The 123,923-nt window shown below is 38.4% G+C and overlaps 8 protein-coding genes, 2 long non-coding RNA genes and 1 pseudogene across 10 annotated transcripts in view; 1 reads left to right on the forward strand and 10 right to left on the reverse strand.

Annotated features, from left to right (window-relative positions):
- Positions 1-1,184, reverse strand: part of LOC149398139 (disease resistance protein RPS5-like) — a 1,476-nt gene extending 292 nt beyond the window's left edge. The window contains exon 1 of the mRNA XM_089614472.1: positions 1-1,184. This exon is cut by the window's left edge and continues 292 nt beyond it. Within this exon, the coding sequence (XP_089470598.1) occupies positions 1-1,184 (1,184 nt within the window).
- Positions 1,185-23,106: 21,922 nt separating this feature from the next.
- Positions 23,107-27,417, reverse strand: LOC149398140 (uncharacterized). The gene is made up of 12 exons (XM_089614473.1): positions 27,258-27,417; positions 27,103-27,140; positions 26,281-26,994; positions 26,080-26,175; positions 25,894-25,989; positions 25,808-25,820; positions 25,352-25,495; positions 25,203-25,288; positions 24,715-25,033; positions 24,475-24,621; positions 23,497-24,309; positions 23,107-23,447 (listed from the first exon to the last, which is right to left on the reverse strand). Exons 1-12 carry the CDS (start codon positions 27,415-27,417, stop codon positions 23,107-23,109), a joined length of 2,967 nt encoding a protein of 988 aa, XP_089470599.1.
- Positions 27,418-34,085: 6,668 nt separating this feature from the next.
- Positions 34,086-35,924, reverse strand: LOC149398141 (uncharacterized). The gene is made up of 7 exons (XM_089614474.1): positions 35,888-35,924; positions 35,730-35,817; positions 35,600-35,663; positions 35,464-35,548; positions 34,885-35,055; positions 34,274-34,776; positions 34,086-34,130 (listed from the first exon to the last, which is right to left on the reverse strand). Exons 1-7 carry the CDS (start codon positions 35,922-35,924, stop codon positions 34,086-34,088), a joined length of 993 nt encoding a protein of 330 aa, XP_089470600.1.
- Positions 35,925-40,869: 4,945 nt separating this feature from the next.
- On the reverse strand, positions 40,870-41,544 carry LOC149398142 (uncharacterized). The gene has a single exon (XM_089614476.1). It carries the CDS (start codon positions 41,542-41,544, stop codon positions 40,870-40,872), a length of 675 nt encoding a protein of 224 aa, XP_089470602.1.
- A 2,462-nt stretch (positions 41,545-44,006) lies between these two features.
- LOC149398143 (disease resistance protein SUMM2-like) lies at positions 44,007-46,021 on the reverse strand (annotated as a pseudogene).
- A 31-nt stretch (positions 46,022-46,052) lies between these two features.
- LOC149398144 (uncharacterized) lies at positions 46,053-48,718 on the reverse strand. The gene is made up of 3 exons (XR_016297245.1): positions 48,613-48,718; positions 46,841-46,912; positions 46,053-46,401 (listed from the first exon to the last, which is right to left on the reverse strand). It is a non-coding gene; the product is annotated as an uncharacterized LOC149398144 (long non-coding RNA).
- Positions 48,719-49,499: 781 nt separating this feature from the next.
- LOC149398145 (uncharacterized) lies at positions 49,500-50,138 on the forward strand. The gene is made up of 3 exons (XR_016297309.1): positions 49,500-49,630; positions 49,720-49,794; positions 50,057-50,138. It is a non-coding gene; the product is annotated as an uncharacterized LOC149398145 (long non-coding RNA).
- A 4,849-nt stretch (positions 50,139-54,987) lies between these two features.
- On the reverse strand, positions 54,988-56,022 carry LOC149398146 (putative disease resistance protein At1g62630). Its single transcript, XM_089614477.1, has 2 exons — positions 55,684-56,022; positions 54,988-55,581 (listed from the first exon to the last, which is right to left on the reverse strand). The coding sequence occupies exons 1-2, from the start codon at positions 56,020-56,022 to the stop codon at positions 54,988-54,990; spliced, it is 933 nt and encodes a 310-aa protein (XP_089470603.1).
- A 6,582-nt stretch (positions 56,023-62,604) lies between these two features.
- LOC149398147 (protein SYM1-like) lies at positions 62,605-64,625 on the reverse strand. The gene is made up of 6 exons (XM_089613929.1): positions 64,326-64,625; positions 63,578-63,718; positions 63,377-63,490; positions 63,084-63,257; positions 62,875-62,990; positions 62,605-62,710 (listed from the first exon to the last, which is right to left on the reverse strand). The coding sequence occupies exons 2-6, from the start codon at positions 63,623-63,625 to the stop codon at positions 62,605-62,607; spliced, it is 558 nt and encodes a 185-aa protein (XP_089470055.1). The 5' UTR covers positions 63,626-63,718; positions 64,326-64,625.
- Positions 64,626-82,771: 18,146 nt separating this feature from the next.
- LOC149398148 (uncharacterized) lies at positions 82,772-84,982 on the reverse strand. Its single transcript, XM_089614478.1, has one exon. The coding sequence runs from the start codon at positions 84,980-84,982 to the stop codon at positions 82,772-82,774; it is 2,211 nt and encodes a 736-aa protein (XP_089470604.1).
- A 22,000-nt stretch (positions 84,983-106,982) lies between these two features.
- LOC149398149 (putative disease resistance protein At1g12290) lies at positions 106,983-111,819 on the reverse strand. Its single transcript, XM_089614479.1, has 4 exons — positions 111,474-111,819; positions 111,321-111,395; positions 107,874-110,735; positions 106,983-107,074 (listed from the first exon to the last, which is right to left on the reverse strand). The coding sequence occupies exons 1-4, from the start codon at positions 111,817-111,819 to the stop codon at positions 106,983-106,985; spliced, it is 3,375 nt and encodes a 1,124-aa protein (XP_089470605.1).
- Positions 111,820-123,923: the final 12,104 nt, after the last annotated feature.

The raw sequence follows: 123,923 nt of genomic DNA on the forward strand, positions 1-123,923 counted from the left end.
ACATCCTTCAACCGATCGAAACTGAACCTCAATATTTTAGTAATTTCTTCCGATGAAGAATGTCTGGCATCCTTGAGCTCAGTTAGCGCGAACTTCCACTCTTCTTCGTCCATTTTGTCTCTCATGCTTCCAGCCACGGTGACAATCGCAAGAGGAAGACCTGCACATTCTGCAGCGAATCGCCTTGCCATTTTTCTAAGTGTCGGATCAGAAGCCACACGTTTTCCAACCTTATCGAAGAACAACTCCTTCGCCTCTTGTTCCGAGAGAAGCCCCATTTCTATTATCTCTTCGCATTCCATCTTGCTACATACGTCGAGTGACCGAGTCGTGAGTACTAACTTGCATCCATTTTCGGGAGTTGGGTTGAGGACTCCGATCTTTTTCAGAGGATAATGTTCCCACATATCATCGATGATGAGCAGGAATCTCTTGTTTTTTAATACACTTAACAACTCCGCAGCCCTTCTTTCTTCATCGTCTTTCTCGTCTAAACCCAAACCAAACTCACGTGCGACTTTATCCTGTAAACCTCTTACACCGGATGCCTTTGACGCAGTGATCCAGACCACCTTATTGAACTTGCTTCCAATCTTGTCGCCAGCTTTCAAAAGGTTGTTATGGAGATGTTCGAGCACGGTTGTCTTACCAGACCCACCCATCCCATGGACTCCAATCCTCATAACTTTATCGTCTTCCAAGAAACGCACTATCTCTTCTTTTGTCTTCTCCGCCGGCGTATCGCCTCCAAACATCCCTGTCGTCGTTGGCTTATCTTTCCCACGTGGCTCTAGTATAATGACCAAAGTGCCTTCCCGTAATTTAACACCTTCTTCGTATAGTTTAATGACTTCGCGTATCATTTCTTCAACTCTTCTCCCCAGCCTTGCCCGTGATAAGAATTTGACCCGGCTCACTTCGTTTCCAATTTTTTTTGTTTCGTTAACCATATTCTCCACGCGTTCCAGCCAGAAATTGAGTTCATGTATCTCCTCGGTCTGTCCAGGAATGACCTCGGTTTTGAGCCTCGTTTTTATGTGTGCATTTTGACCGCTGAGTTTCTCTGATTCCTCTTTGAGAGAGTCCATTTTCTTTTTTATGTCTCTGTGTTGTTCCCATCGCTTGGCTACGTGAGGCGATACGCATCCCACAACAGCGCCAATTGCTGCTGCAAGAATCTCCATTACTGCGTCATTGAAATTTACTTTTACTATTACTGTGATTTACTTTTTAAAAGTAGCAATTCATAAACGAAAGATATATCACAACGGCAAAAGAGCTACTGTATCAATGTTTCATTTGCTCTATATATATGTAATTTTATGAATGTGTCTTTCTATTTTAATTCAAATAATACTTATATTTTTTTAAATTGCTTAACCCTAATTTATGTTTTTAGGGTCAAAATATAATTTAACCAGTTTCGTTCAAGATATTTTGGTTCGTAAAATATGTTTCTGGTACTGACTTTCATAAATAAATAAAAATTAAAATGACTAAAATGCTACAAAATTAATGACTTTTGTTCCAATATTTAAAAAAAAAAAATGGACAGAATGTCACAATCATAAAAATTCAAGGACTATATGTTTAAGGGAATAAGATTAAATAATGTTAAAGAACTTACGACACAAATATAAGTCAACTGCTTGCTTGATGAGTCTAAGAAGAACTTTGTGTCGCGTTCAGTTCCCTAGATTCATAGTAGATTTAATCAAAGTATACATGTGCGGATCACTGCAAATAGAGAAAAAAAAAACAATACATTTAAGTTAATATGAAAATGTAGCAGGGCCAACTGGGGCACGTCCAAATAAATAAATAAAAATGGAGAAATAATGAATTTATAAATTAATACACATATATGTGACCAATCAAATATTGTTAACCATCAGATTGTTTTGCTCTATATGAACTCTTGCTCTAAAGAATTTACCCACACAAAAAACTGTATGAACTTTTTTTTTTTAAATATCACATGAACTAAAACAAAACTTATATATGATAGAAAAATAAAGACAAAATTGAATTTAAAAAAATATTCCATATAAGCTTCAAAAATAGACTCATTGTCTTGGATGACAAATCATGTCTACTGTAGAATTTCGCCGTAGTTCACTATTGATAAATTAATTGTCGAATTTTTAAATTATTTACATTTTTTTAATTATAACATATTTAATATGAGGATGTTTAAGTAAAAAAATAATTGTCATTGGCTATGTTCCTACAAGTTTGCAAACGTTGGCTAATTCCCAATTTTATAGTTTAGTTTTGACTATAAATCTACAACGCCCAATTAAATATTTAAGCTCTTTTTATCACAATTTACAAATATAACTATTCTATGATGTATGAAGAATATACCCACAAAAAAACTGTATGATTTTTTTTTAAAAATGTCACATGAAATAAAACAAAACTTATATATTATATAAGAATAAAAGACAAAATGGAATTTAAAAAATTATTCCATAGATATCTGTGTTCAATAATTAAATATTTAAGTTGTATTCAATTAACTGGTATGGATGTACCATCGTGACGATCTCTATATGTAATTTTAAAAATGTATCATTATATTTAAATTAAAATAATACCTTAAAACTTTGAAATTTCTTCATTTTAATTTATGTTTTTAGGGTCAAAATGTAATTTAATAAGTTTCTTTCAAGATATTTTGGTTTGTAAACTATGTTTCTGGTGTTGAACTCTATAACAAATGACTAAAATTCTACAAAATTAATTAGTGTTGTAGCAATATGCTCAAGAAAAATTAACAAGAGAAAGCCACAATAAAAAAATTCAAGGACTATATGTTTAAAGAAAAAATATTAAACAATAAGTTCACGAACTTACGACACAAATATAAGTCAACTGCTTGCTTGATGATTCACAGTAGATTTCAACAAAGTATACATGTGCGGGTCACTGCAAATAGAGAAAAAAAAATAGGACACTTAAGTTCATATGGTAAATGTATGTACAATTTTTATTTAACAAATTAGTCAAGTCAAGGTTTCACATTTTATATTGAACTTACTACCTCGGGTGTGTTTAATTCGCATTCGAAAAGCTTTTCTTAGCTTAACTATGGCTAATTCTCAAACGATTGCGAATCATCAAACTATTTTGCAAAATCTTGAATTTTAGACAGCTAGTCATATCTAACACAATAAACCCATTCTAATAAATAATAATAATAAACACTCAAATATAATTCTTTGAAGTACTAATAATTCTGAGGTCTCTGTTACATTTTTCAAGTTATTTATTTGATCTTATACACTACCATAAGCCCAAAAACCACATGAAAGTGATCAAAGGTTCTGTTGTTACGTTATAAGTTAGTTTTATTTTTTAGAGCAAGTTGTATGAAAAGATGTCGGTCATCATGTTTCTGCTTATGGTAAGACATCATTTTTCTTGTGCGCAGACTGTTATTCTGGCAAGTTTTTCGGTTTTGCCAGATTGTCTCGCTAGTGATTTTATTGAGCAATATTCTTGCGAGTTTGGGTAAGAAAACCCTAGATACACTTCTAAAAGCCTTGAGAACGGCATGTTGGATATTTAATCCAACATGTTGGATTCTTAATTCAAGGTTGGATTTTTATGTTAAATAATTATGTGTTGTAAATTGTCAATAAAGATAACCCGTTAAAAGTGATATAATTTGATGTAAAGATATTGAGTATTAATGTATCTAATAAGTTGTGGGCCTTTTAATGTGTAGATCACTATAATTTCTATTTTTATGATGGGCTGAAATAGTAAGCCCGGTAGGTTAACTTAATGGTTGTCTATAAATAAGACTTGTCCCTGGGTCACACGTACTAATTTGTCACTTTCTGATATCCCATCGACAAAGTGAAATAATGGAGACACAAATGGCTTTCTACGTGTTGATCTAGAAGACCAATCGTCATGGATTCATCAGGTACGCTTACGCATATGATTTAGGCTTTTTTTTATTTATTCATCATGATTCGGTCATGGAATTAGGTAATAGACCCGTGATATTCGAATCTATAAATAGATATCAGGGTCAATCATGTTTAAAATTTTGAGAAATTTCCTTTTAATTATTCTTTGACACATATGCGTTTAATGTCTTTTGGATATGAATATTTTTTATGATCGTCTATGTCACACGCATGCGTATGTGTTAATTCTATTTTGTTTGGATGATGAGTTTATATATACATCCATCTGATTATGGTTTCGATTTCATGTTGTGGTATTGGATGTTGCTTTTGTTTTCTCTTGGACATTATGATTCATAAGACATCTTTGATTTGAGTTTTATTCAAAATCGTCCTTAAGTGGATATGTATAATCATTCAGTTTCGATTTTACTATCGTGTGTATGTCCTTTTGTCTATTTTGTTTATCAAATCTTGATGTTTTATCTACATGTCGATTATGGCTTATAGTGTTTTACATCAGATAAAATGCATTATTTATCTTTTTTCTGTTCATTGAATTGATCAATGGCATCAGCCAGAGACGGCCGTTCGTCAAAAGGGTAGAAGCCTGCTTGCCCTAATTATTTTTTTTCTTCAGATTAATGCACAAATGGGCCTCGATTATTTAAAGTGGTGGGTTTATCTCATATAAAAAAATTAAATTCAAATATTGGTATTATTTAGTATGTATGTATTTTAAAATAAGTTAATTGAAGCAACATGTCACCAAAGTGACCTCTTTTGTGGAAATTTATTTATTTTAAAATATAAAGTTTTGTACGTGTAATTTTTGTGAATATTTATCGACCCAAAAAAAGATAAATATTTAACTTAATTTTTTTTTACATGTGAATAATAAATTGGCCCAAGGGAAGATTTATTATTTGATATGTTCATTATTGTATGTATTTGATTAGTGCACCAAGATATCACTTACAAGTCACTATTTTTGTCCAAAGACATAATATTGAAAGAGTGGACGGTATCTTGAGATGAGATTTACCATATTTGAATTTGAATTTGAATTTCGGTTTAGGATTTTCCCTAAGCATGCTTTGTTTGTTTATTGTTCTTTGTATCAGTTACGACTTCTTGAGATATTTCTGCCAACATCAATTCAATTCATTTGCTGAATGGCTCCAACTTCAAGTCATGGAATGAGAACTTGCTGATTGTTCTCACAGTCATGGATCTTGACCTGGCGATACGAACTGAAGCTCCTCTAGTAGTTACGGAAAAAAGTACCTCTGATGACAAGAGGAAGATGGAAAAGTGGGAGAGACCGAATTGCATTAGCATAATGATCATGAAGAAAGCCATCCCAGAAGCATTCAGAGGCACGATGTCTAATGAAATTAATATGGCTATGGAATTCCTTGTTGATAATGAGAAAATGTTTGTCAAGAACGAAAAGTGTGAAATTGGTACGCTCTTGATGTTGGATTGGATGCATACAAGAAGAGTAGTAGTTGTTGCTTATATACATCTGATATAATAAGTCTCACAAAAGACTCTTGCTTGTAACTGCTGAATAATTGATAAAGAGTTGAAACTTTCATTCTTTCTTCCTTGTTTGTTTGAAGCTTTAGGATAAACCTCAGTCTTTAGTCCTTAAACAAACCTAACAACAATTGAAGAGTCAAATATAGATTTTCATGAACAAACTCTTCATGGTTTGCTTAAAACAGTATATTCACAATCTAAGGATCAAAGGGCTATTGATCTCAGTATGATTGTTAGGAGAACCTATGATGTCTGGTTATGAGACATAGAGAGTTGGAGACTCTATAATTCTTCCTAGGTATCTTTTGAAGATACTGAATTGACCAGTGCACTTCTAGAGACATCGTAAGAACAAACCATTTAACCTCTTCTGTCTCAGAGTCACTATGTATGAATTGCATCATGGTTACCTCAATCCTGAAATGAGACATGTCATTTCATAGCTTACATACTCTCATTTGAGAAAGTCAGAGTTCTAGATTCACTATGTGATATAGACAAGACCTATTGATGAAGTACTAAGTTATGAAGATGTCATGAACAACTTTGTGAAGATCTCATAGATATGGAATTCATGTACAATATTGCTGAAATGCAATGTATATCACCTCATGCTTTGTTCCTTGGAATGTGAATAAATGAACTGGCCAGTGTCCGAATTGAGTCATGACTCTTTTAGATGAATCAATGTGACTTGTTAGCTCCTCGTCAATACATTGTTTGACAAAAGAGTTGAGGAAATAACAACTATAATGGTAAAATGGTAATTTTATAAATCTCATCTAGTTGATGATATTCATGAAGGGTAAACATAGATAATATTCAATGGATCCACTCATCACAATTAATTATAATTTTTTATTAGAAAATATGTTCATTTGAACCGAGAGATTTTCAGTGTCAACTCTTCAGTGGAGTCAGTTGACATTAAGCTAGAACTTGGAAAAGGTTTGTGAACTTTTGTGTCCAAGTATGCTAGCTCAAACTTTTTTCATTTGGATCCATGAGGTCACTACCACAAGTCATTAGAGTAGGATTAGTTAAACTAGTAGTCAAGTCAAAACAAGTTCAAGTGTTGAACTAGACGAATTTTAAGAAAATTGTCTAAATGGTAATTTTGTCCATAAGGACATAAGATGGCATGAATGTCAAAATAAGATTTTGGACATTGTCATATGATGACAATGTGAATTAAGTCCACACGGCCAAGAATAGTATTTGGGCCTTGCGGATTGAATTTCGTTTTATGGAATTTTATGTGAAAATTATATATGGGCTTTTCTTGTATTGTCTTGAACAAATAAAGAAACATCTAGAAGCATGTTCTAGATGAAGATTTTTGTGGCCACCATCAAAAGAAAAAGGAAATTATTTTGTGCATTGATGTATGAAGATATTTTCCAAAAAGAAAAAGAGGAAACAAATTTATAACATATATGTCTGGAGAGTTCGATGACTTTCTTAAAGAAGAATGTACCGCTTCTCAGCGTGCAGCACCTTGCACACCTCAGCAAAACGAAGTGTCAGAGAGAAGGAACCGAACTCTAATGGAGATGGTTAGATCAATGATGAGTTACTCATCACTCCCTCTTTTCCTTTTGGGGATATGCCCTCGAAACAACAGCTTACATTCTGAACCAAGTCTCGTCTAAAACGGTTCCTAGTACTCCTTATGAACGGTAGACTGGCCGTAAAGTAAATCTATGCCACATTAGAATTTGGGGTTGCCCTGTACATGTGCTAAGGCAAAATACTTGCAAGTTGGCTAGTAGGTCAAAATTATGTCTGTTTGTTGGATATCCGAAGGAAACCAAAGGTTTCACATTCTATAGTCTCGAGGACAACAAAACGTTCGTTAGCACGAACGAAGCAAAATTGTACTTGAAGAAACGTTGGGTGAGGATGCTTCTACCTCATCTGTAAGAACTATTCTTACCCTAGCTGAAACACAACCAAATTCATCGGAACCTCGTCAGGAAGTACTTCGACGTAGTGGGAGGGCTTCTCAAAAGCCTGACAGGTACATGTCTTACGCAGATACTCTCGTAGCCATCTCTGACATGGATGGCCCTATTTCCTACAGCCAAGCAATGGCTGGTTCTGAATCAAACCTTTAGCTTGACGTCATGAAAGTTGAAATGCACTCGATGTACATCAACAAAGTCTGGACACTTGTAGACCTTCCCAAAGGGATTAAACTCGCAGGGTGTAAGTGGATATACAAGAATAAAATGGGTCCGGATGGGAACGTTGAGACGTTCAAAGCACGACTAGTGGCTAATGGTTATATCCAAAAGAAAGGTATTGACTATGAGGATACCTTCTCGCCAGTCGCGATGCTTAAATCCATCCACATACTTCTATCCATTGCTGCAGCTCTCGACTATGAGATCTGACAAATCGATGTTAAGACTGCCTTTCTGAATGGCAATCTTGACGAGCTCATTTATATGGCTCAACCAGACGATTTCGTGGAAGAAGGTCAAGAGACAAAGGTTTGTGAGTTGCTTAAGTCGATTTATGGATTAAAGCAAGCATCTAGGTCATGGAATATTAGATTCGATGAAACTGTAAAGAGCTTCGGTTTTGAGCAGTCGATAGATGAGCCTTCTGTTTACAAGTTAATACACGAGGACAAAGTTGTGTTTCTAGTATTGTATGTCGATGATATATTACTCATAGGTAATGACGTGGGTAAGTTATCTGAGGTTAAAATCTGGCTAGCAAAGCAATTCGATATGAAGGATCTAGGAGAAACCGCGTACATTCTGGGGATTCAAATCTTTCGAGATCGGAAGAACCGGACTCTATCGCTCTCTCAAGCATCTTATATTGATAAGGTGATGGATCGCTTCTCGATGAAAGACTCCAAGAAACGCCAAACACCCTTTAGACATGGAGTCTCACTCTCTAAGGACCAGTCTCCCAAGACTGCACAAGAGATTGATGACATGAGAAAGATTCCTTACGCCTCATACGTAGGAAGTCTCATGTATGCTATGCTTTGCACTAGACCAGATATCTGCTTTGCAGTTGGCGTAGTAAGCCGCTTTCAGTCCAACCCTGGACCAAAGCACTGGATTATTGTTAAGCATGTTCTTAAGTATCTACAGAGAACTATGAACTTGATGCTTACATATCCAGGTACTGACCTGACTATGACGAGATATACCGACTCCGATTTTCAGGCCGATAAGGATTCCAGGAAATCTACTTCAGGAAATGTGTTCATCCTAAATGCTGGATCGGTTGTTTGGAGGAGTATCAAGCAATCTTGCATTGCTGACTCTACAATGGAAGCAGAATATGTGGCTGCTTGTGAAGCATCCAAAGAGGCTGTATGGCTTAGAAAATTCCTTAAGTATTTGGAAGTCATTCCAAAAGTCCACGAGCCCATGACACTTTATTGTGATAACAGTGGGGCTGTCACTAACTCAAAGGAAACTCGAAGCCATAAGCGCTCTAAGCATATTGAGAGGAAATACCATTTGATTCGAGAGATCGTGCAGTGCGGAGACATGGATGTGAAGAAGATCTCGACGGTGGACAACCTGGCAGATCCATTCACCAAGAATTTAGCCAGCAAGGTCTTCGACCAGCATCGGGAGAGATTGGGCATGAAGGACTATTCACATCTTCTTTGAGTCAAGTGGAAGTTTTTTGCCTTTAATGCCCACAAGAAGAGTAGTATTTGCTGCTTATATGTATTTGATGTAATAAATTCTCACAAAAGACTCTTGCTTGTAACTGCTGAATAATTAATAAAGAGTTTTTCGCCTTTAACTGCTGAATATAAATTCTCACAAAAGACTCTTTCATTCATTCTTCCTTGTTTATTTGAAGCTTTATGATAAACCTTGGTCTTTAGTCCTTAAACAAACCTAACAACAAATGAAGAGTCAAATATAGATTTACATGAACAAACTCTTCATGGTTTGCTTAAAACAGTATATTCACAATCTAAGGATCAAAGGGCTATTGATCTCAGTATGATTGTTAGGAGAACCTATGATGTCTGGTTATGAGACATAGAGAGTTGGAGACTCTATAATTCTTCCTAGGTATCTTCTGAAGATACTGAATTGACCAGTGCACTTCTAGAGACATTGTAAGAACAAACCATTTAACCTCTTCTGTCTCAGAGTCACTATGTATGAATTGCATCATGGTTACCTCAATCCTAAAACGAGATATGTCATTTCATAGCTTACATACTCTCATTTGAGAAAGTCAGAGTTCTAGATCCACTATGTGATATAGACAAGACCTATTGATGAAGTACTAAGTTATGAAGATGTCATGGACAACTTTGTGAAGATCTCATAGATATGGAATTCATGTACAATATTGCTGAAATGCAATGTATATCACCTCATGCTTTGTTCCTTGGAATGTGAATAAATGAACTGGCCAGTGTCCGAATTGAGTCATGACTCTTTTAGATGAATCAATGTGACTTGTTAGCTCCTCGTCAATACATTGTTTCTAACTTATTCACAAGTGACAACGGAGTTGAGGAAATAACCACTAGAATGGTAAAATGGTAATTTTATAAATCCCATCTTGTTGATGATATTCATGAAGGGTAAACATAGATAATATTCAATGGATCGACTCATCACAATTAAGTATAATTTTTTAGTAGAAAATATATTCATTTGACCGATAGATTTTCAGTGTCAACTCTTTAGTGGAGTCAGTTGACATTAAGCTAGAACTTGAAAAAAGTTTGTGAACTTTTGTGTCCAAGTATGCTAGTTCAAGCTTTGTTCATTTTGATCCATGAGGTCACTACCACAAGTCATTAGAGTAGGATTAGTTAAACTAGTAGCTAAGTTAAAACAAGTTCAAGTGTTGAACTAGATGAATTTTACGAAAATTGTGTAAAGGTTAATTTTGTCCATAAGGACATAAGATGGCATAAATGTCAATATAAGATTTTGGACACTGTCATATGCTGACAATGTGAATTAAGTCCACACGGCCAAGAATAGTATTTGGTCCTTGTGGATTGAATTTCATTTTATGGAATTTTATGTGAAAATTCTACATGGGCATTTCTTGTATTATCTTGAACAAATAAAGAAACATCTAGAAGCATGTTCTAGATGAAGATTTTCATGGCCACCATCAAAAGAAAGAGGAAATTATTTTGTGATTTGATGTATGAAGATACTTGCCAAAAAGAAAAAGAGGAAACAAATTTATAGCATATATGTTATATGTTGGAAGGCGAAATATTGGAAAAAGGGAAACAAATTTCCAGCCTTTGTATTTTTATGAAAGGAATGGGAAACAAATATTGTGCTCATGAATATGTGATATTCAACCATAATAGAAAAGAGGAAATTGCCTATTCAAGGCAATCCCTTCTCCTATAAATACCACACCTCATTCACAATGTTGAAACAAGTTTTTGGTGAGGCATTCTCTCTCTAGAATTGGTCGGCCCCCCTCTCTCTCTCTCTCTATCTCTCTCTCACTTCTTGTATTCTTTTATTTTGGCACCTAGGTCCTCATTAGACCTAGCGTTTTGTATTAGCTCTTTGGCTCTAAGACTAGTTCTTGAGTCATTGTGTTTAACATTGCCCACACACTAAATCCTTTCAAAACTCGAAGACTTTAGTGGTAGAAACTATCGTGGTTGCTCGGATTCAAGAAGACACGAAGGAGACAAGCTAAGTGGGGAGACGAGTGATTCAGCCAATCCAAAAGCTTCTCAACGCTCAAGCTTCAAACAAGGTTGGTACCGAGTGAAAACTCATTATAGTTTTTTTTATGTTAGATTACATGTTCATGCACTTTGTCTAGGTAGTAAAATCGTTTTACATGTTTTTAAAGAACTTTTTATATTCCGCTGCTTACTAGAAGCGTTAAATTATTCTTAATCCTAGATCTATTCCAACACTTGACAAGTCTGATTTCAATATAGTATAAGGGTAAATGCAATATTAGGGAGTACATACTAGAGATGTCTTATCTTGCTTCAAATCTTAAGGCACTTAAGCTTGAACTCTCTGAGAACTTTCTAGTGCATCTAGTTATGATATCTCTTCCTACTCGGTTTGGCCAGTTAAAGGTGAGCTATAATTTTCAGAAAGAGACCTGGTCTCTTAATGAGCTCATCTCATATTGTGTTCAGGAAAAGGAAAGGTCGCAGCAAAATAAGACATTAAGTACTCACATGGCCTCAACCTCTAAGAGCGGGGACAAGGGAAAGAAAAGAAAGAAGGATAAGGAAGCTGCAAATACAGCATCTCAGAAGAAACATCAAAAGCAACCAGATAACCCTGAGGAGACTAGTTGTTTCTTCTGTCGAGCTGAAGGGCATGTAAAGAAGCATTGAGCTAATTATCACGCATGACGTGCTAAGAAATGTATGCTTCTTAATTTGGTTTCTTATGAGGTTAATTTAACTTCGGTACCTAAGGACACGTGGTGGATGGATTCTGGTGCAACCACTCACATTAGTGTGTCTATGAAGGGTTGCCTCCGTTGCCAAAATCCAAATGATGCTGAAAGATACATCTATGTGAGAGATGGCAAGAAGGTTGAAGTTGAAGCAATTGGAAAATTTAGATTAATGCTGAAGACTGGATTTTATTTGGATCTTGATGAAACTTTTGTGCTACCTTATTTTAGACGGAATTTGATTTATGTTTCTTGTTTGGACAAATTTGGTTATTCTTGTGCATTTGAGAATGAAAAATTTATTTTGTTTCACTTCAAATATGGTTAGTTCCGGCTCCTTATCAAGATACGATTAATCTATATTCCATTGATATAAATGCTTCATTTAATGAATCCTTGCATTTAAGTACTCGAGTGTAAAGAGAAAATTATCTAGCGAGAATTCGGCCGCGTTATGGCACAAACGATTAGGTCACATCTCCGAAAGGAGAATACTGCATACGAAATTCTATATCACTTAGATTTCACGGACTTTGATATCTGTGTAATTGCATAAAGGGAAAACAAACCAAGAAGAGGATATTTGAAGCCAACATGACTTCAGACGTCTTAGAACTTATTTATATATACATTTGTGGACCTTTTTCCAACATTTGCTTGGAATGGTCAACAATATTTTATAACGTTCATAGACGATTTTTCAAGATATGGCTACATATATCTCATTCATGTAAAGTCACAGTCACTAAACATGTTCAAGAAGTTCAAAGATGAAGTTGAAAATCAACTCAACAAAAGAATTAAAAACGTCGGATCTGATCGTGATGGTAAGTACTACGGTAAATATGACGGTTCATGTGAACAACGTCCAGCACCATTTGCTAAATTCTTAGTAAGAAGTATGATTTGTCATTCTACTTTACCTGAATCGCTTTGGGGAGAAGCGCTAAAGATTGCATCATATATTAACAGGGTTCCAACTAAGGCAACACGCAAAATCCCTTACGAACTTTGGACGACCAAGAAGCCTAGTCTGAAACATATGCACGTTTGGGGATGTCCAGCTGAGGTAATATCTTATAAGCATAATGAAAAGAAATTGGACTCAAAGACCGTGAGTTGATATTTTTTTGGATACTCTGAGAGATCTTGGGGGTACAAGTTTTATGATCCACAATTAGGTAAATTTTCGAGACAAGAAATGCTCGATTCTTTGAGGATGTCAAGTTTGCAGGGGAGATACAGTAAGAAAACTTTTTTTGGAAGAAGAATATGTTAATATTCTCATAGGTGGTATTAACAGTGATCAGGCATTCAATCAGGACTTAACTCCAGACATTGTTCAATGGCCAATTCAAGACAATATTAGGGATCTCCTTGCTCAAAAAATTGTTCCAAAAGAACAAACTCTGCCACCTCAATAACATATGCCATTAAGAAGATCCTCCAGAGAAAGAAGAAGTGCAATACCAGATGATTATGTTGTATTTCTTCAAGAATATGAGGATTATATTAGAGTGAAGGAAGATGATCCTATCAACTTCCTTCAAGCCATGGAAAGTTTTGATTCTCAAATATGGATCGATGCCATGAATGAAGAGATAAAATTTATGAAGGACAATGACGTTTGAGACCTTGTACCATTACCAGAAGGTGCGAAACCCATTGGTTGCAAATGGATATTTAAGACCAAAAGGGATTCGAAAGGTGATGTGGAAATGTTTCACACAGAAAGAAGGCATCTACTATAAAGAAACTTCATCCCCAGTTTCCACGAAAGATTCTTTTAGAATTATAATGGTATTAGTAGTGCATTTTGATCTTGAGTTACATCAGATGGATGTGAAGACCTCGTTCCTCAATGGTGATATCGAGGAAATAATCTATATGGCGCAACTATAAAATTATGTGTTCAAAGACGCAAATGATTTTGTCTGCAAACTTAAGATATCTATTTTTGGACTCAAACAAGCATCTCGGCAATGGTATTTCAAATTTCACCAAGTGCTTATTTCGTCCGGTTTTGAAATGAACTTTGTGGATGAATGTATATACCATAAGTTTTGTGGGAGTTAGTGTATGTTTCTTGTTTTATATATTGATGACATTTTGCCTGCCAGCAACGATATATGCTTATTGCACGAAACCAAGAAATTTTTAACTAAGAATTTTGAGATGAAAGATCTTGGTAATGCCTTTTTTGTATTAGCAATCCAGACACTTCGAGATCACTCTTAGGAGATTCTTGGATTATCACAAAAGAGCTATATCGAAAAGTTTCTAAAAAGATATGGCATGCAGGAATGTAAATCAGGAAATACCCATGTGGCTAATGGAGACAAATTAAGTCTCAATCAGTGCCCTATGTATGACTTTGAAGAAAAGGAAATGCAAAATATTCCCTATTCTTCGGCTGTAGGAAGTCTGATGTATGCTCGGGTTTGTACGCATCTAGACATTGCGTACATTACAGGAATGTTGGGCAGATACTTAAGCAACCCAGGTATGGACCATTGGAAAGCAGCTAAACGGGTCTTGCGGTACTTACAAAGAACAAAAGACTACATGCTCACATATCGGAGGTCAGATCAGATCGAGATTGTTGGGTATACTAACTCTGATTTTGTTGGATGCCAAGACAGTATGAAATCATGTTATATTTAGTTGTTGGATGGAGGTGATGTCAACTGGAAGGGTGCTAAACAGTCTCTTATAGCATCTTCCACCATGGAAGCAAAATTTGTAGGTTGTTATGAGGCGTCCAATCATGGGATATGGTTGCAGAATTTTGTCACCGGACTGCGCATAGTAGATGGTATTGAAAGACCACTCCGGTTATTTTGTGACAATAAATTTGCCGTACTATACTCCAACAACAACACGAGCTCTACGAAGTCGAAACACATCGACATCACGTTCTTAGTTGTGAAAGAAAGAATTCAGAGTAGACCGTTGTCTTCGAGCAAATCGGAACAAACTCCATGATTGCGGATCCGCTTACTAAGAGACTCCTACCCTAAGTGTTTCACGAGCACTGCTCATATGAGTGTTATTTCAGCTCAGTTCTAGTGGAAGTTTGTTATTTGCTATTAAGTGCTTTTATTTTATAGACATGTTTGGTTTTATTTATGATTATTGAAGTTTTCTGCAGAAATAAAATTTTAGTTTATTTAGACTCTATTTTCTAGTATATGGTTTGATCTCACTAAGGTTTAAGGAGGACCAAATGGAAAGACATGTTGATATCACATAACATGAAATTTCCATACTACACATTCACTTCATGATCCATGTCGTCAGTTGTGTCGATATATGTGATCATTGATGGGTATAACTGCGATAGATGATAGATGTAGCGAATGCCGCTTTGATGCTATGTTGGTGTGGTTGATGGACTGGATTGGTTATTAGATACATTTTTGTAATGACAGTAAAGTGAGCTCATTCGGTTATTTTTTGCGATACATAATTATAAAGTTAAACATATAGCCCAAGTGGGAGATTGCTGGATCTTTAATCCAACACGTTGGATCCTTAATCCAACATTATGCTTACATGTTAAATAATTATGTGTTGTGAACTGTCAATAATGATAACCCGTTAAAAATGATCTAATTTGATGTAAGGATATTGGGTTTTAATGTATCTAATAGGTTGTGGGCCTTTAAATGTGTAGACCACTATAGCTTCTATTTTTGTGATGAGCTGAAATACCAAACCCAGTAGGTTAACTTAATGATTGCCTATAAATACGGTTGGTCCCTAGGTCACACGTACTAACTTGTCACTTTCTGATATCCCATCGTCAGAGTGAAACAAGGGAGAAACAAATGGATTTCTAGAATATACGTGTTGATCTAGAAGACCAATCGTCGTGGATTTATCAAGTACGCTTCCGCTTATAATTTAAGCTTTTTTTTATTTATTCACCATGATTCGGTCATGAAAATAGGTGATGGATTTCACCCGTGATATTCGGATCTATCACGACAAACGCAAAAGCCGACATGAACACGAACACGGCACAAGTGCAGCAACGGGGACAAGGAGTCATCCCGGCGCATAATACATATATGTTTGCTAATATACTTTTTATTTTATTTAAAATACTGGTATTCGAACTAATTTTCAACCTCCCACGACGTTTTACACCTAGTATATATATACATATCATTGATCCACCTATAATTATCTGTATTTGATAATCAGGCGATAGAAGTATATATGGCTGACCTTATTACTTGTAGACTTGTAGATCTGCTTCATAGTCTCTTCTTCCTATACTTTAGGCAATATATAATATGAAGAGGTTTAATGTCTAATATATTAAAGGATCATCGATTTTGAAGAATAAAATCTAGAACTTGCTGCAAATATAAAATAAGTCAACTGACCATGATTCTGAAGGACTTTGGATCACGATCAGTTGATGAAGGAATTACTGAAGAATTCAAGAAAGTATGTGCGAATCACTGATGAGAGAAACACAGGTAAAGCTGAAAACGGAAGCTCGATTAATAATGTAATTAAGCTGTTCTCAGCCATAAGACTATTATTGTTTGATGAAAAAATAAAGACTAATAGCTGCCATATAATGAAAGTCAACACACCAGATCAACATGCATACATAATTAAAGATCTAATGATTAAACATATATATATATATATATATATATTATATCTCAACATGACCTTATATTAATATTTGCAAACTAAATTAACGTAAGCTGTTCCAGAGCTAAACCTATAACTATAAGAAATAGGATCAAGACAAAAACTTGTTACAGAGAAAGTCAACACACGAGATCAACATATATATATATAGATATCTAACAGATAGATATTTTGGAATCGATCTATTGAGAAAACCTTCTCTGATCGTTAGTGATGATTCTCATTAGTTTGTTATAAGATTACATTTGGTGTTATATACAACGTGCACATAGGATTCTCTTTTCTAACGAACTCAACTAACTTCTAGCCATTTGACCGTGTTGACTTGCTGACGTGGCTGTTGACTCTAGCAGCTTTCTAACACCACATCTCAAGTGAAACGGGGAAGCTTCTACATGCAGCTTTTCCTTTAACTTGAGAAAGCGGCCAACAGACACTCCTTTGGTCAGCACATTTGCAGTTTGCTCAAGTGTAGGCACATATCTAATTTCCAGCTTCTTTCATATTACAAGGTTTCTAACAAAATGTAAATCTATCTCTATATGTTTAGTTCTAGCATGAAATACAGGATTTTCTGCCATCACAGTTGCCCCGAGATTGTCACACCATACTATGGGAATGTGGTTCAGCATCTGAAAGTAATGCCATGAGTAATAGTTCCTTTGAGATACCTTAGAACTCTTTCGTAGACAAGCCAATGAGCATCAGTGGGATTTTGCAGAAATTGGCTCAACTTGTTGACAATGTAGGCAATATCAGGCCTTGTGATAGTAACATATTGCAAAGCTCCAACAACACTTCTGTACTAGAAAGAATCTTCCATTGGCTCCCCCCCTCTTCCTTGGACAAGGTGGTTTTTGGAGCAGCAGGACTTGAACATGGCTTGACACCAAACATGTTTTGCTTCTTCAGTAAGTCACCAATATACTTAGCTTGAGATAGGTACAATCTAGTCTTATCCCGGAAAACTTCTCCAAGTCCATCTCATTGTTCCTGTGAGTAACATATCATCTACATAGACAAGCAGCAAAATATAGATATTGTTCTTAGCACAGATGAACAGAGAAGAGTTAGCTTTAGAGCTCTCAAAACCCCATCAAATCAGTGCCAAAGATAGCCATTCAAACCATGCTCTTGGAGCCTGATTCAATCCATATAGAGCCTTTTTCAGCTTACAGATATGATGCGGTCTCTATGGATCAACAAACCCAAGAGGTTGCACCATGTAAACATCTTCAGTTAACACGCCATTGATAAAATCGTTATTAACATCTAATTGCTTGATGTCCCAACCCTTGTATACTGCCAAGGTCAGCACAACTCTGACAGTACATGACTTTATCACCGGGCTATAGGTTTCAGAGAAATCAACTCCTGCAGTTTGAGAGAAGCCTTGAGCAACCAACATCGCTATGTGACGCGCCAAGGATCCATCAGGGTTGTATTTGAGCTTGAAAACCCACCTATTTCCAACTAGATTATAGGATTGATCAGCAGGTACAAGATCCCAAGTGTCATTGTCAGCTAAGGCTTTCAATTCATCCCTCCTTGCAGAGGCCCAGTTATGATCTGTAAGAGCTTTAGCTGCAGTAGTAGGCTCAGTTGGACCCATATCTATTTGCATAGGGTGATTGGTAATATTGAAGACTTTTGGCTTGTGAACTCCTAGCTTAAATCTGGTGATCATGGCATGATCAATTGTGGTTGTGGCTATTTGTGGTTCAGGGGTTGTGATTATCTGTGGTTCAGTAGATAGGGGATGGTTAGAAGTTTCGAGATTGGGATTGAAAAAGGGTAAATCAATTGTTATTCTTTGGTTTACTAGAGTATTTGTGGGTTCAGTAATGGAGCAGGGAAAGTCTCAGAGACATGGATTGGATTGGTGTGTTCTACCCGGTTTGATGTAGAGGAGACACCTATTGGACCAGGTAGAGAGGACTATGAGTCTTGATCTGTTGATGTACCTGCAACAAGAGAACTACTAGAACAATGACTGTGTAGAGGGGACCCACACTGCTGCTGATTTACTGAAGGTACAAAGCCAAAAGAGGGTAAGACGGTTGTGTTTGACTCAAGGACATGAGGGACAGATTCAGAGAACATTTCCTTGTAAGGGAATTGTTGTTCATTGAAAACAGCATTTCTAGTTATATAGACTCGACCAGAATTGTGTAAACATTTGTAACCTTTGTGACAAGGGCCATACCCAATAAAGACACACTTGGCTGAGCGAAATTGAAGTTTATTTGTATTATATGGTCTAAGACGAGGATAGATAGCTGAGCCAAACACCCTTAAGAAACTGAAATTTGGTGCTTTGTTGTACAGTTTTGTGTAGTGGTTGAAATTATGTAAAAACAAGAGTTGGCAAGGTGTTTATCACATAACAAGCATATTGAAAAGCCTCAAACCAAAACACTTAAGGCATTGATGCTTGAGCAAGCATAGAAAGACCTAACTCAACCATGTGTCTGTGTTTCTTTCCACTCTACCATTTTGAGCATGCACATGTGGACAAGGGTGCCTAAAACAGAAACTGTGTTCATCAAGAAAGGATTTAAAAATCTATATTCTCCACCCAGTCAATTTGAATACAGCTCATATTGATCAGTAGTACTAGACACAAAACACTGAGCAGTAGAAAGAGAATGACTACAAGATTGTAAAACAAGCTTAGAAGAAACCAAAACATGACAATTTGACTCACAACACAGCTCTTCAGCATTAGCTTTGGGTCTTGGCAGCAAATAGAGTTCATTGTCAAGCATTCCTTGAAGCAGAATCATACATGTTCTCAGATCCTTCACAAAGCAAATGTCAGGATGATATTCAATGAAGACATCATTTTTAGACGTGAATTTGGAACACGTATTAGATTCTTTTTAATTTCAGGCACTCTGAGAATGTTTTTGAGTAAAAGAGGTTTAGTTATTGGATTAGGGATAGATCTGGATCCAACATGTGTAATTTTAAGGCACTTACCATCACCAACCATCAGTTTTTCCTTGCCTTTGTAACTCGTTCCAACTTGAAGGTTATCAAGGGTTGCAGTGACATGATTTGTTGCACCCGAGTCCATGTACCATGATGGATCCGTAACACTTTCACTGCTAGCGAAAAGGCTGATGATTTGACTTGAGTTTGCGACATAGACTTGTCAGACGGAGAGAGAGAGAGAGAGAGACTGTGGTTGATATGTTTCATCCAGTCTATGTCAGCATGCTGAGGGAATGTGACCTTGTTTATTGCAGATTTGACATGTTGGCCGGGAATTTCCTCGAGCACCATAGCTGCGACCTCTGCCTTGTCTTCCCCTTCCAGATCTTCCTCTTCCACGAGCTTCACTGTAATTGACAGTAGCTCCTTGCAGATTGACTTTGAGCACTGAATTTTGTTGCTCGATCCTCGTTTCTTGAGACAATGCCATTGCCAAAACGTCCCGAATTGTGATTTTTGACCGATTTGAATTGCAATACCATCGCCACAATCACATCGAACACCGATGGAAGTCCCATGAGTACCGACGTGATTAGATCATCATCAGAGACATCACATCCAGCCAGGAAAAGAGAATCTGCTATTGCTTCCATCTTCGCGAAGTAATCGGAGACTGAGAGATTACCTTTCTGCATCGACTACAGTTGAATCTTGAGAGGCATAATCCGAGCCTATGAATTAACAGCAAATCGACTCTCTAGCGCGCTCCATAGTCCTCGTGATGTAGTGATTCGAGTCACCGATCTGAGGATCGTAGTGGACAGAGACGATAAGAGCCACAAGAGTAGCTATTGATCTTTTCTCATCCACTGATCAAACTCAGCATTGCGGATCTTCTCTGTAACTCTAGTTGTGTTGATCGAATCAACGATCTCAGGTGGACACGTTCTCGTACCATCAATGAAGCCTCTGAGATTGTGGCCATTGATCGCCGGAAGTACCTGAGACCTCAACATCGAATAATTGTCTCTGTCGAGTTTGACTGAGATCGCGGTGTTTAGAGTCGGAGTAAATTGAGAATTCATCAAGGATCGTGCGGAAAAATCATTGAACTGAGACGGCGATGAAGATGAAACTTCAAACGCCATTGAAACTGTTCTGATACCAAGATAGATTTTGGAATCGATCTAGAGAGAAAACCTTCTCTGATCGTTAATTAGTGATGATTCTCATTAATTTGGTATAAGATTACATTTGGTGTTATATACAACGTGCACATAGGATTCTCTTTTCTAACTAACTCAACTAACTTCTAGCCACTTGATCGTGTTGACTTGCTGACGTGGCTGTTGACTCTAGCAGCTTTCTAACACTAACAATTAAATAAGCGTCCATTAAGTATATAGCCACGTTTAACATTGTTAAATAGTCAACGTTTCGTAAGTATTAAGAAATAATCATTTTTATATATTTACATACATAAATCTTAGATAAATAATTATTTTTATGTATTAGGTCACATTATCTTTATAGCTATTTACTTAAGATTTATGAAACGTTGGCTATATAGTAATCCTAAATGTTTTAATTGGCTAGTTAATTTTTTTTATTATTAAAACACATGTTTATATATTATATTTCCACTTGACCAGAAATTATTATTTGCAAATTAAATTAATGTAAGTTGTTCCTGAGCTAAACCTATATTTATATTGATTAGGATCAGACAAAGAGTTGTTATAAAGAAAGTCAACACACTATGCATGAGGTCGTGGGGGCACATACGCATGTGAAGTGAACAACCAAATAAAAGTCGTTCTTTATTAGGCAGTTAGAGATGTATGTAATTTAATTTGCATTCAATAATCAGAATAATTCTTGATTTCTTAGTCCTATGTTAAAAATAATAATCTGAACACAATAACCAATTTTTAATGAGAAATTGAACAAACTAAGCCACTTGAAAATACAATTAAGAAATAGCCAAACTTTACTTATTTTTGTGTAACTAACCATTTTGAATTATTTAGGTAGTTTTTTATAAATCAATTTACTTTTTTGTCCTTTGATTTGTAGTTCGTTTTTGTAATTAAATTCGTCGTATTTATTTTAATTTATTATTTGACTTTCCTATTTTGTAGGATTCTGTTTAATTGCTAATTATTCTGAAACTTCCTGATTCAAAAAAGAATTTAAACGGTTTCTATATTTATTTTGTTTCCGTTTTTACTAGATAAATTGGCAGTTTTCTAAGCCAATATTAACCTTATTGATAGGGCATTAATTGTTGTTCAAAAAACGTGTAGTTGTGTTGTTTAAAAAAAAAACACACACGATTCGGTTGTAATAATCTAGTAGTTTGTTTTTTTGTTCGATTTTAAACAAAAAAAAAATTAATATAATCATAAACAAACAATAAGATTAAAACTCTTGACTAGACGGTCTCGTCAAATATTTATAATAAAATATTTGATTGATTCAATTAATATTAATTTGATGATTTATTTCCAAACTTATAAGAGTCAATTATTCACGACTTTGACATTAATTGATTTGCTAACTTTTTTCCGGTTCATGCAATTTTACCATGTACAGAAAGGTAACATGAGATAATCATAGACATAGTAGCGGGCTCTAAGATCAAACGACACGAGAAAGATTCAAACGACAGTCAAACAAAAATACGACAAGAAATAAATATTGAAACGACGCTAGTCTTTTCTCTAACAGGGATTGCCATGGCGTCCGTGAACTCCATAGCACCACCAGAAGCTTCTTCTCGCTAAACAAACGACTCCGAGCCTCAACCAAACCTCATTTCCGTCTCCGATTTCTCCAAATCGCCGTCGATTTCTCACGTGAATGAGACGCGGAGCTAGGGTTTGGGTTAGATTCAAGAATCGGAGGTATGTGTGTATATGAATTGACAGTGATGTGCTTGAGTTATTCTTTTGCTAATTTTTTATTTTGGTACTGGAAAATTTCGGATGAGAATGAGGCACCTTTGCGTTAGAGACAGTCTTGTTTGAAATGGAATGAAATTAAAAGGGTGAAGCGAAACAGAAAGTGGCGATTGGCTTATAGTAAGGAATATATTATAGTAATGTGTAAACCTTATTGTGTAATATTGGCTGGTTTTGAAAATCAAAGCAGCTAAATATGACTGATTTTGCTATTGAATTTGAATCGTTACAACTTCTGTTTATTCTGACGGAGTAAAGGAAATGCATTCTGTTTATTGGTTATGAAGACTCAGCAAAAGCTAGTTTCATTTATGATTTTCATTCTTTGATTTGGTTCCAAATAAAGCATTCAAAGCTCTATAGTGTTATTAAGTCCGAGCTACGAAGGAACGAAAATGGCGAAACTAGGTTTGGGAATTGAGAGGAAGAGAAGAGAAGACGAAGAAGAAAACTGAAAGAAAGATTCTCATTGACTCAAAACAAACTGATTTGACTCGTATATAAGCGAGGCCAAACAATATTAACAAAATAACTAACTCATCGTCCAATAACAAGAGGACACATATACAAGCTTAAAAACAATTAAAACAGACTTAATTAAAGTGACAAAGGAAAAACTACTTGTTGTTTTGCACAGGCCTCAATACTCCCCCTCAAGCGAGCAAACGCTTTGTAAAAATATCCGCAAGCTGATGCTGAGTACGGACAGGCAAAAGCTTGAACGTCCCTCCATTAGCATGATCCCGAACAAAATGCAAATCAATCTCCAAATGCTTTGTCCGTTCATGAAAGGAAGGATTAGAGGCGATGTGAATGGTTGCCTGGTTATCACAGTATAAAACTGAAGTTGATGAAGGAATGACCTTGAAATCTTTCAACAACTGATGTAACAAAACAATCTCACTAGTCGCTGATCCTATTGCACTGTACTCTGCTTCCGCTGATGACTTAGATACTGTTGACTGTTTCTTTGACTTCCACGAGACCAAAGAATCTCCAATAAACATACAAAAACCAGTCACAGAACGTATCCTCACAGTTACCCCAATCTGCATCCACAAATCCTCTCATCTGTCTAGAGGAATTCTCAGGAAAGAACAATCCAAGACCTGGATTTGACTTCATATATCTGAGAAGATGATGAGCGGCCTTGAGATGAACATCAGTATGGGAATGAAGAAACTGACTCAAGGCATGAACATCAAAGGAAATGTCTGGTCTCGTAATAGTTAGATACAAAAGCGTTCCCACCAGACTCATGTAATGTTTTATATCTGCTAGAGTCACTCCACTATTAGATGTTAGCGCTTGCTTGGGAACCATTGGGGTGTGAACTGGCTTTGACTCCAAAAAACCATAATCCTCCAACAACTGCAAAGCATATTGTCTCTGACTCAAGACTATTCCGGCTGAAGCTCTAGCAATCTCCAATCCAAGAAAAAACCTGAGTTGTCCCAAATCCTTTAGTTTGAAAGTAGAGGCAAGAAAACCTTTGACATCCTTTATAGCTTCCATAGAAGGCCCTGGCAGGATAATGTCATCCATATAGAGCAAAATTGCAACAAAACTCTTCCCAACTCCTCTTGTGAACAAAGAGTAGTCTGATTTTGACTGAGTGAAACCAACTGCAACAATAGAATCCGTGAACTTCAAGTTCCACTGCCTTGAAGCTTGCTTCAACCCATAAATCGACTTATGCAGTTTACACACCATCCTTTTCTTTGTGGATATTTCCTCAGCAAACTCCCCCTGAGGATGATATCCTAAAGCTAGCTCCATATAGACTTCTTCATGCAAATCTCCATTGAGAAAAGCATTATTGATATCCAACTGGGTGAGATTCCATTTATGTGAGGCTGCCAAGGCAATCAACAACTTAACTGTGACCAATTTGGCCACTGGTGAGAAAGTGTTGATGAAATCTACTCCCTTCTTCTAATTATACCCCTTGGCCACCAATCTTGCCTGGTGTCTGGCAAGAGAGCCATCTGAATTGATTTTGTTGGTATATACCCAACGACATCCAATTGGCTTCTTATCTGTTGGTAACTCCACTATGCTCCATGTCTTGTTCTCTTTCATTGCCTTCAATTCTTCATCCATGGCTGCCCTCCAATGCTTATGAGGAGCTGCTTGGTGATAATATTTTTGGTTCCGGATCGGATGATCTGAAATTGGAAGACAAAGAGCAAGATATGAAGGAGATAGCTGGTCATATGTAACTACCTGAGATATATGATGTTTAGATGTAGGCAAACAACCTGGTTTTTCCACTAGTAAGCCACAATGATAGTCCTTTAAATAGCTAGGGGTTGTTCTGACTCTTTGTTGTCTTATAGAGGACTCTTGTTGGAGAAGTTGGCTCTCAGAATCAAGTAGGTTTAGACCTGGCTGGTCGTTTGTTATGTCATCCTCATCTATATCATCATCACTGATTGTAGGAACCCCTTCATCACCACTGATTGTAGGAACCCCTTCATCACCATCATTGTCTCTATGGTCTTGTGTAGCAATCTCATGATCATTCTCATGAGTATCGCACCCAATGGACCTTTTGGGTGCGAAAATTCGCACCCAATGCTTTGACCGGTCAAAATTTATAAAAAAAATGGGGGAAAAAGACCGCTTAAAACATTTAGACTTTTGGGTGCGACAAAGTCGCACCTAAAAGTATCTGCTAGAAAACATTCAAGAGTTGTACTTGTAGGCAAGACTAGATCTGGAAAAGGATCAATGTCATTCAAATTACCAGGAATTCTATGAAAATGAAAGACATTTTCATGAAAAATGACATCCCTAGATATGAAAACATCCCTGGTTTTGATATCAAGCAACCTATATCATTTGTAATAAGGAGGATAACATAAGAAAACACATTCCTTAGCCCTAGGTGCAAACTTGGTTCTATGGTTTTCAGGGTTGATGCAAAAGCTAAACAGCCAAAAACTCTCATAGACTCGTAATCAACCACTTTCTTATACAACAGCTCAAAAGGAGTCTTGTTATTAAGAAGAGGTGTTGGAGTCCTATCTATCAGAAAAACTGAAGTTAGAACACAATCAGACAAGTAGATAATAGGCAGTTTAGATTGAAAGAAAAGGGCATGAGAAACATTTAGGATATGTTGATGCTTTCTTTCCACCACCGAGTTCTGCTGAGGTGCCTCAACACATGAGAATTGGTGAAAAATTCCATGTTTTGAGAAATAATCTGCAAAGATTAGTTCCTTGGCATTATCTGACCTGAAAAGTTTTATCTTAGCAGAGAAAAGATTATCAATTAATGCACAAAAACGAGGCAAAATATGATGAACATCTGCTTTGCTTCTCATTAGCTAGGTAAATCCAGCAAAACCTTGTATAATCATCTACAAGAGTAAAAAAGAAACAATGACCAGTTCTAGAATTCACTGAGTAAGGACCCCATATATCACAATGTACCCAATCAAAAGCAGTGTCACAACGTTTATTCTGAGAAAAGAAAGAAAGCCTCTTTTGTTTGGCTTGAGGATAAACATAGCAAGGAATATCTCTATTCTTAACAATAAAACCAAGATTAGATTTCAAAAAATCAAGACATTTATGATAAGGGTGGCCTAGACGTCTATGCTACACATGATCATTCACTTTGTTGATGTAGGCTTTGGATCCATCTTGATCAGCGAGGACATAGAGGTCTTGACAACTTTCACCCCTGCCAATCATCTTCTTGTGCTGTGTATCCTGTATGGTAAAACCATGATCAATAAAAGAAACAATCAAACTAGTCTTCCGCGTTAATGTACTAATGGAAATGAGATTGAATTTAAAACTAGGAACAAGAAGGACATCTCGCAGAGTGAGGTTGTTGTTGACTCTAATATCACCAAAGAAATGCACTGGGATAGAAGTGTGATCAGGTAGAGTAACTTTTGAATTCTGTAAAGGCTTGAGACTCAAAAATAAGTAATGATCAGAACAAATGTGCTTAGTTGCACCAGTATCAAGAATCCACATTCTCTTATATCTACTTGATGGGAAATTAGAGCAACTATAACACAAGGAACCTGTGGTATAGGAGGTCATGTTGACTTCACCAGTTTTGGTCTGAGGAGATGCTGAAGTTGTGATACGATTCAACAAGAGGCTGATGAGTTGGTGGCATTGATCGCTCGAGAAATTCTCCATGGCATTCAATGCCTCAGCCACATTGTCTGTGCCTAGAATCCCTCCTTCAGCTGCATTCGCTTGCCCCTTGACCCTTGGCTTATATCCTGGTGGATAACCGTGCAATTTGTAGCACTTGTCTGCAGTGAGGCCAACCATCTTGCAGTGAGTACAAGTAGGCCTTTCCTTCCTGTTGCTGGTCTTCCTTTGATCTTGAACCGCACTCAAAGCCATGGTGCTGGATTGATCCACATTTCCAAGCATGTCACTCTGAACAGACTTCTGTTTCTCCTCCTGAGTGATCAGTGCAAAGACTTTATTGATTGGAGGACTTGGATCCATGAGAAGCACTTGACCTCTGGCTTGAGCGAAATTCTCATTGAGTCCCATCAGAAACTGCATCACATATTATGAGTGAAGGAAAGCCGCCAGTTCTTTAGCTCCGCCGCATTTGCATTCACATTTACAGCATGGCCTGAAATTGGTCAGCTCCTCCCAAATTGCCTTGAGTTTAGTGTAGTAGACACCAACAGATTTCTGATCTTGAATGCAATGCACAAATTATCGCCGCAATTCAAAGATTCTTGGAGCGTTGCTCTGTGAAAACCTATCTTCAAGATCCTTCCAGACTTCCATGGTTGTTTTTGTGAACATCAAACTCGACGATATCTCTTTGGACACGCAGTTGAGAATCCAAGAAAGCACGATCTTGTTGTTCCGATTCCATTTGCGGTGAGGCTTCACTTCTTCCGACGGTGGTCTTGGAAGCGTTCCATCGATAAATCCGAGCTTGTTCTTCACATCCAGCGCTATCTTCATAGATCTAATCCAAGAGACATAGTTATCTCCGGTGAGAGCTTGTGAGACGAGGATCGAACTAGTGGTGTCAGAATGGAGGTAATAAGGATCGAAAAGATCATCTTCAATTGATCGCTGAGAAATCGCCTTATCAGAGAGATCTCCAGTCGGTGTTGTTTCAATCTTGGACTCCGTTGGAGATGAGCTTCAGTGAAACGTGCGACCGAGAATGGAGAAGGAAAGGCGTAGCTAGGGACAAGAACTAATCGCGGATAGCTCTGATACCATATTAAGTCCGAGCTACGAAGGAACGAAAATGGCGAAACTAGGTTTGGGAATTGAGAGGAAGAGAAGAGAAGACGAAGAAGAAAACTGAAAGAAAGATTCTCATTGAGTCAAAACAAACTGATTTGACTCGTATATAAGCGAGGTCAAACAGTGTTAACAAAATAACTAACTCATCGTCCAATAACAAGAGGACACATATACAAGCTTAAAAACAATTAAAACTGACTTAATAAAAGCGACAAAGGAAAAACTACTTGTCGTTTTGCACAGGCCTCAATAAGTATTGATTCTACCGGCTTATTTATCCTGTAATGTGTTAAGTTTGCGATATAAATTCCATGAACAGATGAATATACGGGAACATGTCCCTCTATTTGAATTGGGTGGGAGAAGATATAGACCCAACTTGACAAGCATTGAAATCAGGAAACAAATCTTATGTTATTAACATTGAATGCAAGAGAAGAGGATCGAGATATCAGAAGTTGTATATCTTTAAATACGAAGGAATTCTGGGAGAAAGGCACTGAAGCATGCTGTGATCGTTCTTGAGAAATAATCATGGAGAGACCCAGGTCTCTAGAATTACTTGGAGATTTTATCGATACCCTCCAAATTCGTAACATAATGTCTAATTTGTATTCATCGTGACAAGACTGAATTTGAAATTATAGCTGCTAAATATGGGCTTATTTTGTTCTTAAATTATCACAACTGTTTATTTCGATACAGTTAAGGAAATGGGTTCTGTTTCTTGGTTATGAAGTCCTTGTTTGTAGTAAGTTAAATAAAGGAATCAAAGCTAGGTTACTTATCACTCAATGAATCAAAGCTAGGTATAATAGAACTGGTACTTCTCTCTTCTCTGTGGCTTCAGCGAGGCAAGAAATTGATTCAGTGTTCCTTGTTTTTGCTTCAACTGCTTATACTGAGTTTGTCTTCTTTTTTCTTATTTTTTGTTGTAGGGTTGGACTCTTTCGAGATATTAAGATACGCACCTAAACTCGACTGGACCTGCTTATGAAGAACCTCTTAAAACCATCCCAAATTTTTCTGAAATGGTTATCAGTCGGGTTTTATATCCCCTATGAGATTGGATAGCATAAGTTCTTAACATGTCCCAAATTGAATGTTTTTTTTCTTTGTTTTGGGTGATATTCTAGTGGAATAAATTTGAGTTATCGTGTTTTGTTTTGGCTGTGTTATGAAGGAAAACCCATCTTTGAGTTTGACCGTGCAAGAGCGTTCATATCAGGTCTCGTTGGTTTAATACTCTCATTAATATGACCAGTTCTGTGAGGTACTTAGTTGTCTCTAAGCAGTCTTATTCATTTGTTTTAAATTTTCAGGCACTTGGTATTCTTTATAACTAATGTTCATGATAATACTTTCACTTGGTGTTTATCAAATGATAGGATTTTTATTACCCGAAATCTTGGACTTGAAATAAATTTCTTTTGCAATATATAAAGAGATAGTGTCTCCGCCGTTGAGTTAGCTTTGTACTCCTTTCATAAATAAACTAAATTAACTATGGCATTTTTATTGGAACAACTCAGATAAAATGTTAGTTTGAGATGTCCGAAGGTGAAATTGGTGCCCGTCTATCAATTTCAAGCGTAATATTGTTGTTGTTTTTTTTTTATTATTATTATTTATACAAAACCAAACATTGAATGATCGATGCAAAATAATATATAGGGTAATTAAGCCAAATAGCCTCACAAAAATGGTCAATTTATTTTTAGACAACGTTCTGTAAATATGTGGTAAATAGCCAGGAGGATTTATTTACAACTAATATTGGGCGAGTATACCCTCACATTTTCCCGCCCACTACCTTCCGGGTAATTAATCAAGATCAGCTCTAATATTCGGATATTAATGCATGTGAAAATCGAGGAGCAATTAAGAGAAACAGTTGCGTTAACATTTCCACACGCAACTGCTCAATATATTTTTTCAAAAAAAAAAGCCCCAAAATATCGCGAAGAAGAAACCGTAGAAATTTGAACCGGAAAATAAGAGTAAACACATTTATTGACAATCGAAATCGAAACCAGAGGAGGAAAACAGCGATGACGAAGAAGAACGAACAAAGGTTAGTAAATAAATCAAAATACGATTTGTTTCGTTCTTTTTTTTATAAGTGGCTTTGCATGTATATGAAATCGACTGAGTTTACAAAATCGCTAAGACTGATAATATGTGTTTTCCCTTTTTTTCTTTCGTTACACACAAAATCGTTGTGGTATAGAACAATGGCGAAGAAATCCCCCTCAAAGAAAAAAAACAACCTGAAGAGAGCCAAGAAAAGGGGAATAAATCAAGTCGGGGAAAAACAAATGCAACAAGGGTAAGTTTTTTTTTGCCGAGCTTTTATTTTCATTGTCGATAATGTTAATAAACTTGAATAATTCAAAACATATGTTTTAAATCATAATAAATGTATTTAGGGTACTGACCGCTTGATTATAATTTGAGAAATAAAACGAAATGATATTGGGCTGAATGTAAATGGTTACTAATTTGTAGTTGTTCGAAATACATATAATGATCTATTAATATGTAAATAAATTATGTAAAGCAGTTATATACTATAAATTAGTGTTAAAAAGTGTTAAAGATGGGGATGTAAATAAGGTTGTAAATAATAGCGTTGTGTAAATAATGTTAATCTCTAATATATGAAATGAGATCAGGTTTAAATGTTTTGATGATTTGATTATTCTGTTTGTGTGTAGATAGGGGACATGATAGTAGAAAGGAAGAACTGGGATTTAAAACAACGAATCATTGTTCATTCATCATTCAACATCATTGAAACCCTCATGCCACTCCTAGAAACAGAATATCAATAGCAGCTGTTCAGTCGTGGGCCATTTGCTCATATTCAACACCTTAAAAGCCATGTATATCCCAAAAAACTGGCTCATTTACTCGTGCTCAATCAAGTAGAGTCCGGGAATGTTGATGAACTACATTTCAATGTATGTGGAAACATATTGGTTTTCAATATCTATGACTTTTAGTTAATATCAGGTAAATGTTTTACTTACGTATTTGCTGAGAATATCAAAAATTATTTGTAAATTGCCGAGGTATTTACAGTTTAAGGAATGTTATTTACAGGGCTGAATTGCGAACGAGTGCCATGTATACACGACAAGCTACGCTCCGATAATCCTTTGAAGGATGAGTACTTCAAGGTTCAAGAACACAACGGGCACAATTCTTACTTGGAATTCTCAGCGGCAAATTTGGAGGAACGGACGAAGAACGAGTGGCACTTATTAACCTGGCCATACTAGAGACAATGATTCTGCCTAGGGAACGGCAAGCTAAAATTCCCGATGATCACTTAAAAATGGCCATTGACACAGAATTATTCAAAAGTTATCCGTGATGCACGGTTAGCTTCAACGCTCTATGCCATTCCCTAAAGAAATCCAAAAAATATGCTGCTGAGAAAACCGGATTCAATATAGAAGGCTTCTTACATCCGTTAATTGCTTGGGCATATGAAGTCATTCCAGAGTTTGAAGCCCAAGGATATGCAACTCGTACAAAAGAAATGTCCATACCTCGCCTCCTCAAGTGGAATTTCAATTACAGCCCGGAGTACGACGAACTGCAACAATATATCTTCGACAATGACACGGTACTTGAAATCATATTACTAATCTCTAAGTTATTCTATGAATATGTTAATAGTTGCTTGTAAATAATTGTTGTCTTTGTTGTAGCTGCGCATTAATCCAGTAGATGCTACTGAAGAAGAACAAGCAGCTGGGTACATAGAACGAGTAGACGCTGTTAGTCCCGAGCCTGCCCCAAAATCTGTTGAAAAAGGAAAAGGAGTGGCTAGCAATTCTAAGGGTTTGGAAGGTGATACAACAATCAACTCCTCAGATGATGTTCATATGAAGTTGGAATACGCTCTCCAAACAATAGAAATGCTGAAGAAACGTGTCGAAGAAGCGCATGAAAAATACGACGCCTTATTGGATGTATTTCAAGTGTACATCCGTAAAGATTACAATGAAACAACACCACAACAACCCAGACAAGAACAGGTAGTAATTTTGTAGTTATTTTTCCAATTAACAAATAAATAACAATTATATTACAGGTCTCAGGTGGTACAACGCATACTAAGACAACTGAAATTCCAAATCAAACTCCAATTGATGTTCAGGTAAGGTATAGCCATTGCGTGTAAATAAGTAACAACATAACACTGAAATATGTGTTTAACCATCTCTACCCTTTGTCTAACAGGATACACCACCTACCAATCAACCCAGAATAACCACACCTGTGCAAATCCCAACAACAAAAGAGGTACAATATACTATTTACATTGGTTAACATATAGTATAATATCATATGTATTTATCAATTTACAGGTACCAGAAGTTAGGAATGTAGCAAAACCAAAGCCAACTCAAGTGACACTAACGAACATGGTATTGCGTTGAGCGTATTATTGACATAAAGAATTTGTTAGCGTGCATGTTATTTACATAGTATCTACAATAATTTTTTGCTATAATAATTTGTTAATGGTATACTTATTTACATCTTATTTACAGATGCTACGAAAAAGAGCTTCAAAAGTGGAGCCAACAATTCCTGATACTGTGTCTATGGTACAAAATTATTTTAATTGAACTTACAAAAATGTCCTATAATTTACTAATTGGTCGTTTACTAATTTTTTATGGTAGGATATTTCACCACTACTTGGAATGGAAAAGGTAGCATGTTATAGTCCGGTACCGCAAATAAATATTACTTTGTAATATGTTGCAATTAGATTAAGACTAACAATGACTTCTAACAGGATGATTTGCAGAAGCTACAAGATGATTGAGTTTTTACCGTAAATGATGTGTTGAATAGCATTCCTAACAAGTACGAATTTGAACACCATCCACATGTTGTTCAAGAGAGTGTGGCCCAGCAAGAAGTCCTAAACAAGCAAGTTTACAAGCGCTTGAGAAAGAATGGCCAACCAATTCCAAAGCGAACAATGCCAACCACAAATCAGCCACCTCCAATAGTGACCGAAAATATCCAAACCCAAAATGTTGACGTACACAACCCGCAGGTAATATTATCATGTTCTAACAAAATGTTAAAAATTGGGGAATTAATAGTTGTTAATTTATCATATTGTAATTATTTGTAAATTAACAGGTAGTTAACAAGGTCACCGAGGATGGAAAGCAAAAAAAGATAGGAAGGACGTTGCCAAATCCACAGCCTGTCACACAACGTCCAAAGCGCACATGTAGAAAATCAGTGTTCACTACCTCACCATACGTCACCGAATCTAGATCTAAGAGGACTGAAGAAGGAGGTCCTAACAAAGAACCAGATGGCCAGGACACGGCTAACATGGCAGATGAAGAAAGCAGCCAACCATCTTTTGATATTGGAATTTGAAAATCTGTTATTTACTAAACTCTAGTAGAATTGCACCTAAGTTTTTTTTTATAACCATAGTAACTATGTCACCTTTGGCTACTGCGTGAATGTTAATTAGTACATTACGCTAATTTTGGGTGTTAAGGTCGTTGATAGAACCTCTTTTACGAATTAGATTGGAATATTTTGAGTATTGGCTACTATGTGGCCATATTTTAGCTTTTCAAATATGTTAATTGGAATCTTATTTACAAGCTATTTACATTAGTATATCGTGTGATGTTCTGTTAATGTACTTCTTATTTACCATAAATTTACATCTTAAACCCATTTTAGTTAAGTCTATTTGATTAAAAGAAGTACAGAAATAAGGTATTTAATGAATAATGTCATAACAACGTATTCAAAACATACATGTGCGTGTGTGGCTTTGTTACATGAATAGAAAATAATTCTCATGTTCTTAAGATTAACAATATGCATAAAACATCAAATGTTCAATAAATAAACAAGCAATTATTCAAAATCTCGAATATGTAAACAACACAAACTTCAACAGCGAAAATTAGACTTTATTAAAGACATCTCATTAACCAACTATCTTAGGCAGCCCCTTTTGTTATGACCATTCTGGCCACATTTGCCACATCTTTGATTGTACGGGTGGAATTTTTCATGCTTCGACCGATACCTCTTCTCTTTTGGTCGCCCAGCTTGAAGTTTATGAATGGGAGGCTTAATAACTTGAGCGTCAATAGGCAGCTCCCAGTAGCCTTCATGAGAAATAGGGAAAACATCTTTCTCATACGTGGCAGCGAAGTATTCTTGACTATAATATGCTGGCACAAAATCAATAGGACGTAAATTTTTCTTATACAAAGCCGCACACGCATGAGAACAAAGAAAGTCTTCAAGCTGCCAATAACAACACGTGCAAGTTCTAAGAGAAACATCAACAACTCGACGAATTACCCCATCAACAACTTCAATTCATTGTCGTTAATGGCATTAACCTGCAGTTGCGTGTAAATAAATATTGTCAAAGATTGTGGATTAAAAACTGTAAATGTGTTAATAGCTTGTAAATAATAATATGCTGTTAATAGGTTGTAAATAATAATACAATTAACAGAAACTGGAAAAGTATGTAACTCACATTCATAGATCGAGCAGCCTCCTGCGAATCAAAAAGTATCTTGAACCCAGTTCCTGTTAGTCCTGATTGCATCTTTGGAATTAGCTCCCTCTTCTTGTGGATCCAATTTTGAATTAGACTTCTATAACTCAAAAGAAGACATGCAACCGGCCAGCCTCTTGCTTCTCGCAAAACAACATTCAAACACTCAGAGATGTTTGTGGTCATAACATCGAACCTCTTCCCCGGAAACTTGCTCCTAGCCCACATCTCTGGATCGGCTTTGAGAAGATACTTTTTGATTTCTACTTTGTTGTTGGAGAGTATATTAAGCCAATATTCAAACTCTCTTACAGAATAGGCTTTAGCACATCTATAGAAAAGTGGCTGAATGTATGTTTTAGCAAATTTTGCCTTCACATTACACCAAAGATGTTGCATGCATATAGCAAATTTTGCCTCCGGGAAAACATTGCCAACTGCCTTGTAAATTGACTCGTGCCTATCCGAAACAAAAACCAAGTCTTTTCAAACACCATACACAATTCGAAGATGATTCATAAACCAAGACCAAGATTTGTCATTTTCAGAATCCATAATACTAAAGGCTAATGGAAACAAATGATTATCACCATCTAGAGAAGTGGCCAAAAGTAATGTACCATAAGATTTGCCTTTCAAGAAAGTACCATCAACAGATATTACTGGGCCGCAAAATTGAAATCCTTGAACAGAAGCACCAAATGCCAAAAAGAAATACCTAAATGTCCCATCAGGTTCAATCTCGGTCACAGTATAAGACCCTGCAATACATAATAAAAAAGTCTGTAAATAAGTCATTGATTTACAACAAGTTCAGTAAATAACCAGAAAAAGACGAATCCATATTGTAAAAGTATATAGTATTTACAGACAACATTAATAGTAAATAAGCTGTAAATAAAAACCTGGATTTTTCTCTTTGATCATTTCACCAACTATTGGTAAATGACTATATGACTCTTCAAAATCACCACGAAGATCCCTCAAAGCTTCTTTACGACCCTTCCATGCAAGAAAATATGTTACCTCCACATTAAATCGAGTCCTCATAATTTCAGCCACACCGGAAGGTGTAATTTGATTTGCCAATGAGCCGCGAAAATCATCTTTGACGCATTTGCTAATAAGGACAGACGATGCATGTTTATTCTTGTGCACAACAGATTTACCATAACAAGTATGTTCTTTAACATATGACCTTATGACCCATAATCCAGAATTCTTGCAAACCGACGCATTTAACTTCCAGGCACACTGCATATCCGAACAACCAATACTATAACGCGTTTTACTGGATCTCAACACCTTGAATTCAAAATTGTTGCGAACTGCAGTCATGCCAATAGCCATTTGAAGTACATCTTTGCGTCTAAATACGTTATTAACATTAATATCAAAATTCATAGGAAAATTTTTCAAATCCGGTTCATCATACAAAACAATTTCTGCCGGAGGTTCTTCATGACTAGAAAGAGGCAATAAAGCTTTCGACGATTCATGGCATTGTTGCTCAAATAAGTTCACTGAAAAAAGGGTAAACGTGCATGAGAAATCAATTATCAAAACTGCATAAAAATATCAAAAAACACATACCTGAATCAATTAGAGAAAAAGACGACCATTCATCCATGGTTTGGGACGATTTATTTTCAGGGACTAAATTTTTTTTCAAACGTTGAAACCTGGAAAATAAAAAGTTGAACGACTATTGGCGGCCAAATTTATTTGAAAAAGCGTTCACAAATAACAACTGATTATATTTTCAATAAAAAAGAATTACTATTAACAGATATCCATAATATTTTTTGTAACAAAATTAGAAACTAATCACCTAAAATGATGCGTTCATATTAACTGCATCCACGTTATCAAAATTATGCGTTCATAATAACTGCTTCCACGTTTTCAATAACTGCATCCACGATCATAATAACTGCATCCACGTTTTCAATAAATTCGCCATTTTGAATATTGAATAATTAAAAGTTGCCGAATTTTTTTTTCAAAATTCAAACAAAAAAACTGTCTAAAAAAGAAGTTACAAAATCGGTCAAACAAGGGCAAATAAGTAAAAAAAAAAACCTTATTAAATGAGCTGCCACGTAATCATCCAGGCTTTTTATGGATTATTAACAAAACGTTGGTCAATTTTAAATTGCTAGACATTCCGTGGCTTACGCAGTCAATTTTTTGTAATATATATGCTCTCTTTCCAATTACTTTCAAGGTTCTGAGTTGATATCGATATAAGGTCAAAGAGCAGAGGTGACCTCTTTCAACTCCGGACAATTCGCCTTTAATAATGAAAATATATACTATCTAATCTGGTCTCATATAAAAAAAAATAAAAATAAAAATAAAACAGAAGTTTAAAATAATAAAATATTATTTTTTTTAGTTATGAGGCAATTTTTCTGTGTAATAATTTAATGATAATTTTTTAGGACAGTTATTAAACCATTTTTAATAGTAATGCGAAGATATTTTAGACACTTTAGTGGTTGCTTAGCTAATTCTCTTTTGCGACAGAGATGATGACATCAACATTAGCTTCTTACGTTTTTCCTTTATTGTACTAGGATCCAAAAAGAGTTGATTACTCTCTTTTCCTGATCAGTAAATCCTGTGTAAAGAAACTACTGGCTACAACTTAATTTTTTCTTTTTAGCAAACTAGTGGATACAATTGAAATTGAAATGTCAGTTATAATATTTAATTTAGAACTAAAAACAGGGATAAAAATATCCTCCAAACATATTTTCAATGTTTACATTTCTCAAACTCCATCGAAGAAGAGAGAGAATGATACCATTGGAAAAATTTCTATTTAATCAAAATAAAAATAAAAAACCTGTTTTTAACAGTGAATGATATTATTACAAGGTCAACGGAAAATAAATAAAGCTGCAGAAATTAGAGCGTGATAACAAAATGAGAATACTCAATATTATTTCTCTGATCAACTGATCCTTTAAATACACGTACATACCAGGAAGGGAATAACAGACTATCCTATAAAATAGATAACGTAACAGTAAAGCTGACGAACCAAGAAACTCTAATTACTAGATAATATCGGAATTAATTAAATGACTAATAAGCTTTAACAGATAAAATTAAGGACCAGCACAGCAGAACAGCAACGGAATATCAATTAAGTCGAGCTTGAACCGATTTTCACTGAATGGTTGTTTTGACAGTGGCTTGGTGAGAAAGTCTGCTGCTTGATTCTGAGATGAGACATAGTTCAGAGAGATAATGTTTTCTTCAATCTTCTCGCTTAAGAAATGTCGATCAATCTCTACATGTTTTGTTTTGTCGTGTTGAACTGGATCCTTCGAAATACTGATGACAGACTTGTTGTCGCACAGCATCTTAACCGGGCCTTCCACTGTGATCTTCAAATCTTCAAGCAACTTCCGTAGCCAAATTCCTCCGCACACACCATGGGCCAATGAACGAAGTTCTAACTCGGCGCTGCTCCTCGAAAGCACTGATTGCTTTTTGCTACGCCAAGTCACCAAATTCCCCCAGACAAAGGAACACATTCCCGATGTAGATCGTGAGTCAGTTTTAGAGCCAGCCCAATCCGCATCGGTGAAGACTTGTATGTCACGACAACTTTGTTTCTTGAATAACAAACCCATTCCTGGAGATGACTTGTGGTATCGGAGTATCTTCATTACAGCTTCTAAGTGGACCTCGGAGGGGTCATTCATGAACCGGCTTCACATGGTAACTGAAAAACTTATATCTGGCCTAGTGTGGGACAAATATATAAGTTTTCAAACTAACCTTTGGTACTGCCCTTTGTCAACTCCTTTCTCCGTGCTTAGTTTTTCTAGTTTCACTGTTGGATCCATGGGAATATCGGAGGGTTTGCAGCCCAACATCCATGTTTCTTTCAATAGATCCAACGTGTATTTTCGTTGTGATACTGCGATGCCAACCTTGGACATTGCTATCTCCATGCCCAAGAAATACTTGAGTTGGCCCAAGTCTTTTACTTCAAACTCGGTTGCGAGCACTTTCTTGAGTCTTCCAATCTCGTCTTGATCATCACCTGTGAGTATTATATCGTCCATGTAGACACTCAATATTGTGCATTTCCCATGTATAGAGTGCTTGGTGAAGAGGGTGTGATCGGTGTGGCTTTGTGTGTAGTTGCAAGCCTTGAGTAGTTGAGTAAATCTTCCAAACCACGCCCTAGGACTTTGTTTGAGTCCGTAGAGGGACTTGTGGAGATGACAAACTTGATCGGTTGACTTTCCATCTTCAAATCCTGGGGGCAAGTCCATATACACCTCTTCTTCAAGCGTGTCGTTGATAAAGGCATTCTTCACGTCTAATTGGAATAATGGCCATTCCAAATTTGCGGCAATAGACATCAAGACCCGGATTGTATTCAGCTTCGCCACTGGTGCGAATGTTTCTTGATAGTCTATTCCATATGACTGAGTATACCCTTTAGCGACGAGTCGAGCCTTGTACCTCTCGATTGAACCATCGGATTTATGCTTTACCGTGAATAACCATCTGCAGCCTACTATTTTCTTTTCCTCTCGCCACTTTGTGACGCTCCACGTATGATTCTTTTCGAGAGCTGCAATCTCTTCATAGGCGGCTTGTCTCCACTCAGGACTCTTCAAGGCTTCATGAATGGAATCGACTTGAGAGATGAAGGCTTGGTAGTTGAAGGAGATATTGCCATAATACACGTAGTCTTGAATTTTGTACGTACCGCAGGCACGGGTTGGCTTCCTCAGTGCTATGGGCATGTCAAAATCTGCCACACTTTCAGACACAGGTGAGTTAAGATTATTAATGTTACCTTGATCTATTTGATCGGCTCTAGGCGGGGAATGAACCGGAGATGCCTCTTGGTGATGTTGAAATGTGTGAGTCTCGGGCTGAATGGTGCTTAAAGATAGGCCATTTGTGGTTGCTGTTTGGTCACTTTGGGCTTCGGAGATGGTGTCTAGGAGGCTCATAGGATCATTTTGTGAGGCTGAATGAGGAGTGTAGGCCGGTATCTCTTGCTGTTTTTCCGAGTGACAAAAAAATGGCATATCTTCATGAAACGTAACATCATATGATATATAGACTCTTCTATTTTGCGGTGAGTAACACTTATACCCTTTTTGTGTAGAGTAATAACCAATAAAGATGCATTTAATAGATCTTGGATCTAACTTGCTATGATCATATGTGTGTACAAACACCGAGCACTCGAAAACCTTAGGTGATATTGTTGAGATGAGTTTGGTTGTAGGGAAAGACTCACTAAGGGCTTCACATGGGGTTTTGAATCTAAGCACTCTTGATGGCATCCTATTTATAAGATAAGTAGTTGTTGGAATGGCTTCTCCCCACATATATTTTGGAACTTGTGAAGTAAACATAAGTGATCTAGCAACCTCTAAAAGATGTCTATTTTTTCTTTCCGCTATCCCATTTTGTTGAGGTATTTGTACGCATGAACTTGTATGAATTATTCCATGTGTTTGGAAATATTGGTTGAGTTGAGAGTTGAAATAATCTTTGGCATTATCGGAGTGTATAATTTGAATTTCTGATTAGTGAGCTAGACTCAGATTTTTCTTTCATCAAGTACACCCAAACTTAACCTCGTGTGATCATCAATAATAGAAAAGAACCATCTAGCCCTATTTATATTTTTTATCCGAGACGGACCCCAAATATCACTATGTATAGTTGAAAAAGGCTTAGAAGCTTCATATTTCTTAGGGCTATATGAATTACGGGTATGCTTAGATAATTGACACACATCACATTCAAATAAATTTGCATCTTTATTGATAAATAACTTTGGAAACATTTTTTTGAGATAAACAAAATTAGGGTGACCTAATCGATAGTGATTCATCATGATATCTCTATCGTTTTGAGAAGAGTCTAACTTATTTTTCATAATGGAAGTAGATGCCACTTTGTAGGTTGTGTTGCCGGGTTTCAACAGGTAGAGTCCACTACACATTTCAACATTGCCAATCATCATCCCCAAGCTCTTTCATTGAATAGAACAAGAAATATCATCAAATATAGTGTGGCAATAAGAATCCCTCGTCACCTTGTGTACTGATAAGAGATTGCAGTGTAATTTTGGAACATAAAGCACATATTTAAGTGTGAGTAGCATGGAGACTTCTACTGTTCTGGTACCAGATACCAAGGCTTGAGAACCATCAGCAATAGTGACATACAATTTCTCAGTGTTTGGAGTATAATTTGTCAAATAAATCTAGATTACTGGACATGTGGTCGGATGCTCCAGAATCCATGATCCAAACACTTGAGAGATTTGTATTCACATGATAATCAGTTAAAGATTGGATAGCTCGAAGTAATATACCTATTTGTGCTATTAATCCTGAAGAACATGGAGTAGTAGAGTCAGCGCTTTGATTTGCCCTTTTGATAAGGCATGTAAGCATCTCTAATTGCTCCGGGCTGAATGGGATAGTTGACGCTGAGTTGGCTTGACTCTCCCGTTCCTTCGAGTACCTCGATGGTTTCCAATTGGCTGGTTTCCCGTGGATCTCCCAGCAGGTGTCTCATGCGTGCCCCGGCTTCTTGCAGTGGTCACAGTACGGTCGGCCTTTCCGCTTCCTGTTGTATGGAGCCTTGGCAGCAAGTGTGTGTGATTCCTCATGGGCTATGAGGGCAGAGGCATCTTGTGAGTTGGACCCGGATACAAGCTGGTTTGTCATCATGAGTTTGCGGCGGCTTTCTTCGTGCCTGACCATCGAGAAGGCCCCTCGTAGCGACGAGAGAGGCTTGATGCTGAGGATCCTCCCCCGAACTTCATCTAGCTCCTTATTTAGGCCAGACAGCAGCTTGAATACTCGCTTCGTCTCTAGAATCTTTGAGTAGAGGAGTGAGTCGGAAGGGCAGCTCCACTTATGTTGATCGTATGCATCTATCCTCTGCCATAGCCTGGTGAGTATGGTGTAGAATTGAGTGACATATGCTTCTCCTTGTTTAGAGTCGTGTAAGAGATTTTCAGCCTCAAACAGCTCCGATGTATTTTCTGAGTCTGAGAAGGTGGCCCGAGCAGCTTCCCAAATCTCTGATGTTGTAGAATAGAGAAGAAAATTCTCTCCAATTTCAGGAGTCATAGAATTTACTAACCATGACATTACCATATTATTGTCCGCCTTCCACATTCTGAACTTCGGATCGTCAGACTTCCACGCCCACATATGAACATTTGCACCGACTGAGACCATTGAAGGTAATTTTGGCCATTTAATCTATGGCCGGTGATGGTGTTTGAGGTTTGTTCAGGTGTGTTTAGGGCTGGTGTTTCAGATGAGGAGACGAAGGCCTGAGGTTGGCCGTATTTGGTCATTGAGATCGAGTTAAAACCGCTCTGATACCATGTAGAAATTAGAGCGTGATAACAAGAGAATGAGAATACTCAATATTATTTCTCTGATCAACTGATCTTTTAAATACACGTACATACCAGAAAGAGAATAACAGACTATCCTATAAAATAGATAACGTAACAGTAAAGCTAACAAACAAAGAAACTCTAACTACTAGATAATATCGGAATTGATTAAATGACTAATAAGCTTTAACAGATAAAATTAAGGACCAGCACAGCAGAACAGCAGCGGGAAATAATTCTATAAAAGCTATTATAATATTAATCCCACTCAGAAAACAGGTAAAAATTAAATAAACAAAACAACATTCAATGATGCAAAACAAGCAGAGGATGTTTCAAAGGCGTAGAATAAAATATGCTATTTTTCAACGACCTTTAAGGACCTGAGTTATGAAGGAAAACCCCATCTTTTGAGTTCGACTGGGCAAGAGCATTCAGTTCCTGTAAAGTGTCACTGGCTTGACACTACCATTTCTACGAGGTAATCGTTGTGCTTTATGCCATTCCTTCACAAATAACTGATTGCTTATCTATTTTGTATCTTTTTAAACGTACGTCCAGGCTCTATTTTTCCTTTTCAAGACTTATGGGTGGGTGGTTCTTGTAAAGCTAGAATATGACCAACCTTAAGGAACATTAAAAAACTGTCGTCGGATTCCGCTGTATTTAATCTTATATTAACTCAGGATTAGCCTTAATAACTAGATCAAGCGGGTAGAAAGGGAAAAGCGCAGATCTTTGCATATTTATGCATTTCTAGATTTTGACCGTTGGATCATCTTGTAAGTGACTTGGTGTGTAAGTCACCAATACACAAGTCTATTTAAAGGACCATTGAGTGTCTGGTTAGGCACAACAACATTGAGAGTATATTGCTCATTGATCATGGATTTGCTTCTGAGGCTGAAAGTAGTCCATTTCTTAATCTATTTCATTATTCTATATTGATTGAACTATTCGATCGGAGTTGCTTGTATTTCATTAAATCATTTTCTTGGTTTGTTGGTTTTTGCAGAAAGCCATCGTCACAGCAGATTCGGGTTTTAAGCTACGATCAACCGTTTCTTCAAATACTATTCGATAGACAATAAATTCTAAAGAGAGCAAAGCTCCCTTCTCCACATAACGAATATTTGTTCCCACAAAGAAAATATCCAAATGACTGTACGCAATCATCGGTCTATGAATGGTTCTATAATGAACTCTCTCTGGCCTTTATTCTTGAATGCCAGTTTGTCAAGGTTATTCCGGGTTATGAATTGTTGTCCCGACCGGCTCGCTCCTTTCTGGACGGACGTGTAAAGGGGTTTCTTAATGCACCTATTTCTTTCTAGAATCAGTATCTACGCTTCGCTTCAATACCTGTCTTGTTCGGTCGGTCTAAGAGAATATTAATACCGGCAAGCTACCTGCACCTCTTTCATTCAATTCCATTCCTGATATACCCGATGTGGTTCAATGATAGGACGGACCAACATGAAGAGTTGTTATAGGGTATAGCTTTAGTTCTATAATGGTTAATCAAGTGCTCCATGCACAGAAGTTAATGCGGAATAATGCATGTAAGTGATGATGCCAGGTCTATGAGTTAATGTCATGTAATGCGCTTTAATGCTGTTCATGTATATTAATGGTTCTTATCTGTTATAGGTTCATGTAGAATGTTTAGAGGATCATAATTTTCAATGCCATAGCAGATGTGTATAAATTCTTGAGCAACATCAACAAGCCATCATTGCATTCAGGTTTTTGGGTTTCTTCAAGCGACAATCAGATACAAAACCATAAGCTATAAATTAAAAAAAGAACAGATAAATCATCCAGATGAATGTACGCTATAATTGATAATGTCATAATTCTCCATGTGAAATCTATCATTACAAAAAAGCTTAGTTCATAAATAATTGTTGGTTTTCGTATCAAGATCGCTGCACAAAACAGAGAATAACACAAACACACACAGCATTTATATTTCTCACAGGGAGAAAAAGGAAAAAAAAATAGAGAAAAAAATTGGACAATATTCTAGTTTTGTATTTCTGTCGAACATTTGGAGTGCGTTACAATTTGAGACCGTAAACAGCGAAATTTAAACTACAAATTGAGCCGGCCTTCAAAAAAAAAAAAAAAAAAAAAAAAAAAAAAAAAAAAAAAACTACAAATTGAGCTACAAAAATCGCATACCTTAACACTACGTGGCTTTACAAGAAAAGAAAAAAAACCCCAAAAGGAATAATAAAACGCACCTCAACTAAATAAAGGTTACAACTCACAATAATAACGAAAATGACCAAGTCAAGGCTCACTTTGCTCTTCTGTTTCACTTTGCTCACTTTGACCAAATTTTGAAGAGATGTAAGCGACCTCTTTCAATTTTGGACATCCGATTATCCAACCACCCGACAAGGAATCTGCGACGAACTGAGCGCTCTTCAATTCAGGTAAATCTAACAACGTGATACTTTTCAGAGTGGGAAGGCTCATTATTATTGCATCCTCATTTTCATATGATATTAATTCCTCCCACTGGTTGCAGTACCTGATGGTGATCGCTTCCAGACTCGGAAACGAGGTGTCTTTGCCAACAACAAACAATGTCTTCAATTTAGAACATTCCTTGATCTTTAGTTTCTTGAGAGAGGAGAATGCCCCGAGTGGCAACGCTGGAGAAGCCGTTCCATCGCTCTCTTGACCGAATAACGCTTGCAGATCTGGCAGCCATTCAAGTTGCAACTCCTTGATGTTTTGAAGAAGAGGAAATACGGCCGGTGAATCATACAACATGCAAGTTTATTATGTTTTCGAAGGATACTAAACGGCACAAACTTTTTTCAACTTCGCAATTCCACACACAGAGGTTCTCGGTATTATTAGGTACCATTAACGGGCCCTTGGGAAAGACCATGCCCTCGTACATGGAGCATATGTCTATCTTACACGATTGCGTCGTCGCTGGTCCGTTGGGGATCATCCGAAGATACGTGTCGAAGAGGCTGCAACTCCGAAAATTCACTATTAGAGTCTCAAGATTCTGCAGAGCTGCCAACTCCGAAGATACGTCAGGAATCTGCAACCTCTGAGCAACAACACAGCAATATTTTCCAGACCAAATGTGGAACCAGGACGGGTTCTGATTCTTGTCCAAGATAGATCGAGAACAGACAGTCCCGTCATTCGCGTGAAGAAATCTTCTCATCAATGAAACCTTCTCGAGTTCCTCATCCCATTTTTCACCTCCCATCGCCTCTATCAAGTATCGAGATGGAGTCTCCCGCATGATTTGTATTGCCATATCCCTCACCGAGTCGTGGAGCTTCACACATTTCTTATTGGTGTGGTTGACTGCATCGATCAACAAGCAATCACGCACAAGCTCATTCAACATAACAAGACATTTGTCCTTCCTTACTTTCACCGTCCTGCCGTGATCAACACTTCCTTGGGCTATCAACTGGTCTATCAAAGAACTTCTATCGATGAGATGGTCTGCAGGATACAACGCGCAATGCAGAAGACACTCTTTAAATCTCACATCCTTCAGCCGATCGTAACTGAACCTCAAAGTTTTAGTAATTTCTTCCGATGAAGAATGTCTGACATCCTTGAGTTCAGTTAGCGCGACCTCCCACTCTTTTACGTCCATTTTGTCCCTCATGCCTCCAGCCACGGTGACGATCGCAAGAGGAAGACCTGCACATTCTCTAGCGAATTTTCTTGCCATTTTACTAAGTATTGGGTTAGAAGCCACGCGTTTTCCGACCTTATCCAAGAACAATGTCTCTGCCTCTTGCACCGACAGAAGCCCCATTAGTATTATCTCGTCGCATTCCATCTTGCTGCAAATGTCACGTGACCGAGTCGTGAGTACCAACTTGCATCCATTTTCGGGGGTTGGGTTGGGGACTCCGACCTTTTCGAGAGGATAATATTCCCACAGATCATCGATGATGAGCAGGAGCCTCTCATTTTTTTAATCCTCTAAACAACTCCGCAGCCCTTTTTTCTTCATCGTCTTTCTCGTCTAAAGGCAAACCAAACTCACGCGCGACTTTATCCTGTAAACCACTTACACCGGATGCCTTTGACGCAGTGATCCAGATGACCTTTTTGAACTTGCTTCCAATCTTGTCGCCGACTTTTAGAAGGTCGTTATGGAGATGTTCGAGCACGGTTGTCTTACCAGCCCCACCCATCCCATGGACTCCAATCCTCATTGCTTTCTCATCCGCCAAGCAACGCAATATCTCTCCTTTTGTCTTCTCCGCCGGCGTGTTGCCTCCAAAACAGCCCTGTCGTCGTCGGCTTCTCATTCCGTCGTCGGCGTGTTGCCTCCCTTCTTCGTATAGTTTATCGGCTTCCGGAATCATTTCTTCAACTCTTCTTCCCACCCCTGCCCGTTCTAAGAATTTTACTTGCCTCGCTTCGTATCCGATTTCTTCTACGGCACAAGACATATCATCCACACTTTTCATCCATAATTTGAGTTCCTCTGTCTCCTCGGTCTCTTCAGGGATAATTTCGGTTTCGAGTCTCGACTTAAGATCTTCCTTTCGACACTTGAGTTTCTCCGAGGCCTTTCTGAGAGCGCGCATGTTCTTTTTTATGTGTCTGTGATGTTTCCATCGTTTGGCTGCTCCAGACGATGCACATTCCACAACAGGGCCAATTACTGCAGCGACAATCTCCATTCCTACATCATTGAAATTTACTCTTTACTGTTACTGTGATTTACATTTAAAAAGTTACCATTCATAAATGAAAGATGCATGAAAATCGCAAAAGAACCACCGTATTAATGTTGCATATGCTCTATATGTAATATTAAAATTGTATCATTATATTTAAATTAAAATAATACCTTAAAGCTTTGAAATTGCTTCATTTTAATATATTTTTTCGGGTCAAAATGTAATTTAATAAGTTTCTTTCAAGATATTTTGGTTTGTGAACTATGTTTCTGGTGTTGAACTCTATAATTTATGAATAAAATTCTACAAAACTAATGAGTGTTGTACCAATATGCTCAAGGAATATTAACGAGAGAATGCCACCCAAAAAAAAAAAAAAAAAAATTCAAGGATTATATGTTTAAAGAAAAAAAATATTTAACAATAAGTTCAAGAACTTACGACACAAATACAAGACAAGTGCTTGCTTGATGATTCACAGTAGATTTCAACAAAGTATACATGTACGGATCACTGCAAATAGAGAAAAAAAAAAGGACAGTTAAGTTCATATGTAAATGTATGTACAATTTTTATTTAACAAATTAGTCAAGTAAAGTTTCACATTTTATAGTGAACTTAGTACCTTGGGTGCGTTTTAATTCGCATTCAAAAATGCTTTTAGTGGCTAGTTCTCAAACGATTGTGAATCGTCAAACTATTTTATAAAAAATCTTGAATTTTAGACAGCTAGTCATATCTAATACAATAAGAGAAATTTCATTTTCTAGACCAAAAAGTTATGGAAATATCTCAATTAGACCCGCTAGTTAAAAAATATCCAAAATTGGACTTTTGTACCAATTTTGGACGAAAATACCCTTGAAATTCAAATAACTCATATTCTTCTCTCATTTTCAAATCATCTTCATCACAATTCTTGTCACCTTCGAATTGGTTGCACTAGGATTAGAACGTTCGAATTGGTTGCGCTAGGATTAGAACTTTTGGTTGCGCTAGGGTTTCGCATCGTTTTTGGAAAAAATCCGATGAATCTCATCGGATCCCGTCGGATCCCATCGGATCCGGTCGGGAAAAATACCCAGTTTAAAAAAAAAAAAATTGGACCCCGTCGGATCCCATCCCAGATTTTTAAAAAAATAATAATTAATCCCCTCTCTTTGAAGATCATCGGATCCCGTCGGATCCCGTCGGATTCCATCGGATTCGGTCGGATCCGACCTAATCCGATGGGATCCGACGCAAAATACCCAGATTTAAAAAAAAAAAATTCACCTATCTTCCATGATTCAAATCAACCCTAAATAACTAAAAATCACTCTAATCTTATATCCTATCAATCCTACACTATTCAAACCATGACAAAACCATTAAAACCATTAAGAAAGTGAGAGAGTGAGAATGAAAGAGATGAAGATGAGGTTTATTTTGAATTGAGGGTATTTTTGTCCGAAATTGGTACAAAAGTCCAATTTTAGATATTTTTTTAATTAACGGGTCTAATTGAGATATTTCCATAACTTTTAGGTCTAGAAAATGAAATTTCTCTACAATAAACCCATGCTAATTAATATATATATATATATATATATAAATAATTCTTTGAAGTACTAATGATTCTGAAGTCTCTGTTACGTTTTTCTTGTTATTTATTTGATCTTATACACTACCATAAGCCAAAAAAACCATATGAAAGTGATCAAAGGTTCACATCAGAACCAAGATATATATATATATATATATATATATATATATATATATATATATACAGGGACGAAGCCAGAAATCTAGGTTAGGGGGGGCTAATTTGCAAGAAAAAATTCAGGGGGGGCTAATTTGCAAATTTTGAGGGTAAAAAAATGTAAAAATAAAATAAAAATGGGCAAAAAATACAAAGAAAAAAAAATTGAGGGGGGGCTATAGCCCCCCCTCACTTGCATGTGGCTTCGTGCCTGTATATATATATATATAGGACTATCAGAAGAATTAAGTAATTAAAAAAACTATCAAAGATCTAACATCAGGTCAGTACTTCGACTGATTCAAAGCAGACTAGCTAGCGGAATCAGCAATATCAGAACAAACTATTACCCATATATATCAATAAAAGTAAAATAATCTAGAATATATCAGAACACATATAAAATCGGCCAAATACACAGATCTAATAGTTTTAGCAGAAAAGTAAATATTGAGACGAGATTTTATTTTACCAATGTTCACTACCAAAGGCTACATCGCCCTTAAGCTCAGGCGTAGAAGCTCTTCCACTGAGATAATAAAGAGAAACAGCTAACTTTTGCAAAGCTAAAATGAAATTTAACTCTAATAGCTACTCATTTTTTCTTTTCTTTTTTAGAAATTGCCCCAACTATCACAATTTGATAAGTTTTTTCAATTTCCTACCAAAAACTTAATTTGGTCAAAAATATTACTAAACCACTCGTACAAATACAATTTTACTCTAAAAAATTAATGTCAATTCAATTGTTGACATAAATGTCAATAATAGATATCGATTATTGACATCTATGTCAACAAACAGAGAACACAAAACTTACAGATGTCAATAATAGATGTCAACTGTTGACATAGAGATGTCAATTATTGACATAATGCTCAGAGTAAAATTATATTTGTACAAGTAGTTTATTAATATTTTTGAACAAATTAAGGTTTTGGTAAAAAATTGAAAAAAAATTTTTATCAAATAGTGGTAGTTGACGCAATTTCTTTCTTTTTTTCTCATAAAGAGCTACTCTTTTTTCGTCTTCGAAATATTCAAATATTTTGATAACCAATCACACCATTTTATTATTATTATTATTATTGAGGGGACACCATGTCCATGTTTTGTTATGTTGTTGACCCCGTTGAACCTTTAAATTATTAAAGTAAACAATCCTGTACTTATAGATACACGAAAATACTTTTACACCCTCCCTCGCAAACAAAACCAATGAAACACAATCACATTTCACATCACGTACCAAAAGCCGTGACCATGTACCGCGTGGCACCGAATCAAAACCCAAACCTCATTCCGTCTCCGATTTCACCAAATCGCCGTCAATATATCGCCGAAACAGACGGTGGATCTCCGATTTCTTTTTTTGGGAACTTTGTTAGTTTCTTGCGAGAGAGAAATTCTGTTGATTTGATTGAAAAAAAAAAAACATTCGGATGGGAGCGACACTCTTTCGTCTGAGTTAGTTTTTAATTTCTAGTTTTGTAAGACTAAAAGTGGAATGACATTATTTAATCTTGTGTGTGATTCAATTCAACTACATACTGATTTTAGTCTTCTTTTTGCTTTGCAGGGTTGGACTCTAGTTTCAAGATATTAATATTCGTACCTCAAAGAGACTAGACTGCTTTTTAAGAAAGCTCGCAATGTGAGTATATCTCTCTTAATTTCAACTCGTGTTTCTTTTTTCCTTGAACTTCCGTCGAATTGTGAAATATGTGCTTGTGTAGAATTAGATTTGATGATAGCTAAGTTACGTATCATGTTAAGAAGTACAAAACGAGGCCTATTCGTAGCCCTTTTGCTATGGCTGGTTTCTATGTCTAACGTTAGCAATCATTTGTTTGATAGTTATTTAAACGAGAAATTAGAAGCCAAAACTTCAGACTCACCAGTGGAGTTCTGTCCAGGTATGTCAAATAATGTCGCATTGTTACTACGCAAATTTTCTTCGTTCACGATCATCAAGAGCAAATTGGACCAGAGACCAATCAGTGGCACCAATATTCTTGAACTTCTCAATCTGTTCATAAGGAAAAAAAGAAAGTGAACTTCTTGATACTCTTGATATATATTTTCCAGGTAAATTTATAATAAAAAGAGTTATGCTTGTATATACAGTTAGAGCAGGTGTTCATAAAGCTTGACAAATATATAGTTTTTATCAAGTATTATGATAAAATAATATATGTTTAAAGAGAATTTTTAGACCCCGAAAAAGGGTCCGTAAAAGAAGATTTTCGGTAAGGAACTAAAAATATTGTTAGGGAGTATGATTAGCAATTTATGTTTGTGCTGTAAAAAGTGGTTCCGTACATTAGATCAAAATAAGCATAACGGTATTCTTCCACATAATTTATCGATTATAAAATAAAGAGTTTGGAGGATTTTTTCACACCGTCAAACAGTGCTTTTCCGCAAGCTTCTCAAGATCTATATATTTACAAAAATTGGACATGAGAGCAAGAAGTTACGTCCAAATTGTGAGTGGTCGCCCATAGTTAAAATTCATTACATTAATCTTCCAAAATTCACTGTGGCGAAAAATCACTCAAATGTAAAAAAAAAAAACAAAAAAACAAAAAAAAAAATCACAAAATCACCGTGGCAGTTTTGAAAAAAACATCACGGTGATTCCTACATTTTAAGTCTATAGTATTATTTTTATGCCCGTTTTATTTGTATTAAAAGAGGACCCCATGATTTCGACCTAGAAGACTTCCATTATAATTTTAAAGAGTTTTATAGATTGAGGGGCGTTTAAAGACACAAGCTTTGGTGAGGAGCTACTTCTAACGTCAAAATGAAGACTCATGAATCCAATCATTGTTTTTCCTTCTTTCTCATCCTCTATTTCTTTGATTATGATTTCGATTGTTTTCATACTTTAATAACTTCATACTTTAATAACTATGATTAGCTACTTTCTAATTTTACGGTTGATAGTGCTTTAAAACCCGTGGCATGAATTGATGATGTTTGGCAGGCTTTCACTTTGTTGGTTTTCAATTAATTGGAGTTGATTTTTTTTCTTTTTTTTACAAAAATTTGTAAACATAAAAAATTGATTATTTACTACTTAAAAATACAATTACCACGATAAAAACATTATACTACCGACAATTTCCAGAATATACTCTGTAACTTTATTTTCCACCAAGCAACCCAAGATCTCGACCTTTGGCTCCTTAATGGTAGTTTTGAAATCGAGGAATGATCTGTTGTTTAACTCTAAATAACACTCACTCTATCGCGTAATTACACTCTTTTCCTGTCTATTCAAATAATGGTCATATATCAGGACATGTATTTATGTCCCCTCCTTGGCTTAGACTACAATGATGAACAAAAATATTTCTGTGAAAAGCTTTTAAAAATATGATCCCCACTTATGGAAACTCGCACCGACGCCACCTCTCGTCACTGCCGAGCTGTAATTTATGCTCTCTCTTTGATGGACTGAATTTAAATCCCTGAAAATTTGGGTATAAAATTTTATCTATTTGGAGAAATATAACAACAATCTGTCTCCGTCAACGTAAGCTATGCGCTTTCCTCTATTTTGTAACTGTTATGTAAAAACCCCTTTTGAATTGAATTTTCACTCCGCGCGAGATAGCTTCCAGTGCAAGCAATCTCTATGACCTAGCTTTGTTTATGAATTTGAGCAAGAAAAGAGAAAGAGACACAATCTTTTACCTGGTTCGGTCTTGAACCTACTCCAGCATTCAAAGTCAATCAACTATCAATGAAGAAAACTCTGAACCTCACCAGATACAATTCTCTCAGCACACCCCTCTTGATCTAAGTTCTAACCCAGAACTTTCTCTTCCAAGACTCTCAGTGTTTTTGATGCGTGCCGTACCGCGATCAAAAATAACCTTAAATAAGACTAACGTATAGCGATAAATAAGGGTCGAACCCACAAGGACCTAGTGTAATCAATTGATTATTAATTTCAGGAGAAACAAATAAAAGAAGAGAGAATCGGGGTTTTTGAAAGATTATTAAAATTACTTGAGAAACTCAAATGGAAAAAGACACGATTAAGGTTTCATTCGCTCCCGCAACAATCCTATCCAACTTTGGTTTGACAATGCTCACACAACTCTATTGAAATCAACGTCCACAGAATATCGACACACGCGGCCTATAATCTCCGCAATCCTTTGATATTAGTTAATCACGACGTTGCGCCGATAAAGAGCCCTAATTGTTAAACAACCTAATGAACACGCGCCTAGATTTAATCTAACAACAACAATGAATTCAGAAAGCGAGACGAACAGAACAATATAAATTCAACACGCGTGATTCAATTAATTCCGGTCACTCTTTTCACTACGTGCACAAGATCCTTGCGAAACCCGTCCCCTAGTCGCACCACTAATCACTAGCAATCCTAACAATTACGGATTAAAATTGCAAGTATGGCTATGAATAATAATATTCCTATCTAGGTGATCAATCCAAACAAAAACACAACAATTCATGAACACTGAACAATTGGAAAAGAAATAACAACTTCAATATTAGAAACACAAGCAAAGTCTACATCAAAATCTTCAATTCATGTTACGGGATTGAAATTCCCCTTAATCGTTTGGGAATTTAGCTACTCATAATGAAAGATACACAAAGACAAATAGAATTCATGATAGAGAGTAGAGATAAGAAAGAACAGGAAAAACGGCGAAGATCGATGACTCTAATCTTCGCTTTGGTGAAGTAATCCTCCAAGTCGAGTCGTCCCTCTCCAAAAGCGTCTCTCTGATCTTCTAAAGCTCTCCAAATCGTCGTCTCAGTGTGCTAGGTCAAAATCCCGAAGTCCCTTTTTAATTGGACTCCGAATGGGCTTTATTTGAGTCGCATTGGGCTTTCAACGGAACTGTACCGCGGTATCCGTGTGCTGTACCGCGGTACTGCCACTGATTCTTACTCCTGTACCTTGGTACTGGACTGCTGTACCGTGGTACAGCTACTGCTTTGCTCCTCTTCAGTGCGCTGATCCGTTTGCCTCCAAAAATTGACATTTTAGCTCCGAACTCCCCCGGATTCACCTAAACACATATAAACACTCAAATCATAAGATGTTCAATTGTAAACGTGATTTTAAGTGATTACGATGAATAACGTGGTGAAGAATGATCACAAAATAACAAGAATTATGCACTTATTAGTTTTCAGAAAAGTAATTGAGTACAGATTATTACAATGCATAAAACAAACCAACAAGACTCATATTTATACACCCGTCTACGGAAGCTTGCCAGCTAAGCAACCCCTCTCTGATGATCCAACGGTCCCGTCTGCATCCTGGTTGAGCTTCAGAAGCTCGCCACGTGTAGAAGAGGATATGAAGGCTTAACTTACTAACAGTAACATTTGAACACTTTTAGAGTATAGACAAGAGTTTATTTACTCTTTTTTTTCCAGTAAATTTAAATTATAAAGGAAAGAAATGCCATAGCAGAGGTATATAGATTCTCAAGCAACATCAACAAAGCCATCATTTGACTGAGGTATTGATTCAGATGTTGGGTTCTTTAAGGTACCGACGATCAACTTATAATAGCCTCTTTAAATGCAAAACTATCCGCTACAAAATTCAAAACAAAACAAAGAAAATATCCAAATGAATGTACGATGTCACCGAGAGTATCAATTCTCCATGTGTAACCTATCATCACACAAAGGCTTAGAAATAAATAAACGAAAAATGACTAGGCATAAACTTATACCTTTTTATCAACATGCATTTGTAAGAGCCTCATTCCTCTGCTGATTCACTTTTGGTAAAAGAGTTTTGGATATCGAAGAAAGGTTGGAAAGATGGGGTGACCTCTTTCAGTTCAGGACATTTACTTATTTCAACGTCCGATACGGAATCTGCAACAAACCAGATGCTCTCCAATTTGGGCAAATTGATCAAGGAAATCTTTTTCAGACTGGGAAGGTTCACTATTATTGAATCCTCATTTTCATATGCTATTATTTCCTCCAACTGGCTGCAGCCTTTGATAGTGATCTCTTCCAGACTCAGCAACGAGGCCTCTTTGTCAACAACAAACAACGTCGTCAATTTCTCACATAATTGGAGAGTCAATATCTTGAGAGCTGAAAATGCCCCGAGTGGCAATGGCGGTGGAGAAGAAGCAATTCCATCTCTCTCGGGACCGATCAGTGCGCGCATGTTATATAAATCAAGAAGTTCCAACTCCTTAATGTTTTGAAGCAGGGGAAACATTGCCGGTGAATAATGTAACATGTACTCCATCGCACTATAACATTGAATATGGAGGCTCTGCAAGTTTGTTAGGTTCTCGACGGATGTGAAACGGCACAAACTTTCTGCATTGCAGCTATTCACAGTGAGCTTTTCAACATTTATGGGTATTGGAATCGGGAAATCGTATAAGGGATCATCATGAATTTCCATTCTGGGCCGGGAGCAGCATAGGTTTATGGAGTTCGGGAATTCGCCAAATGAAAACCAGGATTTCTTTCCCACTTCAAATCTGAAATCACACACTTGCGTCGTTGCCGCTCCGCTAGGAATCATCCGAAGATATGCGTTGGAGAGGCTGAAACTCCTGAATGCCACTTTTAGAGTCTCCAGCTTCTTCAGAGCTACCAACTCTTTTACACTATCAAGTTCAGCTTCACGTGGCAACTCAATCCAAAGGTAACGAAGGTTGGAGAGATTAGAGAGAAGCCCTTTGGGGTAATTCTTAGTCTCGACACCACCTAAGTCAAGGTACGTCAATTTAACCAACTTTTCTAATCCTCGAGGAAATTCAATGATTCCCGTATTGTTCATGTCCAGCCTAATCAAGTTTGTCTACTTTGAGATATCAGGCACACACGTCAATTGTGTACAATTTCTAAGCAACAACACAGTAAGATTTTCCAAACCAGCAATGTAACCAGAAAGGGTTCGGATACTTGTGTGAGATAGATCAAGAACACACAGTCCTTTCATCCGCATAAAGAAATCTTCAAAGATACTTTTCAATCCGTTTGTATTGATAAACAATAGTGTCGATAGTCTGGAACACGTTGGAGGCCCGGTAACGCTGATTTCTTTGTTTCCTGTGAACGAAACCTTCTCGAGTCCCTCGTTCCATTTTTCTGCCCCGGATGCCTCCACCAGGAACCGGGAAGGACTCTCGCGCATGATTTGTATCGCCATATCTCTCACCGAGTCATGGAGCTTCACACATTTTTCCTGCATGTGGTTGACTGCTTCGATCAACAAGCTATCACGCACGAGCTCGTTCAACATAACGTGACATTTGTCCATCTTTTGTTTCCATGTACTAGCTCCATCACCACTTCCTAGGCCGATCAACTGGTCGATCAACAAATCTCTAGGGATCATCTGGTCTTCGGAGTACAACGAACAATGAAGAAGATAGTCTTTTAGTCTCTCATCCTTCAACCGATCGTAACTAAACCTCAAAATCGCCGTGATTTTTTTTTACATAGAAGATGTGGCATCTTTTAGCTCCGTTAGCATAACCTCTCACTCTCTCACATCTTTTCTATCTCTTAAGCTTCCAGGCACGGTGACGATCGCTAAAGGAAGACCTGCACATTCTATAGCAAGTTGCCTTGCCATTTCGCAGAGTTCTGGGTCCAAAGCCACGTCTTTCCCAACCTTATCCATAAACAACTCCACTGCCTCTTGTTGTGGTAGAAGTCCCATTTGTATTATCTCATCACATTCCATCTTGCTACAGACGTTGCGAGAACGAGTCGTTAGTACTAACTTGCATCCATTTCCAAGGGTCGGGTCGGGGATTCCGACCTCTTTAAGTGGGTATTCTTCCCACATATCATCGATGATGAGTAGGAACCTCTTGTTTTTGGGCATGTTGAACTCCCTTAACAGCAACTTTGCCCTAATTTCTTCCAAGGAAAAAAAATGTCGTTTTCGTTGCCGTTTCGAGCCTCCTGATTTACGGAAAATCGTCATGTCGATGGAAAATCGAACGGAAAAATTGTGGAAAATGGAAAATAAAAAACTGTTTTCAAATGTCGTTTTCCATGGAAAACCGATGTGCCGATGAAAAATCGAACGGAAATAATGTGACAAAATAAAAAAATACATTATTTGTAAATATAATCCAAATTAAATGTTAAAAAGATATTTATATATATATACATATATTTTACAATTTTTAATTTTATTTATTTATTTATTTATATGTATCATTTATTTTTATCCAATAAATTTTAGATATTACTAATATCCAATTTATATTACAAATATGTATCGATTTTCGCCGACGTTTTAAAACCTTGTTTTAAACACATGTTAAATTTTTAGCTAAAATAACAAAAATATATTTAAAATAAATTTAAATATGTTAATAATTTGAATACATATCTCAGTAATAATCATATCTCAGTAAAATTATCTCTCAAATACTAATATTTTCTTTTAATTGCAATATATTTTTTAATTTTAAAAAAAAAAACTATCTACAGCCACAATGCAATATAAATAAGAATGCAAATAAGGCCCATTATGTAGTGGACCGTAGAGCCATTGGATTTTCAAAACATCTACCACCAACAAACCTAATAAATAAATAAAAAGCCCAATAAAATATGACCTAGTGATGCATACATCAGTGGAGCAGCTCTGGTGCGATTCTTCTTCTCACCTCTAACCTCTGTGCGATTTTATGTTCTTAAAAAAATAAAGAGAATCAAATTTCTATCAAAATGAAGAAATACAAAGTCAACGGCTACGCGAAAGTCGCCGAGATTCGCCGAATGTCGCCGATAATTTGTGATTTTTGCTCTCCAACCTCTCGAAACGAAGTCGAAAGTCGCCGATTCCCGTCGTCTCCAACCTCGCCGCCGCAGCTGAGATTGAACGCTTTTTTTTTCGTTTCGTTCGACAAACTGAGAAACCCAACGACATTTCACAGAATTTAAGAAGAGAAGGATCTGAAAATGGTCGGTCGTTTTTCGCCCAAACGGCATGTCGTTTCGCCGGCAACCGAACGACATTTTGGGGAAAAACGACTTAACAGATGTCGCCGGCCGTTTATAGTCCGAAAACGACGCCGCCGCCGATTTCCGGCGATTTTCGTCGGCTTTTGAAACCTTGATTTCTTCATCGTCTTTCTCGTCTAAACTCAAATTAAACTCACGCGCGATTTTATCCTGTAAACCTCTTACACCGGATGCCTTTGACGCTGTGATCCAGATAACCTTGTCAAACTTGCTTCCAATTTCGTCGCCGAGTTTCAATAGGCCGTTATGGAGATGTTCGAGCACGGTTGTCTTACCAAGTCCGCCCATACCATGAACTCCGATCATCATAACTTTCTCGTCCACCAAGCAATGCAAGATCTCTCTTTTCGTCTTCTGGCCCGTTGCTTCATCTCCAAATATCAATGTCGACGTTGGCCTCTCGCTCCCACGTCGCGCTAGCGTTCTGACCAAACTTCCTTCTCGAAATTCAGCACCTTCATCGTACAACATTTTCACATCCAGTATCATTTCTTCTACTCTTCTCCCCAGCCTTGCCCGGGATAAGAATTTGACCTTCCTCACTTCTTTTTTTATTTCTCTTACTTCACTTATCTTAGTTTCCACACGTTCCTGCCAGAATTTGAGCTCCTCTACCTCCTCGGTCTCTCCAGGGATGACCTCGGTCTCGAGTCTTATTTTCTTTTTTTTGAAAGGTAGTCACTGGGACTATGCATTAGTAGGCATTTCTGCCAAAAGGTTCTCCCATATTACAGGGAGTCTTATTTTCAGATCTCTGCTTTTCGACGTCTGAGTTTCTCCCATGCCTCGTTCAGAAAGTGCATGCTCTTTTTTATGTCTCTGGTGTTTCCATCGCTTGGCTACATGAGGCGATGTACATTCCACAACAGGGCCAATTACTGTAGCAATAATCTCCATTGCTGCCTATATAAATAGTTGTCCCTGCACCATTGAATTTTTTTTATATATAATAAAAAGCTTAGATCATTTGATATATCCTTAAAGTTTCGTATCTTTGCACAGGTACTGCGTTTTACTTAAAAAAAAAAAAAAAATAACATGAACGAAACATTTAGTGTGGACATGGCAACTGCAATAGAGCCACAATATCACTGTTAGTTTATACTTTTAGGCCATATATAAAATTTAATTAGTTTCTTTTAAAAAAAAAAAAGAAGATATTTTGGTTTGTACAATAGGTTTAGGTGTTGACTTTTACAAATAAATACAAATTTCAAAAATGACTAAAATGCTATTTTGAGCAGTGACTCAATGCCGTCTATTTATATTTTGAAAAATTCGAATTGCGAGGTTATGTCGCAACTGATGTTTCCATCTATAAAGCTTCAGATTGTTGTGGTAGCCTTAGACAGTCAAATTCGGCATCCCCAATCTTTCTGTTATCATATTGTAATTGATTTATTCTTTGTATTTCAGGCTTCCAAGCTCGATTCTCGTGTAATTTGTATTGTTCATTGATCACCGATAAAATCGTACTTATTTTTATTCAATATTCCTTTAAATTTTGAATACTTATCATTATCATCACTATATCTATAACAAATCGAGACGGAAAGATCATATCCTAATTAAGAGTTTGTGACCCACGAAAATTCAAAATGAAGTTCGACTGTTTGAGATGCATTCTACATCAATAATTATTGTTTTGTGTTTGCTACCTTTATTGGAATAGTTGAGATTAAACCTTAATTATTTGAAGTTACGTGATCAATTAATGTGGGTCTTTAATAGTAAGAGAGTAGCTACAACATCTATAATCGAGCTTGATTATATACTTGAGAATTAAAATCGGATGAAAGATAATTACCTTAGAATTAAAAAAAAAATTAAAACTGTAAAAACCGTGATTTTAATTTTTTGAAGATGTGCCGATCATTGTAGACCGGTCTTATGAATTGGACGGGATCAGATTGCATAAAATCATTTTAAATTGGACCACTGGTTTAATACATAAATGTCCCGGTTCAATTTGCGATTTGTTTGCACACATATAATTGCTCTAATTAATTTTCGTTTCTCATCAATATATATATATATATATATATATATATATATATATATTTCAATTATAGTTCACAAATTGTCTAACAACAAATGATGATGGATATAGGACACTAGATGTATATTATAATTAGGCGATAGAAGCATGGCTGACCTTAATACTTGTAGACGTGTAGATAAACTTCATATATAGCCTCTTCTTTCCACACTCCTGTTACAATATTAAGAGGTTTATGTCTAATATATAGTAAACGATCATTGATTTTTAAAAGAATCAGAACAAGAACGAACTGCAAAAATAAAACAAGTCAACTGACCGATGATTCCGAAGAACTCTGGATCAGATGTAGGATATACTGAAGAACCTCAAGAAAGTACAACTAAAATGGAAGCTCAAATATATTATATCAGATACTAATCATATATATATATATATATATATATATATATATATATATATATATATATATATATATATATATATATATTTTCCAAGTGATGTAAATTATTGTTTGTAAATTAAATTAGTGTAACCTGTTCCCAAGCTATAACTATTATAATGACTAACAGACGTCATAAACGAAGTCAATGATGTATATATATAGAGAGATACAGAGACATGTAAACAGGTAGAGATATAGAACTATATTAAGGATACAGATACAATACATACAAGTATACATATTTCCTAAAAACAATACATGCATACATATATTAAAAATATTATTTTTCCACTTGACCTTAAATTAGTCTTTGCAAATTAAATTAATGTAAGTTGTTCATGAGATAAAGTACCTATAACTTAACTATTATAATAAGGACGAACAAAACTAACAATTATAACAACTATTGTTCCTTCTTAATTAGGCAGTTAGAGCTCTGAATAATTTAATTTATATTCAATAATAAGAATAATTTAATCTATATATTCAATAATAAGAATAATTTATATTCAATAATAAGAATAACGCTGGAATTAAAAAAAATTGAACCAAAATACCTTAACTGATTAGTTAAATAACCACTGCGGTAAGTTTTCAAGACAAATATATCTAAGTCTTATAATTAATTTTTTGTATTGTAAAATAGTCAAAATTTAAGTTTTCAAACAAAATACTCCTTGAGATTTAAAAAAACAATGCATTCCTTATTAGCTTTCTAACACATTAATCATATTATATACACACACATATATATGTATATATATACACACACACACATATACAGATTCCTCTATCTTCTATATCTATTAAATTTACAAATCATTACTAAAATTTGTTAATCCTAAACAAAAAAAAGTTTTAACAAAGCCTATACGAAGAATTGAGGATTAAAAAAAACTTGATTTGGTTTGAACATTTCTCACTTGTGTTTGTTTCAGATTTGATGTGAACAATTCATTTAAAAAGTTTGTGAGATTTTTCCGCGCGCATCATATTACTTGAGTATGTTTATTGCTTTTTGCATTCTACGGTCCTTTGACGTATAATATACGTAATAAATTTCCCATGTAGTTAAATTTACATGATTCCATTTTCAACAGGCTGTGATGTTGCATTTTCAACAATTTATATTATTTTAGTTCAACAAATAATCATCTAGTCGTAATTGACTTTAATCTATTTATGTGCTGCTATGTACATCAACCTCGACCTAACCTTTTTTTTTATGAATTTTGAATTTTTAATACCAAAGTATCATTCATTGAAATTGAAATTGATATTCTGAGCAAAACGTATTTTGATCCGTAGTCACAAACGACCGAGACTAAAACACTTGTACAACGAAGACTTATAACATCAATTCTTCCTAATACAAATTATAATATAGTGATTGTTAAAGACCTAGTAGTACCCCTGATTTTAAGAGGGTCATGCGACTAGCCAGGTATAGAGTTACTCACATCAAGTTTTGACATGATGTACAAATAAAATCATCTTAATTAATTGATCCAATAACATATGAGCTCACTCATAAAACAAAATGTATTTATGACAAGGTTGGTCTAGGAGTAGCTCCAAAATTCGAAGTCGGCAAGGTTTGAACACATGAGCCTCTCCTTGCCACACCTCTCTTAAACTTCGGTCTGCCATCGCAAAGTTAAACGATATGTCACTTTTGCCAACTTCGAAACAAATGACAACCTGTAAACGGAGTGCTTGGTTTATTATTGCTTTATAAAAATATAGAAATTCCCAAAAACGTCGAGAACCCAAGTGTCAGAAACATAACAAACTTGCAGAGGCTTTTCATTACGGACTGTTGCATGGAGTACGTTATATTATTCTCCGGCGGAGTTGGAACTTGAATGGCTGCCAAACCTGCGAGCATTAGTCGCTCGCTCCCGAGAGAGGTGACGTGGATTCTCCGTCGCGGTTGCCACTCGGGGCATTTTCAGCTCTCAAGAAATTGACTCACAAGTTGTGAAAAGTTGACGAAATTCTTTGTTCCTCACAGAGAGGCCTTTTTGCTTGATCTGGAAGAGATCGTGATCGAGGACTGCGAGCAGCTTGGGGAAATAATATCATTTGAAAACAAGGATACAACAATAACGAAGCTTCCAAGTCTGAAAAGTATAATCTTGCTCAATTTGCCCAGATTGAAGAGTGCTGATTCCTTGTTGGATGTTGTCATTGTTGCGATAAGTAATTGTTCTGAATTGAAAGAAAATACCTCATCTCTTCGACCTTTCATCGATTATTAGATCCTTGAAAGTGGCCGGAAAAAGAAAGACTGTTTTTATTCACCTGTTGAACATCCTGTGCTTGTCTTCCATTATTGAATGTTGTTTTTTTTCTTTCTAATATATACGAGTTTTCTCATTGGGAATTATTACTTGCAACCAAATTGTAAACACTGAAACTAAGTGTTGAGGGTAATTTTATCCCCTGTTTTAGTCCATAAATATAACGAATAAATCTGTTGATGTTCCTCAAATTTTTTTCCGAATCTTATCCAGGGAAGGAGGTTAACTCTTTTCTATACACTACAACCGATCAAATATTAAGAACGAAAGGGAGACAATTACGAAGCTAACTTTATTGTATAATCGCTCTTGCAAAGAGATTTATTTCACGTCTAGGATTTCAGGTATTAAATATCATGTCATTTCAGGTATACATATAGTCGAAAGGAATATGGTGTAAGCAAGTCTACATAAATGTGTAAGTCGCTCCTATTGCAACCAGACTCGCTCACGCTTGCTTGATTTGAATCACTTTTGAGTTTCTCCGTGTTCTCTATTTTGGAATATTTTTTTATTTGCCAAATGGATTCTTTCCAAGCAGATTGAGAAGCTAATCTTTTTTATGTTCTTTTGGTGCCCCTGGTTCGTCTTTTGTTCCAGTTTACTCCTGATGATAATGAGCAAAGCAAATTTGAGTCGATGGCAATTCAAATACAAATTACACGTATGAGGATGAGGAATTTAGAAATTAGTGGGATATACCTCGGGAAGATTCAGATTTGAGGAACCTGAACTGAGTTCTACTGCTGACTCCGAAGTTCTGGTCTCTGATTTCTCATTTGAATAGCTATCGAGAAAATGGTTGATAATGTTACACACAGTAACCAACAAAGCAAAAAAAGGACAAGGATATGTGTTCTTCTGACTAAACTTGCACTTCTAAGACGGTCATGGTTTAGCTTCATCAAAGAAAAAGGAACACACAGAGTTGATACTTAAAGAGATACTCACGTTGAGAGTATGGTAACCCAAATGAGCTCTACACAATCAACCCATAGAAGCCTTTGCTCTACTGGGATTACACCATAGGTGATCAGATGGGCAAATGGCCATAATTTCCACCCAGCCTGCAAGAACAAAAAATAACTTTAAATTTATGACAGATCATAAGTCTAGCTTTATGAGACGATACAATGAAAATCTATTTTTATTTCTCTTACAGTGAGCATGGGCCAAAATGTGGCCCTCAATTCACTAAAAATGCTCGCTGGTGATTCGAGCCGCAAAAGTCCTAAGACTGTGAAGTAAATGCTGTTCCAAATGGCTGACCATACGGTTTGGTCAAATGCCACTTTTACTGGAACCACCCACCAGTCTTGAAAAGGAAAAAGTGCCTGAAAGTTTATAAGAAATGAATAAGGATTACTTTGAGACTAAGAAATAATAAATGTAAGAAACAAACTAAAAATAAAAAGGTAATTTGTGATGTAACAGCATAAAGCACAATGTATACCTCGCAAAACTGGTAGTAATAATGAGAGAGGGAACCGTGAAGCGTAAAACAAACGAGACCTGATCTGAACGCTCTTGCACGGTCAAACTCAAGGATGGGTTTTCCTTCATAACACTTCAAAAACAATATCACACAAATTTATTCAGCAAGAAACTTATAAAAACAAAGATAAGGACTTTTAACTTGGGACATGTTAAGAACCTGTGCTATCCGATCTCCAACAGAATACACAACTCCGCTGATCACCATTTTGGCCAAAACTGGGTTGGATTTGAGAGCCTCTTCATAAGCAGTCCAATTGTGTTGAGGTGCATATCTTATTATTTCTAAAAGAGTCCAACCCTGCAGGCAAAAAGAAGACCAAATCAATACATACTTGATGCAAAAAAACACAAGGAACACTAAATCAATTTCCAGTCTCTCTGATGTCACAGAGAATAAAAAATATATAAGCTAGTATAATCAATAGAGCTTTGATTGCTTTATTTAAACTACTACACCAAGTTTAATGAAATTATCTTTTTTTTTAGCCTTCATAACCAAGAAACATAACTCATTTCCTTGACCGTATCATATTGAACCAAAGTTGTAATGATTCAATAGCAAAATCAGTCATAATTAGCTACTTCAGTTTTGTTACAATGATTAAAAATTAGACATTTCCATACTAATTTCCCTAATTGTAAGCCAATCGCCACTTTCACTCCACTTTTTAGTCATAAAGATACTTCAATTTCATTCCGTTTCAAACCACCAAGCCTAAAAATCAAAGATTTAACTTGTTCGCTATGCTAAAGGAGTCTCATTCTCATCCGATTTTAGTTCCAACCAAAGCAACGAAACTACTCTCTCAACAGAAACTAACAAAAAGTCGTCACAAAAATTACTCAAGCACATTACTGCCAATTCCTAAATATGCGTATACAGATATTCATATTAATGGACTCACATGCCAGTAATCATGATCGATGGTGAGCAACCTTGTGATTGCAAAGCTTCCCGCAGCAAGGACGATCGTGGCGTTGATCGTCCGGTCAGCGAGCTTCTCGAAATCAGCGCTCTCGCTTCCACCTCCGACGCCTGAAGCAGACCCAAACCCTAGCTCCGCCCCTCCTTCGAACGACAATCTTCCTTCCGACGACCCAAACCCGCCGATCTGACTCGCCAGCTCAGTCTCCGACCCTCCCTCGACCCGGGCAACCACCACGCCCTCCTGCTTGTCCGTCGCGTCGGAGCTCTGGACCGGAATCACGTCGAGATAGCCCTCCGCCGCCGTGGTTTATTGAGGTTTTTCGGATTCGGTTTGTTGAGAGAGAGGAAGCTTCTGGAAGCTACGGAGTGTACGGACGCAATTGCGATTCCCGAGCTTCCTTTCTCAACAAGTTGGGAAGAAGAAGAAGAGTTAGTTCAGTTCAGAACGTCCGAGTTCTTAAAAGAGAATAAAAGGTTTTATATGTGCGAGATTGGAGTTTTAATCTAGTGTGACGCGGTTCATGGATATTGCTTTTGGATGTGTTTATTGGTCATTTCACTCATTTGTGGTGTGGTGTGGTGTGGTGTACAGTAGTGTCGTGGGATTGTTTCTTTAGGATTTTTTTGGTTCGATGATTTGTGGAAGAGTTTCAACGAGGTCCACATATCATATGTGATTGGATACCAGCTGAATAAATGTCTCAGTCCAGTGGCGGAACCACGTTGAAGGCCCAAGAGGCCTGCCCCCCCAAAAAAAAATTCAGGCTTAAATTTTTTTTTTTCGGCCAAAATTCAGTTTTGGCCCCCCCGAGTCTGGATCCGCCACTGTCTCAGTCAAATTAAAAAAAAATGGATATTTCGAAGATTACAAACAGTTTGATCAGTTTGAGTCCACGTATCATTACGAAGAATACTCTATTAGTCAAATTGCATTTTTTCATAACTTAGCTATGAGTCCTAACAATACTTGGTCTACGAATTGTAGTTTGGAGGGAAAGCGACTTGTATCGGAGCTAGCTGGTATAGATAATGTATGGACGTTGAATATTCTAGTTTTGTTGAAATTCGAAGCCATTCGGTTTATAGCCATAATTGAGACAAGTAGATACTTTTGTTTTTGTCCGATTTGAACCAATGATAGTCGAGGTTCGAGAGATTCGTCGTCCCCTTTGGTTGATGTAAAACGCATCTCCTCCTCGTTTGGAGCAAGGATCGTCGTACCGTTATTGTACCGGAACCCCAATTTTGAGGGATACCGTTTAACGCAGAGGAAACCGAAGGGGATTCAAGAAAAAAAAAGGAAACCGGTACCGGTAGGAACCCGTTTACCGGAGAGGAACCCGACAAAAAATGTAGGAACCCGAGGGGGATTCAAACAAATATTTTACAATAATAAAATTAGTTTTCATGGTGTATACTTCAAACAAAAGTTCATACCAAACATAAATTGAGTTCTTAAGCAAAAAAATATCATAAATAGAGTATAAAATTATTACAACACGTACGATAAAATACACTAATTATAAGTGGAGTGTCTCGAGCGTTGAAATCTGCGTCGCCTAGATCTGCGGCGTGGTTGATCATCCACCATCATGTTATACTGGTACCACTAGAATATGTGTTGAACCGCGTACGAAAGTGATAATCGTAGGACATATGTATACGTAGAGTGTCTTGAGTGTCTCGTCACTCGTGAATGAAGAATCGGTTGACAGCTTTGGCCAACCTCTTGATCCCGGAGTGCGATCTTCTTGGATCAGAGGACCCCGAACATCCACCAGGACCTTCGTCTATTTCTTCGTCATAGTCCCCTAGACTTTTGTGAAGGTCTGCTCGCATCGACTCACACAAACTCTCACGTTCCTTCTTCTTTTGAGAGCGTACGTAGAGTAACTTCTGCATTTCCTCCTGTACTTCATGAGGAACCTGGTCGCACACCTTCACACTTTTTGTCTTCTCTATGTTCGCCAAGTGATTTTTCACACGAGTGATTCCACCACCGCTAATGATGTACCCGCAAAATTTGCATTTGCTTGCATTCGGTCGTCCTTCGACGGGCTCGCAATACTTGTATGCTGGGTCAGACGCCATACTTCATAATCATAATCATTTCAATTCCACATATTCACAAATCACCATAACAATCATCAAATTAATTTCAATTCAATATAACCATCACAATAATTATCAAATTCATTTTAATCTACACTTCAAGTAATTCAACTTAATCATAACAATAATCATCAATTCATAATCTAATGAAGATTAATTCAACATTTCGAGACCATCATCATGACAATAATCAAATAATCTCGAAATTAATTAAAATTTTACAATAGCATCACAATAATCATCAATTCATATGATAAAAATCAACATAACCATTCCAATAATCATCAAATTAATTGTAATCAACATTTTAATTCAACTTCATCATGACAATAATCAACTAATCTCGAAATTAATTATAATTCAACAATATCATCACAATAATCATCAATTCATAAGAAAAAATTGAAAAAAAATCCTAAAAAAATGAAAAACTCGGATGATACCTCTCGGGTTCCCTGGGATCTGGACAAAATCGGCGTCGGCTGTGCGGGATCCGGCGGGACGCATACCATAAGTGAAGGAATTTGCGGGATTTGACCGGGATTTGAGCAAACGACGACGATTTGACATGGGATCCGGTCGGGAGGGTTTGCAAAAATTTCTTCCTCGGGAGAGTAGGGTTTCGTGGAATGAGGACCAACTCTTTTAAACAAAAAAGGGACCCGGTCCAGGGGGATCCGGTCCGGTTCGACCGGGTTTGGTTCACGGGACCGGTTTTTGCAACTCCCGTCCCGGTCCCCTCCGGTTCAGGGGATCCCGACCGGAACCCCCGGGATGTCGAACATTGATTTGGAGACGGTATATATGATATATAGTTTATTTTTTAACTGACACATGACATAAGTTAATAGTAGTTATCTATTTAGCTGATGTGTTCATAGTTGTAATACCATCAATTTTGTTTAAGAGAAAATATTTTTGGGACTATTATATTTCATAGAAAAAATTATACAAAATAGTCGTTTGAAATTTACTGATTAACAAAGTAGCTAAGGTTTTAACTTTTCAGCAAAATAGTCAAATTTACGTTTTCAAAATTTTTTTGACAGCCAGAATTAAATTTTTTGACGATTATTATAACCCATTTATCACTTAAAAAAAAATTAATCTTGGGTTCAAAATTTTTTTTGAAACCAACTTCCTGCACATTTTGGTTATTTCACTCAATTAAGACAAACTTTGACTATTTTGCAAATTCATAATTTTAAATTGGTTATTTAGTTATATCACCCTATTTTATATTGTATTTTTGTTGAAACTGGAAACTACATTATTATTATATTTATCGTAAGCTAGACTCCTTTTAATTTTACTGTCCAATGAACCGTAACCGATGATTATACTCTTTCAAGATATTGATATTACATAAATGTCACTAATTGAATACGAAATTAACTCTGGAATCTTAATAAATTACAAAAATGCCACGAAGACTAAGATAAAAGAAAACCTAGAGATTTTTGGAAACAACGTATCTATACACAAAGCATAGAAATGTCTGGATAATTTGTTGACAAAGGCATATATTTTCTATATATATACGTAGTTGGAGCTGTGAAACTGAACAAAAACAACACCAAATTCACTTCAAATTTACAATAGCATCAAAATCACTTCAAATATGTTCAGATAACATCATTTGCAAAATAAATAAGAAAAATCATTACTACATGTTATTAATTTACTTTTTTATCAACTTCCTTAAATCGGATGAGATTTTATTCTTCAACGGGTCGAAGAACGTCGCTTGATCTTTCCAAAGATCGAAGACAACAAGCATCTAATGATCATTTAAATTGTACGGCATCAAAACTAGTTGTCTTGGTTTTACATTTCTAACCATTTCGTCGATTTGCTTGACTCGTTCGGACAAATGGGCCTCGTTGTTGTTGGTTTGGAGGTAACAACTCAAACCCGCTTCTACAAAACACATTACTTCACTCCGCTTATTTTTGTGTAATATGGATTGTAGATAACTACGAAAAAAAATATTGAATTAGTTAATAAAATGAAATATTATATATTGATATAAGATAAAGCATATAAAAGAAATATTTACGCCATGTAAACTGTGATGCACGACGCGTCAATTTCCTCGTATCTAAGGAATTCTCTAACATCTTCAAACGTCACCGGAATAGGCACTACGGCAATACTTGCACAAACTTTGACATTGATTGAATCCCCTTTCGGTAACATTATTCGGTTGGCATGTTGTGCTAGCAATCGAAATTTTGGATTAATCAAATTGTATGAAATCTTCTTATCGTCTTCGGCGCTAGGTTAACTATCACCCCCGACCTTCAACGCTTATGTGACCACCGGGCCGCGACTCTCTTTTGCAATTTCGGTTTCTACTAATCTCTTTGGCCACTTAACGAACCCCCCTACGGCTTCTTCTATAGTCTTGGCTTCATCGGTGGGGATCGGTAAAAAAGCTTTCTTAATCAAAGCTGCCGCAACGCTCACTCGTACGTTTACATCCTCCAAAGATGAGAAATGAACGGATTCGGCTTTCATGTACGCTCGCCCATTTGCTACATGAACCGTGCCTCCATTCGCAAAATCATCAAGGAGGAGAAGGCATTCGATGCTTTCATCCGAAGACGGTGTCACCGGCGTGGTTGTATTCATTGAGAAACTTGCTCGAACACTATCGGGTATTTGTCGATAATTAGAGGATCGACACGCGAACGCTCTACGACACCAACATTGAGATCCACGGCAACGTCATGTTGAGATTGTTTATCTAATAAATTCACTAATGTTATTAAAAAAAGTACTAACATATTTAACTTTATTCCTTGTATTAAAAAATTGAAAATTACCTAAAGACGTCCCTTTTTTTACCCATGTCATCATCACCATCTTTAGGCATGTCTTCATCACCACCCTTAGTCATCTCTTCATCGTCACCTTTAGCCATCTCTTCACCGTCAACAATGTTTTCATACTCAACGACATCTTCATTTGTGGGACGTAGAACACTCGGCAACTCGTCATTAGCATCTTTGAGGCTCAAACAATTTTGAGTTAAGGCTTTCATGATGAAAGTTTTTAACTCACACATTTCTCGACGTAACTTAGTTACCTCATCGGTCGAGTTTGAAGGGCGAGATACGGAATTGCAACTTGACGAGTATTCAGATTGCCCACGAACACGACCGGAATGTTCCTTAGTTCCCAAAGCGTCTTGCAAGACACTTCCCATTGACTCATCCGTAACTTCTTGAGTTAACTTTTCCTTCACATATAATTCAATGTTAATAAGATTATAATATTTAATTGACGATTTCAAAATGAAAAAACTTACGATTTTTTCTCCCATTTATTTATATTTCTCATCCTTGTAGTTTATTTCGTCCTTCATTCTCGACTCAACCCATAATACCTCCTTTGTAGGCCATTGACCCGTCTCCTCGTACTATATATTATATATCAAACAATACCACAAATTAATTAATTAAATGCTATATTACAAAACAAGGATAACAAAATGAAACATGTAATAAATCTAACCTTTTTTTTTATCAAGTTTGCGATATCCATTGCGACCGGTTCTAGATTTGTACACGTTCTTCCCGGCTAGTTCTTTCGCATTTTCCGATTATTTTTTTAACACTTCGGAACGTCTATACTCAACGAATTTTATCCAATCCTCTTCGGTGATATTTCCATAGCGTTTTAAAATGTATTCCGACCTCTTCAAGGCGCTTGGATCATTGAGGATATCTTTGACATGATCGTTGTATAGCTCGTGACGAAATAATCTCGCCGCTTCTCCAACTCTCATAAGACAATTATGCTTATATATTATAGGAACCGTAAAAGCTTCACATATTTCATTCCAAATCCTTTCTTTTAGTTGTTTATGCTCTTTTAGTCTCCAATCGAGCATCGTAATCGGAACGTGTTCTCTAGCTAAAACGCCAAAATAACTCGACAACTTATCTCCCTCCTTATTCATTGGTTGATTTTTTTCATCAAATAGTACATTTATTTTCGTACCAAGAGTTTTACACTTATTAACCTTGGGCATAAGAGTATTTCTTCTTTTCCCGGGACCATCGATATTGGTGGATCTCCGTTTACCGCTAACTGTACTAGTGGAGGTAGTAGACATAATCTATGAAAAAACAAATCAACACAAACTCAAACCGAAATTCAATCTAATATTCCAACACAAACTCAAACCGAAATTCAATTTCAATTCAAAACAATTCCAACAAAAACTCAAACCGAAATTCAATCTAATATTCCAACACAAACTCAAACCGAAATTCAATTTCAATTCAAAACAATTTCTACAAAAACTCAAACCGAAATTCAATCTAATATTCCAACACAAACTCAAACCGAAATTCAATTTCAATTCAAAACAATTTCTACACAAACTCAAACCGAAATTCAATCTAATATTCTAACTCAATTCCAACTCATACTCAAGGTAATCAAATATTCTAACTCAAATCCAACATTAATTTAGACACAAATACACAATTCTAACCTAATTTCAACATAAAAGTACAAATTAAATAAAAAAAACACACTTACCCGGAGTAAAGACGACGAGCACGGGGCGTGGGAGTCAATGGAGTTGTTGGAGATGTGTGTTGTGGTCGGAGACGTCGGTTTGTGTAGGTGGGAATGTTTGGTGGGTTTGTGAAGTGTATTTGTGAAGAGTGGGTTTGTGTGGGTGGGAATGTTTGTGGGTTTGTGAAGAGTGGGTTTGGTGGGTTTGGAAGAAGGGGGGCGGAGGAAGAAGAAGAAGGGAGGCGGAGAAGAAGAAGGAGTGGCGGAGGAAGAAGAAGAGAGAGGGGAGAGAGTGAGGGCGGCGGAGGAATAAGAAGAGAGAGGGGAAAGTGAGGGCGGCGGAAGAAGAAGAGAGATGGGAGAGTGAGGGCGGCAGAGGAAGAAGAAGAGAGAGGAGAGAGTGAGGTCGGCGACGGCGGCAGAGGAAGAAGGAGAGAGAAGGAATTAGGGCGGCGACGGCGGCGGAGGAAGAAGGAGGGGGCGGCGGAAAGGGTTAGAGAGAGAGAGAGATAGTGGGTTTGGGTCGGAGAGAGAGAGAAGAAGAAGAATTTCTGAAATTTTTGAAAAAAATCAAGAGGGAAATTTATAAGTGTCCAGTCTGCGACATTTCGCCACGGCGAACTTTCTTCGTCACCGCAGCGAAATGTGTTCCACAACGGGACAAACCCTCCCGTTGTGCATGGCTCACCGCGGCAACGTATAACGTTCGCCGCGGATAACTCATCTCGCCGCGGCGAATATAAGGCGTCGCCGCGGCGGGATTCCTCCCCAGAAATCCAGAGACTCTGTAACTCTTTCGCCGCGGCAACGTATATAGTTGGCCGCGGCGAAAATAATTCGCCGCAGCTAATATAAAAGGTGGCCGCGGCGAGGTTCTTACCCAGAAATCCAGAGGCTCTGGAACTATGTCGCCGCGGCCACATGTATTTTTGGCCGCGGCGACATTATCTTGCCGCGGCCAAAGTAAGCCTTGGCCGCGGCGAGACTATTTTCGTAGTATTACAACGGGCCAGTTGTCCCGTTGTGCAATAGTTCGCCGCGGTCAGGTATACATTTGGCCGCGGCGAAAGTTCGCGAACTGGTCATATCAATTAAATTTTCTCGTCATTTTCACTTTTTTATCTCAAAACCTAACTCGGAAAATCACTCCAAACACAATTCCGACCCGTTCTGCGCCATCCTTGGTTACTACTCTCAACTACACATCCAAGTCTTGTAAGTAATTATCTCCTACTTGCTTTGAATATGCTTCTCTAGTATAATATGATAATTAGAATGAGTATTTGTTTTAAAATCTTGGGTTTTCTATCATTGAAGATAAAAAAAATGGATGTGGGAGAATAGATTAAATGAGATATATCGAGGAGGTGTAGATGAGTTTTGTAAATTCGCTAGAGAGAATATGGAGGACGTGAAATCTATTCGTTGTCCTTGTGTTCGATGTGGAAATCATAGGCATTTTTCGCTTGATGTTGTTCGAACTCATTTGTTTGTCTACGGAATAATGACCTCCTATCAAAGATGGTATTACCATGGTGAGGTTTTTCGTTCAACGATAAACAATAGCGACAATGATATGGAAGATGATGTTGATGATATGCCCGGGATGATGAATGATTTGGAAGACGATTTTGTTGACCGCCCGCAGTTATTTGAGTCGATGATGATGGTTGCTGAGACACCATTATATGAAGGGTGTACAAGCTTTTCGAAATTGTCGTTTTTAGTCACATTGTTCCATTTGAAGGCGTCGGGTGGTTGGACAAACACTAGCTTTACAAAATTGTTGGACACGCTTAAAGAAGCCTTTCCGAAAGGCAATAAAGTTCCTTTAAATATGTCACATTACTTGCTGAAGCATTACATATTTCTTCGGCAAAGGATAAAAATCCAAAAAAAGCTTTCATGAACTATTATGGTTACATGGAAGACATTTGGGAACTTGATTATTGTGGGTTGCGAATCGCTTTGTTTAAGTGCAAATGGGCCGACGACAATCATGTTAAAGTTGATAAAGACGGAGTTACAATTGTTGACTTTCGGCGTACAAGTTACGAGAATGATTCATTTATTTTGGCCTCACAAACAACTCAAGTGTTTACGTATCAGAACCCGTCAATCCAGACTTGTCATTAGTAGTTCACATGAAAGCGAGAAATATTGACGAAGATGAAGACGAATACATGTCTAATATACCCCCATTCACATTCGGCTTACCACTTTTTTGATGAAGAGATTGAAGATTTTGATGTTTCTCATTTACCTCGTTCGGATATATCAATCCTATTTTTGTGTGAAAACCAAAAAACTATATGTATTTTATGATTCAGATTATGATACATGTTTTCTTCTATGATATATATTTTGTAATGTTATTTATTTGTGTAGATGTTATATTTACTCCTGGGAACTCATCTCGCCGCGGCCAAGTATTTATTTCGCCGCGGCTAAATAGTTTGGCCGCGGCCAACATTATAAGTCGCCGTGGCGAAATCAGTTCCAGAGTCAACATATTTCTGGGAACTCATCTCGCCGCGGCCAAGTATTGATTTCGCCGTGGCTAAATAGTTTGGCCGCAGCCAACATTATACGTCGCCGCGGCGAAATGAGTTCCGGAGTCCACATATTGCTGGGAACTCATCTCGCCGCGACCAAGTATAGATTTCGCCGCGGCCAACATTATACGTCGCCGCGGCGAAATGAGTACCAGAGTCCACGTATTCCTGGGAACTGATTTTGCCGCGGCCAAGTATAGATTTCGCCGTGGCTAAATAGTTTGGCCGTGGCCAACATTATACGTCGCCGCGGCGAAATGAGTTCCGGAGTCAACGTATTCCTAGGAACTCATCTCGCCGTGGCCATGTATGTGGTTGACCGCGGCCAAACTATTTAGCCGCGGCGAAATCGATACTTGGCCGCGGCGAAATCAGTTCCAGAGTCAGCGTATTTCTGGGATCTCATCTTGCCGCGGCGACTTATATATTTGGCCGTGGCTAAATAGTTTGGCCGTGGCCACCATTATACGTTGCCGCGGCGAAATGAGTTCCAAAGTCCACCGGGAAATGATTTCTTAGTTATTTTACTTACAAATACCCTAGTTATCCTGTTTTTCTTAAATAACATCAAACACTATCAATACATATATTTCAAATACTCAATCATCCATAGTACTCAATCAAACACTAATTCAAATAACCATAACAATCTCAAACACAAAATAAGAACTGAACCGAGTATCAAACAATCTCATAAAACACATAAAAACATAAATATTTAAGTCTCACACATATAAAAAAAACTTGAAAACAAATATTAAACTTAGAAGGGTTCAAAAAACACATTAAAAAAAGTTTACTCGTTGCCGTCGTTGTTATTCCCAGGTGGCTGTGGTGGCGGTGGTCCCGGGTACTGAGGAGGTGCCATATGCGGTGGCCATTGCGGTGCTTGGGCCGGATAGTATGTGTATTAAGGATATGGAGGGAACTGGAATTGATTCTCCTGGTTGATGTCCCACCGACCTATGAGCTCGTTTAATCCCTCGAAAGCCGCGGCGCCATATTCTCCTTGTCGGTGCATGTAGTCTTGGGTGTGTTGATACCCGCCGACGAGATAGTGGTTACACCGAGCAATGTAGTCTTGGATGGCGGGATCATACCCTGGAGTTGGTTGTAAGCACAACAGTGGCTCGTTGAGTGACGGTTCGTCCTCCTCTTCTTCATTCTCTTCCTCCTCTTCCGGCTCTTTTAATATGTATCTCTCGATCGTTTTGTCATTAATAGGCGCCGCACACTTCTTGGTTGTGTCGTGTTTTGAGCCTCTAACACCGGCATTCAGACACAAGCCGTAGATGATTGACGGATACGGCAACCCATTTTTGATATTCTTGTAGTCGATTCTCTTCATCCAATTGTAGATGAATCGACTGACATTGATGGTTTTTCCACGTATATGACACAAAACAGAAGGTGGACATGTTCCTCGTCGAGACTACGGGTGAAGTGCTTTATCGGAAAGAGACGAGAGCAAATGAAATAAATCCACGTTTTTGCGAGCCTGTAAAATAAACACCGTTATATTGAAAACATGCAATAGACAATTATACACACACAAAAGAAGAAAAGTTTAACCTCGTCAACGATTTTCGGAGAAGCTTTCTAACTGCTCTGTCCATGACCCAATTCTCTCCAGGAGTAGTCAGCAAACTCAGCTTTTCGTCGAGGTTAGGATCTCTCAACCATTCTCGGTAACCCTCATTCTCGATATCGATGTCCGGAGTTCCTAGCAATGCGTTGATAGCTCCGACACTATAGTCGACCTCTACACCGCGAACCGTCACCACATCATCCACTTGATCAAGTAAGTTCGCGTAGAATTCGTACATGAGAGTGACGTTTGCTTTGTGCTCGGGTGTGGCACAAAATTTTCTCCACGAGAAACCTTCGATGGTGTTGTGGATTTGACCCCCTATATGCGTGCTTGGGCTCACCTTCAACCCTCGTTCAAAGATCGGACTTCATTGAACGAGAATGTCATATCGATCTTCTGCGGCCTTACTAGTGAATATCCGACTATTATAGTTCACTTCGGGTTCGGGTTCGGATTGACGAGGCCTCTTACTTTTTTTAGTGGGAGGCCTAGAAGAGCTAGGGACGGCTTCTTTGTAACCGGTGAAGGTTTTTGATCGGCCCATTTTCTAATTGAACAAATGAATCCAAACTCAAATTCAACAACATTTTCAAACAATAAATCATTTTCAACACAAAATTAAACTCAATTCAACACTAAATATCAAAATTCAACACTAAACACATTATATTCAAATAAAATAAGCATAAAACTCATCACAAACACAATTCAAACTCAAATCCGAAATAAATTTAACCACAATATCAAAATAAAACTCATTTTCAACCTAAAAATAACATTATACATAAAATCATAAACTACAAAATAAAACAAAAAAAAACCCTAATTTCGGCCAAATCTACAATCCAATATCATAAATTACAACCAAAATCAACCAAAATCCTAAATTAGTTTATAAATCACACAAAACATTCATGACATTTAAGATTTTGATATAAAATTGAATTACAAACATACCTCTAGGTCGGTGGGAGAATGAGCAAGGGAGGCTAGACCGAGAGAGAGAGAAAGAGATGGCGGCAAGAACTGGCTTCGGCGAGGAGGCGCGGCGAGATTTGGCGTCGGCGAGAACGCGGCGAAGTTTCAAGGTAGGTTTAGGAGAGGAAATTGCATAGAAACGACCGAAATAAAGGTCTGAGGCGAGAGGAAGTGAAAAAAATGGAGAAATAAATCGAAATGAGACTTTTATAGTTATAACCTAAAATTTTTACGACATTTCGCCGCGGCGAGTGTAAGCCTTGGCCGCGGCGAAATGTTTCCACAACAGTACGATAACCCGTTGTGGAAACATTTCGCCGCGGCCAAGGCTTACACTCGCCACGGCGAAATGTCATGGTTACACATGTTCCCACAACGGGTTATCGTACCGTTGTGGAAACATTTCGCCGCGGCGAGATGATGCCTTGGCCGCGGCGAGATTAAACAACGGGTCACAGTCCTGTTGTTTAAATTTTAAATTTTCTTTGAATTCCACAACGGGACAACTGTCCCGTTGTGGAAACATCACAATTCCACAACGGGAACTGTCCCGTTGTGGAAACATGATGATTCCACAACGGGACAGTTGTCCCGTTGTGGAATCATCAAGATTCAATAACGGGACTTTTGTCCCGTTGTGAAATATCCGTTATGAAATCTAACATTTGTAGTAGTGAATAGGATATATATTCAATAATTTAACATCCGGTAAGTATACACTCAGTTAATAAATACTACATTCAAGTGCTAATATCATTATCAAATTCATTCAACAGTATCAAACCTACTTCAAATTCACTACACATATCCTCACTAACAAAATACGCAGAATCAGCAATTCAGACTGTATTTGCTGATGTTTTTCAAGTCATATAATATGAATCTTCACATTTCAGAACCAGCCACTCTTGTCTATTCTTTCAACTTACACGTAATTAATATTACTTAATTGTAAACTATAATATGAGTCATGAATAAGGCCCTAACATCTGACAAAGCCACTGAACTAATTGCACTTACCAGTAAGGTAAAGACGAGCCAACTGTGAGTGTAGGTTATGTTTACCTTACGAAATTTACTCAAGTAAAGAATGTGTCAATAAGCATTACTGAGGCTAGATTTGGGGATTAGGAAACTGCTTTACCTTTTCCTGAGCCACCACAACCAACAATAAGGATAAGGCTCCATTTTGATGGGAATGAGATACCTAGTCACTCACAAGATCCACTGCGCACAAAAAATGAAATAATAAAAAGAAAAAGAAAAAAGGGGAGGTAAAATATTTTGAACATAAACAATACCTTAGGTCCTGAGATTTTCGACTTCAGGTCGTCAAATGTAATGGCGAGTTAGCAGAGCTATATATTTCGAAAAGAAAAAAAAAAACCAAAAAAAGAAAGGCAACGAGAGAAGATTTGCAAGGAAAAACAAAAAAAAACTAGAGAGAGAGAGGACACTCGAGAACAATCAAGAGAGAGAGAGAGAGAGAAAAGCTTACCATTTCCAATACACTGAAAGCTCAACCATCGCCGATTAAAAAAAATTATAGTAGGAAAAAACTTCACCTAATCGGAGCTTACCATTATGCTCTTATGCATGAATACTAGATGATTTCAATATTAAAATTTTAATTCTCATGGTTTTTAAATGTTTTACAATTCTAAACTCGAATACAATTAAGATATTGTTATTTTTAAATTTTATTTAAAATATAATTTTTTTTCCTTTATATTACATTATTTTATATATTTATTCATTAAATCTTCTAAATTAGTAATATGTATATTTTTATATTAAAATGTGTTATGCCATTTTTTTCATGAAGAAAAAACGACACCCCGAGAACAAAAAATGACATTAAACCGGAAGATCCTTCCGCCGAAACATCGAGACCAAATGATCCCTCCGTCAAGACTCTCAATACCGGAGGATCTCTCTGCCAATAAATGTCTTGAAACCAAAGGATCCCTCCGCTGGCTTGTCCAAAACCAGAGGACCGATCTGTCGGACTCCCATAACCAGAGGATCCATTCGTCAAAAGTCCTAATGCAGAGGACCCCTCCGCCAGGACTCCCTAAACCAGAGGATCCATTTGCCAAATATCTCGAAACCAGATGATCCCTCCACCGGGACTCTCAAAACCGGAGGACCCCTCCGCCAAAATCTTCAAAATCAAATGATCCCTCCGACAAGACCCACAAAACTGGAGGATCCCTCCGGCAAAACCCACAAAACTAGAGGATCCCTCCGCCGAAATCCCCAAAACCGGAGAATCTCTCCGACCAAGACTTATTTGCACACTTAAAATCTTATAAATACCCCCTCATTTTTTACAATTTTAAAAAAGGTCACATTCTAAAAAAAAACTACAACTTCTCTCTCTAAAATTCTCTTTAGAGTTAAAAGAGAACTCTCTATCTCTCTCTCATAATCGAGATAAACTATCTCACCTCAAAACACAAAGAAGAATGATCTACTTCTTTTCTCTCTATAATTTAAGAAGAATTATTCTCTCTCTCATATATCTTTCACAAACAAAAGCTAATATTACGCCAAATTACATTCCCTCTCAAAAGATGTCCAAGAACTTGAGAAATCTAATTCTCTTGTTCTTCACTTAATAAGAGGAACATTCTAAAATATATCACTATTTGTATCTTCTCTTTCAGTTAAGGGAAAGGAAAGGGCACGGTGAAGCACACCACCCACGTCGAGTTTCCGAAGGTCTCAACTCTCAACCACGATTGTAACATCATCCCCGACCCGTCACAATCCATTCGGAATCATAGGAGATTCGACGCTTCGCAACTCTAGATCGAGACACGTCTCAAGTTCGCACCCCGAGACGTGTCCCGTGAATGTTGATCTAAAAAACGCATTAACAAAATGCATTAAGCCTCCCGCTGCAAAGAGCGGATATACCACTTGATGTGAACTCGTCGGAGAGTTTTTTTTTTGTTATTTTTTTTCTCTTTTTTTTTCTATTCTTTTTTTTTTGTTCTTTTGCTTCTTTTTTTTTGTTGGAAGTTGCAAATGCAGATACAAAACTAGGAGGAGAAAGAAGAAAAAAAAAGTAAATAAATAAAACGGACACCTTTGATAAAAATTGGCTCTGATACCACTTGATGTGAACTCGTCGGAGAGATTCGTCGGAGTTCAATTTGAGCGGACCGTCTATCGGAAGGTTGGGATATAGACGAAGCTTTCGTGCTCGAAACCTTCGAATTAGGATGGATCGAATGATGCCACGATGGGTTGCGGAATTCCCGTCGATAAATCGGACGAACGCCACAAGAATTTTGAGCACAAATTCTTGATAAGTTCTAGACTAAGAGAATCCTCACTAAACACACAAACACACTTTTTTCATATATCTTCCAAGATCCCCATACTAGAGCTTACACACACATATATATAGTCTAGATAATAACCTCTAGACAAAAACCTTACATATTCTAATACAATGGTTATAAAACCAAATGAATGGAAAAAAAACATAACCGCAAAAATAAATAACCATAACCTCTAAGAAAATAAAATTCACCAAGTAATGAAAATTAAAAGCTAGAGGTTACAAAACAAGTAAAAAAAAAACATCCAAATTTGTTGATGAGTGCATTAGCCTTTCTTCACATTGATGCTTGAGATGTCCTCATCATTCCCTCCGGGTTAAGAAGGATTTGCCCTCAAATCAAATTGTCTTTTCCTTTATTTTTTTTAAATTTTTTTATTACCTCACTTTCTTGGCACATTTGTTGTTGGTCTTTGAAAATTTCTTTTGGAGAAAGTGGTGACAAAGTGATGTCGTGGTGGTTGTGGCGGAAAGTGTTCTTGTTGGTGAAGCCGTTGTGAGATACCTTCCGGTCGAATTGCCATGGCCGCCCGAGTAGTAAATGTCCGACCTCCATTGGAACCACGTTGCAAAGAACCTTGTCTTCATATATTCCGATTTTAAATGGAACGACAACTTGTTGAACAACTTTCACACCTCCATTATCGTTGATCCAATGGAGCTTGTATGGTCGTGGGTGGTTGGTCATCGATAAATCAAGCTTATCGACCAAGGTAGTACTAGCCACGTTGGTACAACTACCACCATCAATGATCAAACTACATACCATGTCCATGATGAAGCACCGCGTTTGGCAGATTATTTTTCGTTGAGCGTCGTCATTTTCCTTAGCGAGCACACTTAAGGACCGACGATTCACAAGTGTGAGACTTTTTGGGATGTCATTGGCCAGGTCTTCTTCGTTCTCTTCTTGTTCTTCCGTCGACTCTTCATCGGTGGTGTACTCTCCATTTTCCGTCAAGATCATGGTGCGCTTGTTTGGACATTGGCTAGCGATGTGCCCTCGCCCTTGGCATTTGAAACACCTTATGTCACTATTTCTTGAAGTTTCGATGCCGGTCTTGTCTTGAACATCATGAGTGAGTGGCGTGGACGATGGTGGAACCACTATTTTGGAGGAGCTTGATCCTTTATCTTATCGTTGTTGGTAGGGCGTCTTCCAATGAGTCTTTTCGGAGGTCTTGAAGGATCGATTGCTTCCACTTCTTAATTGTTTCTCGATGGTATTTGCCATGTGGACCATTTCTTCAAGCTCTACGTAGTGGTGGAGCTCTACTTCGTAGGCGATGTCGATATTGAGCCTAGCTCGAAATCAAGCCATTGTTTGTTCTCGGTCCTCCTCGATGTCGGCACGGCTCATCAACATTTCCATCTCTTGTTAGTATTCTTCCACACTTCGGCTTCCTTGGTTGAGTCGTTGAAGTGTGGTATAAATTCCTCGGTGGGGGCTCTCGGGTGTAAATTTAGTCACCAGGGCGCGATGCGCCCTTAAATAGAGCGGCGCGCCAACCTTGAAACGCTGACTTCTTGTTGACCGTCGTTGACTTTTGTTGACTTGACTTCGAATGACCATAACTTGCTCGATTTAGCTCCGATTCAGCCCGTTTTCGCACCACAACCTTCTCATACTCTCTCAAACCTGAAAATGCAATAAAAACTACAAAATAATATAAAAAACATTAAGAACAAGCTTCGATTCTTATCTAAGAGTCATAGATAAGTGTGAATGAATCTCACTTATCAAACCCCCAAACTTAAACCGTTGCTTGTCCTCAAGCAACACAAAAGACTAGACAATAAAATAAACACACCAAAGAAGTTACACTAAAAACGAATGGTGATCACAAAGTTTAGCAACAATGTCAAGTGTTAGTTACATGCCTCAACCTACAAAAATTTCCAAATCCAAGTCAATCATCATATGAAACCAAAAAATAATTAGATTGACTAAATGGCCTTTTGCAACACATTCCCGATCAAAATCCCAAGTGTGTGAAATATGTCCCGAAAGAGAGAGAGGTCAACTCAATATGTTCGTTCACGTCTTCTAATGTCAAATGCTCAAATAATAATGAGATGAATGTGAATCGAACACCATAATGCTTTTCGCCGCTCACTCTCCACTAATGCAAGACACTTACCAAGGAAATCAATAGGGCTTTGTCGGCTTGTAATGTTAGGCTAGGGTCAACGGTAGGATATGGTCAAAATGAGGCTAAAACGTCAACCTAGCGACTCAATCTCACCAACTCACCAACTTTCACATGTTATTACTTACTCACCCATTCCCACGTTCATGGTATAACATTTCACCTTTCGCGGACGTTTTCTTTCCTAAGCCTTTACTTCCCAATGTTTTCCCCCAAACTTTGACTATGCAACGTCTAGTCTCTAAAACTAATGTCACAGAACACCACACCAAAAACTAATACAATTAAATAATAAAACGCAGAAATTAAACTCTTTTTTTGTAGTTTTTTTTTCTTTTTCTCTTTTTTCTTTTCTTTTTTTTTCTTTTTTTTTATTTTCTTTTTCTTTCTCTTTCTAATACAAAACAATAAACATAAAAACGAACAATCACCGGCGTGGTGTCTAATGAACTATAAAACACATAGAGACTAGTCGAAGAACATGTCACAAAAATCGAAAGAATTCACTCAAGAGTCGCTAAGTTAACGGGGTTCTTTGTGGGATTTGAACAAATATGGGCTTGGCTTTTTCTGACTAAGTAACGAGAAAGGATTAATCGTTCGGCTTTTTCTGAAAGGGTGCTCAAGGAAGTATTACGGGTTGGCTTTTTGGCTCCGATCGGTCCAAATGAAGGCCTATGTCATTTTTCCTAGGTTCGTGTCATGTCATTTCGCCTCGATGAGGGCTAGAGCGGTTCTTAGTGTTCGTGAGCTAAAAGACATTTAAAGATGTGATCGAACCTCTAAGGACTACTCAAACCCCGGGACGACGTGTGTGCATAAGTGGGAAAAATCAACCGAAATTGTGTCATTCAAACCACTAGTCAATCACAATGAAGCACAAAAAATTTTAAAATTGACTCAAACTCGGATTTCTTCGAAAATACATGGTATCCTTGGCAAGTAACGAGAGAAAACACTTTAATACTATCACTTATAAGCAATCACCAAACAAAATTAAGAAAATAAAAATTAAATAAAGACCACCTAATCTAACAGAAATCCCCCACAAAGTAGTTCACCCCCCAAACTCAATCTCTACATTGTCCTCAATGTACATCCATAAAAACACGGGAGACAGAGAACTTACCTCGCGGGGGTGGTAGAACTCCCCTACTCGTCGCCACCGCGCTCGGGCGGCGGCAGATCTTCTTCCACGCGCTCTTTCTTCATCCATACATCTTTGAACGGTTTTGGCCAATGTCCTCGCCGTGGCTTGAAAGGAGACTTCGGCTTTGCATCTTTGATCACCTTTTTTGTTGATTCTTCTTTAGGAGCCCGTGGCGGAGGTGTGGGTGGTGGAGTGGCGACTTCGTACGTCTCGAGGACGTAGACATCTTCTTTTTCCTTCTTGCGCTTTCGGGTTTTACAGATCCCGAACGTCTCCTCCTCGTTCTTCATGCGCATCAACAACTCGCCTCTTTGCACGTCTATGCGAACACCGCAAGTGGCTAAGAAAGCCCTTCCAAAGAGAATGGGGATATCGCGATCCTCGTCCATGTCGATGACGTAGAAATCGGCCGGAAAAGTGAATTTTCCGACTTTTACAAGGAGGTCTTCCACGAAGCCGCGCGGGTGCCTTACGGTCCGATCTGCCAGTTGGAGAGTGGTGTGCGTGGGCTTTAGTTCACCCACCCCGAGTTTGTTGAAGACGGCCGACGGCATGAGGTTGATGCCCGAACCTAGATCGCACAAGGCGTTCTCGATAAAGACGTCTCCAATAGTGCACGGCAATGTGAACTTGCCCGGGTCTTCTAACTTTGGCGGGAGCTCTTGTTTTAGAAGTGCGCTACACTCGGTGGAAAGCGCCACCGTGAGCCGTTGCGGGAACGGGAGTGGCGTCTCATAGATGCGGACCGACGAGTGCGGCTTAGGGGCTTTGGTGACCGGGGCAGCCTCTTCTTCTTCTTTCTTCTGGCTCTCGGTGGCTGCAACGTGTTGATGAGAAATGGCATTGCAGTGCGCCCTTGGATTCACTTCGGAGGTGCTTGGAAGGGACCCTTGCGGTCTCTCGCTCATGGCTTTAGCGAAGTGACCCATTTGAACTTCAAGAGTTCTTATTTGAGCCGAGTTGCTTTTGAGGGCCGCTTCTTGGCGTTCGAGTGCGGCCGTGGTGTTCGTCATGAACTTGGTGTTTTCAATTTCCATTTGGGCAATTAATTCTTCAAGATTCGGTCTCTTGTCTTGAGGAGGAGGATTATTCCGGTATTGAGAGCTCCCATGGTGTTGTTGAGGCGGTGGGTGTTGATGATGTTGATGTTGTTGATGATGCGGTGGAAGATATGGTTGTTGGTGTTGAGGTGGAGCTGGTTGCATTGCCACTTGGTCTTGAGGATTTCTCCACGAGAAGTTTGGATGATTGTTCCTCGCTCCCGTGTAATAATTCTCCGAGTTTTGGTAAGTGGGACAATTGTTGTGGTTTCCCACAAACCTAGACTCCTCTATCTCGCCACATTCGTCCGTCGAGTGAGGACCCGCACACAAACCACACTTGTGGTGAGACACCTCCACCGCCTTCGCCGCTTCTTTTCCGTGGACGGTCTTCGCGAGTTTGGCTACCTCAATTGTCAACGATTTGAGGAGCTCCATCTCCGGAGTTATCGGCTCTCTCGCGGAAATTCTCCTCTCGACCGGGCATTGATCGTTCACTTGGGCCATCTTCTCGAGTAGTGCAAATGCATCGGTGGTGGTGTTGTCGAGAAGTGAGCCTCCCGATGCGGTGTTGACTCGGTCTTGAGTCGAGGCCATAAGCCCGCTATAGAAGATTTGTAGTTGCACCCACTCCGCTATACCATGGCCCGGACACTTCCGAATCATGTCCTTGAAGCGGGCCCATGCCTCGTAGAGAGACTCTCCGTCAAATTGGCCGAAGTTGTGGATCTCATTCCTCCTCCGGGTCATCTTCTCGAAAGTGAAGAATCGCGAGATGAACTTCAAGCATAAGTCATCCCATGTGGTGATCGAACCCGGAGCAAGCGAGGATAACCACCCATGTGCACGGTCTCGGATGGAGAACGGGAAAAGTCGGAGGCACACGGCTTCTTTGGATAAATGAGGGAGGTTGAACGTGTTGCAAATCCGTAAGAAATTGTTGATGTGGTCTTGCGGATCTTCGGAGGGGGAACCGGCGAATTGATTGTTTTGCACCATGTGAATGATCGAGGTTTTAATCTCGAAATTCGGGTTCCCTTCCATCTCCGGAATTCGTATCGCCGATTGATGCTCGTCGAAAGTGGGTTGACCATAGTCGAGTATGGTCCTTCGTTCTTCCACTTGTTCTCCGTTTCGACGAGCATGATGTTGTGCTTCATTGCCTCCTTCCATGGCGGCTCGCCTTGCCTCCGCTCGGTTTCGTCGGCAAGTCCGTTCGATCTCGTGATTGATAGGAATGAGCGGAGGGTTACGTCGTCGCATGCACCTTTAAAACATAAGAGGCCCACAATAAGCACAATAATAACAAACAAACTCAAAAATTAAACTAGATAATTCAATCGAAAATAGAACCGAAGTCCCCGGCAACGGCGCCAAAAACTTGATGGAGAATTTCTCAACTAGAGAAATCTCACGACGCAAGCGAACGCGTCGTCAAGTAATAGAGTGCAAAAGCACGGATATCGATCCCACAAGGACTCTAGACTATTTCCGAAGCAAACTCACTAGCTTTCTTTTTCGAGTTATGGAAAATGAAAAATGGGGGTTTTTGATTGTTTTGAGAACAAGATGAAATGTAAACAAAAGTGAAAGCACTATTTAAACACAAGTTAAAAGGAAGGGGTACGATTTCGTTATTTCATCGAGTCGGTCGGTCAAGATACGATTCTACGCTCGGGTTTAGAGTGTTAAAACTTAGTCTCAATCCCTCTATAACATTCACTAATCTCTCTCGAGTCTTTAGGAATCTAGCTATGTGTCGAACTTACACCTCTCGGTTTGGGTTCTATTAAAGCACAAAACCGCATTTAGCCCGGGATTTCAATCAACTACGACTACCCCCTAGTCTTTCTATAGCTCTAGGAAGGTAAACGATGGGATGGGTAGAGCTCACTCGTTTATTACCTCTCGGTGTCTAAACTCGTCCAAGATTCACTAACTAGGTAGCTACTCTAATTAGCGCTAACACACGTCCCATACCCATAGAATTCCACTCTCAACCCAACCATGAAGCACCAATCTAATCCAAATGTTTGACCAACCAACTCAACTACTCAACTACATCGCACCCCCAAATCTACTTAGCTACTCATGATTATAAATAAACAAAGCAAAATAGAAATTAACAAAAGAATTAAAGCAATAAAATAAGTAGACATCGAGTGCTAAAATAAACAAACACTTAAGCTCTCATTAATATACTACTACCAACTCCAACAATCCACTCAACCAAAACAATAAATTCAAAACAAATATTCAATGTTCAAGAGACTAAAGTAATCACCAAAACTCAATAGAAATAGATTGCAAGCATTAAATGATGTTCAAAGCAATAAATGGAGAAATAAGTTCAATAAACAAGAAATAAGTAAAAAGAGAGAGTTAAGGGTGAACAAATGGAGTTGATGATGATGATGGAGGTTGTCACTCTCCTTCTTCTTCTTCAATCCAAGAAATCTCCTTCAAAACCTAGTTTCTCTCTCTAAAACTCTCTCCAAACTCTCAAGAACAAAATGTAAAAGTGTTATATGCTCAAGCCTCCCCTTTTCCCACTTGAACAAGTGTATATGAGGGTTCAAGAGATGTTTTCGGAGCAAATAAGGACCCTTGGATGAGATCCAAGGGCCAAAAATGAGCTAAAAGACGAGCTCCAAAAAGTGCTGAAAAAGCAACTGGCGCGGTGCGCCACATAACGGCGCGGCGCGCCACTCGTGAATTTTCTGAAGGCGCGGTGCTCCACATAACGGCGCGGCGCGCCACCCGTGAATTCATGAAGGCGCGCCGCGCCTCTCTTGCGCGTTGCCCGCTCGAGCTCTCGGGTGTAAATTTAGTCACCAGGGCGCGACGCGCCCTTAAATAGAGCGGCGCGCCAACCTTGAAACGCTGACTTCTTGTTGACCGTCGTTGACTTTTGTTGACTTGACTTCGAATGACCATAACTTGCTCGATTTAGCTCCGATTCAGCCCGTTTTCGCACCACAACCTTCTCATACTCTCTCAAACCTGAAAATGCAATAAAAACTACAAAATAATATAAAAAACATTAAGAACAAGCTTCGATTCTTATCTAAGAGTCATAGATAAGTGTGAATGAATCTCACTTATCACATGGCTTCCGACGTGTTGACGAACTGCAATCACTCAACTCCATCGTGATATTGAAAATCGACTGAAGAAATTGGAAAAAAGAGTAACCCTAACTCAAGACTATTTGGGGGCTTCTGATTTGTTTCTTATAAATGAAACAATTTTATAAGACAATAAACATTTAATTCTGAATTCATTACAAATTCATAAAAGAATAGAATAAAAAACATCAAACAACAGGGTGAAATTGTTATTTCCAGTTTGTGACACATGTGTCACGAAGTGAATCCAGTTCGTGACACATGTATCACAAAGTGAATCCAGTTCATGACACTTCTTTCACGAAGTGAATCCAGTTCGCGACACTTTAGTCACAAAGTGAATCCAGTTCGTGACACCATGGAAAAATCGGGAAATTAACAAAAAAACTCCATTTTTGACAAACAAATCACATCCAAACACAATGGAACCTATTTCAACATGAATCAAAACAATTAAACATGTTCTTATATGTTAAAAATAGGAAGAACTTACCAAAATATGTTTGAAGAAGTTTTGGATCTAGGATTTGAAAGAAGAAGAAGTTTGGATCTTGAAGTTTTTATGAACAACCTTTTATTTGTAGAAAACAAACATGAGTATTGAAATTTTGATGAACAACTTTGGATTGCAAAATGGGTTTTAGATGGGTTTAGCATCATTGCAAAATGGGTTAAAAATGGGTTTAACTTACCGTCGGCGAGCAAGAAGATTCCGGCGACCCAAGAGATGAAGATTTCGGCAACCCAAAAAGCTTCCACTACAACATATTCAACAATTACCGACGATTTTTTTCGTCAGTAATAACACCATAATCGTCGCTAAATGTATTTAGCGACGATTTTAGCAACGATAATAATCGTCGCTAATTGTCTGTGCCTAAATATATTTAGCGACGATTTATTCGTCGCTAAATATTTACCGACGATATTAGCGACGATAAAGTCGTCCCTAAATGTTGTGACGAGAAGTTTTTTTTCATTTTGAAACAGATAATTAGCGACGACTTTTTCGTCGCTAATTAGCGCGGGAAAAATTCCCGCGTGAATTAACGACGACAAAGTCGTCGCTAAAACCTTGTGTGGAATAATAATTAGCGACGAATTTATCGTCGCTAATTATTATTATTATTATTATTTTTTCGTCGTTAATTATTTATTTTTTATGGTTTTTTGGTTGTGAAATTCTAAAATGAAAAATCAAATAAAAACTAAATTATATTATCCAAATTCACAATATAAGCTTCACATCCTCTTGCGCCTTCTCAATGTCTGAAATTACCAGCGTTCTAGAGCAAATAAGTCTGAAGAAGTTGCAGAGCTCTATTATGGCATCTCGAATTGTTCGATCCAGAAAAGGACGAATAGCAGGAGCCAATAGGCGCTGCATAATCACGTGACAATCGTGAGACTTCAAACCCGTCAACCTCCCGGCCAAGTTAACATCAAGTACGATGTTTTCATGCACAACCACGGCGGTAAATTGTACGCAGTCAAGACTACCGGCCACATACTGTACGATAAACTCATGTCACCAAATGGGTTGAAACCATCGGCGGCAAGTCCAAGCCGGACGTTCCTCTATTCTGCCGCAAACATGAGATATTTTCGGTCGATCTCCTTCCACGTTGCTCCGTCAGCAGGATGTCGCAGTACACCATCCTCCTTAATGCGTTCATTCTCGTGCCACTGCATCTCTAGAGCTATGTGCCGACTATTAAAATTCCATTTATTAAAATTCATAATCCATATCAACTAATTAATTTCACATTTTTAATCATTTCTAACAAGAATTAAGTACAATTCCATTTAATTTACATAAACTAACTAATTGTTTTTACATAATTTAACCTAATATAAATATTTATAACTAATTTTAATATTTATACCTAATTTAAAATTTATAACGAATTTAAATATTTGTGTAAACAAAACTAATTTAAATATTTATAAAATTTATAACAAATGTATAACTCATTCTATAAATATAAATATTTATACTAAATTATGTAAATATAACTAATTAATTCATTTACCTTTATAACTAATTAAGTTCTATAAAGTTAATATATATATATATATATATATTAACTAATATATATATATTAACTAATTAATTCATTCTATAACTGATATAAATATATATATATATATATATATATATAAAGTTATATAAAAAAAAACTTACCGTGTAGATTTGGCGCGCGCGCGGGAAGCTGGGAGGGGGAGAGCTGCCGGACCGGGGCGGACGAGGACGAGGACGGCGTCGGTGGTGGAGCGGCGACGGCGTCGGCAGCGGAGCGGCGGAGGAGCGGCGGAGGAGATGCAGACAGGAGAGAGACTTTAGGAGAGAGATGTGAGGAGAGAGATGTGAGGAGAGAGAGAGAAGTAGTGAGGAGAGAGAGACTTACCGGGGAGGCACACGGCGGAGGAGCGTCGGAGGCACACAGCGGAGGAGGAGAAAGCAGAGAGAGAAAAATGTAAATTTTAGGGTTTGGGAGCGAATGGGGAAGCTGGGTCGCGATCTAGTATTTAAAGACATTTACCGACAATTTTTTCGTCGCTAAATGAACTTACGTTAACCAGACATTTAGCGACGATTTTTTCGTCGCTAATAGTAAATTTCACATATTTAGCGACGATTTTATCGTCGCTAAATCATTTCGTTTTAATTTAATGGGAGGGATTTTTCCCTCTTTAAAATTCGTCAAAATTCGAAAACATTTAGCGACGATTATTCTGTCGCTAATTGTATAGCGACGATAAAAAAATAGTTAGCGACGATAATATCGTCGCTAAATATTTTCGTCTTAATTAAATTGGAGGGATTTTTCCCTCTCTAAAATTCGAAATTAATTCAACATTATTAGCGACGATATTATCGTCGCTAAATGAATTCAGAAATCATTAGCGACGAATTTATCGTCGCTAATTATTTTCCCGCGAACTTAGCGACGACAAAAAAGAATTAGCGACGACAAATTCGTCGCTAATTATCTTTGCCGCCAAACTTTAATATTTTTTGCACCAAAGAATTAGCGACGATAATATTGTTGCTAAAAGGGTGATTAGCGACGATTATGTCGTCGCTAATAGTTTCGTCGCTAAATGTGGTATTTCTTGTAGTGTTCACTCGGTTAATCTCCAGCTGAGCGCAAGAGGAAGAAGAAGGTGAAAAAAAAAACGTCAAAGAAGTTTGCAGAGGGGAGAAGGGAACACTAGGACAATATGGAGCTTTAGACGCGACAAAAGTCGTGTCTAAAGCTCACAAAGTCGCGTCTATTTACTTAATAGACGCGACATCAGACGCGACAATGGTCGTGTCTGTATGTGCGTGTCTGTTGGTAAACAGACGCGAGAAGTCGCGTCTAATGTTAGACACGATTTTCAGAGGCGAGAAGTCGCGTCTGTATCTCCGTTTTCTGTTGCAACAAATAATTCCCGCCATAGCTGCAACACTATGTGTTCTGATTTTTTAAGAAGAAGAAGCAGTTAGAAAGATATCTATGTAATTGTAATTGAGAAAAACAATTATAACATATTTATTCACTAACAAAACAATTGATTCTCTCTCAGTCTTTAATTTCAGAGTCTCAGACCCATTTGATCATTGAATGCGTAAATTCCTACACTTACAATGCTGTAAGTATATGACAGACATTTTATTGATGGATAAAAATTGCCCTGAAAACGTCAATAGGGAAGCTCTGAAATGCAGTACAAAAAATATGTTCTTAATTTTACCAACTGCCGAGAATCAGCGTAAAATTGAAGGAAAGGTTAAAATAGACTGCAAAATGCGGGTATATCAGTATCATATCAGCCAAGGACTAACATTTTTTAAGCCATAGCAGCCAAGGACCAAAAGAAAGAAAGAAAGACGAAAAAATTGCATACCCAAAATAAAGAAAAAAGCTCATTGAAATCTTAATATCATATCAGTATGTTAACAAGGACCAAATCTCCAATTCACCCACAGATAATACCGACCCATTACATGGGTGAAGATTGGCGGATTTCTGGGCGGGGTTTGAGAGAACGATCGATTGGTGGATTTCTGGGCGGGGTTTGAGAGAAAGATCGATTGGCGGATTCTTGAGCAACGGAATGGAAGCGATGGACCTGAACGCGGCGAATCTGAAACTTTGGAGACATAATGAGAGGGTGGGGGAGTGAGCGACACAGATAAAGAACGAGAAATCGACTCACCTCGACGAGCGGCAGCCGAAATCGCACGGAGAAGACAAATTTGGATTTATGGGAATCGCCGGACTTGGGTTGGGAGTTAAACCTGGGTTCGGAACCAGGGAGTGAGCGAGTGTCAGAGGAGAGGAAGAGAGAAAGAACGAGAGATCACTCACCAAAATCAACGGCGGCGCGGAGTGGCGGCCAATTTCTGGGAGACCTCTGGTGTAGCCGAGAGAAACTTGGGATAGTGGTAATTAACGCGGGGGAGGTTATACTAATTGGGTTATTCTTTATAAAAGTGAAACGAGGATATTATATTTTCAGCCGATACTTCAGCAATCAGTTTGTTATTTTTTTTTAACCTACAGACGCGAGAACTCGCGTCTAAATCCTAAGCGAAATTTTTTTGGGAAGAAACTACTTTCCTTTTTCTTCTCGCATTCGATATAGACGCGACTTTAAATTTCAGACGCAAGAAGTCGCATCTGCTACCAAACAAAATTAATAAAAAGCGGGATAAATGTCCCGGTCAAAATTTTGGTGAAATTTCGTATCAGACGCGAAAAGTCGCGTCTGAAATACTAAAAGTAGTGTCTAAATAGACGCGACTTCTCGCGTCTGAAACCTCTCGTGTCTGTAGCCTCCATTTGTAGTAGTGGAAATATAAATGTGTTTGAGAGGATAAAGAGTGTTGAGGGTAGTTGGGAAAAATTTGATTTCTCTCACCTACCAAAAGTACTAGTTTTGTCAATTTTTTGGTTTTAGGCTAAATTTGGTAAGTGAAATTGAGATGGTATTATTAGTGTCAATTCCCCAAAAATAAAACGAAATTTAAACTATAAATTTAAGAGGCTCTTTTGTTTCACTTTCGCAATAAAGGTCTTGCATATCGACAAAAGGTTGAAGAGATGAAGTGACCTCTTTCAATTCTGAACATTTGTATATCCCATCATACGACAAAAAAAAAAAAAAAACAAAAACACACACACACATAACATGCAACGATGCAAAACAAGGAGAGGTTATTTCAAAGGTGTAGAATTTCAAGGGTCTGAGTTGATATCCATGAAAGATTGAAGTGAAGACACCACAGCTTTCAGCTTTGGACAATCATATATCACAGCCCGAGACAAGGAATCCGCGACGAATTGGGCGCTCTTCAATTTGGGTAAAAAGCCCAAACTGATACTTTTCAGATTGGGAAGGTTCATTATTATTGCATCCTCATGTTCATATGATATTATTTCTTGCAACTCCTTGCGGTCGAAGATGGTGATCACTTCCAGATTCGGAAACAAGGCCTCTTTGCCAACAACAAACAATGTCTCCAATTTAGGACAGCCGTCGATCTTTAGTTTCTTTAGCAGCGCTTCAGGAATCGGAGGTATGTGTGAATATGAATTGACAGTGATGTGCTTGAGTTATTCTTTTGCTAGTTTTTTATTTTGGTATTGGAAAATTTCGGACGAGAATGAGGCACGTTTGCGTTAGAGACAGTCTTTTTTTGAAATGAAATGAAATTAAAATGGTGAAGTGAAGCAGAAAGTGACGATTGGCTTATACTTAGGAATATATTATAGTAATGTGTAAACCTTATTGTGTAATATATATTGGTTGGTTTTGAAAATCAAAGCAGCTAAATATGACTGATTTTGCTATTGAATTTGAATCGTTACAACCTCTGTTTATGATGATGGAGTAATGGAAATGCATTCTGTTTATTGGTTATGAAGTCTCAGCAAAAGATAGTTTCATTCATGATTTTCATTCTTTGACTTGGTTAAAAATAAAGCAGTCAAAGCTCTATAGTATTGATTCTACTGGCTTATTTATCCTGTAATGTGTTACGTTTGCGAACGACATATCAGAAGTTGTATTTATGAAAAATGTAAATAAGGGAGTGTTGAATAATAACTAGCTCAAATGTTTTCATTTACACGTATTGCCTTTTATAGGCTGAATAGAAAATACAGGGATACAAAAGGTATAAAAGAATGGCAGAGAGAATATGCCGATTGTTTTCAGGTGTAACGGTAATGACAGCCTGGGCGTACGGGCACGGACGATTTGTTCTGACGATGCGTGTACTTGAAGCCTTAACGGCGTGGAGTGGCTTTGTCGTTTAGATGGGTTGCTTTAACATTCCCCGTCAATTTGAGCTCTCCCCGTGGAAAAACGCCAAGACGATTTCTGAGGCTGGTGAAGAGGGAGTGCGATAGTGGCTGGGTGAGTATGTCTGCAATTTGATCTTGGGCTGGAACGTGACGCACTTGAAGCGTCTTCTCTAGGACCTTTTCGCGGACAAAATATAGATCTAATTCCATGTGTTTTGTTCTGGAATTTTGAATCGGATTTGCCGAAAGCAGAACAGTACCCAAGTTATCGCACCATATGATGGGGCTTTGAGTGATTCCGATACGCAATTTCTGTAGTAGAGATTTCAACCAAAGTATATATGCTGTAGCTGCAGCTAGAGCCCGATATTCAGCCTTCGTCGAAGACCTCGACATTGTGGGTTGCTTTTTAGAACTCCATGTGACTAAGTTATTTCCGAGATATACACAAAATCCACTCGTTGATCGCCGATCATCAGGATCTGTGGCCTAATTTGAATCGGAGAACCCTGTAATATGCAATGATGGGGATTTTTTTAAGAACAGCCCAAAATTCAGTGTTCCTCTCAAATATCTCAGGATTTTCCTCATGGATTTCCAATGTGGTTGTAGAGATGAGTGCATGAATTGACTGGCTTTGTTGACACAATAGCTTATTTCTGGTCTTGTGATCGTAGCATACTGTAGAGCTCCTACTACACTCCGATACAGAGTCGTGTATTCAACAGGTTCTCCGATATGAGCGGACAACTTCACACTGTTGATCATTGGCGTAGGGATATGGTTGGCTTCAATCATCTTTGTCCGACATAAGAGCTCTGTGATATATCGCTGCTGTGATAGATGAATCCCTTCATTGACAACCCATCAAGTTTGTGTTTGGTGTAAGGTCTAAGGTTTGGAAAACATTGACACCAAAATATCCTAAGCATGTTGTAGTTTGGCTTTCTAAGGAACAGTATTTCGAAGCGACTTGTGAATTGTAGGACACTCGAAGGCAGCCTATTTATGAGATAGACACCCAAAAAGAAAGCATCATCCCAAAAACGTTGTGGCATACTAGCTTGGGCAAGAAGAGTTAACCCGGTTTCAACTATATGCCTATGCTTTCGATCTGCAAGTCCGTTTTGCTCGGGTGTATGAGGACATGAAACAAAATGCTCTATACCCATGGTGTTGAGAAAGGAAGTGAGGGCCTGAAATTCAACCCCCCCTCCAAATCAGACTGGACACGTTTGATTTTATGATTGAGTTGAAGCTCTACTTTTCTTTTGAATTTGGTGAACACTTCGTAAACTTCAGATTTTTTTTTTAGAAAATAAATCCAAGTATAGCGAGACTATGCATCTATAAAACTCACGTAATACTTGTATCCATTTCGAGAAACAATAGGAGAAGGCCCCATAGATCAGTATATATAACAGCCAGAGGAGTGGTGACAGATGTTTCACTGCGAGAATAGGGTAGTTTATGAGCTTTTCCTTGAACACAAGCAGAACAAAAACGAAATTTATTTGATAAAGCAGAGTTACAAGAGGAGATGATTTTTTTTCATGACACGAAGTGTAGGATGTCCTAGACGACAATGCCAGGACATAACATCAATCCTATTGCTACTCGATGCAGTTTCATATTTAGGCTCACTAGACTCTAGACACTCAGTAGAGGCAGATTATTGGGATTGCAGAACGGTGTTGACAGCAGGTTTAATGTGCTGAAGGGAACGAGAAGACACGAGAATTGGAGGAGGCTGAGTTATTGACAAATCGAACTGATACAACCCTTGGTTAAGCGTTCCTCGAAGAAGAACTCGCGCCGTTGCCCGATCCTTCACAAGACAATAAGAGGGATGGAATTCAAAGAAAACACCATTATCAAGTGCAAATTGAGAAACACGGATTAGATTTTTCGTAATAGAGGGTACATGAAGCAGATTTTTAAGGATGAAGGATTTGTGTGAGGATGGTTATTTTGTGATAGTGATGAACAACCAATATGAGAAATAATTAAACCTTTACCGCTACCGATCTGTACGCGACTATTTCCTCGATACTCGGAGCCAATGTTGAGATTTTCGAGATCGTTCATCACATGGTTTGTGGCTCCGGAGTCTGGGTACCAAGCCTAGTCGTTGGATTGATCATTTGGAGAGAACAACGCTGCCAATGCTACTGGATTCTGGTTGGAGCTTGCATTGAAGCTGTTGTTGGATGAGTAAGGGCCGCCATCATTGTTGTTGTAGTTGGTGAACGAGTTGTTGAAACGATTGTAGCACCGGTTTGCGGAGTGACCAGGCTTTCCACATATTTGGCACACGATCCGGTTGGAGTTGAAGCGACCACGTCCTTTGTTGTTGCCTCGTCCTCCCCTGAGAGCAGAATAACCTCCTGAAGGACCACTTGAGTTGGTCTGGTGAGGAGAGTATGGCTTCTTCTTAGAGGAGTATTGAGTGGTCAGGTGAACACTTGGGAGTGACGTGTCTTGCGCAACAGTGGAGCCTCTGTCGAGACGTGCTTCAAAGCTGAGAAGGAGGGATCCGCCATCATTTGTTGTGAAAGGCTCGGACCTAGTTGTGATGGGATCTACAACCGGGTCGTACTCACTGCCCAGAGACCAACGAGGATATGAAGCACCTGGTCTTCCTGTTGGAGTTTATGACCGGCAGAGGCAAGGAAGTCCATACAAGACTTCATCTTCGAGAGGTAGTCTCTCATGCTCATTTGCCCTTTCTTCATGGTTTGTACCAAGGTTTTAAATCCCGGGGGAACCGGACGGGAACCGGTCCGGTTCCCCCTTTTTTGAACTCCCCGGCAACGGAACCACCAAAATCGGAAGTTTCCGGTGGTTTCGAGGGAACCGGACCGGGAACCAGTGAGGAACCTGGTTCCCACTTCCTGGTCCTGTTCAGTTAAATATAATAATCAGGGTATAAATACCCGGTTTCCTCCTCAAAAAACTCATTCACGTCGGTTTGAGGAGTCTTCATTTCCGCCGCGAGCCAAGCGTTTTTTTTCCCGGGATCCCGCCAAACCGCCACCTTCCCGACGCGACGACATCCATTTCCTCCCAGATCCCGCTGGATCCCACCTTTCCCGGTGAGCTTCTCGTCGTGGTTAATTTTTTTTTGATGATTTTGAGTTTAAATCCTGAAATTTGGTTATAATTCTTGAAGATTAACTATAAATTGATAGTTGTGAGCATGAATGTATAGTGTTTATTTAAAGTTTGTGTTGATGTTTGTAATTTTTTTGTATTTAATCCGAATTATGTTGTAATTTTTTGATTAGTTAGTGATGATTAAGGTTATGTTAAACTTGTTTATTGATTTATGAAGAAATTGTTATGAATTGTTTTTAATTTTAGAGTTTGTGTTGATGTTTATAATTTTTTTTGGTAATTAATCCAAATTATTTTGTAATTTTGTGATTAATTAGTGATGATTAAGGTTATGTTAAACTTGTTTATTGATTTATGATGAAATTGTTATGAATTGTTTTTAATTTTAAAGTTTGTGTTCATGCTTATAATTTTTTTGGTAATTAATCCGAATTATTTTGTAATTTTGTGATTAGTTAGTGATGATTAAGGTTATGTTGAACTTGTTTATTGATTTATGAAGAAATGGTTATGAATTGTTTTTAATTTTAGAGTTTGTGTTCATGCTTATAATTTTTTTTGTAATTAATCCGAATTATTTTGTAATTTTGTGATCAGTTGGTGATGATTAAGGTTATGTTGAACTTGTTTATTGATTTATGAAGAATATGTTATGAATTGTTTTTAATTTTAGAGTTTGTGTTCATGTTTATGGTTTTTTTTGTAATGATTATGGTTATTTTAAACTTTGTTATGAATTATTTTAAATTTTCATTTAGATCCGGGAACCCTTTAGAGTTTGTGAATATGATTCATGATTGTTAGTTTAATTTAATTTATTAAAGGTGATTTGTTAATTTGTAGGTTATAACTTGCAAGAATGTCGGCCCCTGACCCAGCTAGGAGGTATTGTGCACCCGTGCCCGGAAAAAGTAGCGGCCACCAGTGTATATTTTGCGAGCACATTATGGGAGGTGGCGGCATCACAAGAGTGAAAAACCACCTAGCACATGTAGACCCAACCAAGAGTGTCAGATTTTGTGAAAAAGTCCCTCCTGAAGTGAAACCAGAGATGCAAGCTTTACTTCACGGTAATTTTATAAAAAAGAAGAAGAAACAGTCGTTGGATTCTACGCTTCGCAAGACATTGAATAAAAGTATTGGCATGGAAGAATCTGACGAAGAAAACTACGAAGCGGAATTACGAGCAGTGATGAAGAGGTCAAGACAAGAGGCGACTCAGTCAGAATGGAAGGCTCGGATGATGTCGGGGCCCGGCAATGGTTCTACGGCAAAATCTCCACCAGCTGCTTTGTCATTATATAAGTCAGCGAGTGCTAAGCAAAAAAAATTTGGTATTGTGTTGAAACATTCTACTCTATTTTTAATTTTATGAATTTTATCCTACGTACTTTGTATGTTTTTTGGTATATCTCTTTTCTGAATTCCCCTCGGTAAATACGGTATTTGACGGTATTCCTCTACGGTAACGGTAATTTCAACGGTACCGGTTTCTTCTTTTTTTCATGCTTTCCCCGGTATTCCTTTACGGTACCGGGGGTTACCAGTAAATTCGAAAGGTCGGAACGGTAACGGTAACGGTATTTCGATCCTTGGTTTGTACCTGGAGCTTGTACTGGAGGATTTTAGCACGAGATTGACCTGCAAAGGCTTGCTCAAGAGCAGACCAGATTTGTGCTGAAGAGTTTTGGCCAACTGTTGTGACCAAAACTGCTTCGCTGATTGAGGCAAGTAACCAGGATGCAAGAAGCTGGCCTTGCCTTTCCCATGGGTCGAAATCTGGGTTTATGAGCCCATTTCGCAATTCTGGTGGTCGTGTGGTTGTTCCGGTCAAGAAGTCGGTGAGACCGTGACCCCTGATGGCGGCTGAGACTTGTTGGCGCCAAAAGAGGTAGTTTGAATCGGTGAGACGGATGGTAAGGACCTGATTTCATGGGTTTATCACTGGTAGAGGGTTTGGAGTAGGTTCAGCTATTTCTGGTTGATTTTCAGGGTTGTGAATTTTCGGGTTTTGGGGTTCGGCCATTGTTGGAGCTAGAAAGCTCTAATTCCATGTGAAAAATGTAAATAAGGGAGTGTTGAATAATAACTAGCTCAAATGTTTTCATTTACTCGTATTGCCTTTTATAGGCTGAATAGAAAATACATGGATACAAAAGGAATAAAAGAATGGAAGAGAGAATATGCCGATTGTTTTCAGGTGTAACGGTAACGACAGCCTGGGCGTACGGGCACGGACGATTTGTTCTGACGATGCATGTACGGAGGGCATACGGATGATTCCCTTGGTTGAATTTCGTCTGCAATTCTTATCTGCTGACAAGGAGACGAACGAGAAGACAACGAAGAAAAGGCCTAAACGGCTTGAAGCTTTAACGACGTGGAGTGGCTTTGTCGTTTAGATGGGTGGCTTTAACAGTATTAGTCATTAAATATGAAGGAATTCTAGGAGAAAGGCACTGAATCATGTTGTGATGAGTTCTTGAGAAATAATCATGGAGAGACCCAGGTCTCTAGAATTACTTGGAGATTCGATCAATACCCTCCAAATGTTAGGATTTGACCTCGTCACTTCGACCTAACAGCTCGCTCTTCGGCTGTTGGGTTTAGTTCGTCAGTTCGCCCAAACAGTTGTTGGGTTTACTTCGTCAAACCCTCTCTCTCTCCGAACAAAAAACGAAAAAATTAAATAGCAAAGAAAAAAGGACACAAGATTTATAGTGGTTCACTTTCAATGAGAAAGCTACATCCACTTTGCCACTGCAAAACTATAAACCCAATTGGGAAAGTGTTTACAAGTACAAGTGTTTCTATTTTTGGGTACATAGAATACAACACATAGCATCCTTTATATATACTAAGGAATTGTACAAAGTTACTATCCCTAACCGATGTGGGACTTTTTTCAATTCCTTAGATTAGGCTCCACCACTAACAATCTCCCACTTGGAGACTAATCTCATCACGCGTCTCCATCTTGCAGCGGCGACTCAACTCATCAGACGAGGAGTCCAACTGGGGTCGAGCACAACCTCAGTTTGTCATACGGCACAGACTTCGTAAACATGTCGGCGGGATTCTGACTCCCTGCGATCTTCTCGAGCACCAATATACCATCTTCTAGTGCCGACCTGATGAAGTGATATCTCAGCTGTATATGCTTCGTCCTCGCATGATACACTGGGTTCTTCGCCAACTGAATGGCGCTTTGGTTGTCACTGTACATCGCACTTCCGTCATGGTCTTGATCCAGCTTGCCCAGAAAAGTCTGTAGCCATATCATCTCCTGTGTGGCCCCGGTGATGGCCACATACTCCGCCTCACAGCTCGACAAGACAACGCTCTTCTGCAACCTCGACACCCAACAGATAGCCATTCCTCCGAATGTGTAGACATAACCGGTCGTGCTCTTTCTGTTGTCGACGTCGCCCTCATTGTCAGCATCGACGTAACCTTGGAGTCCCAGTTCGGACTTCCTGAATACCAACGCCGAGGTCGAGCTGCCTCTCTGATATCGGAGGATCCACTTCACAGCCTCCCAGTGCTCTCTTCCCGGGTTACTCATAAACCTGCTCACAACTCCCACTGCATGAGCCATGTCCGGCTTCGTGCACACCATTGCGTACATCAAGCTTCCGATGGCCGAAGCATAAGGGATCTTGTCCATGTACGCCAGCTCATCCTCTGTCACTGGTGACTGTTGCTTGGACAATTTGAAGTGGCTGGCCAGCGGCAAGCTGACCGACCATGCGTCCTCCATGTTGAAGCATTGGAGCACCTTCTTCACGTACTCCTCCTGTGAGAGCTCGATGCGCTCTCTCGTCCTCTTGATCCTCATCCCGAGAATCTGCTTCGCGGCACTTAGATCCTTCATCGTGAATTCTTCGGACAATATATTCTTTAGCTCGTCGATCTCGTGTAGGTTGGCACCTGTGATCAGCATGTCGTCGACATAGAGTAGGAGAATCACATAGGAGTCTTCAAGTCTCTTGAAGTAGCAGCAGTGGTCGGCCTCACACCTGCCGAACTCATCTCACTTCATGAAGTTGTCAAACTTCTTATACCACTGACGTGGGGCTTGCTTCAGCCCGTAGAGACTCTTCTGGAGCTTGCATACGAGCTCCTCTCTTCCTTTCACCTCGAAGCCTTCTGACTGCCTCATATAGATCTCTTCGTCGAGATCACCGTGAAGAAATGCCGTCTTCACATCCATCTGTTGCAGATACAGATTTTCCTTGGCAACCAACCCCAGCACAGTTCTGATCGTCACGATCTTGATGACCAGAGAGAAGATTTCTGTGAAATCGATTCCCTCCTTCTGCTGGAAACCTTTCACCACCAGCCTTGCCTTGAACCGTTGGCTTCCATTGCTCTCCTCCTTTATCCGGTACACCCACTTGTTGTGCAGTGCTTTCTTCCCAGCTGGTAACTTCGCCAGCTCCCAAGTATGATTCGTGATCAGTGAATCCATCTCGTCCTTCATGGCGAGCTCCCACTTGGTCGAGGTGTCGACCTCCATAGCCTCTTCATAGCACTTCGGCTCTCCTTTGTCGGTAAGGAGGATGTAGTTGAGAGACGGAGAAAACTTGTGTACCGGTTTTCTGATTCTTGACAATATCCGTAGCTCGGTGATCGGAGTCCGTTGATTCACCTCGAGCTCGGTGTTCTCATCAGCTTCTTCAATCTCGTGACCGTCATCAGCTCGGCCTGATCTCACATCGGTCATCGAAGTGTCTTCTTCGATCTCGTGACCGTCATCAGCTCGGCCTGATCTCACCTTGGTCATCGAAGTGTCTTCTTCCAACTCGGTCGTCGAGAAGTCTTTCAGGTCGATTATTGAATTCTCACCCTCAGGGGCTTTCCTCGTCGAACTTGCCTTCAGCTCGTCCCCGTACGTCGTCTGCTCGTTGAAGAAAACATTCCTGCTCCGGACTATCTTTCTCGCGTGGGCATCCCAGAAACGATAGCCGAGCTCAGTGTCACCATAACAATGAAATAACACTTTTTAGATTTCGGATCGAGCTTACTTCGAACAGATTCATCAATATGAACATATGGTAAACAACTAAACACTTTCAGATAAGAAAGGTTTACCTTCTTCCCATTCCACGCCTCTTCTGGAATTCTGAAATTCAAAGGGACGCTCGGTCCTCGGTTTATTAAGAAGACTACCGTGTTGATTGCATCGGCCCGAAAGGTCTTGGGCAGGCCGGAGTGAATCCGCATACTCCGAGCTCGTTCATTCAGCGTGCGATTCATTCGCTCCGCTACTCCGTTCTGTTGGGGAGTCCCCGGGATCGTTCTCATCATCTTGATCCCGTTCTCGGCATAATACCGCTTGAAGTCGGAGTCGACGTACTCCCCTCCATTGTCGGACTTCAAGCACTTCACTTTCGAGCTCGTCTCCAGCTCGACCATCGCCTTCCACATTTTGAAGGTAGCGAACACGTCAGATTTATTCTTCACGAAATAAACCCATACCTTCCTTGTGGAATCGTCTATGATCGTCACGTAGTAGCGAGATCCTCCAAGTGACGGAACTGGAGCTGGTCCCCATACGTCGGTATGTACTAGTTCGAGTTTCTCCGCCTTCAGCTCTCTGCTCGAATTTGAGAAGCTAACTCGTTTCTGCTTCCCGAGAATGTAGCTCTCGCATTGGTGATGTTCCACCGTCTTCAGCTCCGGGATCATGCCATCTTTCACCAGCATGTTCATTCCATTCTCGCTCATGTGCCCAAGCCTGCGGTGCCACAGCTCGGTCTTCGCGGTGTTGTCGACCACGGCCACCATGTCTCTGCAGCTCGACGTCATGTAGAGCGTGCCTGTCTTCTGTCCGCGAGCTACCACCATACCTCCCTTTGAGACCTTCCACGAGTTATTCCCGAACGTCGTGGTGTAACCTTTATTGTCGAGCTGACCCATCGAGATTAAGTTCCTCATCAACTTCGGCACGTGTCTGACTTTATTGATCTTCCAGACTTGCCCGTTGCCCATCTTCAGCCTGACGTCGCCGACACCAACAATGTCTAGAGGCTCGCCATCAGCCACGTAGACCTTCCCGTGATTTCCTGCGACATAATTCTCCAAAATGTCGCTGTCAGGGGTGGTGTGAAAAGACGCTCCAGAGTCGAGCACCCAAGAGTCAATCGAGTTGTCCACCGTTAGCAGTAACGTATCTGCTAAATCTTCAGTGACGGCGTGGGCACCGCCTTTCTCCTTGGCTGGCTTCTTGCAGTACTTCCTGATGTGGCCGGACTCGCCACAGTTCCAACACGCAAAAGGTCGCCCCGACCTAGACTGACCTTGCCCACTCCGTGACTTCGATCTGTCCTTCCCTCGGTTTTGATTCCGGTTGTGGTTTCTTCCCCTGTTCTCCACTTTCAAGGCCGAACTCGTCGAGGCCTCGCCAGAATCAATCCTTCGCACCTCTTCGGCGAGGATGCGAACTCGTGCGTCGTTAAACTTTAACTTCGCACTTCCAACCGAGTTGCTGACCGCGGCCCTCATCGATTCCCAGCTGTTTGGTAAGGAGGCGAGCAGAATCAGAGCTCGCACTTCGTCGTCGAACTCGATCTCAACAGATGAAAGTTGGTTGACGATTGTGTTGAACTCGTTCACGTGAGCGGCTACCCCGGCTCCTTCATCCATTTTCAAGTGGAAAAGTCTCTTCATCGGAAACACTTTGTTGTTCGCCGAGGGTTTCTCGTACATGTCCGTCAGGTCCTTCATCATTCGCGTTGTGGTCTTCTCCTTCGCCACGTTGTGAGCTACATTCTTCGACAACGTCACTCGAATAACTCCCAGAACCTGCCTGTCGAGGAGATTCCAATCTGCCTCGTCCATCTTTTCTGGTTTCTCGCTCAGCGGTTGATGAAGCTTTCTTCCGTACAGATAATCATCGATCTGCATTCTCCAGAATGCATAGTCCGACCCGTCGAACTTCCCGATCCCGTGCACCGTGCCTTCTTCGCCTCCCATCGTTTTCTACGTCGCTTCTTTCTCCACAAGCCGCACTCCGTTTCAACAAGAAACTGCAAACCTAGAAACTCTGATACCAGTTGTTAGGATTTGACCTCGTCACTTTGACCTAACAGCTCACTCTTCGGCTGTTGGGTTTAGTTCGGCAGTTCGCCCAAACAGTTGTTGGGTTAACTTCGTCAAACCCTCTCTCTCTCCGAACAGAAAACGAAAAATTAAATAGCACAGAAAAAAGGACACAAGATTTATAGTGGTTCACTTTCAATGAGAAAACTACATCCACTTTGCTGCTGCAAAACTATAAACCCAATTGGGAAAGTGTTTACAAGTACAAGTGTTTCTATTTTTGGGTACATAGAATACGACACATAGCATCCTTTATATATACTAAGGAATTGTACAAAGTTACTATCCCTAACCGATGTGGGACTTTTTCCAATTCCTTAGATTAGGCTCCACCACTAACACCAAATTCGTAACATAATGTCTAATTTGTATTCATCGTGACAAGACTGAATTTGAAATTATGGCTGCTAAATATGGGCATATTTTGTTCTTAAATTATCACAACTGTTTATTTCGATACGGTTAAGGAAATGAGTTCTGTTTCTTGGTTATGAAGTCCTTGTTTGTAGTATATTAAATAAAGGAATCAAAGCTAGGTTACTTATCACTCAATGGATCAAAGCTAGGTATAATAGAATTGGTATTTCTATTCTCTGTGGGTTCAGTGAGGCTAGAAATTGATTCAGTGTTCCTTGTTTTTGCTTCAACTGCATATACTGACTTTGTCTTTTGTTGTTGTTGTTGTTGTTGGACTCTTTTCGAGATATTAAGATACGCACCCAAACACGAGTGAACTGCTTATGAAGAACCTCTTAAAACCAACCCAATTATTTTCTGAAATGGTTATCTGTCGGGTTTTATATCGCCTATGAGATTGGATAGCATAAGTTCTTAACATGTCCCAAATTGAATGTTTTTTTTTTATTTGTTTTGGGTAATATTCTAGTGGAATAAATTTGAGTTATCATATATATATTGGCAGTGTTATGAAGGGAAACCCATCTTTGAGTTTGACCGTGCGAGAGCGTTCATATCAGGTCTCGTTGGTTTAACGCTCTCATTAATTTGACCGGTTCTGCGAGGTACTTAGTTGGCTCTAAGCAGTCTTATTTATTTGTTTTAAACTTTCAGGCACTTTGGTATTCTTTATAACTAATGTTCATGATATATACTTTCACTTGGTGTTTATCAAATGATAGGATTTTTATTACCTGAAATCTTGGACTTGAAATAAATTTCTTTTCCAATATATAAAGAGATAGTGTCTGCCGTTGAGTTAGCTTTGTACTCCTCTCATAAATAAACTAAAATAATCATGGCATTTTTATTGGAACAACTCAGATAAAATGTTAGTTTGAGGTGTCTGAAGGTGAAATTGGTGCCCATCTATCAATTTAAAACGTACATTTGTTAATGTTGTTGTTGGCTTTTTTTTTTCTTTTTTTTTTATTTTTATACAAAACCAAACATTAAATGATCGATGCAAAATAATATATATGCTCTCTTTTCAATGACTTTTAAGGTTCTGAGTTGATATCGATATAAGACCGAAGAGCAGAGGTGGTCTTTCAACTCCGGACAATTCGCCTTTAACAATGAAAATATATACTATCTAATCTGGTCTCATAAAAAAAAAATAATAAAATATTATTTTTTTTAGTTATGAGGCAATTTTTCTGTGTAACAATTTAATGATAATTTTTTAGGACAGTTACTAAACCATTTTTAATAGTATGTGAAGATATTTTAGACACTTTAGTGGTTGCTTAGCTAATTCTCTTTTGCGACAGAGATGATTACTAGATCCAAAAAGAGTTGATTACTCTCTTTTCCTCAGTAAATCCTGTATAAAGAAGAGATTTGTAACTAACTAAGCCTCAAACCTAAGAATTTCATTTTGTCATACGTTTCAGATTTTTTTGATTTCTAGTCATTCTACTTATGTGGCACGTTATTTATACCATTTTACCCTTATTAATTAGTTAATATAATTTATTTTCGAAATTAATAAAATCTAATTTATTATTCAAAATCCCTAATTATTAGGATCTCAGATATCTCTCTCTCTCTCTATTTTCACGTTCACTCTTTCTCTCTCTATCTCTCTCTTTCTCGTTACATTTTTTTAGCTATGGACAAAGGTCAAAAACATAAAAAAAAACACAGTTAATAATCGTTAATAACTGTTAATAGGTTTCTGCTTCAACTAATAGCCGGTAATAACTGTTAATATGTTTATGATAGAAACCTATTAACAGTTATTACCGACTATTAACTGCGATACTGTTTTTTTTCAATTTTTGTTATGGTTAAAAGTGTAACGGAGAGAGAGAGAGAGAGAGAGAGAGAGAGAGAGAGAGAGAGAGAGAGAGAGAGAGAGAGAGAGAGAGAGAGAGAGAGAGAGAGAGAGTATGTAGGTATAGATAAATTATTTTCATTTAATTTATTTTTGGCAAAAAATTAGGGGAAAAAATAAGGGTAATTATGTCTTATTACATCAAAGATTGGCTAATTATCAAATATTACTAAAACGTTGGCTATTTCGCAATTTTAAGTTTTAAAAAGGTTAGTAAGTTAGAGCGCCCTATAAAGAAACTATTGGCTACAACTTAATTTTTTCCTTTTTAGCAAACTAGTGGATACAATTGAAATTGAAATGTCAGTTATAATATTTAATTTAGAACTAAAAACAGGGATAAAAATACCCTCCAAACTTATTTTCAATTTTGACATTTCTCAAACTCCATCGAAGAAGAGAGAGAATGATACCATTGGAAAAAAATTCTATTTAATAAAAAAAAAAACCTGTTTTTAACAGTGAATGTTATTATTACAAGGTATACCAAAATAAATATAGCTATTATAATAATCCCACTCAGAATACAGGTAAAAATTAAATAAACAAAACAACATTCAATGATGCAAAACAAGCAGAGGATGTTTCAAAGGCGTAGAATAAAATATGCTCTTTATTCAACGACCTATAAGGACATGAGTTATGAAGGAAACCTCATCTTTTGAGTTCGACTGGGCAAGAGCGTTCAGATCAGGTCTCATTGGCTTTACGCTTCCATTTCTACGAGATAATCGTTGTGTTTTATGCTATGCCTTCACAAATAACTGACTGCTTTATCTAATTTGTATATTTTTAAACGTACGTCCAGGCACTAATTTTCCTTTTCAAGACTTGTGGCCGGTTCCTGTAAAGTTAGAATATGACCAGCCTTGAGGAACATAAAAAAACTGTCTTCGGATTCTGCTGTAATTAATTTTATGTTAACTCAGGATTAGCCTTCGTAATTAGATCAATGGGGTAGCAAGGGAAAAGCTCAGATCTTTGCATATTTATGCATTTCTAGATTTTGACCGTTGGATCATCTTGTAAGGGACTTGGTGTGTAAGTCACCAATCCACAAGTCTATTTAAAGGACCATTGAGAGTTTGGTTAGGCACAACAACATTGAGAGTGTATTGCTCATTGATCATGGATTTGCTTCTAAGGCTGAAAGTAGTCCATTTCTTAATATCTTTCATTATTCTATCTTGATTGAACTATTCGATCGGAGTTGCTTGTATTTCATTAAATCATGTTCTTGGTTTGGTTTGTTGGGTTTTGCAGAAAGCAATTGTCACAGCAGATTCGGGTTTTACGCTGCGATCAACCATTTCTTCAAATACTATTCGATAGACAATAAATTCAAAAGAGAGCAAAGTTCCCTTCTCCACATAATGAATATTTGTTCTCACAAAGGAAATATCCAAATGACTGTGCGCAATCATTTAGAGGGTCAAAATTTTCAATGCCATAGCAGATGTATATAATTTTTTTAGCAACATCAACAAGCCATCATTGCATTCAGGTTTTGGGTTTTGTTATAATTGTTAAATCTATCATTACAAAAAAACTTAGTTCATACATAATTGTTGGTTTTCAAATCAAGATCGCTGCATAAAACAGAGAATAACACAAGACAAACACACAGAGTATTTATATTTCTCGCAGGGAAAAAAAGGAAAAAAATTAGAGACAAAACTTGGATAATATTATAGTTTTGTATTTCTGTCGAACATTTGGAGTGCGTTACCATTTAAGACTGTAAACAACGAAATTTAAACTACAAATTGATCCACAAAAATCGTAGACCTTAACAAAACAAAAACAAAAAACCAAAAGGAATAATAAAACGCACCTCCTCAACCAATATTTTCCAGACTTGAATTTCCAGCAGGAAAAAGAAAGGAAAAAAAAATAGAGGCAACACTGGGACAATTTTCTGGTCTTGTATTTCTGTCGAACACTTGGAGTGCGTTACAATTTTCAGGACATAAGCAGCGAAATTTAAACTACAAAATTTAACCCACAATAATACCAGGACATACAAAACGTGGTTTTAGAATAAAACAAACAAAAACGAATAATAAAACGCACCTCAACTAAGTCAAGGTTACAACTCACAATAATAAGTCAAGGCTCACTTTGCTCTTCTGTTTCACTTTGCTCACTTGAATCAATTTTTGAAGACAAGTAAGCGAACTCTTTCAATTTTGGACATTCGATTATCGAACCACCCGACAAGGAATCTGCCACGAACTGAGCGCTCTTCAATTCAGGTAGAGCTATCAACGTGATACTTTTCAGAGTGGGAAGGTTCATTATTATTGCATCCTCGTTTTCATATGATATTATTTCCTCCAACTGGTCGCAGTGCTGGATGTCGATCACTTCCAGACACGGGAACGAGGTCTCTTTGCCAACAACAAACAATGTCTTCAATTTAAGACACCCGAAGATCTCTAGTTTCTTGAGAGAGGAGAATGCCCCGTTTGGCAGCGCTGGAGAAGCCGTTTGACCGAATAACGCTATCAGGTCAACCAGGTGATTAAGTTCCAACTCCTTGATGTTTTGAAGCAGCGGAGACACGGCCCGAGAATCATATAACATGTACTCCATCTTCTCACACTCGTTAATTTTGAGTGTCTGCAAGTTTTTTACGTTTTCGAAGGATACTAAACGGCACAAACTTTTTTCAACATTGAAATACGACACCTTGAGGTTCTCAGTATTATTGGGTACCATGATCAGGCCCTCGAGAGAGACTTCGTGCTCGTAGTATATGTACATGGTGTTTGGGGTTTCAACAAATTCGGAACCTTCTTCATCCTTTCCAAAGGGGGAACATCCCATTTTAAATCTGAAATCACACGATTGTGTCGTCGTTGCTGCTTTGCTATGAATCATATACGCTTTGGAGAGGCTGAAATCATGGATATGCGCTTTTAGAGTCTCCAGATTCTGCAGAGCTGCCAACTCTACTGCGCTATATATTCTAGCTCCTCGTGGCAAAATAATCGAAAGGTAGATTAGGTTGGAGAGCTCGGAGAGAAGCCCTTTGGGATAATTGTCAACCCAGATACCACCTAAGTCAAGGTGCGTCAATTTTACCAACTTTTCTAACCCTTTAGGATATTCTCTGATCCCTGAATCGCACAAATCCAGCCTTATCAAGTTCCTCAAGTTTGACAGATCTGGAACGCACGACAGGTGTATGCAACCTCTGAGCAACAACACGGTAATATTTTCCAGACCACGTATGGAACCAGGAAGGGTTTTGATACTCGTGTAGGATAGATCGAGAACACACAGTCCCTTCATCCATGTAAAGAAATCTTCAGAGATAGTTTCCAGCTTTCCTGCGTTGACGAATAACAATGTTGATAGTCCTGGACACCTTGGAGAGCCCTCGACAACGGGGATCTTATTTCCCGTGAATGAAACCTTCTCGAGTCCCTCGACCCAATTTTCTTCCCCTGTCGCCTCCACTAAGAATCGAGATGGAGTCTCGCGCATGATCTGTATCGCCATGTCTCTCACCGAGTCGTGGAGCTTCACACATTTCTCCTCGATGATGTTTACAGCTTCAATCAACAAGCAATCACGCACGAGCTCGTTCAACATTACATGACATGTGTCCTTCCTTACTTTCACCGTCCTGCGGTGATCAACACTTCCTTGGACTATCAACTGGTATATCAAAGAACTTCTATCGATGAGATGGTCTTCAGGGTACAACGCGCAATGCAGAACACACTCTTTCATTATGTCGTCCTTTAACCGGTCGTAACTAAACCTCAAAATTGTAGTAATTTCTTTCAATGCAGAAAATTCAATATTCTTGAGCTCAGTTAGCCTGACTTCCCACTCTTTTACGTCCATTTTGCCTCTCATGCTTCCAGCTACAACGACAATCGCAAGAGGAAGACCTGCACATTCTCGAGCGAATTGCTCTGCCATTTTACTAAGTGTCTGGTCACGAGCCACGTGTTTTCCAACCTTATCCAAGAACAACGTCTCCGCCTCTTGCACCGACAGAAGCCCCATTGGTATTATCTCGTCGCATTCCATCTTGTTGCAAACGTCGAGTGACCGAGTCGTGAGTACCAACTTGCATCCATTTTCGGGGGTTGGGTTGGGGACTCCGACCTTTTCAAGAGGATAATCTTCCCACAGATCATCAATGATGAGCAGGAACCTCTTGTTATTTAATCCACTTAACAACGCCACAGCCCTTCCTTCTTCATCGTCTTTCTTGTCTAAACCCAAACCAAACTCACGCCCGATTTTATCCTGTAAACCTCTTACACCAGATTCCTTTGATGCCGTGATCCATATCACCTTGTTAAACTTGCTTCCAATCTTGTCGTCGATTTCCAAGAGGCTATTGTGGAGATGTTTGACCAACGTTGTCTTACCAATCCCACCCATGCCCCAGACTCCGATCCTCATCACATTCTCGGCAGCCAAGAAACCCAATATATCTCCCTTTGTCTTCTCGCTTGTAGTTTTTCCTCCTAATCTTGATGTTGTTGGCCTCTCACTCCCACGCTCAGCTAGCCGCCTGACCAGATTGCCTTTTCGGAACTTAACACCTTCTTCATAGAGTTTGTCCACTTTTTGTATCATTTCTCCAACTCTGCTCCGAAGCTTTCCCCGAAAAAAGATATTGGCCTGCGCTATTTCTTCTCCAAGTTCTTCTGATTTGGAAATAATTACTCTCACCCGTTCCTTCCATCTTTGGACTTCTTCCACCTCCTCGGTTTTTCCGGGGATCTTATGGGAATCGATATTGTTTTGTATTTCTATTTCTAGACTCTGGAGTTTCTCAGAGGCCTCTCTCAGAGAGTCCATGTCTATGTCTTCGAAATAAGGCCATAGTCGGAATACACAAGTCACTGCAGACCCTACGCATCCCGTAATAGGGATAACCGCTGTCACAACAGGCCCAATTACTCTCACAACGATATCGTAAACTGTATTCATTACTGCATTTATAATTGTCCCTGCACGATTGAAACTTTTTATATTAGAGCTTAGATCATTTGACTAGTCCTTGAAGTTTGATATATTGGCGCTTATATGTTAAGTGATTTCTTATTTCTCAATTGTGATAGAATTTATTTTATTTATTTATTTTAGAAATGGCACTATGCCAAAATTACATAATATATTAGCAGTGAAAGCGCAAGTGACATTATTGATCAAGATTACATGATTTAAGATAATTTGATACAGCCCGAGATTTTGATCTCGTGACGGGAACCGTAATTAAAAGAAATTCATAATTAAAATAGCTTGGGTCTTTCACAAAACCTAATCCCTCTTCCTTGAGAGTGATTACGTTTATTTTGGTTGAAAGATAATTTTTTATTCATGAAAAGAGACCTATTTATAGATAGGTCTAACTTACAACCAAATCCTACTACGAATCCCACTAGGAATCCTACTAATTAAATAATTCAATTTAATTTATTTAATTCGTATTTAAATAATTAATAAATTCATAATGCGAAAAAAAAAAACGAAACTCCTATTGCATAGATAAAAAAACTCCGTCTTTTGTTACTTCTTCCGATGGAATATTTTACCGTTGAAAGAATCCGTAACATTACTCCCCTCCTCCAAAATGAGCTTGTCCTCAAGCTCGAAGTCCGGGTACGCCTCTGTAAACACCGTGTACTCCTCCCAAGTCACGCTATACACTCCCTCGGGAGTCCACTAAACAAGTAGTTGGCGCTGACCTTTGAACCACCGCGCGCGGAGAACCGAGTGCGGTTGATTCAGTATTGTCTTGCCGTCATGGATTGAAGGAAGCTCGGCCGGAGAGGTTGGCCGCTCCCCGCAACGTGGTTTTAGTAAGGACACATGGAACACATTGTGGACGCGAGATTCTAGGGGCAGTTCTAGCCGGTAAGCCACCTTGCCGATGCGATCGAGGACGCGGAATGGCCCATAGAAACGCGGTGAGAGCTTGTGCAGCACATGCTTGGCCACTGTCAACTGTCGGTACGGCTGGAGTTTAAGCCACACAAAGTCTCCTATCTCGAATTCAACAAAGCGGTGTTTCCCATCATATGTGTTCTTCATGCGGTGTTGAGCTTCGGCTAGACGTGTACGGGCTTGGTGAACAAAAGTCGTGTGGTCGTCAAGGGCACAGTCGACTGCCTCCACTTGTGAGTTTCCCGTTGTGTAGTCCAATAGTCGAGGAGGCGCTTGGTCAAATACCAACTAAAATAGAGTGGCTTTAAGTGATGTATGATAGGAAGTGTTATAGCAATATTCCACCCATAGAAGCCATTGTAGCCACTGTTTTGGTTTGTCGCCCGTCAAGCATCGTAAATACATCTCGAGAGTGTGGTTGATCACCTCCGTTTTCTCATCGGACTGCGGGTGATAGGCTGTGGAGTATGCTAAGCTCGTACTTGAGATGCGGAGGAGCTAACTCCAAAAAAAGCTTCGAAAGACGGGATCACGGTCACTAACGACCGACTCTGGAAGGCCGTGGAGACGAAAGACTTTGTGGAAGAAAGCTTTGGCTATGGAGTGTGCGGTATAAGGATGAGCCAACGGTAAAAAGTGCGCATACTTTGAGAATCGGTCGACCACCCCAAGAATAACAATATTGCCGCATGCTTTGGGTAGGGCTTCCACAAAGTCCATAGAGATGTGAGCCCAAATTACCGTTGGGATGGGGAGAGGTTGTAGGAGTCCCGCGGGCTATAGGGTCTCCCACTTGTACTTTTGACAGACTTGACACTGTTGCACAAAGTCTTGTATAGTCTTCTTTCACCCTTTCCAATAGAAGTCTCGTCGGATGCGCTCCATGGTCTTTTGGACCCCTTCATGAGCGGAGTTGTGGAAGCCCGCCACAATCGAGGCTATAACGAAGATGTGGGGGCTAGGAATGCGTGATCTCGGAAAAGTATTGGGCCGTCACGCACTAGCCATTCGCTCCTTCCTGGCCTCGAATCACGCAGTCAAGTAGGGCACTGAGCGACTCATCAGTCTCAATTTCCTTGCGTAGGTCCTCGAAGATGCCGGTATGGGTCTGGGTGAGCACAGACAAGGTGGCTTCCTCGATCTCTGGGTCCTTTTCCCCGCGCCGAGATAGGGCGTCCGACACGTGGTTCAAGTTGCCTTGTCAGTATTCGACGGTGAAGTCGAATCCCATAAGCTTTCTTACCCAATGCTGTTGTGGCGATGTCGTTAGTCGTTGATCGAGGGGCTTGATAATGAGAATTACTCCGTCTGGAGTTCACAAGTCCTTCTGGCTATCAAATGTCACAATTTGCAAGGCTTCATCACCGGAGCTAAAGCATGTCCACCGGAAGTGATTGAGAGAGTTGATGCTAAAGGAAAAATCGTCGCCGAGTTCAATCCAATCGTGAACAATGGACATAGAGATGATCAAGTTCTTCTTTGATGGCTTATCTCATCTCTCTCCACATCGATTCTCGGGTCTGTGAATCGCCTTCAAACCTTCTTCGGATTGTGCAATAGTTTTGAGAACTTGTTCGCAGTGATATCTAGGGCACGAAATTTGCCGCTAAAGACACAACTGCAGACGACGAAAAAAGGAGTAATGACGATCTCAGATTACTTTGTCAAGATGGAAGGAATTACAGATGCACTCTTTCTAGCAGGTCACGAGATCTCAGAAAAATAACTCGTCATGGCGATTTTGACTGGATTACCAGTTGAATACAATGTGATTTTCGTGCTCGTGAGCAACACATTGCAAAGCGCAAGCACTGATCTCCTTGATGAACTAATTGGACCGGTGATTTCCATTCAAGAAGTTCAAGTAATGGTTTTGTCTCAAGAGACGCGAATTGAACAGCAGAACTCTTCTGCAACAATCAAAGCTCATAATGCCATGGCTAATCTAACTGAGAACTACGAAAATCGAAGTTACTCAAAAGGAAGATAAGGCCATCGAGGACGAAGCAGATGACGCTCGTATGGACGTAGTTTGAACTCTAAACTGACCTGTCAAATCTGTGGAAAGCAAGGCCACACCGCCCTGGCTTGCTGGCATAGGATGGACGAACATAAAGAAAGTATAGGCATATTGTAAAATTAGGAATGATTGCACCAGAAAAAATGCCTCTCTCTTTTTGGTGGGATGCTTTTAGCACTGCTACATATGTCATAAACACTTTGCCTACTACTGTCTTATAAAATCAGAATCCATATCAAAAGCTTTTTCTCAGGTCACCTAATTACAATTTTCTAAAGGTTTTTGGTTGCTCTATGTTCCCTCATATGAGACAATACAACACAAATAAATTGATGTTCAGATCAGAAAAATGTCTCTTCCTAGGGTACAGTCCTAGTCACAAAGGATAGAATGTGTCTCAGTTCTTCAGGACGTGTGCATATTACAAGAAATGATGTTTTTCATGAGTCCGGATTCTCATATGTGAGTATGTTTGGAGCCAAAATCAATCCAGGTGTAGAGTCTAACCCTATAGTTCTACCAACGGTGACCTTCACTCCATATTCAACCTCAACTCCATGCTGTGATAGTGAAAGAAACCAGAGTAAATGACCACTTTAAGAAAGTACATCTCTTAACTCTAATTATTTAACAATCTTCACACACAAAAGCTCTCTAACATCACTATTCATGAGACCAGAATTCATGTGACCAGAAATGACTCACAAACACCTACCCTACCAGAGGCTCAGCCACTAATCAAATTTATATTAATGTACTTATCTATTACCATTTCAAATTTCTATCACGATTCTCTCTCTCTCTCTCTCTCTCTCTCTCTCTCTCTCCCTCATCAGCTCTATCTCTCTCCAAACGATTGCAATCTCAAGTTTATCTCTCTCTCTCTGAGAACTTCTGTATTGATATCGGCAACTTTGGTTGTCCTCCATATTCGAATATGTGCGCGAACATATCGGCAACCATCATTCCTGGTTCATGCGACGAGGAGAGCACACCTCCATTGATTCCGACGCCTCTTTTCTCTAGTTTCGCATGCGACAATGGCTTGCTTGCCCCAGTTCCGTCGACGCCTTCCCATCCCGGCGATGCTCAAGGTAATGGCTCGTACTTCCCGAAGCCGCGCGATGGAGGAGGGTCCGACCTAGATTATTCGGCGCGCCTTTACTCCTCTGGTCCGCCTATATTCTTCTTCGATCGAGAATCAGATTTCGCTCTTCGTCCTCGACCGCGATCGACGCCGTCTCTCTTCTCTGGTGGACGACCAGCGCCGGTTATGACCGACCCTCGTCGTCATTCATCGCAGATTCGGCGATCGAGCTTTGGGGAGGCTGATTTGATATGTTTTCTTTTGTCTATTTTTGTGTTTATTTCAGCTTATTGGTATTAAGTTCAGTTTAATTCTTGTTAAAACAGTTTTAATTCAATGTTAATTCTTGTTCATTCTTGGTTAATTTAGTGTTAACTATTGTTAATTCAGTATTAATCATTGTTAATTTGGAGGCGGCGAAAGTGAGAGAGACTCTGCGTTTTCAATCGGAAAATCGGTGGCTCAAGTCGAAAACGGCGAGCCTACGGGTTCTATGGAGTCACCGCTTCGGGTAGCGGGTGGAAGGTGGAAGCGATGAAAGTGAGGGAGACTCTGTGTCTCCGTTTGGAGAATGGGCAGCTCGAGACGGATGGCAAGTTGACTCAGCGGTGAAGATCGGCGGTGAAGATCTCATAATATTTTTAGAGAGTTTTTTAATCTATTAATGTGCGAGTTATTTATTGTAATTTTTTCATTTATTTATTTTTGTTAATTAATTTATTTTTGGTAACCTTTATTTTAGTAAAGAGTATTTTTGTTTGATCAAGTTGGTTAATGTGGTTTATTGACTATTTCGCAAAATAAATTAAACATTGATCATTTTGATAGATTTATATTTCTGATTGTGTAGTCTAAGCTCTCTAATATTAATGATAGAAGATCATGGAAAATACGGTACGGATTTTGATGACAAGGCAAGGAAAGTATGGCTGACCTTATTAATCCCCGTAGACTGCTGACTGTACGTAGATGTAGACAAGTTCTGTATAGTCTCCTCTTACTACACCTAAATCAAAACGACCTTCCACACACTGCAAAGAAAGTATTGTTATTAAGAGTTTTTATGACTAATACGCTACGAAGATGAAGAATAAGATTTAACTTACTGCACAAATATTAGGGTTTTGTTTTTGTTTTTGAGGAACACACATATAAGTCGATCAACTGGCTGATAATTATTGATTTCGAGAATCCAACTACAGCTCCAATAATAATCTAAAGCATTTTAGAACGAGACCAGATGGCTAGAATTACTGAATTAGAACTCAAAGAAAGTATGTGCGAATCTCTGCGGAGAGAAACACGAGTAAACCGTATAACTAAAACGAAAGTTCAAATATAAATATAGACACAGATACATATATATATATATATATATATATATATATATATATATATATATATATATACACACACTATCTCTTTCCACTTGAGCTTAAATTATTGTTTGCAAAATCAATTCAAGCAAGTTGTTCCTGAGCTATATATATAATTATAGACTAGGACTAATAGCTAGTTGTTATAAAGAAATGAAACACGACATGTATGATGCAAGTGAAAAATCATAGATTTTTAATGAGAAACTCAATTCGCGTTGCTGCGGTTGGCGGCGACGGCGGTGCGATGTGGCTCGTCGACGCTTGCGGTGCGGAGTGGCCCGCTGGCGGTGGCTGGGTTCGTCGGCGACGGTGACGCAGAGTGGCTCGCTGGTGCGGCTGGGTTCGGCGACGATGGAGGTGCGGCTGGGCTCGGCGACGTTGGCAGTGCGGCTGGGTTCGTCGGCGACGGTGGTGCGACAGGACTCCTCTTGTTCATCTTTCGTCCATCATCTTGGTGTTTTTTATCAGATCTCGGTCGCTCATTTAACGTTCATTTTAGTTTATTTAATTTTCGGTGTTGTCATGAACCTCTATTTTTATTGTTGTGCTTTGCTTTTTTTGGTTTGTTTTGGAGTCGGGTTATCCGTCGTCCCCTATCCCGTAGTGGATGTCCTGTTAGATTTTGTTCTATGCAGGTTGAAGAGTCATCTTCTTCGTGGTCATCGGACCGAGGTTAATTGGATTTGTCCATCGACCATCTTTGGTTTGAACGAGCCTCATGTGTGCTCTATTTATGCTCGTCATGCATGCACAAAACGTACGATTACCGGAACTTAGTGTCAGATTCACTTCGACTTAGGTCTTGGTGTTCCATGTAGTAGGATGTTATTCTCCTGTATTGATGGGTTTTTTACCCTTTTTTTAATGAAAATTCGGTTTCCCTCAAAAAAAAAAAAAAAAGAAACTCAATTCGCACAATAGTCGTAATTTTCATTTTTTTTTAATTTGGTGGATATATATATATATATATATATATATATATATATATATATATATGAGGTTACTTTTATTAAACGTATATACGAAAAATTATATATACGAACCGGTTTTTAATGGTAAGTTGAGGATATTTTAAACAATCTAGTGGTTTATTTTCAACTTGTTACTAGAAAACATCAAATTGTGACTATCTTACTATTTTCAGACCCTACGAGTACAATAATAGATATAAAATATTAGAATTTGTCACCGTCGTAAAAAGTCTTCGACATACTTTAACAATCAAATATGAAAATCATTATCAAAGACTCTAGCTATAATAATATAAAATGCTAGAATTTGTATACCGATGGAATTAGTCTTCTATATACTTAAACAATCGAATATGAAAACCAAAAATATTGATCTAAACTACTTCAAAAGATCAATATTTCAAATGTAATACAAAAATATTAACTATGTTTTTCCCAACGGAATTAACTTAAGTGTGTGTGTGTGTGTGTGTGTGTGTTATAATATTTGAGTTGAGAAAAATCTTCAAATAAGACTTCAAATATTTATTTGTAAAATAATCAATACAAAATTATTCATCATCGAACTCAACTTGTGTTTAATAACTCATACATCATATGTACTCACCTTCCTTCAACATTTACCTTTCACATCTTTTAAAAATAAAAATTGTTGGCGTCAAAAATACTTAATATTTTTATTTGTTGCAGTTTAATACTAAATTTTTCAAAATTGAGGGTAAAATACTCTATGTTATAAAGTCGTATCATTGTTACTACTTGAGACGTTAAAACTGAATGCATTTGATCATTTTGATAAAATTAAAAATAAATAATTTATTATTATTATTATTATTATGTGTAATATATATATATATATATATATATATATATAGAATTAATGACATTTTTGGCCCCTCGTCTTTGACCTCTTTAACACCTTGGTCCTTGATTAAAAAAACTGGCAATCTTGGCCCATTATGATAGTCACTTTTTCACTCTCAGTCCTTCTGTTAAAAAAACCGTCAAAACAGATGAAAAATGGACCATGTGCGCATCACGTGCCTTTTAAATGAGGACAAAATCGTAATTTAATAATAAATTAAAAAATAAATCATATTACAATTAAAATTAATAAAATAAATATAAATAAAAATAAGAATTCTAAAAATAAAAACAAATATCTTCTTCTCTTTCTATATATACGTTTCGCTTTTATCTGTGTCCATGGATTTGAACATTTCCTTCAATCCCATTATTTCCTCTTCCGAAAGGTTTTCAGCAATTGCCTGGAGAAAAATAAACGAAATAGAACTATGACCACAAAGCTTATACATTTTGACTCTTGTCACGATTCTCATCACTTAAGTCAACAGTCAAATATCTCTCTTTCAACATCATTCTAGTCTAACCTTCAGCGCTACTTTCTTAAGCTTGTTCATCGCTCTGAACTGTATCAGAGAACAAGAAGTTTGTTTCTTTTCTGTTTTTTTTTTCTTTTTTTTTTTCCGAAACATCAAACATTGCACTTGGATTACCGTGACTGATGATAAAAATACAAAAAAAACTAAGAAATTACCATGGATTTCACTTCACCATTACGAAAAACCCTTGCCGAGCTTCTGAATCGCGGATGTTCAGTCGAGCCGGGGCGAACCGAGCTCCTATTCGAGCCGTGAGAAGCCTGTGGCTCAAGAGAACCTCCGAGCTTCGATGCGCGACCAGAGAGCCGGGAATCAGATCGGCGTGGGTGAGATTCGCGAAACGAGAGGTCAGTCTCCGAACTGAAGAAACCCCCAATCGGCGAGCCTGAGCGATCGGGTAAGCCGCGCCATCACTCTCGCCCGAGTCTTCACCACCGCGCGCGCCAACTGAGGAGAAACGACGCCGCCGTGAGCCGCCGCGACGCCGGACCAAGGGGTAATCACCGGGAAGAGGATGATGAAGCTGTGGGACCGAGAAATTCCGTGAGTCGAGGTGAGAATTCCTCTTCCTCGGAGTGATTCATGATTAGGGTTTATGAGTTTGATTTTGGGGGTTTTGTAATTCCGGGTTGCAAGTGGTGAATTGGATTGATGTTAGTGGTTCTTTGGACTCGATTTGTGATATGTATGGCTTGGTTTCGAGGTTTGAATTCGAATTGAGGAAATTGAATGATTTTTGTTGGCCGTGGGTTTTTTCTTTTGGTTTGGCTGAATGATTGGTAACCAGACTGGGTTTCAACGTCACCACCGCGATCGACGAGATACGGACGTCGCGGGAAGCCGCGCGTGGCCAACGCTCCAGGAGGTGCACCGGCGCTGCGATATCGGCGGCGGTGGCTCTGCTCGAAGGATGCTCCGTCACCACCGGCTCGGGTTCTTCTCGTGGCTTGATTTTTGTGTTGTTTGTTGTTGTAATTTGTAAAAATAAGAAATTTAATTAGGAAGTATTTATTTATTTATTTATTTATCTATTAACAATATTAATTAGGAAGTAGAATAGGTAAGGGTATTATGATAATTTCCTTTTTTTTGTTTTACACGTGAGAATTTTCAGTCAATTTTAACAACAATGCTAACGGAAGGACTGAAAGTGAAAAAGTGACTATCATAATGGGCCAAGATTGCCAGTTTTTTTAATCAAGGACCAAGGTGTTAAAGAGGTCAAAGACGAGGGGCCAAAAATGTCATTAATTCATATATATATATATATATATATAAAAGAGAAAATCTCTCTATCCTAAAAACATATCAATATTGCACACTAATACACATATTAGACAACTAGTTAGTTGACCTCTTAGTACATTTATTTGCAGATAATGATAAACATATATGTATGTATATATATTTATTGCTATTTTAAGGTTGGCTGTTTTTGTTTAGGCTAAACACATGTTCTCTGGGTTGTTGGACACACTCCGTTAGGACATTTGTTTGTCTTCTACGTCAGCTCAGTGACGTGGTTTATTTTCTGAGCTTTTTTACTTCCGCGTCCATTTCCATCTGATCATCCAATAAGAACCACTACAGGTGCTACTGGTAACCCTAGCGAAAAACGTTATCCTTCCTTGTCTCTTATAAAAGGGAATGTTCTCTCGTGTGGTAGGGTTACACATTACATAATTGAAAAGTTTTTATCCGCCCGCCCGAGAAGAGTGTGTGTGTGTGTGTCTATGTATATTTGGTGTTAGACAATCTTTGTGTGAGTGTGCTTCACCGAGTTTGTTGTGGTGTTCATTGATCTTGTAAACAAACCTTTAATTTGCGTTATAAAAGGTTGTTGAAACACTGGGAGAGTATGAGTGGAAAATGAGGGGAGCTCAGACTTAGAATTTACTAGCATAGTTTTGAAGTAAGTAATGGTGGAAGATTATCGTCCATGGAGTTTCAGCTATATACTTATTCTACTGACTAGTGAAGTTTCTCTTTTCACTGGGATTTAAGTCCCTCAAGAAGTAGGCAGTTTGGCGGAACTAGGTTACCAACTCTTTGTGTCTCTTTTTACAGTTTTTATCCTTGTCTAAATTATTAAAAACTATAAAGGTGTTATAAGAAGTGTCTGAAACACATCTAACGAAACAGTTAAAAACAGTAAACTTGGTTTTTCATTTGGTATTAGAGCGGGCTCCCTGAGTTACTGGGTATGTTCCGTTTGGGTATAACTGTTTTTGTTGAGATGGATGCTGTCACGACCCGCAGGACACCCGTCGCCCTCGGATCGCGACCTTTCTCGTAACATTTTCATAACCATTTATATTTTCAAACGAAATGAACATAAAACATTTTCAAACGTCATTTACAAAACGTTTATTGAACAACAGCGAAAATAAATTTAATCTACATATAAGGAATAACAAAGGTTTCTAGAGCTAGTCCGCTAAAAACTGGTAAAAATTTTCGCTTTTAAAAGGGTTACAAAAATGCGGACTACCCTAGCTTGTTATCCATAAGCACAGGCCCATAATCGTGCTAACCGAGTTTCAAAATGTAAAAAGAGGTTCGGGCCGATTATCTAAACGTTATGATATAATGAAAGTTCTTTCAAAAGCTATGTAAAACTTTCACGAGCATACAAGCTCGGTTTTCAAAAACCTGATACCCATTTCCCAAAAAGACATTTCCTATGCCACATGTCGTCATGAGATCTACCTTGACTAACACTCCTGCTTCGCCTGAGCTTTTCCTTTATCTACAAGGAGAGGGATTTAAGGGGTGAGTCACACCGACTCAGTAAGCAGGATATCTAACCTAGCACTACAAGAGATGCATGGTTGCAGATGATAAAATGCAGATGACAGCAGATAATAGATTCAAAAGAATAAAGAAGTTCCATTATTCAATCAGGATAACAAAAATCTCATTCAATCAACAGAGACATATTCAGTTTTAGAACCCCGTTCTAAAACACTAAAACACATAATCATATAGGAATCCGGCTAACAACCGTCTTCCTAGAAACTCATCCATCTCACTCATACCGGCGCCTTAAAAAGTAACCGAGAATTCCAAAGCGAATCAAATCAAATTCTTAAACGTTGTTAAATAAATAATCATAAATTATTTATTTAAATACAGGAAATACATCACATAATCAAATCCAATAGTATTTAAACGCACTAAGCGATTTAAAAAAACTCACGAGTTTATCGAGCTTTAACTACGATAACTCTTTTCTTGAAAATTCCAAATTCCGGCTTCGTTGCCTTCGACTCTGCCGGTTCCCGCTCGTCCGTCTGAATCTGCGAACAAGTCATCGAATCCGATAACGAGTCAATTTCACAATTTCAAACTCATAATCAATCCTGAAATTCAAATCCCGACATCTCGACCCGAAACCCGAACTAAACCAAACAAACACTTAACCAGCCCCGGCTGAACACACAGAATCCAACGCTCGGCAAAACACAAACAAATCACAAGAATTTCCCGAGACAGCCTGACCCACTAACGCTTAAGCCATCATAACTCGAGCTACAAAACTTGAAATCAATTGATTCTAGCGGTAAATGAAAGTAGACTCATGTAGCTTTCTAACGAGATATTACAAACATACATACGACAAGAATAGCTATCTCAAAAACAGCCCGTAATTCCCGGTTACAGTTCTGGAAATCCTGTAAATACTGCTGCGAAACACAATCTTTGAAAATTCATAACTCATTCAATACTCAATGGATTTACATGTTCTTGATCATTTTAGAAAGCTCATACAGTCTACTATCCATGAAAAATATCCAAAAATAAGAACACAGATCACATCGGTCTGTCCACGTCGATTTACAGAGGCAGTTCAAACAGTTTTTCTTTTTCAAAAATTCGGCCAAATTCAAACCACAGCCAAGAAATCTGAAATCAATCCTCATATTCAAGCCATAATCATCACTAATTAAGCTCAATAAACACTTAAAACCAATCAATTTCTCACAACCAACTCGAATTAAGCAAAAGCCCCAAAAATCCCATGAAACCCTAATCTTGGATTTCAATCTGGGTGAAAGAAATTCACCTTGCTTTTGGAGGAATCGAACTCTCCGAGGTTCGATCTTCTCTTCACCGGTGTCTCCTCGCCGGCGGCGCTCTCGGCGGCTCGCGGCGGTCGCGCGCTCGGTCTTGGCTGGATGGCGCGCGCGAAGCTTGGGCTCGGGATAGCTGGACGAGCGCAAGCGAGGAAGGAGAAGCACTGAAGAGAGAGAGAGGTGACGGCGGTTGTGGTGACCGAGCGGTGAGGGCTGGTGGTGAGCAGCGGCGGTTTGAATTTTTTTTTTCTTTGCCTGGTTCTTTCGGCCGAGTGACGCAAAGAAGAAGAGGGAAAAAGAGAGTGAGAGATCGAAAATGAGAGTGAGAGAGAAGGAAATGAAATCTACGTGGCAAGTCCCTCTTGAGCCACATATAGACATGTGGCCCACGTCCTGATGGCCACGTATCTCTCCAGACAACCCCTCAGCAAGATTGTCTTTCAGTTTCGTCCCTCAAAACGTTGCACATAAGTCCTTTCAAAATAAAACTTCACAACTTCCTCCTTGATTAATTGAAAATAATCTCGAAAAATAACCGAGAAAATTCTCATTAATTCTCGTTACCTTGAATATATTTAAGGGGTTTTAGAATTTATTTTCACCCTTGAGATTTTAAATCTCCGGGTACATTCCGAGTAATTTTTTTTTATTCGGAAAATAATATCGAGTTTACTCGATTATCCTTATTCCAAAATTTCTTCACCCTCAAATATTATTTCCTTCGTTCTCAAGCAGTTAAATTTATTCCAGCATTCAAGTGCTTTCAAATATCTGTTTCCTTATATTCGGATTATCGAAACTCACCATTTCCTTATTGTGAATTCTTATAATTCATTCGCATAGAGAGAAGAAGAAAATTTCCTTTATTTATTAATGAGATGAAATTTTTACAGAGGCTGACGTGTACAAAAGTCGGGTCTCACAGAGATGCTTTCAAGGAAGGTGGATTGATTAGTCGAGCTCCTCTCCTTGATGGACAGAACTATGCTTACTGGAGAGCTAGTGCTTTCATTAAGTCTATTGATCACAAGACTTCGAAAGCTGTTGTTAATGGCTAGAGTTCTCCCAAAAAACTTCTTTAAGATGGTGTCATCTCTGTCACTAAGTCTGAGATTGATTGAAGCCCTACTGAATATGAGACCGCACTTGCTAATTCCAAAGCTCTCAATGCCATCTACAATAGTGTTGAAAAAAATGTGTTCAAGCTGATTGACACATGTGAAAGTGCTAAGGAGGCTTGGGATATCTTAGAAACTTCATATGAAGCCACAAACATACTGAATAAATCTCGATTGCAACTTGTCACCACCAAGTT

The sequence above is a fragment of the Urtica dioica genome, chromosome 5 (genome assembly GCF_054948205.1).
Source record: "Urtica dioica subsp. dioica isolate 48M chromosome 5, U.dioica_male_clone48M_v1_H2, whole genome shotgun sequence".
In the NCBI taxonomy this organism is placed as follows: domain Eukaryota; kingdom Viridiplantae; phylum Streptophyta; class Magnoliopsida; order Rosales; family Urticaceae; genus Urtica; species Urtica dioica.

What these genes read in the sequence shown, in the direction of transcription:
- LOC149398140 (XM_089614473.1), bottom strand. Translation starts at nt 27,417, where the DNA reads ATGAAGATAGCGCTGGATGTGAAGAACAAGCTCGGATTTATCGATGGA. An exon ending in TCTACTACACTAAACTCAAG is followed by an intron (nt 26,995 to 27,102) that starts GCAATTTGGGAG and finishes TATGTGATGCAG; the next exon opens with TTTCTGATGGGACTCAATGA. An exon ending in ACAACCTCACTCTGCGAGAT is followed by an intron (nt 26,176 to 26,280) that starts GTCCTTCTTGTT and finishes TTTACCATACAG; the next exon opens with GATACACAGCACAAGAAGAT.
- LOC149398141 (XM_089614474.1), bottom strand. Translation starts at nt 35,924, where the DNA reads ATGGATGAATGGTCGTCTTTTTCTCTAATTGATTCAG. An exon ending in TTTTTCTCTAATTGATTCAG is followed by an intron (nt 35,818 to 35,887) that starts GTATGTGTTTTT and finishes CCCTTTTTTCAG; the next exon opens with TGAACTTATTTGAGCAACAA. An exon ending in TAAAGAACATACTTGTTATG is followed by an intron (nt 35,056 to 35,463) that starts GTAAATCTGTTG and finishes TATGTATTGCAG; the next exon opens with GGTCTTATACTGTGACCGAG.
- LOC149398142 (XM_089614476.1), bottom strand. Translation starts at nt 41,544, where the DNA reads ATGGTCTCAGTCGGTGCAAATGTTCATATGTGGGCGTGGAAGTCTGAC.
- LOC149398146 (XM_089614477.1), bottom strand. Translation starts at nt 56,022, where the DNA reads ATGCCCAAAAACAAGAGGTTCCTACTCATCATCGATGATATGTGGGAA. An exon ending in GCTTAAGAGATAGAAAAGAT is followed by an intron (nt 55,582 to 55,683) that starts GTGAGAGAGTGA and finishes GATCGGTTGAAG; the next exon opens with GATGAGAGACTAAAAGACTA.
- LOC149398147 (XM_089613929.1), bottom strand. Translation starts at nt 63,625, where the DNA reads ATGGTGATCAGCGGAGTTGTGTATTCTGTTGGAGATCGGATAGCACAG. An exon ending in TTGGAGATCGGATAGCACAG is followed by an intron (nt 63,491 to 63,577) that starts GTTCTTAACATG and finishes TTGTTTTTGAAG; the next exon opens with TGTTATGAAGGAAAACCCAT. An exon ending in CATTTTGGCCCATGCTCACT is followed by an intron (nt 62,991 to 63,083) that starts GTAAGAGAAATA and finishes TTGTTCTTGCAG; the next exon opens with GCTGGGTGGAAATTATGGCC.
- LOC149398148 (XM_089614478.1), bottom strand. Translation starts at nt 84,982, where the DNA reads ATGGAAGGAGGCAATGAAGCACAACATCATGCTCGTCGAAACGGAGAA.
- LOC149398149 (XM_089614479.1), bottom strand. Translation starts at nt 111,819, where the DNA reads ATGAAGAACACATATGATGGGAAACACCGCTTTGTTGAATTCGAGATA. An exon ending in CCGCGCGCGGTGGTTCAAAG is followed by an intron (nt 111,396 to 111,473) that starts GTCAGCGCCAAC and finishes CGGTGTTTACAG; the next exon opens with AGGCGTACCCGGACTTCGAG. An exon ending in TGTTACGGATTCTTTCAACG is followed by an intron (nt 110,736 to 111,320) that starts GTAAAATATTCC and finishes TCAATCGTGCAG; the next exon opens with GGACAATTATAAATGCAGTA.